This window comes from Eubalaena glacialis, chromosome 12 (genome assembly GCF_028564815.1).
Source record: "Eubalaena glacialis isolate mEubGla1 chromosome 12, mEubGla1.1.hap2.+ XY, whole genome shotgun sequence".
NCBI lineage: Eukaryota > Metazoa > Chordata > Mammalia > Artiodactyla > Balaenidae > Eubalaena > Eubalaena glacialis.
In genome coordinates, this window is record NC_083727.1 from 16,502,413 (window position 1) to 16,646,591 (window position 144,179).

At 37.5% G+C, this 144,179-nt stretch overlaps 1 protein-coding gene and 1 pseudogene across 5 annotated transcripts; one reads left to right on the top strand and one right to left on the bottom strand.

The window, feature by feature from the left end:
* Positions 1–13,774: 13,774 nt before the first annotated feature.
* Positions 13,775–98,871, bottom strand: TAB2 (TGF-beta activated kinase 1 (MAP3K7) binding protein 2). Of its 5 annotated transcripts, XR_009702951.1 has the most exons (9): positions 97,414–97,981; positions 73,791–73,939; positions 50,609–50,799; positions 42,020–43,520; positions 25,831–25,991; positions 25,522–25,615; positions 24,179–24,259; positions 14,975–15,783; positions 13,775–14,884 (listed from the first exon to the last, which is right to left on the bottom strand). XR_009702951.1 is itself a non-coding variant. In XM_061207435.1 (8 exons), exons 3-8 carry the CDS (start codon positions 50,708–50,710, stop codon positions 15,641–15,643), a joined length of 2,082 nt encoding a protein of 693 aa, XP_061063418.1. In that variant the 5' UTR covers positions 50,711–50,799; positions 73,791–73,939; positions 98,497–98,871; the 3' UTR covers positions 13,775–15,640. The 5 variants fall into 5 exon arrangements, 4 of the variants coding, with proteins under 4 accessions (XP_061063418.1, XP_061063417.1, XP_061063419.1 ...); XM_061207435.1 differs by lacking the exon at positions 97,414–97,981 and adding an exon at positions 98,497–98,871 and having other exon boundaries at positions 13,775–15,783; XM_061207434.1 differs by having other exon boundaries at positions 13,775–15,783.
* Positions 54,378–55,673, top strand: LOC133102186 (large ribosomal subunit protein eL30-like; annotated as a pseudogene).
* Positions 98,872–144,179: the final 45,308 nt, after the last annotated feature.

Sequence of the window (144,179 nt, forward strand, 5' to 3'; positions counted from 1 at the left end):
TAGAGCTTATGGAGACCCCTCGAGTGGGAGAATCACAGCACAGACCCTTGAAATTTGGAACAAGGCCATGCTATGCAGTTGTTTTGGGAAGCAGTTCCTGGTATGTTACTGGGCCTTGATCATGGGGTGCCAAGTGACCATGCAGGACTGTCCATTACGGGTCCTATCATATGACTCATCAAGTCATAAAGTTGAATGGACCCACCATCAGTCCATTGTAAGATGGAAATGGTCCATCCAGAATCAAGCCTAAGCAGGGCCAGATGGCACAGGTGGGCTACATGAGCAGGTAGCCGGAACCCATATCACCACCAGTGTCATTACCCCAGCTCACACTTATGGCCTTAAGGGGTGGGTCCTATATGACCAGGAGGAAAAAAACCCAACCTTGGTTAATGGATGGGTTCATCGGTATGTGGGTACAAGCTGCAAATGTATGGTGGCTTCATTACAGCTACACTCAGGGGTGCCTTGAAAGACAGTGGAGAGGGAAAATCTTCCCAAGGTGTGGAACTGTGAGCAGTGGCCACCCACTTTAAGTGGAAGGAGAAACGGCCTAAGGTGAGACTATACATCACCCTGAGCAGTGGCCAATGCCTGGATGTCTGATCAGGGGCTTGAAATAAAAAGGATTGGAAGATGGGAGACAAGGAGGTCGGGGTTAGACCATGTGATGGACATATTGGGGGGGGCATGAAATGAGAAGTTATCATACATTATGTCCATCAGAAAGCATCACTAGGGAAAAGGCACTGAACAACCAAGTAGACAAAATGACTTAGCCAGTTGACATCGGTCAAACTTTGTTATTGACCCCCTGGAACTGGCATGATGGGGGCACAAATGGAGCGGCCATGCTGACAATGAGGGAGGCTACGTATTAATACATACCTAATATGGACTCTAAGTCCACTCTCTCTACTTCAGGCCCCTGGACGCCAATGCTGAGCCCCTGATATGGTAGTCTTCCTCAAAGGACAACCGCCAACCTCTTGGGAGCACGTCAACTACACTTGGCCCCTTCTGTTCTGGAAGGGCCATCAGTTCTTCCTCATCAGAGTAGATACCTATTCTTGGTGTGGGTTTGCCTTTCCTGCCCACAGAGCTTCAGCCAGCACCACTATCTGGGGGTCTCCTGAATGCCTTTTCCATGGGCACAGAATCCCACACAGCACGCTGTAAGGCCAGGGGATGCTCTTCACAGTGAACGAGGTGCAGGAGCGTGTCCTCGATCATGAGATGTTGGTCATATCGCATACTGCAGCAGCCAGGAACGCTGGCCTCGTGGAGCACCGAAGTGGCTACCAGTACAGCTGCAGCCCCAGCTTAGCAGTAACATTCGGAAAAGGAGAGGTGCCACCCTTCAGAGAGCAGTTCGGGCATGAAGTCAGAAATCTCTATTGTGGGACTGTGTCCCCAGTAAGAGTCCTTGGGGCTAGGAAACAAGTGGTGGAACAGAAGTGCACAAATGACCATGACCACCGATGACCCACTGGGGGACTGTGTGCTTCTCGTTCCCCAACTCTGGGCCCTGCAGGGCTGCAGGTCCTAGCCCAGAAAGGGGGTGCATTCTTGCTAGAGTGCACAGCAAGTCCCACTGAACTGCAAGGACTGTTGTGGCACTTTCGCCCTCGTGTCCAGTGCCCAGCACGTGAGGGGTCACGATCACGATCGTGGGGACCGGGAGGAACGTGTGTGGACCCCGGGTGACCGGTGTGGTCACCTCCTGCTCCCCGCCTCAGCGTGGCTCTTCGTAGACGCTGGCAGCCCCTGGGCTGTGCAGGCTGTGCTTGCCGGGAGTCAGCGCCCTCAGGCCAGGAGGTCTGGGTTACACCAGGGACACCCTAAGACCTGCTGAGGGGAAGGCTGAGGGTGAGGGGAACTGGGAACTGGTAGTGGAAGAGGGAGGGGGTGAGCCCCCGCCGTGGCCCCCAGATCAAGTGCAGTGACAGGAGCAGGAGAGTGACCACCAGCCTCCCTCCCTAGCAAGAGGCCCACGGAAACTGTGGAGGCGCTGCTGCCCAGACCCACGTGAAGAGGTAAAGTCGGTCCGTGAGGCGCGGGGCTGAACTGTGACAGCCGTGAACGTGAGTTGCCCAGACGCCCCGCTGCGACCGAGGCCCCAGCCGCTGTCCCGGCGGATCCGTCGCCGCATCTGCGCTGAGGCTGTTTCCAGCCACTGACGGAGCCCAGGGGGTACCAGGACATGAAGACATGGGCTCTTCTGACAGGCCGCCACTGCTCAGGGCTCCCCACCGCCCCGGCTGGAACTTCCTTAGATCTGTGCTGCGGCCCGAGTCTGTCGGCCCAGTCCTTCCTCCCCGCTTCCCAGGGCTCAGGCCACGCCGTGCTCTGCCGCCCTCCCCTCCCCCATCTCTTGCATCTCTAATCTCGCCTCCCCTCGGGTCGGCTTCTTGGAGGGTGTGAACTCACAGAGAGGCTCTTTAAAAAAACTTTTTAAAAAAATTAATTAATTCATTTATTTTTGGCTGCGTTGGGTCTTCGTTGCTGCACGCGGGCTTTCTCTAGTTGCGGCGAGCAGGGGCTTCTCTTGTTGTGGAGCACGGGCTCTAGGCGCGCAGGCTCAGTAGCTGTGGCTCATGGGCTCAGTAGTTGCGGCTCGTGGGCTCTAGAGCGCAGGCTCAGTAGTTGTGGCGCACGGGCTTAGTTGCTCCGCGGCATGTGGGATCTTCCCGGACCAGGGCCCGAACCCGTGTCCCCTGCACTGGCAGGCGGATTCTTAACCACTGTGCCACCAGGGAAGTCCCTAGAGAGGCTTTTTGGATTTAAAAGCTCTACTGCTGGGACGTTTCTCAAGGGGTTAAGGGTCTACAAAGAAGTTTAAAAATGTTTAGAACAAAAGGTAGCCTTTAAAACAAAATCAGCTATGAAAATGCAGCATATTGTTCTCATTTTTTTAATTTGCTCCAGATCGCTGAAGGAATCAGCGTGGATTGGGAATAGCGTGAAGCCTGGCGTTGAGGAGCCACCGGAGTAAAAGCCCCTCTTGGGGGCTCTCCTGTTTCCCCTGGCTCTGTTGCTGTTTCTCTTGATGAGCCGTGAACTAAATTTGTGCTCACGTTGTGCAGCTCCTGTGTTTTTCCCGTGAATGATTTGTGAAGAGGGGTAGGGATGGGACTTACTCAAGGATAAATGCCCTAACCCAGCCAACACAGGTGGTGGGTGAAGGCTCACTGTGGGAAGGACTTTGTTCTCAGGCAGTAGAGGTGATGGCTTCACGTGGATTTTCAAACAGCCCCTTCTGAGATGGAGCTGGAGGTGACAGCATCGAGGTCCTGGATGCTGGCTGCTCTGCTCGCGTCCAGACCCCCTCCGTGGAGTCTTTGCTTCCTCTGCTTGATATCCGTTTCCTATGATCAGCATCATAGGTGCTTTTGAAGGCTGCTACCACGTTTGTGCTGTCTTTTGGAATTAATCAAAACTTTAATCCTCTGCTCAAAAAGTTTCTTTTGAACTATGGAAATATCAACCCTGTCAGAAAATATTTCTGAAGGGAAAACTGAAAACAGCTTAAACTCCTCTCTCTAAAGTTTTTTCCGAGTGAGCAATGTTTTAAACTTAAAAACATTCCCGTGTAATTATGCCTCTGTGTGTATTCGTGCTTTTCTTCTGCTTGACTTCTATTCTGTTTATTCAGCAGTTAGGAGCCGTGCCATACAGGGCTCAGCTGATGGAAGACGTCCTCATGATGTGCTTAGAAAGCGAGAAAGGGGAGCCCAAGGGGAGAAGCCACGCGTGTGCTGTGTCCTCCCCAGCATGGCGCTTAAGGGGGAAGGGCATCATCTTTCTGAGAGACCCTCCACTCTCCCTTCCTTATTAAAGAAAACATTTAAAGACAGTGAGAAACGAACAAAAAACGATGTGAGATTTAGGAATCCATCCAACTTAAAATCAGCTGCTGCTGAGCAGACCGCACATGAAGAGACAAACGAGTGTAGGGTCAGAGAGACACTTTCCAGCCTTTTGGGAGCAGTGACCCCAGAGCTGTTCACTTGCCCGTTTTCCTCTCCACCCGCCTCAACAATATGACAACCAAGACCCGCTCTGAAGAGACTAACAGCTAATTTTTGGAGCATTTTGCAACACGTCTTGACAAGTGAGGTTCTCCACTATATCACAGAAGCAGAAGCCAGGAAAGTATCACAGTTTATCGTTCTTCAGTAAAAGAAATGGTTGCTCACATTTATTTTTTATTTTTTTTTTAACATCTTTATTGGAGTATAATTGCTTTACAATGGTGTGTTAGTTTCTGCTTTATAACAAAGTGAATCAGTTATACATATAAATATGTTCCCATATCTCTTCCCTCTTGCATCTCCCTCCCTCCCACCCTCCCTATCCCACCCCTCTAGGTGGTCACAAAGCACCGAGCTGATCTCCCTGTGCTATGCGGCTGCTTCCCACTAGCTATCTATTTTACGTTTGGTAGTGTATATATGTCTATGCCACTCTCTCACCCTGTCACATCTTACCCTTCCCCCTCCCCATATCCCCAAGTCCATTCTCTAGTAGGTCTGTGTCTTTATTCCCGTCTTGCCACTAAGTTCTTCATGACCTTTTTTCTTTTTTCCTTAGATTCCATATATATGTGTTAGCATACTGTATTTGTTTTTCTCTTTCTGACTTACTTCACTCTGTATGACAGACTCTAACTCCATCCACTTCACCACAAATACCTCCATTTCGTTTCTTTTTATGGCTGAGTAATATTCCATTGTATATGTGCCACACATTTAGAAATGTATTCTCGGGACTTCCCTGGTGTCGCTTCCACTGCAGGGGGCGTGGGTTTGATCCCTCCTTGGGGAACTAAGATCCCGCATGCCCTGAGGCTCAGCCAGAACAAAACAAAACAGAAAAACCCAAAAAACCCCCAAAACTACTAGAAATGTATTCTCTTGAATTTGAGCACATGCTACTAATGGGAGAACCTGAAACCAAAATATGACAAGACCACTCTCAAAGCAACTGGGCAACATACAGAGAAGGCACGTGACAGGCAGTCCCGGGCTGTGAGAGGTCCCGGGGGACAGGCGGGCACCGTGGTAACTGTAACGCCGAGTCTGTGTCCCCAGAACCAGAAGAGTGCTTGGCACATAGGACTGCATTTTTTGAATGAATAAAAAAGAAATGAAATTTCTAAATCAAGGTTTAACTCTGGAAAGCAGAAGCATCTGATAGTTGTTCGGGATTTGTCAGCATAAAATGTTACATAGTGAGTGTAACCAGAGATGTTAATTTTATATACAAGAGAATTACTAGAATTAAACAAATAGTTTAAGAAAAAGGCAGTCAAAACTGGGAAAGCTAAACATGGGTCGCTCCCTGAAGAACATCTGTTTGTACTGCAGAATTCAAGCTGCCAGAAGGCCGGAGGCTGTGTCCTTGGGATGCTGATGCTGTGTCCCATTATGGAACATGCAGTGGTGGCTGCACGGGAGTGAGCACCGCCAGGACAAGGCAGCTCTTCCCTCCCTCACAAAGAATGATCCTTTGGAAGGACCTGAGGACTCAAAGTCCTAGGACAGCACTGATCTTGGTGTACATGTGGCAGAGTTCACCTGGCCACTTTCACAGCGTCCTCATGGTCACTGATCTCACGCTGAGCTCCCTAGAACAGATGACAACACGATGCTCCTCAGCACAGGTTGACCTCATCTCGCTTAGCATTAATTCAGTCAATGGTTTGAGAAGAAAACTGACCAGGTATATTGGTTATCTGATAGACAGTGGTGATAGCTTTCACAGGAATTCATATATACACTACTACTATGTACTTGTAAGTAAGATACAAGTTAGTGACAGTATAGATAATTGAAATTCTCACATAGGATGATGTCTGTGAGTCTTTAACTTCAGATGTGACAAGGTTCCACCTTATAGCTGATAATTACTAAGAGGGCACCTAGCTGGCAACTTGTTTTGTGTTTCTGCTTTTCCCCTTATTTGTCTTTCTCATGGGTGTTTGTTCATCAGCTTTCCCCCCAAGGTATTAAAACAGATGTTTCCTCCCCTAAAGTTTCTTTTAAGATAAATTTATTAATTTATTTTAATATGTACTGTTTTAATACAATAAAGTACACTCACATAAATTGTGTAATTTTTATACAAAAATTCCCATTTTTAAATGAGTTTTGACAAACGGATACACCCATGTAACTTTGCCACAATCAAGATGTAAACACATCCATCACCCCAAAGGTTCCCTTGTGCCCTTTTCAGTGAATTCTATCCCATTGCTCTGTTTTCTGTCACTATAGATTAGCTTTGCTGTTTCTGTAATTTCACAATAATGAAATCATACAGAATGTACTCCTCTGTCTGGCTTCTTTCACTCAGCATAATGCATGTGAGATTCGTCTATGTTGTTGTATCAGTATTTGTTCCTTTTTAATCCTGAGTAGTGCTCCAATGTATATATAGACCACATCTGTTTATCCCTTCACCTACTGATGGGCATGTGGGTTGTCTGCAGTTTTGGGCTATAATGAGTAAACTTGCTATGTGGACTTCTGTTTTCATTTCTGTGGGCAAGTTACCCCAAAACCTTCCATGGCTCATTATTGCCTATTAAATTAAGCACACTCTCAATCATCCTCCACAGAATGGTCCAAATTAGCTTTCCTGTCTTTTCTTCCCAACCTGTACTCACCTTTCAGCCAAGCGAGGTTCCCTGCAGATCTCTGCACAGCCCCTGTAGCTTCTAGACTCCACTGGGGCTCACACTGTTTCCCGCACCTGGAATGTCTTCCCACCTCTGTCAGATTCCCGCTTACCATGAGTCCCATTTCAAATGCCTCCCTTTCATAAGTTGTCTCTGACTGAACCATTAGAAGTCATCTCTCCCATCACTGAACTTTGTACCCCTCTGTACAGCACTTGCCTTATAATTATAGTCGATTCTTGTTATTTATGGTAGTTGTGTTCTATAAAGTCTCCACAAACACTGTATTAGTGAATACTAAACTCCTACTCCTAGGGAAATACAGGGTTATGTTCCCATGAGCCTCTGGTCACAACGTTTTCATCAACCAAGTAATACATGACCTTGTTTCTATGTGTGTTTCATAGGTACTCTTGACTCATTGACTTTGACCTCCCCGGCAGCACCATGACTCACGCCTGAACGAGGCTTAACCTGACACACCGTCTCTTCTCCTTAGGCACATCCTGGGCTTCCTGAACTCAGGAACACTAGACAGCACTTCAGCACTATGCTTGGGGGTCATCGTAAACAGCAAAATCACCAATAAAAAGCACAAAAATGCAAAAACTATGGCACTAAATAGACCATAAAAAAGGACAGGTGTTTATAGTAGGACAGCTGAAACAAAAAGGCAGGGTCCTCACCTTGTCTGTCTGACCTGAGCCTGAGTGTCAGGAAACTCAAAATTTTCATCGGTCTGTGCATGTCCATGAATGACTATAGTGAGTAGACAAATTCACAAATTTTATGGAATTCCAAGAATAACAAGGACTGACTGTACTGATTTCCCTTTTGTAAGCTCTAAGGCGGTGACTGTATCTGCCATGTCATCTAACACAACGCTTGGCCTATGGGAGGAATGTGATATTGAGAAGCATATGGGGGAAAATGATAGAAAAATAAAGTTATACTAGGTCACCAAATTTATCGGGTAACAAAATTTGTTATGCACCTCAATGTGCCAGGCCCACATGGGGAGCAGGTATATAGTGGTGAACAGAACAAGAGACCCTGTCCTCACTCGCAGGAGTAAGACTAGGAAGGCTAGCGGAAGGAGGAGTAGCAAAAATTGAAATGGAAAATTTCTCCTCAGATGGAAAGAAGATTCCAGAGACTGAGAGCTGATCACTTACTATAGCTACCTTGGAATAAATAGCAATAAAAATCCATCTGCAAGCCCCTCAGGAGAGCCTGAAGGTAGCTCACTGTAGTGGTTAAAAGCATGACTGGAGTCAGACTGCTCGGTTTTTAATTTTGGTCCTATTAGCTGTGTGACCTTGGGAGAGTTACTTAACCTCTCTGCTTCACTTCTTCTTTTGTAAATGGGAATATCATATCCTCTACCTCTTTGGGTTGTTATGAGGATCGCATGAGTTAATATTTGTAAAGCATTTGGAACAGTGCGTAACGTAGTAAAAAGCAGGTGTTAATCATGTTTTGAAAATTACACAGTGCCCAATTCATCTGCCGAAGAAGCAAACCTTGTCAGATCAACGTGATTACCTTTTAAAGAGAAACAGGGAAGTGGAATATGAGGTAGATAATCTCCTGGGCATCTCATTATCAAGCCAGGAAAGGTGGTCTTGGGCTCTCAGGTGAACTGTGTAGTCTGAGGACGTGCCGAGTAGAGATGTTCCAAGATGTTATCAAGGACTGAGTCACGGTTGGTCCTGAGGCTAAGAATCCCCACCCCATTCTGCTCGTCTCCTGGTGAGTCACATACAAACCTACCGAGAAAATGCTCAGTACGTAGAAAAGGATTAATTTTGGATGGATGGTTAACACTGAAAGAGAAATTAAAGTTTAAATACTTTAAAACATTAGAAAAAAAAAGCTTCTATAAAAACAGCATAGGGAATTCCCTGGCAGTCAAGTGGTTAGGACTTTGTGCTTTCACTGCAGTGGCCTGGGTTCAATCCTTGGTTGGGGCACGTGGCACAGCCAAAAAAAACCCCAAAAAACAAAACAAAAAAACCACAACAGCATAAAGTCAGTAGCCGTGAAGTAAAAGCACTGATGGATTAAGAAAACAAAACGTAACAAAAGCAAAAACCGGAGTGAGTAACTGGGTAGCACAATCCTAAGGTCAACTGAGTCCATGAAATCACCCTGAAGAACATAGGCGGAGAGCTGTGTGACAAACGCCACAGGAGGAAACCTCCCACATGCCCCAAACGTGTAGCCAAAAGCACAGGACATACAAGTGCCAGAAAACAAGCATTAAGCCCATTTTCTTTCTTATTTTAATCAATCAATTAATTATTAATTAATTAAGTTTTGGCTGCATTGGGTCTTCGTTGCTGTACGCGGGCTTTCTCTAGTTGCGGCAAGCAGGGGTTGCTCTTCGTTGTGGTGCACGGGCTTCTCATTGCAGTGGCTTCTTGTCGCGGAGCACGGGCTCTAGGAGCGTGGGCTTCAGTAGTTGTGGCACGTGGGCTTCAGTAGTTGTGGCACACGGGCTGTAGGGCGCAGGCAAGCCACGCAAACATCTTTAGAAAAAGGCAAAATTAAAGCTCTAAAGTGAAATCAGATGTAACAGAATCAGGAGACTCAATTTCAAATGCCAAATTTCTGAATCTTCCAGAATATCCACAAAGGTCTCTAATTCTCCACCCTCTTCCAGAAATGCACGTAAGAGATTTGAAACATTTTCACTTAATTTCATTGTTAATTTACTTACCCCAATAGTACTGCACCTTATTTCAGTATTTCAAATGCAAAGCATTCCAGTTAATTCGTGATCTGGCCTGGGAACCTATCACTTATGATATTGGTCCTATGAGAAAATACATATCAAGTTCAAAATGGCTGTACCCACTGATTAACTTGGAATTAAATGTTAGAAATTAACTTGGTCCTCAAGAATCATTACCACCATCAACAATTATTGACTTCTTGCACATAAGTACATAAGGGTATTTACTGTGAGGACACAAAGGGGGTGTGTAACAATACCTGCCCTGTCAGGATGTAAATGGAGAGGTCAAAGTAGCAGTGAATGCCAAATGGGCAGAAAATATAGCAAGTGCCATGAGAAGGTGCAGTTTGGAAAGTTCTCACAACCTTGACCCTTGACCTGATGCTTGAAAGGTTAAACTTAAGTAGAGACAGGGGCAATGGGATGGACAAAAGTACATTGGGGTGATGTGGGGTGGTGCAAGATCTCTTCAGGGAAGTGATGAGGCCAATTTAGCTGGAAGAGTATTCTGTTGGAAAGTAACAAACCATCCTGAAAAGACGACAGAATTGTACAAGTTAAGCCCAGTCAGCAATGGGGAAACAGTAGAGGTTTCTGAAGAGAGCATGGAGATGATGTTCTCTCTTTAATCTAGCTGCAGGTGCAAGGTGAGAGGAAGAAGCCAGAGGCAGAACCAATTAGATCACAGTGCAAAAGGCACTGAGCCTACTAGGAACTAATGGGTGGTTTCATAGGTGGGAGGGAGCTTTTTTCTTTTTCCTTTTTAAAAAAATTTTATTTATTTATTTATTTTTGGCTGCTTTTGGGTCTTCGTTGCTGCACGTGGGCTTTTCTCTGGTTGCGACGAGCAGGGGCTACTCTTCGTTGTAGTGTGCAGGCTTCTCATTGCAGTGGCTTCTCTTGTGGAGCACGGGCTCTAGGCGCGCAGGCTTCAGTAGTTGTGGCACACGGGCTTCAGTAGTTGTGGCTCGCGGGCTCTAGAGCCCAGGCTCAGTAGTTGTGGCACATGGGCTTAGTTGTTCCGCGGCATGTGGGATCTTCCCGGACCAGGGCTCGAACCCGTGTCCCCTGCATTGGCAGGCGGATTCTTAACCACTGCACCACCACGGAAGCCCAGCTTTCTTCTTTTTAAACTCTCTGGAAAGCATTGCCACGTTGAAGATACCACAGTATTTATTCACTATGCTATGAGGATCAATAAGCATTTTTGGAATGTAGATTGGTAAGTTGTAGTGGTTTTACTATGTAAGTCGTCCCTTGGTATTCACGGGGGATTGGTTCCAGGACCACCCCCAAGATATTCAAAATCCAAGGATGTTCAAGTACCTTATATAAAAAGGTGTAGTATTTTTTATGCTTTAAATGATCTCTAGACTACTTATAATACCTAATACAATGTAAATAGCTGCTGGTGCACAGCAAATTCAAGTTTTGCTTTTTGGAGGTTTTTGGAATTTTTTTCCCGAGTATTTTTTTCCCAACATTTATTTATTTATTTGGCTGCGTTGGGTCTTAGTTGTGGCACACAGGATCTTCCTTGTGGCATGCGGGATCTTTCGTTGCAGTGCGTGGGCTCATTGCGGTGCGTGGGTTTCTCTCTAGTTGTGGCACATGGGCTCCAGAGTGCGTGGGCTCAGTAGTTGCAGCGTGTGAGCTTAGTTGCCCTGCGGCATGTGGGATCTTAGTTCCCTGATCAGGGATCGAACCGTGGCTTTGGAAGGAGGATTCTCAACCACTGGACCACCAGGGAAGTCCCTTCCTGAGTATTTTTTATCTGTGGTTGCTTAAATCCAAAGATGTAGAACCTGCAGATATGGAGGGCCGAATGCAGTTGGGATCAGAGGAAAGATGTACTTCTGCCCTCAGAAGAGGGGAAAAAAAAAAAAAAAAGAGGTAAAAGAAGGGGATCTGTAAACAGAGGCTAGAACGAAGTGGACCTTGGGTCAATTTTAGGCTTAAAACAAATATGCAGATGTGCAAACACTGGACTAAGTCCTTTGAAGAAAGTGTTTATTTTCCTAGAGAAATAATTTGCTATTCTGCATCATAAAACGTACATTCTTTAGAGAGCTGGACATGCAAGAGAAATATAAACACACTTGATCTTCAGGTCAGCTTTGTAACCTTTGCAAAGCAATCAACCTTTTGACTTTAAAAGAGGGTAAGAATTACAGTGACTGAAATACCAAATTCTGATGGACTGAGATGTCCCTAGACCAATTCAGAGAAATAAATAGTAAACTTACCATTCTGTTCATTAATACTGTTGAGAAAAATGCCTCAAAACCCATTCATACAGAAACATAACCCACTGTTTTAGGATAATCCGGTTCCTAGAGAGAAAAGAGGTTAGCTCAGATAGTTTCACATTAAGCCCCTCAACACCTCTGTGAGGAGGGTTTAACATTAATATAATTATCTTCCTTTAACAAGGCAAGGAAAGAAAAACAAGGGACTATCCCAGGGTTACAGAGTAAATCTAGGGAGATGCCCGAATTGGATCCCAACTGTCCTGACTCTTAAGATTTGAGGGGTCTATCTGGGGAATAAGGTGGCACAGTATTAAAAATGCAACTGCTTTCATAACCTTCTTAAATAACTAGGTAAATTAATGAACTATTGTACTGTAACATGGCAATTCTATTTTTGAACTTGTAATACAGGAAAAAATTTATAGTTGCAAAGACAATGCATTACCAAGCATTTTTAATGACTAACTACACTCCCTTAAAAAAACAACAAGAACAACAACAAAAAACACCAAACAGCCTACTACATATTGAGGGGGGCGGAAATCCAATTTAACAAATATAAAGCTACAAAATTGTACTTTCTTTAGAGGAAGTCGTTTCTCTCAGTTGCCTAATTGTATTTTCAGATGGAAACAATAAAAATTAAAATGCAGCCCTGAGTCATTTCATCTTCAAGTAAAATGGATACAATTATAGTTTCTAAAAACTAGAACCAAAAAAAAAAAATATGTTCACTTGTCACGGAGAAATATAAGTATTTTGTAATATTATATAGGAAACTATGCTAGTACCTGGCACGCAGATATCAAATCTGGAATGGCCTTTGGTGCCATTTAATATTATTTTCTAAGGCAACACAGTCAACTTCAATTACTCACAGACTGACGATTATATCTCATACCATTTACTTAAACTTATCATTGTTCACTATAATTTCCCATCAACATTAAACCGGGATAGAGGAAACTGATGAAATGTCAGTTAACCTTGCTATTTATACATGCTTTGATTAAAATATAAGTTAAAAGTTAATAGCTAATATAGTTTTGAGCTATCATAGATATGAGTTTATGTACAATTTCATTCTCCAATATAAAGTCAATTAATATTACACTGTAGTTTGGCCCTGCTTGTCATTTAAAAAAATGGAAGTTGTAAAAGAAAAATAAATTTTTATATTTTTTCCACAAAAATTCTCAATACAACGTGCATCTTTGTATAACATACTAGTTATATAGTAGATACTGGCCAACATTTTGTTAAAAATAAAAGTTTTCCTGAGAAGTCCAGTTTACATGAACCGCTAACTGCCCACCTCCCCTTTCAATATAAAGAATGTCAGCACCCAAGGATGATCAGCAATGAGAAACGAAGTCCATCTTTCCATCTGAGGCTCTTAGTACCTGTAATTCTATTTTAGCGCAATATTTCCTGAAGGTAGTCTCCAGACCACCAACATATCCAGACCTCATATTCCCTGGCAAAGAATATTTATGTCCTACTAGGTTTCAAAGACCAGTCAAGGCAAGGCAGAGCCTTCTGTAAGTTATGTCACAACAAGATCAGCAAGGGCTACTCTGCTCTTTTCAAGCTCAGAAAAACTGAGTCATAATTTTTTGAAAACTCAATGTAAAGGTTCTCTTCAAGAGAAGCACCACCATCCTCAGCACTTCCACATAATACGAGAGAGCAAATATTAACTAAACGGCTACTCAGGCTAAATGGCCCAAGAAATCACACTTTCAACAACGGGGTAAAGTTTAAAAACCCCAAAAGAAATAAAAGAAAAAGCTATAATAAACTCTGAAAAAAGCAATATTCATTTTTCTGCCTTAGCTTAAACATGATTGCTTTCATTCATTAGTTAAAAAGAAGCCTGGGGAAATTGATACAAATAATCCAAGAAATGCAGTGGAATGCCATGATGTCATGAGAAGACTCTAGAGAATGAGTTTTCTCTGGTTTATATTAACTATCAAATGTTCTGCTAGGGCATAAATCATCTCCTGTCCCACAAACTTTAAAAACAAGTCACAAAATCCACATTAGAATATAAGTTTTTTAATTTTTATAAATAACTTATCCGTTACAAAGATAGTTTTTACCCAGCTAAATCACAAAACCATCAACTCAAGATATCCAAATTACGTTTTATTAATAAAACAAGTAAAAACTGATTTATCAATCTTCACATAGAACTGCAGATGAAGCTGAAAAACAAGGCCTATTTTTAAAACAAAATGCATCAAAGGTAAGGGCTTTGAGTTTATTGTCTAATTAACTAGGATTGTCATAGTTCTTCCCATATACAAGATGCAAAGCCTGGAAGTTAAGGCTTTGACATTCATATAGAATCACCTGTAATAATCCCGTTTATTTAAAAATATTCATTTGCAAACATTTACAGTGGGTGACAGTCTACATTACCTCCTATCTTTTGCTACATTTCAGCACTTCCCTTAGCCCCATTCTAAGCACTGATATATAATTCCATAATTGTTTTTTAAAATGCATACTGTTATTTCTTTTTCTTGATTTCATTTAGTTATATACATTCCTGATCATCTGAATATTTATTTTCCTTATAAAAATATATCATCAAAATAAAGAGATGCTTGAGGTTGCTTCAGTGTTCAAGTTTGCTTGTTTTTCTTTTTTCCAGCTCTTCTTCAGTTGTCCTAAATATGACTAGCCTTGTTTTATAAATATACATGATACTGCCACCAAGTCAGGTTTAGAAACGGACTGCCCCAACAGTAAAGCATTTAAACTTCTCTCCGAAAAAAGGGCTGTAGGTACTGCTGCTGTTGCTGGTTTTGAAACTGTACTTTCCCAATAGTAATCTCTTGTGAGAGTTCTGTGGGACACGAGGCAGATAAAGCAAGCTTAACCTTGTTGCTGTCAGTGGGTTAAAAATATCTTTTGTTTTAAGCTTCCCTGTGGAAGATAAAACACTGTGTTGTGTTACCCACTGCTAAAGTCAGTATATAGTGTGACCTATAGACGTTAAGTCTTGTAATATTTTCTGCAATTCACTGTGCAGCATCTGTATGTCTTCACAGAACATCGGCACTCACGAGGGCAAAGTACAGAATAAGTAGAGGAAAGTTATTTTGTGCATAGTTTCATTTCATTAATGCTTTTTTTATTTTAAGGCATTGCTTCTCTCAGGTAAGGCTTAAAAAGGGACATGATCGTGCTTAATCACTAAAAGGAAAAAAGAAAATTAGTTAACAAAAGACTATTACACTATACATATAGAAATACAAGAAAATAATAAGGAAGAAAAGAAATCACTTAAAGCAGACTTGAGAGATCTGTACAGTAGGAAAAGCTTTGGGATATTTCACTCCATGTTTGTACAGACAATGCGTGCTGCTTTTCTTTTCATCTTTAGACCTTAGATGCTGGCTTCACAGAGTGGAGACGTTTTCAGGGAAGACAAAGACAAGGCCAAGAGTACCACAGATTTGTGAAGTTCTTCCCCTATCCATTGGCACTATATGGCAGCAAACAGTTTTTAAATAGTTAAACCTTGTTCCTTTTCTTCATGTTTGTAGTGTTTCACCGAAAGCTTTAAAAAAAAAAAAAAAAAGCCATTGTTCTATTCCTTCCTCCTGTCAAAATTCAGTAGTGACATGAGGGGAAAAGGTACTGGGAACACCTAGGTATTAATATATTGAGAATTATCCTTAATGGGCTACTGGTAACACTGTACATGGTTAGGCAGTGGGCAACCAAGTCTTTCAGCAGATTACCTTCATGTGATGAATTTCAACTGCCCATGATATTAGACTGAGGTATTATTAGCTCTGTGGGTTGACATTTAACATTAGCACAACACCATCTTGTCACACCTTCAATTTGACAAAATCCTATGTAGCAGTGAAACTTTTCCCCTGATGACAGACTAGTTTCTTGAACTTCAGATGTGGTTTTAGGGAAGATATAGGGCCTCTTGGCTCAGAAATGCCTTGGCATCTCACACTGTTCACAACGGATTAAGGCTGGATGGTTCAAAAAAGTACAGGCAGTACAATTCCACTGAGCCCCCTCATCATCTTCTGTGTCTTGAGTCTTTGGTGTTTTGATGGTGGACCTTTGATCTGTAAGGAAGCAAAAATCACAAAGTCATAAATTACTGGCAACTTTAAACAGTATTTGTACTGCACAGCATGAAACAGCTTGTTAAACAAGTGAAGCATCTAGCTGAAACTGACACACATGCTTGATCCTCACAACCTGTCTCTATCAGGCTGGCACTTCTCTGCTGGGGAAGAGCAACATGTAAATGACATAACCACCTCAATATCTCCTCAAAGGGGAAAAGAGCATCATTTCCCCCAATTTATAGCAGGAGAAAAGGGAAATCAATTCATATGGTAACTAATAGCCAAGATTACCATAATGTCACCTAAGAAGGTGAAAAGGTGTCCAACTACAATGCAATACTGCTAGTGCATTTATGTCTGATTAAAGTTTGAGTTTCATTTCTCACTGAAGTAGTATTTATATTTTTGTTTTCTACCAGGAATGGAAGTTTTTGTTAAATGTTCTCTATCTGAACAACACAAATAAAATATAAAGATGAACTAATTTCTAAAATCTTATTTAACTAAATATCGACAATAGACCTCGGAGGAGTAAATCAGTAGAAAATTTTACCAGACTTTATTTCTCACTTTATTTTAAAATCATATTTATTATGGAACACCAGAAAGACTATTAGATTAAGAGTTGTGAGAATGGAGTTCTACTCCTGGCTCTGCTACTAACTCCTAATTTCTTTGCTCTGTGATCTTAGATAATAAATCATGTATCCTCTACATCTAATCTTTCTTACTTATAAAATAAAGTCACTGCAGCTTTATGAGACCAATGTTCTAGAATGTTTGAATGTACAGAGGTATCTTAAATATAAGGAATAATTATATTCCTTCATGGTTGTGTCTAAGATGAAATTACGTTTATGAAACTACTTTTTTGGGGGAGGGAGGTACTATTATAATTTTAGAATAGTATCCCTACAAATTATTGTGGGGACGTTTCAAGTAAAAGGAGCATGCATTGTTGGATCTCTCCAGTCAAGGTTTATAATTTGTAGTTTCCAAACTATGTTAAAACAATGTATATTAACTTGAAAATTCTACCTGCTCCACGGAGTTGGTAACTAAATGATACCTTTTCTGCTATTTTAAAAGACAAACTATTGTATATAGTAGATGAAAATATCAAGTTTCTATAACAAATTTAAAATAATTAAGTAATGTTTGGTACTTTGTACCCCTTTAGCAGCACTTTACTGTCTGGCGTTAAACATTTTATTGCAAAATTCCCACTTTAAGCATTGGTCAGAAGTTTTTAGGCATCACCACAATTTCTGGCACATGCATGAGCAGCATGGAAGTACTATTTATACAGTAATTTTCTTTAAATTGAATAACTTTAAAACAAATATCTATTTAAGGTTTACCTAAGTAAAAATATTTGAAAAATCAAGGGTCTGACAGTACTAATTAGTACCCCCTAAAACACATTAAAATAAATACAGTTAAAAAAAGTTTGACTTTTTACCATCTACAATTATTTCACACTCCATACTTAGGAACCATTTTATAGCATAATTGTTTTAATCTGGGGATAATCCAGTCTACTTACTAGAATTTTGGTCTCACCGAGGTTAGAAAACATTCCTACCTGGCACATTTTCAGTAAAACCTTGTCTTTCCTTTTTGTTTAACTACAAAGGTTTTTTAGGAAGGCTATTCAATCTATATTAACACTTCAATCTATTATTAAGTGCCAGAATCTTCTTCATTATTTAAGTAATATCTAAGGTATCAATAGAGGACTTAAATTTTTTTAAAATGGAAAAATCTCCAATGGTTTTCTTACATCTGCACAATCTCTTTTGGTACTTAGAATTATGACTCTTATTTATGAGTGTTATTTGGAAACTAAGTAACCACCAGAATTGAAAAAAGAGGAAGTTAGGTTGCACAGGATGACTTGTGATTGCCACACTTCATTTTAGCTGTTAAAAAACCGTGCATTGTCTGTTGGTGGGAATGTAAATTGATACAGCCACTATGGAGAACAGTATGGAGGTTCCTTAAAAAACTAAAAATAGAACTACCATACGACCCAGCAATCCCACTACTGCACATATACCCTGAGAAAACCATAATTCAAAAAGAGTCATGGGATGGGGCTCTTTGGTGGGGCTAATGGCAGACTCTGGGAGGGCTCACGTCAAGGAGTACTTCCCAGAACTTCTGCTGCCAGTGTCCTTGTCCCAGTGGTGAGCCACAGCCACCCCCGACTCTGCAGGAGACCCTCCAACACTAGCAGATAAAGAAACAGAGGCTAAAGACCCGTTAGCAGGAAAGTCAGCACTGGAACTCAGGACTTTTGACTGCAGAGACCACCCACACACTTCCACGTCTTCTGTCTCTCTCAAGGCCCAGCCCTGTCTTCCGAAGAGAGACCGGGTGCTGATAGGGTCTTGGTGCTCTGGCCGGGTGTCAGGCCTGAGCCTCTGAGGTGGGAGAGCCGAGTTCAGGACACTGGACCACCAGAGGCCTCCCAGCCCCATGTAATATCAAACGGCAAAAGCAAGGAAAAACACGCCAAGACACATATTAATCAAACTGTCAAAAATTAAAAACAAAGAAAAAATATTAAAAGCAGCAGGGAAAAGTAACAATTAACATACAAGGGAATCCCCATAAGGTTAGCAGCTGATCTTTCAGCAGAAACTCTGCAAGCCAGAAGGGAGTGGCAGGACATACTTAAACTGATGAAAGGGGAAAACCTACAACCAAGATTACTCTACCCAGCAAGGATCTCATCCAGATTCGACGGAGAAATTAAAACCTTTACAGACAAGCAAAAGCTAAGAGAATTCAGCACCACCAAGCCAGCTCTACAACAAATGCTAAAGGAACTTCTCTAGGCAGGAAACACCAGAGAAGGAAAAGACTTAAAATAACAAACCAAGAAGAATTAAGAAAATGGTAATAGGAACATACATATTGATAACTACCTTAAATGTAAATGGATTAAATGCTCCAACCAAAAGACACAGACTGGCTGAATGCATACAAAAACAAGACCGGTATATATGCTGTCTACAAGAGCCCCACTTCAGACCTAAGGACACATACAGACTGAAAGTGAGGGGATGGAAAAAGATATTCCATGCAAATGGAAATCAAAAGAAAGCTGGAGTAGCAATTCTTATAGCAGACAAAATAGACTTTAAAATAAAGACTATTACAAAAGACAAAGAAGGACACTACATAAGGATCAAGGGATCAATCCAAGAAGAAGATATAACAATTGTAAATATTCATGCACCCAACATAGGAGCACCTTAACATAAGGCAAATGTTAACAGCCACAAAAGGGGAAATCGACAGTAACACAGTCATAGTCGGGGACTTTAACACCTCACTTTCACCAATGGACAGATCATCCAAAATGAAAATAAATAAGGAAACACAAGCTTTAAATGATACATCAAACAAGATGGACTTAATTGATATTTATAGGACATTCCATCCAAAAACAGCAGATTACACTTTCTTCTCAAGTGCTCATGGAACATTCTCCAGGATAGATCATATCTTGGGTCACAAATCAAGCCTTGGTGAATTTAAGAAAATTGAAATCGTATCAAGTATCTTTTCTGACCACAACACTATGAGACTAGATATCAATTACAGGAAAAAATCTGTAAAAAATACAAACACATGGAGGCTAAACAATACACTACTAAATAACCAAGAGATCACTGAAGAAATCAAAGAAGAAATCAAAAAATACCTAGGAACAAATGACAATGAAAACATGACGACCCAAAACCTATGGGATGCAGCAAAAGCAGTTCTAAGAGGGAAGTTTATCGAAATACAATGCTACCTCAAGAAACAAGAAATATCTCAAATAAACAACCTAACCTTACACCTAAAGCAATTAGAGAAAGAACAAAAAACCCCCAAAGTTAGCAGAAGGAAAGAAATCATAAAGATCAGAGCAGAAATAAATGAGAAAGATATGCAGGAAACGATAGCAAAGATCAATAAAACTAAAAGCTGGTTCTTTGAGAAGATAAACAAAATTGATAAACCATTAGCCAGACTCATCAAGAAAAAAAGGGAGAAGACTCAAATCAATAGAATTAGAAATGAAAAAGGAGAAGTAACAACTGACACTGCAGAAACACAAAGGATCATGAGAGATTACTACAAGCAACGCTATGCCAATAAAATGGACAACCTGGAAGAAATGGACAAATTCTTAGAAAAGCACAACCTTCCAAGACTGAACCAGGAAGAAACAGAAAATATAAACAGACCAATCACAGGCACTGAAATTGAAACTGTGATTAAAAATCTTCCAACAAAAGCCCAGGACCAGATGGCTTCACAGGCGAATTCAAATCAAACATTTAGAGAAGAGCTAACACCTATCCTGCTCAAACTCTTCCAAAATATAGCAGAGGGAGGAACACTCCCAAACTCATTCCACGAGGCCACCACCACCCTGCTACTAAAACCAGACAAAGATGCCACAAAAAAAAAAGAAAACTACAGGCCAATATAACTGATGAACATAGATGCAAAAATCCTCAGCAAAATACTGGCAAACAGAATCCAAGAGCACATTAAAAGGATCATACACCACGATCAAGCGGGGTTTACCCCAGGAATGCAAGGATTCTTCAATATACACAAATCAATCAATGTGATAAACCATATTAACAAATTAAAGGAGAAAAACCATATGATCATCTCAATAGATGCAGAAAAAGCTTTTGACAAAATTCAACACCCATTTATGACAAAAACCCTCCAGAAAGTAGGCAGAGAGGGAACTTACCTCAACATAATAAAGGCCATATATGACAAACCCACAGCCAACATCATTCTCAATGGTGAAAAACTGAAACCATTTCCACAAAGATCAGGAACAAGACAAGGTTGCCCACTCTCACCACTATTATTCAACATAGTTTTGGAAGTTTTAGCCATAGCAATCAGAGAAGAAAAAGAAATAAAAGGAATCCAAATCGGAAAAGAAGAAGTAAAATTGTCATTGTTTGAAGATGACATGATACTATACATAGAGAATCCTAAAGATGCTACCAGAAAAATACTAGAGCTAATCAATGAATTTGGTAAAGTAGCAGGATACAAAATTAATGCACAGAAATCTCTTGCATTTCTGTATACTAATGATGAAAAATCTGAAAGAGAAATTAAGGAAACACCCCCATTTAGCATTGCAACAAAAAGAATAAAATACCTAGGAATAAACCTACCTAAGGAGACAAAAGACCTGAATGCAGAAATCTAAGACACTGAAGAAAGAAACTAAAGATGATACAAACAGATGGAGAGATATACCATGTTCTTGGACTGGAAGAATCAACATTGTGAAAATGACTATACTACCCAAAGCAATCTACAGATTCAATGCAATCCCTATCAAACTACATATGGCATTTTTCACAGAACTAGAACAAAAAATTTCACAATTTGTATGGAAACACAAAAGACCCCGAATAGCCAAAGCAATCTTGAGAAAGAAAAACGGAGCTGGAGGAATCAGGCTCCCTGACTTCAGACTATACTACAAAGTGACAGTAAACAAGAGAGTACGGTACTGGCACAAAAGCAGAAATATAGATCAATGGAACAGGAAAGAAAGCCCAGAGATAAACCCGCGCACCTATGGTCACCTTATCTTTGATAAAGGAGGCAAGGATATACAATGGAGAAAAGACAGCCTCTTCAATAAGTGGTGCTGGGAAAACTGGACAGCTACACGTAAAAGAATGAAATTAGAACACTCCCTAACACCATACACAAAAATAAACTCAAAATGAATTAAAGACCTAAATATAAGGTCAGACACTATAAAACCCTTAGAGGGAAATACAGGCAGAACGCTCCATGACATAAATCACAGCAAGATCCGTTTTGACCCACCTCCTAGAGAAACGGAAATAAAAACAAAAATAAACAAATGGGACCTATTGAAACTTAAAAGCTTTTGCACAGCAAAGGAAAACATAAACAAGACAAAAATGGGCAGAAGACCTAAATAGACATTTCTCCAAAGAAGATATACAGATTGCCAACAAACACATGAAAGGATGCTCAACATCACTAATCATTAGAGAAAGGCAAATCAAAACTACAAAGAGGTATCCCCTCACACCGGTCAGAATGGCCATCATCAAAAAATCTACAAAAAATAAATGCTGGAGAGGGTGTGGAGAAAGGGAAACCCTCTTGCACTGTTGGTGGGAATGTAAATTGATACAGCCAGTATGGAGAACAGTATGGAGGTTCCTCAAAAAACTAAAAATAGAACTACCATACAACCCAACCCAGCAATCCCACTACTGGGCATATACCCTGAGAAAACCGTAATTCAAAAAGAGTCATGTACCACAATGTTCACTGCAGCTCTATTTACAATAGCCAGGACATGGAAGCAACCTAAGTGTTCATCGACAGATGAATGGATAAAGAAGATGTGGCACATATATACAATGGAATATTACTCAGCCCTAAAAAGAAACGAAATTGAGTTATTTATAGTGAGGTGGATGGACCTAGAGACTGTCATACAGAATGAAGTTAAGTCAGAAAGAGAAAAACAAATACCGTACGCTAACACATATATATGGGATCTAAAAAAAAAGGAAAAATGGTTATGAAGAACCTAGGGGCAGGACAGGAATAAAGACGCGCAGACGTAGAGAATGGACTTGAGGACACGGGGAGGGGGAAGGGTAAGCTGGGGCAAAGTGAGAGAGTGGCATGGACATATATACACTACCAAATGTAAAATAGATAGCTAGTGGGAAGCAGCTGCATAGCACAGGGAGATCAGCTCGGTGCTTTGTGACCACCTAGAGGGGTGGGATAGGGAGGGTGAAAGGGAGACGCAAGAGGGAGGAGATATGGGGATGTATGTATATGTATAGTTGATTCACTTTGTTATACAGCAGAAACTAACACACCATTGTAAAGCAATTATACTCCAATAAAGCTGTTAAAAAAACAAACAAAAAAACCCCCTGCATTGCGAAGCAGAACTGATTTCAAGAACTAAGTAAACCTCTATAAGTGAAACTAGTACCCCCTATTTTAGCTTTAAGGCAAAAATGACTGATTCTTTATTTCTCCAAAAGTAGCCAGTACACAAGCTTCTATCTTTTGTGCAAAGGTTTTTTTTTGTTTGTTTGTTTTTTAATTAATTAACTTATTTATTTATTTTTGGCTGTGTTGGGTCTTCGTTTCTGTGCAAGGGCTTTCTCTAGTTGCGGCAAGCGGGGGCCACCGTGCAAAGGTTTTAAGTACTGGAGTTTTTCTTTTTCTTTTCTTACTTTTTATCACGGGAGAACAGTGAAATAAACCCTCATGCACTTATCCTGCTTCTACAACTCTCAAGACGAATCTTATTTCATCTATATTCCACCTCCCTCCTAACCTCAACATATAAATACTGGATTATGTCGAAACAAAACAGGATCTTTTTATATGAAAATTTTAGTTTTTGAAAGAGAGTAAAAAGATTGTATTAAGGCAACTCATTTAGAGTCTAAAATACCCACTTTGCTTATTTTAAGAAGCTAGGCTATACCACTGTTTTCTTTATTCCTTTATTCAATTAACATCCAAATAGCATCCAATGTCTGAACACTGGCTTCCCCATGTACTATGCCAAATACTCTAATCTCACTTTTGCTCCTTTGTAGTAAGAGTTCATTACGTTCCAGCTAACGATATTTAAAAACATTTAAATTAAAAAATATGAAGATAAAGCTAGGCCTAATTAAATTATACTTGAACAAAAACGAATGGACAGCACAGGATACTGAATGAGACTACAAAAATTCTTGTAACAAACTAAAAAACTAGTAACATACTTGGTTCTTTCTTATTCCCATTTCTATATGTTTTTTAATGCCTGGAGTAAAAAAACCCACACAAATGTTCCGACATTTCTTAGTTTGGTGTCTATATAGTCTGTGAATATCAGTGATGTAAAAATGATAGTAGGTAATTATTTTAAAAAACCATTCGTCTGAAATTCAGAGTATTTTGATTACAGAGAACTATGCGTAAACTAAATAGGACAGAATACTCATGAAAAATAAACTTTCCTAAGGTGTCTTCCTTAATGTTTGTCTAAAATTTCAAAGAATGCAAGTTTCTGCACCTGGTGATTTTTTTTTTTTGGCCAAGATTTGCTATTTTGGGAGTATATAATGAATCATAAGGACATGCATATTACTTTTCAAGAGCTAAGTACATTACATTTTTGCACCCTCCCCAATTCCCAGCATATAAGTGAAAATAAATATTTTCCGAATGAATCCATCCAAGAATGCCAAAGTTTGAAGCACTTCTAGAGTGGAAGGTTTTCCAAAACCTTGCTTTTCAAAATGCAACAGTTCTCACACTTACTGGACACACTAACCTTTGGGTTTTGGTGGCACAGGACCTACAAATCCAATATTGTCATAAAAGTTATGAATAGCGCTGGGATTAAAATGTGGTCCTGAAATACATAAAAAGTAAGTATATCAATGCTTATAGCTCAAAAATATTAAAAAAATTGTTTAAAAAACCAAATATTTTCTTTCTAAAAAATATCACAGTATAAATAGAAGAAATACTTTTTGCACCTCTAATGTCAAATTACATGTCAGGATTTCAAAAACAGCTGAGATAGGTATAATATAGTACCCATAACAGAGGTCTAAGTGGTAAATTGGGGAAGAAGGCAAAATAATGCCAGTAAGACAGACAGTAACAGAATTAGAACTAGACCCCTGTTCTATGTGACAAGATAACTTAAAATTTAACAATTTAAAATACAATTTTAACATGGTCTTAAGCAACTACATAGCTTGGCTTCAAGTAAGTATAAAAACCTTGTACTAATGTAATACAATGCTTCAGATTTTAAACAAAAGGAACAAGTTCAAGAATTATAGTTTCTAGACTGGCACTAACTTCCTTTTTCTCTCCAAAGTTAAATTATGGCATTTTCAATGAATGTTTCAAGATAAACAGCTTACTTACTAAAATAAAACAAATCATCTTTCAATTTAATGGATTTTGGCACATACTAAGAAGTATGATTAAGGGCTTATTTTTTGGCTTCTTCCCTTTCCTGTCTTTTCCGTTTTATACATTTCTATTATTTCTAAACTTTAGAATTAGGTTTAAGTTATAAATATTCCTTTTAGTTGTCTATGGAACTGAATTGTAAACATTCTTTTGTTCTACAATAAGCAGTTATTGCTCGTCAATAATAGCTCAAGTATAATAAACTATCATTGTCCTAAAAATATATAAACCGTATTTTTATTTTCTTCTGTATTTTAGCAATTAAGAAAGTACCATTAGGGTGGCGGTGCCTTTTAAATTATGTTCTTAAAAGCATAATTCTTGAAAGGGAAAAAGAAAAAAGGTATATGAGGTTCGTACATTTTAATCTCAATAAATATTGTAACAGATTATACTAATACATAACAGCAATACTTTTGACAATACAGCCAGACACACTAATCACTGTCTTCCCTTAACACATGACTAAAGGGGATTTGAAGGCTATACAATGTATCAAATTACTCCTCAACCAAATACATAACTTTGGGGGGGAGTGGAGAGTGAGCAAAAACAAAAATCCAAGTAGCACTATATGGCTCCAAAGTCAAATCGGAAACAGTAAGATTACAATTGATAAGTCTGTTTTTAGCCGTGGGAAAAGAGTTGGTAAAAATGAATTTCAGCTGAGTATGCATTGAACTTTACCTCGGGCTTGAAAAAGATCAATTTCTTTGGTTAAGCAGTCAATGTCAATCTGGAGTTGTCTATTACAACTTCTCAACTGCTGCATTTCTTCGAGCTGAAAAATAATTCCAAGTGAGAAGGATCTACATTGAACTCTTGTGTTATTAGCTAAGAAAGAGTGAAGTTTTGCAGGGGGAGGTAAGGACAGAGAAAGAAGTATGAATTAAGAGCATTTCTAGAAAACAAGATCAAGCTTTTATACTTAGGACAGATTGCCTATTCTCATGCTCAAGCATAGCACTCACAACAGTTAGAGAAAGAAAGACTTACTGAAGGTATTTGGGATATGGAATTTGATCTTTTCAGACGCCTTCGAGTTAGATTATTTTCCATTTCATTGACCTCAGATTTTAGTTTATCCAGCTTTTTCTTTTGAATCTCAAGTTCTCTTTGAAGTCGTTCCATTCTGGCCTTCTGATGTACCAAAAGAGCTGCAATACATATTAGTAAATATGAGGACCCACCCAGTTTAGTCAATTAACCTTTAAACAGCCTTGGGAAAAAAAACCAAATGACTACTTCTGTGACAAACAAGAGGCTGCCAAGAATCCCAAAGATAACAATAACACAAAATATTGTGAGTTAAACGTTTAAAATTTCAAAATTTTTTACTTGAAAATTATTTTAATTATTTAAGCATACAAATGTCACTCATTTTTTTGGGGGGGGAGGTTTTAATAAGGCCAATGACAGCATTTTTGCCTATAACCACTCAAAAGGTCTAGCAGAGTCAATTAACCTACTTACTATTTAGTTCAAATTTGACCCCTTGAAAGGATAAGCCCCTCTACTCCAAAAAGTCTGACATGTTTGGACTATACATAAGGTATCCTAATATAGACATGTTATAGATATTTTAGAAGGGAACATGAGTTAGGTTAAATCCATTTTGATGTATACAACAAATAAAACTGATTTCAATTCGCATGAATGTTAACATTAAATTCCTCAAACTGCAAATTAAAAACAATACCATTCAGATAAATCAAACACATTTTCTTATACTGCAATTACATTTTGTGAAAATATTTTCCTAAGATTTCCTAAGGAAAGAAAATAAGCAATCAATCTTGTCGCATGAATGATGAATTGCTTGGGAAACCTTATTAAACCATAAAAATTGGTGTATGTTCTTGCCATCTCTGGACAATGTGAGCTTCACTTCTTAGGACACTGGACTGGTAGTGAAGATACCTGAATAGACTTCTATTAAAAGGCAGCTTGGGATGATTCTACCATGAGAAAACAGGCAGATTTGGGAAAATACAATAAATAACCTCTAAAAATGAAAAACAGTAATAAAATGAAAAAGTCAAGTTGATTAAACAGATTAGATTAATGCTAAACAGTCATCATCAATCAAACTCAAATTTCCATGAATCTAAAAAATAAGGAAAAGGCTATATACATTCAGGCCGTTCAATCCGGTAGTGTATTCTAGAATCAGAATTAGGGTGTGAGGTGCGGGAGGCTAGTTAGGCTCAAGTACTTAAAAATTACCTTTAAACAATAGATAATTTTTCCCAACAAAAATTTGACACTAATATAATCCACAGGTATTTCCTCTGTAATTCTCCTTTCTTACTTATTGGAAGAAAAGAATATTAGGGCATTATGTTTCAAGTTTTAAAAACCATTACTGATTCTTGGTACCCTCTCTCCCATTTTAATACATATTCTAAGAACACAGGGCAGTGTTTTTGGAGGTACACATGTTCCTGGTAGAAAACTCACTGTGTCTTTGTACATCCATACTTACCCCAAGCTTGTTTTGTCAGGCTTTTATTAATTTGGTTTATTTTATTTGAATTGCAGACTTTTATCCCTCTATTTCCAAAATATAAGAATTCTGCATTAGGGTTTATTTTATTCTCTTAAAAGAAGATGAGGAGTGGGCTGTTAATTTTTGAGTGGGATAATAAGAGGAGAAAGATGGAGGCATGAAGTGGGAATGAAGGGCAAGGCAAAGGAGAACTAGGAGTACATAATACACTTTTCTTTATTTCTAAACCCTGACCACCTACCAACATGTCTCAAGTGGCATTAGACATTTATTCAAATTAATGATTACTTAAAAGCAGTATTTCTTAAAATTAATGGAGATTTTCTCCCTAAAAGTTTTTTCCTAAATATGTAAAAAAAAAAAAAAAAAAACCACATTTATTTATTTATTTATTTAATTTTTGGCTGCACTGGGTCTTCGTTGCTGCGCACAGGCTTTCTCTAGTTGCGGTGAGCGGGGGCTACTCTTCTAAAACTCATTTACTTAGTAGTTCTAATGATATGTGAAAATTTATATTTGTGCTGAATTAGAAAATAAGATATACATTTGTTATACTATTTAATATTATATATGGAGAGGGGATAAGAACAGATTTTCTAAGAAATTGAAACCCAACCTATATCACACTCTGAGTGGTCAAAATTCATACCACGAGGGCAGGGAGAGAACCTCAAAGTAAGGAGTTACAACAATTAAATACAAAGAATCAATCATATTAGAGAGGACTTCCATTTAAAGATGATTGAGCATTGTATTTACATAATCTTCTGCCTCCTGAAACCCCATGAAAATGACAGAGGAATAAAACTGATAGAATCCAACAATGATAAAAAATAGGAAGAAGGCAAGAAATGGACGAGAGATTTCAACAAGTTTCTGGAGAATGAAAGTAGATGAAGTGGCATAGATTTATGAAGGAGAAAGCTACAGTCTCATACACAAGTACTGTACTGCAAAGAGGCAGCTAACCTGCCTGCAGAAACCTAAAGAGGCTCCAGACTTTGGAGAATGAAGGTTAACAACAGAAGGCAGAAGTGAGGAGTGGGCCAGAAAAGGGGGTTAATTGGATGTCTCTTTATGGAACAGCTGATCTCTCCCCATCCTGTGGAATGGCAGGTAGCTGTATGCTTATTCTTAAGGCTCCTTCAAACACACATTTCTCAAGCTGGTTCCCATACACAAAGAATGCTAGGTGGTGATAGTGGAGTGTTCTCTTGCAGCAGAAGGCTCTTCACTTATTCCTCACAAAGCAAAGTCTGCCAAGTGACAAGTCTCACTTTCTTACACAGGGCTTTTAGCCCTCATAGTCCTTCATTCTTAAATATGAAGCAACAGCCAAGGATCACCACACATTTGAGGAACATCTGACATGTGAAAGACCTAGATAAACAAAGAGAAAGACTAAACCCAGACTAAGTGAATATAATTGAGTAGGGAGATGAGAGAACTCAACTTCTAATGAACATCATTAAGAGAGTTCAGACAAGAGCATCCATAAAACAGCAATCTGCTATGAAAAAGGAATTGGAGAACTAGCTCTTAGAAGTTAAAAACATTACTGCTGAAATGAACATTTCATACATGGACTGAAAGAAAATTTAAGGAAATCTCAACTACAAAACAGAAGGACAAGGAGGTGGGATATACTGAAAATATGACAATGAGAAATAAATAGAAAATTGGTCCAGGACGTTAAATAGCTGATTAAAATAAGTTCTGGAAAGAGGCAATAAGAAACTGGAAATCAGGAGACTTCCTGGTCTGAAGGGAGATGCTAGCCTTCAAACTGAAGGGGTCCAATGAATGTAGAAAAATGGACGATTAAAAAAAAAAAAAGACCTATACCTAGGTACATTACTGTAGTCTATACAGAGTAGTTATACATAGAATATATGTGTGTGTGTATATATATATATACACACACAAGTATGTATACCTTGATAAAATTAAAATAATATCCAATTATATACAAGTAGTTAAACCATAATAAGGCACAGGTAAAGACTATGCTGCAGCTTCATTTGTAATATTTGCATTGTAATAATATTTTAATTATTCAGCCAAACCACATTAATTTTCCCTATTCTGGAATCCTAAATTATTTAAATAGTAATGGAGCTGAAACTACTTTTTGTACTAGTTCAAAGGGCATTAAGTAAATTACTACCATGAGTGAAGTGTGAAGGAAGGAAACAAAGGGAATAAACTACGTCAAGAGCTTACATATTATTACTTTGTATTTATAAATCATTTCACACTAAAGGGGAATCTTTTTTTGTTAGATGAGTTCATTTCATTTTTCACTTGGAAAAATTCAGCATTTTAGATTTTTCATGATAAAGTACATTTCTCAATTAAACTGCAATCTCCTTGAGGGTAAACATTTTTGTATCATCTTGTATCTACTTTTAACCGTGAAAATTGTAGGTACTTGATAAATACCTATTAAATGTAAAATAACAACAATAATTTGACTTTTAATGGATAGTAAAATGAAATAGAAATGTCCAGGAAATACTGATAAAACAAAAATTGGACATTTATTTTAAAGTCTCCTTGAATGTGTACTTCTAATATTTTTTACTTAGCAAAATTTTAATAATTTTAAAATATGGCAAGACTTTTTTAGGTTGCTGGCACTGCAGAAAGATGGCTCTTTTATATGCTAGTTCTACTAAAGAAATAAGGGTTATATTTAACTTTTCAATCATACAACGATTTCTTTAGTTTTCCAAACTTAACTATCTACCTTGTCCTTTTAAATAGATAAAAAGGGCTTCCCTGGTGGCGCAGTGGTTGAGAATCTGCCTGCTAATGCAGGGGACACGGGTTCGAGCTCTGGTCTGGGAAGATCCCACATGCCACGGAGCAACTGGGCCCGTGAGCCACAATTACTGAGCCTGCGTGTCTGGAGCCTGTGCTCTGCAACAAGAGAGGCTGCGATACTGAGAGGCCCGTGCACCGCGATGAAGAATGGCCCCTGCTTGCCACAACTAGAGAAAGCCCTCGCACTGAAACGAAGACCCAACACAGCCATAAATAAATAAAAATAAATTAATTAAATAGACAAAAAAGGAGGAGGAATAACAGGTAGAGAAAAAATACTCCGTACGTTTTAAATCTTCTTTCAGTCAAAATTAAATTTTAGGGGCTTCCCTGGTGGCGCAGTGGTTGGGAGTCTGCCTGTCGGTGCGCGGGACGCAGGTTCGAGCCCTGCGCTGGGAGGATCCCACATGCCGCGGAGCGACTGGGCCCGTGAGCCACAACTGCTGGGCCTGTGCGTCTGGAGCCTGTGCTCCGCAATGGGAGAGGCCGCGACGGTGAGAGGCCCGTGCACCGCGATGAGGAGTGGCCCCCGCTCGCCGCAGCTGGAGGGGGCCCCCACACAGAAGCGAGGACCCAACACAGCCAAAAATAAATAAATAAATTTATTAAAAAAAAATTAAATTTTAATGGATAAAGGTAATTTAGGCATGCAACGCCCCCTGGTGGTTGTTAAAACAACTGACAATTAGTTACTTAAAATACATACTAAGGCTCTTAAAACCGCTTCTATAGGCATACTAGATATTTCACACAGCAATCTCCGAAAACTTAGTCTTTACCGAACTTTCGTCAGCTTCCAATAAACAATGGAGACAATTAGTTACTCAACTTTATTTGTAAATAGAAAAACTCACCTGAAGTTTCAGACAGTGTTAGCTTTACTAATTTTAGGCATTCTATAAGTGTAAATGACATCTAATTTCTCCAGAAGTTAAAAAAAAATAAGAGAATTGAATGGGCATATTAAAAAAAAGATGACTTTGCCATTGGAAAACGTACCAGGCATTTATGGATACAAAGATTTTAGGCTTATTTAAAAAAAAAAGGGATAGAGTGAAGGGGATAAACTTTATCACTGGAAACATAAGACACTTATTTCTAGTGTCTTTAAAATTTTTGTCTGTCAGGGCAATTTTAAATGCCTAAGTGTGGTACCATGTGGCCTAAGTCATTGTACCTAAAAAGGCACAATGTCACCTTCTAAAATAAATCAAGATTTTTCTGGACTGTAAGTGCTGACAGCAGGGATATTTAGATGTTTTATATTCCACCGTATAATTACAATCACTTATTTGGTGACTCAGTCACAAGATTCAGAGATAGCAATTACTCTTTAAAATAAAGCATGCTGATGTTTTCATCTATTTTGCCACTTTTAAGGACAGCTTGAAATCAGATCTTGCAACAGTGTTGCAACTGGGCGTGTAATCTGGGCAACACATTTTACAACAAAACCATGAAAATAATGCTTAACCTCTGTAATTATTTTTAAGAAATTTAAATTATTTATATATTAGTATTAATAATAGATGAGTATGGGACCCCTGCTAGACAACTTTGTTGTCATTTATTTGCATATAATTAAGATGCCGCATGTACTCTTACAGCATTATGATACAGATACTGTCTAAAAGCTTTGTTTTAGAGAAAAAGAAAACTGGGGCCTACAGACACCTAAAGAGCCTCAAAGAAATACAACTGGATGAACCATAATAGGAACTGGGAATGTTTATAGCTAAGAAAGGTTTACACTTTAAAAGGGGATATGGTAGTTATTTTCAAGTTTTTGAAGGGATGCCATATGAAAGAGAAATAAGGCCAGTTCAATATGATTTCAAGGAGTATCACTGTAACTAAGGAGAAGATACACACAAGATTTCTGTTCTTTTCTCAAAATCTTGGAATGGAGAAGGGCTTTCTAAACATAAACAGAAGCCAGAGGAAAAAAAGATTAAAAAGTTTGAATGTATAAAAATAAAAAAATTTATAAAACAACAAAAAAATTTATTGACCAAGTTAAAAGTAACAACATATTAGAAAAAACAGACTAGGCACAAAACTAGCAAGTTCACAAAATAAGAAATAAAAATGGTTTAAAAATTGATACATGAAAAGATGCTCAACCTCACTCATATTCGAAGATGCAAATTTAAAAACACCAAAACAATATATTTTTACCTATCAGACAAAGATGTATTTTTTTCAATCACCTACATAGTGATGGGTGGGAGAAAGAAAGAGGAAAAGGACATTCTTATAAATATTACTAAAAATGTTCCCCATTTATAAATATGGGAGTATAAACTGGTAGGATCTCTTTAGAGAGAGTCTCAAAATTAAAATTGGCAACATGTACTAAGGCAGTCATCAGTCCTTCACCAAATATTTCTGCCTCTCTGCTTTCCAGGTATGTGGTAGAACTGCGCGTCTCCATTCTCTCTGAATTAGGGGTGGCTATGTGGACTTGTTTTTTCTAAAGAGTAACAGGTGTCGGAGCAGAAGCCTAAGGAGTCAGAGCTGATTTGCTGTATGTCCTTTGCCCTGCCTCAACAATCACGGAAGCACGGAGATGGAGCTTCTCTTAACCTGGGTACCTAAGTGAGGATGATGTAGAAGAGCCCACCAGCTAATCTATTTGGCAAGTGAACTAGAAATAAACCTTTGTTGTTTAAAGACACAGTTTCTTACAGCAGCATAACCAAGCCTAAATGATACATCTATCAAGATTAAAAATACACATATCCTTTGACACAGCAGTTTTCCACTCCTGGGAATCTCTTCTGCCAACATACTTGGGTGTGGGCAAAATTTGTATGCACAAAATTTTTACTGCAGCAGTTTGTAAAAATAAGACCCTAAGATCTGTCAAAAAAAGGACTGATTAGAGATTATGGTACAAAATACTATGCAGTCATTTTTAAAAGAAGCAGATCTGCAATGCCTGACATGGAATACTCTCAAAGAGATAAAAACAAAAACACTGATAAAGACAGAGAGTAAAATACTATGTTTCATTTGTATAAAAAAAGGTATAAATATATATATGCTTCATATACAATTTCAATTTCTAGAAGAACACAAAATGAACTGTTTGTGACCAGCTACTGGTTGTCTCCGGGGAGGGGAACTTTCCATCATAAACCCTTTTTGGTCTGTTTGCATTTTTTAAAAAAATCAAGTATATTTAGAAAAATATTTTGGTGTAATCCCTATAGAATCCTAGCTGACTTCTTTGTAGAAGGTGACAAGCTGATTCTAAATTATATATGGAATAGCAGGAGACCTCAAAGAGCCAATCTAAAAAAAGAACAAAGTAGAACTTACCTGCCCCAATTTCAAAACTTACTACAAAGTAACAATAATCAGTGTAGTAATGGCATAAGGATAGCCGTACAGATAATAAAAAAAAAAACTGAAAGTCCAGAAATAAACCCATGTGTTTACAGTCAACTCATTTTCTACAAAGGTCCCAAGACCATTCAATGAGAAAAGAAGAGTCTTTTCAACAAATGGTGCTGGACTGCTATATTTAAAATAGAGAACCAACAAGGACCTACTGTATAGCACAGGGAACTCTGTTCAGTATTCTGTAACAACCTAAACAGGAAAAGAATTTGAAAAAGAGTAGATACAAGTATACGTATAGCTGAGTCACTTTGCCGTGCACCTGAAACTAACACAACATGGTTAATCAACTCTACTCCAGTATAAAAAAGAAAAAAAAAAAAAGGCCACCTATGGTACAGAAGAGAACTTTGCAGCAACAACACAACAACAGCCCAAATGGTGATGGGACATCTGGACTGCCACATGCACAAGAATGAAACTGGACCCTTATCTCATACCATTACACAGAAATTAACTCAAAATAGATGAAAGACCAAAATTTAAGCTCTAAAACAATAAAATTCTCAGGAGAAAACACAGGGGTAAATCCTGATGACCCTGTATTTGGCAAATGATTCTTAGATATGACAGCAAAAATATAAATAATGAAAGGAAAAACATAACTTGGACTTCAGCAAAATTAAAAACTTGTGCTTCAAGGACACTATCAAAGTGACAGGATAACTTACAGAATGGGAGAAAATAGCTGCAAATCACATAAGGGACTTATATCTAGAATATACAGAGAACCCATACAACTCAGTAATAAAAACAAATAACCCAATTAAAGAATAGGCAAAGGAAATAAACAGGCATTTCTCCAAAGAAAATATACAAATGGCCAGTAAGTACATGAAATGATCCTCGACATCAGCCATCAGAGAAATGTAAATCAAAACCACAATGAGATACCACTTTACAGCCACTAGGATGGCAAGAATCAAAGAAAAAAGCAACTGTGGTGAAGGATGTGGAGAAATCAAAACCCTCGCACATTGTTGGTGGGAATGCAAAATGGTGCAGCCACTGTGGAAAACAGTTCATTCCTCAAATGGCTAAACACAGAGCTACCACAGGACCCAACAATTCTACTCTTACGTGTATACCTACACATATGTATATACATATGTCCACACAAAAACTTGTACACAGATGTTCACAGCAGCATTATTTACAATAGGCAAAAGCTGGAAACAACCTAAATGTCCATTAACTGATGAATGAATAAACAAAATGTAGTATATCTATACAATGGCATAATGGGCCATAAAGAGGAATGAAGTCCTAACACATGTTACAAGGTGGATGAGCTTTTAAAACATTATGCTAAGTGAAAAAAGCTAGTCACAAAAGACTGCATATTATGTAGTTCCTCTTATATGAAGTGTCCAGAATATGTAAGTCTACAGCGACAGAAGGTAGATTAGTGACTACTTAGGGCTGAGGGTGGAGGTGATGGGATAGGAGGTGACAGATGAAGGGTATGGAGCTTCTTTTTGAAGTGATGAAAATGTTCTAATATTGGTTGTGGTGTTGGTTACACACATGTGACTATACTAAAAATCACTGACTTGTACACTGTAAATGACTGATGAACTTTATCTCAGTAAATGTTAAAATAATGACTAAGACTTTTTTAAAGTAAATTAAAAGAATGAAATATTCATACATGCTAAAATAAAATGATCTTAAGAGATGTTAAGCAAAAAATGTATATAATATATCCCTAAAGAGTATGTTTATGTTATACATACTGTAGAGTATGTATATATTCTATAATGCCACATATATGTATGTATACCCATATACATATATTGCATTCCCATTAAAAAAAAGTGTGAGTGTGAGACACAGAGAGAGAGAGAGAGAGAGTAATTACAAAGGGAAGGAGGATCAAGAACTGCTAATGGAGATTACCTCTGATAATTAAACGGTGGGATGGCTGGGGGAAGGGACAGGTCAGGGGTCAAAAGGAGACATTTTTATTGTATCTTCCCTTTTTCGGGTTAAATTTCTTTTACCATATGGATATGTTATTTTCATTAATACTTGTAAAAAATTCAGTTTAACATAGGAAATAACTTGCTAGTAGGCAGAACTCTTCAGAAATGGAACGTGCTGCCTTAGGAGGCAATTTGTCCCTCAGAAAGCACGCAGTACACAATGGGTTTACGCTTGACAGGGGTCCTGCAGGACCAACTGCTGGATGGGTAAGTGGGCTGGATAACGTTTGTTGCAGAGTTCTAGATGAAACAAGTCTCTTCCAGCCTTGAGATTTATTCCAAATTAAAAAGGTAGGTAGTCTTAAGACCGGGAAGAACCTACGAGAAGTAGGCCAGATTCGAAAGGAAAAAAATTCTTTAAGTGATTTGAAGTCAAGCTTAATTACTGAGTTAATTTAATGTGACCTCAATGTCAACATAGTGAGTCAACGTTCGAAAAGAGGCATTTCCAATCAGCAGGTGAATAAAAGTCAAAGTGCAAATTTTAAAATTTAATTTCTAGTTCTTTTTGAAAAGAATATCTAGCCCCCTCAATTTTTGTCATGATTAGCATTTTTATTAAATCTCATTAAATAGAAAGGTGTTGTGATTTGGAGGGAAGTACTGCTGAAAAAAATGACAAGGAATGAGAAAGTCCAAGAAGCTAATTTCGTCTCATACATTTTCTTATTTGTATTTCTATTTTAGGTTTAAAGTCATAGCTGCTGTTTGACAATGTAATGGGACCATAAATGTAACTGGAAAAAAAAGTATTAAAGTATCATTAAAAATGCTTATTACTTTAGCTAGATCAATGCCATAGACGCTTTCTGTAGCGATAACGGAGAAGAAGAAATCATTTTTGGCAGCAATGTTAGTTTGGTAAGAGCCTCTGGCAACTGTAACAAAACACAGACCACAGGCCACTGCCCCCAACCCCCCACCATGAAAACTGGTTTGAATGAGTGGAGCATTTGTTCTCCACACCTACAGAAGTTTCCAGTGTTACAAAAAGCATACTTTTATGAACAGGGGGAGGACACCAGAAAGTCTCAGAAGACAGTGAATGATTAAGGACTCAAGTATAATTTACTTCCTTTACAGGGGGTGATGGTGATAGACTTGGTGCTGAGATGAGCAGGGTCGCGAAAGAATTCTCATTAACTGTCCTCTTTTTTCATTCTATAGCAGAGGGCGTATGAAACAATAGATCTTTAAAAAACAAATTCTCATTTTTGAAATTTTTATTGTAGTATATTTATATTTCAAATGTTAAATGATAAATAAATGAAAAATAATGCGTTTTGTTTACCACATTTATTTAGGCATGTTCTCGCCTCAATTTGAGAAAAATATTTTCCAATGATTCTAGTACCTGGCTTAACTTGCTTTTCTACTCTGAAACAGTATGATTCAGGAGCTTTAGAAAGACCAATTTCACTGCAGGAGGCAGGGATATTTCTTTTCTCTTTATTACCCATACCACACAAATTAGAGTTCAGAAAAGATCCTTACTTAAAGATCAGTATTATTCGGGTCACCTCATTTAGTGCTGTGTAAACTGTAAAGCACTACACATGTATAAGTTAACATCGCAAGAGATGCATTTTGCTGGAAAGAACAGTCCTTTGATTTGACTGGAACCAAGTCAATGAAACACTAGATCAAGATTTTGACACTGGATGATACATAAATCTTGGTCAACACCAGTTCCACACTAAACAGAAGGAAATGAGATAAGAGGCTGCAGAACATCACCCATCCCAATACAGTGTGCACATGCAGATAACACAAGGGTACACAGCCATACGAATGTTAGGAAATTCCTTACATGTGTAGGTATGCTTAAAGAAAGTGATCACGGTTGTTACAGCTGTCTGGAGGTTGTTCAGTAAAGACAAATAATTTGAGTGGCCCATTCTGGGGAAACCTGTGTTTTTTTGGTAGGCTTTGAGCTCTCAAAACAGAGCCCTTATTCATTAGCAAAGTTTTTTTTTACCTTCAGGTGTCTTTATAAGGTCTTCCGGGACTTCCCTGGTGGTCCAGTGGTTAAGACCCCGCGCTTCCACGGCAGGGGGTGCAGGTTCGATCCCTGGTCGGGAAACTAAGATCCCGCATGCCACGCAGCGTGGCCAAAAATAAAAGAAAAAAATAAAAAGGTGCTTCCTACATCTACCAAGGGTATTACTTTATTGTTTCAAGTTATTTCAAATTATATCTATATATTATCTATATTGTGATTTCTTTTGTGATAGCTGCCTGTTTTTATTTATTTTTATTGAGTGACCTTCTAGCTCCATGCTTCTCAAACTGAGGCATACACAGCCCCTACAGTGGTGCACCAGGGGTTATATGAAGGTACAAGATAAACCTGAAGCATCTTTCCAGAGGGTTTATTTTGAAAATCTGGAAAGACAGTGCCGTGGGCCCTGTGAACTGCCTACGTGAGAACCCTGACCCTGCTTCTTGTCCTGTGGCTAGGTATTTAACCTATGTGTTCCTAAGCATTTTAAGCTGAAAACAGGAATACTACTAGTGCCTATTTTATAGTTGGTTGTGAGAAATAAATGGGCTTTCAGAACAATGCCTAGCACATTATAAGCTTTCAACAGGTACTAGCTGTTATATATCTTAATATTAGATTATTCATTTCCCTGTTGAGCAAATACAAGCAATGATGGAGAGACAGGAAATGCTGGGGAGGGGGGGTGGATTCAGATAGGGAGATCAGGGATCGTCTCACTGAAAAGGTAGACTTCTGAGTAAAGACTTGAAGGGAGTGAGGGAGTTAACTGTGGAGTCAGGGAGAAGAGAATTTCAGACAGAGGGAATAGCAAGTACAAAGGCCCTAAGGTATGCCTTCTACGTTTAAAGAATAGTAGCATGAAGGCCAGCAGGGCTGGAACAGAGTGAGTGAGGTGGTAAGTAAAAGGAAAAGAGATGGGGGAGAGGCAGTGGATCGCTGAATGAAATAGGTAGTGATCATGTGCAGAGGAGTCATATGATCTGACTTATGTTTTTAAAACTGTATCCCAGTGGATGCTGAGTTAAAACAAGACCATAAGTAGGCAAGGGTGAAAGCAGGTAGGCTACTGCAATAATTCATCTAAGAGATGACAGTAGCTCAGGCCAGAGTGGTGACAATGAACGGGGGTGGTAAGAAAAAAGAATTCTTGATATACTTTGAAGGTTAGAGTTGACAGGATTTATCGTCAAATTAGATGTGAAACGTGAAAGAAGGAAGGAGTCAGTGGTATTTCTGAAGTTTCTGGCCTGATTAAGCTGCCATTAATGGAGATAGGAAGAGTAAGTTGGGGGCAATGTCAGAAGTTGTTTCAGACATAGTAAACTTGGGATGCCTAGTAAACATTCAAATGGAGATGTTAAGTAGGCAGTTAATTAAACTGCTTGAAATTCAGGAAATCAGTCCAGGTTAGAGTTACAAATTTGGGAGCTATTAGCATAGAATAATATTTAAAGTTATGAGGCTGATTGAGATCATCTAGGGAATGGTAAAGACAGAAAAGAGAGAAGGCCCAAGGATTGAACTTTGAGGCTTTGATCTCACTTCTTTGAACAAAGAAGTGGGAGAACAAAGAGGTGAAAGGTCAGAGAGATGAGGGAGAACCACCAAAGAATAAAAGGAGAGGTGGAATCCTAGTGTATTATCATATAGTAAGTCAAATGAACAAAATGTTTCACAGAGAAGAAGGTGCTTGACTGTGGCAAACGCTACTGATACAGATCAAGGAAGACAAGGGCTGAAAGACTACTGGGTTTAGTAATGATGCTGTCACTGATGACCTTGACAGGAGCAGTTGTGGCTGACTGCAGTGGGAAAAACCCTGACTAGAGAAGACTCAAGAGAGAATGGGAGAGAAGTTGGAGTTAGCACATTTAAGCAACACTTTATTTTCACACTCCAGTTAGTATACGAGTATCTCACATCTACTTTAAGCAAAAATTCCCCTTATCAAGTTATCTTCATAAAAAAAATTACTCTCGGGGGGGGGGTTGGTAGGAGGAGGAGAGACACAGGTGAGGGAGATTAAGAGGTATAAACTTTCAGTTATGAAATTTTGAGTCACAAGCATAAAATGTACAGCATGGGGAATATACTCAATAATTATGTAATATTTTTGTATGGTGGCAGATGACAACTAATCATCGTGATCACTTTGAAATATACAGAAATATTGAGTCACTATGATGTGTACCAGGAACTAATACAGTGTTGTAGGTCAATTATACTTCAAAAACAAACAAAGAGACATCAGATTTGTGGCTATCAGAGGTGGGGGGGGCGGAATTAGATGAAAGCCGTCAAAGGTACAAACTTCTAGTTATAAGACAAATAAATACTAGGGATGTAATACACAACACAGTAAAGATAATTAACACTGTTGTACGTTGTAAATGAAAGCTGTTAGGCATAAATCCTAAGAGGGACTTCCCTGGTGTTCCAGTGGTTAAGAATCTGCCTTACAATGCAGGGGATGCGGGTTCGATCCCTGGTCGGGGAACCAGGATCCCACATGCCGCAGGGCCACTAAGCCCACGTGCCGCAACTACGGAGCCCACCCGCTCTGGAGCCCGCACACCACAACTACTGAGCCCACCCGCTACAACTACTGAGCCTGTGCGGTCTGGAGCCCGCCCGCCAAAACTAGAGAGAAGCCTGCACGTCGCAACAAAGAGCCCATGCACCACAAAGAAAGATCTCGCGTGCCGCAACTAAGACACGATGCAGCCAAAAAAAAAAAATATTAAAAAAAAATTTAAAAAAAAGAATAAATCCTAAGAGTTCTCAATCAGAAGGAAAAAATATTTTTAAAATCTATTTCTTTAATATTGTATCTATATGAGATGATGGATGCTCAGTAAACCTACTGTGGTCATCATTTCATGATGTACATATGCAAATCAAATCATTATGTTGTACACCTTAAGCTTATACAATGCTATATGTCAATTGTATAGCAATAAAACTGGAAGAAAAAAATTACTCTCCATTTAAGAATCAGTAACTATCCAAACATAGGAAATCTACTATTTTGATGGAAGGAGAGTAGAAGAAAGGACTTTGGGGGAAGAACAGGAATTAAGTATCAGTGGAAAAAAATACTGTTATATTAAAAATAATTTACTGCCGAAACTAAACAAAAATGGTTCCAGTTTAGTCACAGATATATGGAAAATAAAGTCTCAGCGCAGTTTCTAGTGAAATCAGAATCACCCATGGAGCTTTAAAACACACACGAGCACCCATGCCCACGAGCACCCATGCCCACGTGCACCCAGGCTTCACCATTAAGAAGCTCTAATTGAGCAAGTGTGGACTGAGTCTGGGCATTTTTATGTTTTGAAAGCTTCGTAGGTGATTACAGAATTTGAAAGCACCACAGCCTAGCTTGGGCTGTGAATCACTAGAATATAATTGTTTAAAACGTAAAATAAACCAAAACAATCAGGCTCCTCTAAGAAACTCAGCAGTAAAATCACTACTTTTAGAAATTCTAAAAAGGACAAGTGGTACTAGTAGTAGTAGGAGGCTACATGCTGCATGGGGGTGATGATGTAGTATTTTCCAATCTATAATACTTGGAACAATTCACTGGCGATATAAAGATGATTGAGATACATCCTTACTCTAAAGGACTCCAGCTAATTTACAAAACCTGCGTCAATATTCAAGACAAACATCCTCTCCTTTTTTATCTGAATGAATTTAACAGTTTCCTAAGGAAGATTAAATAACTTAAGGGGTCAGATAAAATGTGATATGATAGAAATTATCTCTAATTGAATTAATATAGATATAATTTAGCATTACGCCAATATTAACTAGTCTATTCCAGAAAAGGACAATCAAGTGAGATAGATTTAAAACTAATGTTCTCATTCACAATTCCAAACAAAAAGAAAGGTTGCACAAACTGATGTTTAAGGGAGACTGAAAGAAACAAGTATCAGGAATAGGATTCAAATTTCTCTTTGAGATATTCAAGAATTCACAGCAATTTAGACTTTGTTGTAAAATAAGACAAATAATGTTGCATTAGAAAAATGAAGAACAGAGAATTCTTCTGGTCAAAGAAGGCAGATTTACTATATAAGTTCACTAATCTCTTATTAAAATGTGTTTTTATGAATTTTTATTTGAAGAAAATTTAAAGGGAAAATCTGCATCACTGCAGGTGACAGAGTTACTGAAAAGAAAGTTTTATAAACGTTAAGAAAACAAACAAATCAAGAGTTGATTATTCTGAAGATCTGATAAGGCTATCATTCAGGCTTCAAGTTATAGATAAAACTGACATTCAAAATTTATATGAATACTCTCAAAGGTTCTTAAGATAGTATTATTTCAGGCAACATTTAAAAGATAAAATGATAGTGATATCCACTTCTGCAGTGAAATCAAATGTACACCACTTAAGCCCAGAATGGAAAATGATCCCATTGCCAATATTATTATTACCTTGTGTGTAGGCAGCATCATCAGATCCCATACTCAACTTCCGTGCTTCACTTATTCTATCCACATGTGCTAAAGCAGGGTCCGTGAGGTGCTGAATATTCTCTGTTTCTACATAATGATCAGGATGGTTCAGAAGATTTGTAAGTTCAAAGGTAGGGGACACCACCCCTGGTGAAACTGCAGGGGGTTTATTGGGAGAAACTGTAATTTTGAAAGTATATTTTGTATTCGGTTGAGTGACCACCACTCGAGGAGAAGTTGCAGAGTTATTGCCTATTGCTCGACTTTTGGGAGGGTGGTGATGAATAAAGGCAGGCCCCATGCTCACTTGCCCGGACATATTCCTGGAGGCAGCAGATGCTCCAGAGTTTGTGGATATGAAGAGAGTGGGCTGATTCCGCATGACCTGCTCATCTCCTGTGGTGGCATTAGCTGAAATATAGACCTTAGGTTGACTACGGGACATCACCTCATCGGTATTTGGGGGACTGGCAGCTATGTAAACAGTGGGCTGATTTCTGTTTAAGGTCTGGCTGTTGACCGAAGAGGAACTGCTGGAGGTTCGAGGTCCAGAAGAACGCAGTTTTGAAGAACTGCTTCTTTGCGGGGGTTCAAGTTTGATTTCAATCTGGTTTTTCCGAGGTCCTGTTGAAATATTCTGAATGTTATATTGGCTATGGGTAGAAGACTGTGAGCTACCAGACGAATGAATTGTTGGTGGTTGTGGAGTAGTAGGTGAACTGATGGGCATGTAGACATGAGAGGTCTGGTGGCCTTGCTGATTTGGCTGCTGGGCTGAGGTATGTGGCAGAGGATTAGATGCAGGATATGTAGTCCAGGGACCAGCTTGTGAAGGTTGATAAACTTGTTGAGGGTTCATGGGATTAAACTGAGATACCCAGCCAGAATGCTGTTGTGTCTGTCGAGTTGTACCACTAGGAGTTGTAATGTAGGGCCTAATATAGATAGAATTTCCCTGTGGACTGTTAAGTACAGGTGGAGGTACACCATGTATGTGCAAAGATGTAGGAGTATTACGACCAGTCTGGATATTTGGGGCTAAAGTTACCATAATGGGATTAAATCTTGGAGTTTGTTGAGAAAGGTTAGATGTTCCTTTGCTGCCTAAGTGAAATCCAAGATGTGGTGCTGAATTTGAAGCACCAGATGTACTGGACATTCCAAAAACATTAAAGCCTTGAGGAACTTGAGCTGGTGCTGTCTGTGGCTCCTGCTGAAATAGTTCATTATTGGACTGACCACCTTGAAGTTGTCCATCACTAATGCTGTGCGTTAGAGTCCTACTTCCATTCATTCTATTTCCTTCTCTTCCATGGTGGTAAACATTCTGTGACTGCAAGTCCAAGTTGAGAGAAGTCATGTGATTGCGTAGACCAGAAATTCCAGAATCATCCGAAAAATTCAAGTCTCCTTCACCGTAAAGATACCTTGTACTCTCCTGAGAGAGAACTGCACAGCAGGCATCCAGGTTATTATTATTCTATAAAACAAAATAAAAACAGCTTGTGTTAACAACCAGAAGCCAACGCATATACTCTCATCACTACTAAAATATTACATGATTAACAAGAGATTAGTTAATACAATTATAACAGATACACTTGAGCTCTTTTACTTGAGAAGAAATAATATTTATGCAAATAGTTGAATTAAAAATCCTCACTACTAATGTAATGGAAAAGTTCTCTAACTAGCAATAGCTAAAAGTGAACCAAGTCATTATTCTGTTTTAGGAGTTATTTTATAGTAAAATGGATTCATGCAAATATAGTAAAATTACAACTTAATTAAAAATGCAGTTTGAATTCTAAACAAAATATAAGCATTTAACTTAAGCATGTAATACTGTATAATTAATATTTTGCATATTCATGTGCTATGTAATTCTTTTAAACCAATGACCTTTTAAAAACTATTATTTGTGGTATTTAAATTAAAAAGTTCTAAAATTCATAACAAAGGCATTACAATTCCTTATGTGCTTCCTCTTGTGTTAAAAACAAACAAACCACATACATATACATATGTAATGTAAGGTCAAGGTAGCCTCCAGAGTAACTGAGTTCACATCTTTGCCTTTAGACAGCATCATATAATTCTACTCCAGAGAAATGAAAAACAAAACAAAACAAAAAAACAATTAGACTGTTTCTAAAGAATTCTCAAAAGAAACTAACCACTACTTGTAAATTATCCATAAAAATATTTACTGAACACCTACGATATGTACATCATTCTGTTTGAGACTGTGGAAGACTTAAATGATGTATAAAACCAGACTTTTCCCTAGAAGAGCCTGCAACTCAATTAGGGAGACAAACCATGGATTTATGAAAAGGTAACATTATTAAAACATGAATATATGTCAAACAATAAGTGGTACTGAAGTTCAACAGAGAGTTAATACCATAGGCTACTGTAGAAAGGACTGTGTTAATGAGGGAGGTATAATCTCATGGGTTTCACAGTATAGGTAGGACTTGGATAGGAAAAAAGGCATTCCTGGTGAAGGGAATGGCATGACTAAAGACAGACATAAATGTGATAGTAAGGAAAAGTATGTTCTAAACAAGGTGACTGGAGCAGATCTGGCTGGAGTTAAAGGTTTGTATTGGAAATTTTGTGGAACAAATTGTTAGAAAAGCAGATTGGGATTAAATAATTGGGGCTTGTTAAAAATGAGTTATACTAGAGTTTGGGCTTTAATACAGGCAATGGGGAGAGCCACTGAACATTCATTAACAGAGAAGTGAAGACACAAACGGTTTTTGGGGAAGATAAAGAACTCCACTGATACTTAAGATGAAGAGGAAAGGGAAAACTTTTTGACAAGAAGATCGGTTAGAAGATATGAAATAATGACTGATGGTGGAAACAAATTATGAAAGACTACAAATAAAGTCAACACAATTTGGCTATAAGGGAGAACGAGAATTCAAAGAGAACTGGAAGACAAAGAGCCTGACAGAAAGGGGACAGTTTTAGACATAAAGAGGATGAATATAGCCAAGTTAAAATGTCTACAGGTGGTTTGACATGAGATAAAATCTTATTAGAGAAAATGGAACTAAAAGGCATCTCAAAGTCTTGTTAAGAAATGGTAGTCCACAGTTTGACCAGATAATACGAAAGAAAAGATTAGTGAGCAACGTTTGACTTTTTTTCTTCCCCAGACCAACGCTTCAAATCTCTCATGCTATAAAAATCCTTTTATCCTACACATAACTCTGAATTGATATATACTAGTTTTTCAAAGAAAATTTAAAAATTCATCACAATCTTTATCAATTGATTACTCCTTATCTTTTGCCAAACCTAATTGGTGCTTTTTGCTTCAAGCTAAGTTTATTGCTATTCTTAGTAAATTCTTCTCCCTCCTAAGCCAAAGCTCACAAAGACCTCTTCTTCTCATCTCCTTTGCCGACATTCCCAAATTAAAATGTGTATTCCCTACTAAATCCAATCCCACACTTCCTTTTTAAAAGCTGATACTGCTATTTAAAAAGTCTTCTTCTCTAATTCTCTTGAGCTCTCAAAAATCCTTTCAATTCTTTATAATCTCTCATTATTTAATATGTCCTAGTCCCAGCTATGCCATAACTCATGTGCCCTTAGGTTTTTTACTCTCTACAGACATTAGTTTATCAGCAAAACATAAAAGAACTTACAGGGATTTTACAAGGCTACAATAGGATAAAAGGAAACGTACTTTTTATTAAACATTTTATTTTAGAAAATTTTAAACATGTATGAAAATAGAGAGTAAATATGACAAACTCTCCTATATTCATCATCCATCTTTAAAAATATCAATATATGGCAAATCTTTCTTCATCCAATGTGTACGCCCCAGCTGCTCCCTTCATCAAGCTAGATCAAGCCTGACATTATTTCATTTCCATCTGTAAATACTTCAATATGTATCTTAAAACATAACCACAATGCCATTATCATACCCTAAAATAATCAACACTTAAGATTGCATAATATCCAAATAGTGTTAAAGTCCCTTGATTGTCTCATAAGTATCTTTTTAGTTAGTTTAAATCAGGATCTAAGCAAGGTCCACATATTTCATTTGGTTGATATGCCTCTTAGATTCCTTATAATAATAATTAATCCTCCCCTCTTTCTCAAATTTTCTAAGTCATTTATTTTTTGAAAAATGATCATTTGTCCAGCAGATTTCCCATCTGGATTAGCTGATTGCACCCTGTGGTATCAATATTTTCTGTATTTCACTGTGAACTAGAAGGTACAACTAGAGGTGTGCGCAGGTTCATGTACAAATTGTTAGCAAGTCCCTGAATGGGCTTTATTTCATAGTGTATCACACAGGAGGCACAATAATATATCTGCCTGTCTTTTTGTGATCTTAAGGCTGATTGGTAGGTTCTGATGTTGTCACGGCTTGATCCAGCTAATGATTTTTATCAGCCAATGATAATCACCGTTTAGAAACTTTATCTCATTAGGGGTTGCAAAATGGTGCTGTTGGTGATATTCCAAATGTTTTAGCTACAATTCTTCCTCATAGAACTTGATTTCTTTAACTATTTACTTACTCTTTGCGCAGAAGAGGCAGGATAAATAAGTTCTCTTTACTGGTTTTTAGAATAATGAATTGGTGCCCTAGCAACTTCCAAAGGTGACACTTATTTTCAGTATCATTATAAACTCCTGTATCTTTAACATTTTGATATGTGTCAACTGATTGTGGTCATTATATCCTATCTTCAGCCTAGCGGGAATGACTCCAAGTTGGCTCCTGTGTACAAATGACATGAGCCCATTAGTCTTTCATAGCTTCCTTGCTTTCTAATATGACAAGATGTCTAAGATCATCTTGTATACTTCTTATCCCAGACCTGGGACCAGCTGTTTCTCAAAGAAGCCCTGGCTACTTTTAGTGGGAAACTGTATAGGACTCCCTTTAAGTGTATCAAAAGAGATGGGATGAGTTTTTAAAAGGTTGAAAAATCACTGCTTTTTTGTATAATACAAATCTGCATTCTTTTCAAAACCACAAAAGAGTCTGAATCATTATTTTCAGTTCATCTTTCATTTCCCCCCAAGCTTCTTGCACAGAGACATTACAGACAATATCAAAGTATACACTATAATCATCCTTCTCAAACTCTGATTCATTCACTCTTTCAACCGATATTTACTGAGCATCCCATTAGGATGTAGAAAGGAATATAATCGCTGCTCTTAAGGATCTCACAGTCCAGTGGAGGAGATTAATGTGTATGCAAATAAATATAATGTACAATGGTAGGTGTTTTAATAGAAATATGAACAAGGATTATGGGTGGAGGGCACCTGAGAAGGTTTCAATTAAGGATATGGTAAGTAACACAACACATTACTTTGAAAAGAAATAGCAATTTTAAACTTACAGATTTAATCATCATATTAAAAGAATTAAAAACTAGTGAAAATTTCAGTTAAAAAAATTAAAGTGTCAACTATGCAATATTTTTACACTATTCTAAGTTATGATTTAATTACCAAATTTTAAAGATATGAATTACATCCACTGATAACATAGCTATCTTAGAGAATTCCATAGCACAAGGAAATGATGTGAGTAGTTCCAAAAAGAGGGGGCTGAACAGTAAACAAAGTCAGGAAGAGAACAGAGGATAGATATTTCTGTTCTCCTCCTAAGAACATGTATACAAAGTGGTAGTGTGACATGATCCTTTAGCTACTAATTTTCAATATTCTATATACTTTTTTTTTCATCTAGAAAAGTTCTGAACCAGTATATTATAGGGAGGATCTCTCCAGAGAAAAGACAGCCTACCCAACTGAGAAAGGGAGAGCGGCTCCCAAAAGAAAGGCTGTCACCAAATAAGAGGTGTTTATACTACATTTAGAGGTAGCTTATTTGCTGTTACAGTTTAAAAGTAACTCTAAATTTGGGAAAACTTACACCTCAGTTGTATCCCCAGAGGAGCCCTCCCCATTCCTTGCTTGTCACATTTTTGTTATCAGCTAAAAGGGACATTATTCGAATGATTAGCAACTCAATTTAAAAAGAGTTGGGCGTTGGGAAGCATGTCATACGAGGCTTGTTTTTGTAAAACCAGATTAACACAGTGAAGGTTGATACTACTGGGTGCCCAAAAGAAATTCTAAATCATCTATTTTCTATTTTTTGGTAAAGTTGAAAACATGTTTACTTATTTTATTTTTTTAAAAACTAGGTAATTCATTTACAAAGATCAAAACAATATTAAAAGATACACGCTGAGAAGTCTCACTCCCATCTGGCCTATTCCTCCTTGCCCACCATGGGTAACCATCTTTTATTAACTTTGTTTTTAATCCTTCCAGTATTTCCTTATGCAAACAGGGGCAAACATACATACATGTGAATATTTATTTATAGATGTATTTACATACATCTATATATACTGCTCTACATTTTTTTTTAACTTAATATATCCTGAAGATCATACTGTAAGAGTTTCTCTCTCCTCCCTCCCTCCCCTCCCCCTCCATGTTCTGGACAGTTCTTTCAGTAGCAAATCTTACACAATCTTATTGAAGAACCTATAGTATTTTTGAATTTTTCAATGACTCACTGAACATTCTCAGTATAGTCTTATCAGAAAATGCTATTTGAAAAATTAGGAAGAGGTACCTGAGTTCTAGGGAAAGATACCTTCCCCTCACTATCTCTGCTCCTTCCCATACTTTCTTGAGCTTCTGACTCCATTTTTATTACCCTTTTTTCCTCTTTCATTTCACTGCACATCTGATATCAACAAATATGGGCTATTGATTCATTCACCAAATATTCATTATGGGCCTTCCACTATTATTACTGTTATTCGTATTGGTTGCTAACATTTATTGAGCACTCATTATGAATCAGGTATCCTACTAGTTGTTTTCCTGCATTATCACATTTAACTCTCTGTGAACTTTCTTTATTCCCATTGTACCCCTGAGGAAAATGAGGGTCAGAAAGGTTAATTCAATTGCTGCTAATAACTGTCAAATCTTGAACTCAAGTCTCTTTATCAGCAAAATATATGCTATTTGTTATTATTTAAATTTTTAAATTTATTTCCCCCTAGCTTTAACTGAGGTATGATTGATAAATAAAAATTGTATATATTTGGGTTGTACATGATTTTTTTTAAAGGTATACAATGTGATGATTTAATATACATATACATTGTGCAATGGTTACTACAATTAACACATCCACCACTTCACATAGTCAACTCTTCTTTCCTTCCTTCCTCCATCCCTCCCCCCACCCCCCCACCCTGGCTTCTTTCTTTCTTTTTTGGTGGTAAGCATACTTAAGATCTGTTCTTTTAGCACATTTCAAATATACAATACAGTATTATTAACTCAAAACATATGCTCTTAAACAATATACCACAGAAAGAGCCAGACATGTTTGGAGAATTCCAATCAGTTGAGGATGATTATAGCATAGGGTGTGAGGGAGGGAGGACTGGGTAAGAGATCATGCCGCAGAAGAAGGCAGGATTTTAGATCACAGACCTAGTATGTCCTAGTCAAGATATATAAACTTTACTCTGAAGGGTATGGGGAACAACCATGAGGTTTTTAAACAGGTAAATATATAATAAAATCTGCATTTAAAAAGACATTTTTAGCAGAGGTGAGGAGGATAGATAGGAGAAACCAAAGCTGGGTTAGACTAAAGGTGGGTAGACCAATTAAATGTACAGATAAAAGATGATAGGGTGTGAACAAAATGTAGTCACTTGATATCAAGTACAGATATTGAGCCTTTAAAGTTTCATATAATTTCAAACTTTAAAAATCATTCATCAAGAATAAGTATGTCTGAAACCAAATCACTTTTTTATATCTCCATTTTAACAAGCTGAAAAATAGTTCTTGATAGAAAGATTTCCAGTTTAATCAAATGAGAAGGTACACTATCACTAAATATTTAGAATTACGGATTTCTAAAATTGTACATACTAAGAAAAATGTAAAAATTTATTAGATAGTGGTATTAATTGGAAAACTTACAGATTAAATTAAAAGATATAAAAAGAAACTTTTTTTTTCTTTATAATTGGGACTTCAGGCATTGTCTAGTCAAATTTCCTCATTTTACAGATAAGAAAACTAAAGTACAAAAGAAGGCACATTACTTGTCAAATATGTTTAGGTTGCCCATTTAGGATTAGATCCCAAGTTTCCTGATTCCTTATTTAATGATTTTCTCACTTTCATATGAAGACCTGGAATTTTTAAAAGTTCTGGCAAAATGGGGAAAGGGGGGAGTGAAGCAAGCTCATAGTAAGTGTGGACCATGTATCAATGCTTTATATTGAGATCTCATTTAATCCTCATATCTACTTTACAAGGTAGGTATTATCCATATGACAGATGGGGTACAGAGAGCCTAATAACTTGCTAAAGGCCACATGACTATCAGACACCAAAGCTCATCTCTCCAGCATAGTACACTAATGCCAAAGAAGATAAAAGAGTTTTCTTTCAGTGTTTAAAAAAATACCAAGTTTGTATTAATAAATTCAGAAATCATTGAACACTGACCTGTAACATGCACCTGGATACAACAACTTCAGGTACTTCAGGGAATTTTTGTCGCAGGTCATGTAAAACCTGAAAATCAATTTGGTGGCTTCCTTGGGCCATTCGTATATTGCCTGATCAGGACTATTTGTACAGTAGGCAATTCTAGGCCTTAGTGGAAACAGTACTCATCTCTTCTGTCCAAGCATTTTCTGTGAAAGAAAGAAAAAAAACTTTAATGAGAACTGTTATAGAATGAATATTGTTGTGGATTTAAAATTTCAATACAAAAGGGTATGTGCTTTAGTACCTAACATTTAATATAAACTATAAAAATATTATTTAGTCCTACGATGCTTCCCATATAGTTATACTGCCTTTTCAGTTTATAACTACTGATGGCAAACTTTAAAATGTTCTAATTCCTATGTATTTGTATGCTTTATAATGGCTGTGCCAAAAGGCATTCAAATGAAACTGTCAAGGTGGTTTTAAAAGGGAAAACTGAAAAATGCGTTATAATGGCTGTGCCAAAAGGCATTCAAATAAGAAACTGTCAAGGTTGTTTTAAAAGGGAAAACTGAGTAACTTTACTGATTTTCTTCTTAATGATCAGAGGACAGCCTAAAGTAAGTAATCTTGTTTATTCTACTTAAAATTTTTAAAGTTTGGATCCTGAAAAAGTTTGGTCCTACAAATAGCTTTGCCTGCTTTGTCTAAAACTGATCTGTAAATCAAAACATTTGATATTTTGCCTTAATTTTCAGATATACTTAATCTTTAAATGTGTAATCAATTCATTCTCAGGGGCTTAGCAGCATTTTATTCCCTCTGTTTCTATAAAATCAGTATTTTAAAAATACTAACGCTTGGGCCCCAACCCCAGAGGTTCTGATTTAATTGGTTGGGAGCAGCATGAGTGTATGGATATTTAAAAGCTCCCCAAGTGATTCTGACGTACGGCCCAAGTTGAGAATCACCTAACTTATTTATATTCCTAATATTCCTAATGTAAACCGTGTTTAATCTTGAAAGCCTCTTTGGGATATAAATAGTATAAAGTATATTAAACCTAAATAACATATTAAAATATTTAAAATCATTCCATTTGCATAATAATTAAAATACATTTCATTTTAGTATAAATTTGACAATAAGACAATCTCTTTAAAACAAATTTCTTATCTGTAGTATTTCTCTTTTCCATAAGCTTAAATACAAGTCTGTAAACTCTATGAATATAGTAATTAGGTCTCTTTTGTCCATTATTACACACCTAGCGCTTTGTAGACAGTTTTCAGCATAACAGGAGATATTAAAACACTTTTGAGTAAATTTAGTTATGATAGGACTCCCGAATCCTCAACACAATAAAAGCTCATTGAGATATCATGTTTGGTAAAGACTCTCAAGCTTTTTATTATCATTTGGTTAATTTTTCCTTAATTCTTTTGTCTGTGTGACTTCAGCTTAGTTACATCTCATAGGTAAAAGCACTGCCAAACCAAGTTATTTGCATTACACATTTCTCAAATCTATTTCTAAAACACACACACACACACAAACACACACAATTTTTAGCACTCAATGTAGTGTTTCTAGAAATGGGTTGCAGGAGAAAAGGAAAGTACTGGAAATTAGTAAAGATATTTAAACACAACAATAAGGGGTAATAAACAGGCTACAGTACTGCTCATCTTGAGAAAGCCTCCTTGACTTCACTCCAGCTATCAGCTCATTTATCTGCCCATTCCCTCTTTTGGGCTAAACTCCTTGAAAGGGTGGTTTATACTTTGTCTTCATTTCCTTCCTCTTATCACTTTTAAATCTACCCCAGTCAGGTTTTCATAGTTTTTCTCCACTGAAACTTCACTTATCAAAGCTGTCCTGGATCTTCAGGTTGTCAAACTTAACAGTCACTCCTCAGGCCTCATCTCACCAGACCTCTCTGTAGCTTATGAACTAGTCAACCACTCCCTCATTCTTTAAACAATTTCTTCACTTGGCTTCTGAGATTTATACTCTTCTGGATTTCCTCCTACCCACTAGCAGCTCCTTCTCAGTTTTCTTTGTCAGATCCTCTTCCCTTTCGGAACATCTAAATGTTGGTGAGTTATGGAGTTCAGATCTAGGGTTTCTTTTCAATTACACCTACATTCCTCTTCAAGGTAATCTCATCCAAACACACTACTTTAAAGAGAGGCTTTGCAAATCTGTATGTCCAACTCCAAGGGAGCTCTCTCTCCCTTGAGTTCCAGACTAATATAACCAGCTGCCTGCCTCACATATCCTTTTGGATATCTAAAATTCACTTCAAACTTACTATGTCCAAAATTGAACTCTCAATTTTCCCCCATCCAAACCAAATCTTTCCCAGTCTCTTTCATCTCCGTGAAAGAGAGATGGTACCACCAGTCATTCAGTTGGTCCTTCTCACATGCCATATCTAATCCATTATAAAGTTTTGTTGGCTGTTATCTGCAAAAGAATATTCTGAATCTGACCACTTCTCCCCACCTCTATTACTGCTCTTGTCCAAGCCACCATCATAGTTCACCTAGACTACTACTGCGAAGGTCTCCTAACTGGTCTCCTCCCTGCCTTAACTCTTTGCTCTACCCCCACCTCCCACTCTTTTGAACAGAGTGATCTTTGTGAAAAGTAAATCAGAACAATCATTTCCCTGGCGCAAAATCCTACACAAGGCCCCTGGCTAACTACCACCCGTGGGACTTTGTCTCCTACCACCATCTTTATTCCCTCAGTTCCAAACTAAGTTCCCTCACACTGGTTACTTTCCAAAGAGAAGCCAATCTCATTCCTCCCTTAGGGCTTTTAGACTCCTTGCTCCTTCTGCCTGGAACACTTTTCACTCAGATACTTGCATGGCTCTCTCTCTTACTTCATTAACACCTCTGATCAAATGTCACTTCCTCAGAGACTGCTTCCTTGACCAATCTCTCTATCTAAGATAATGCCACACTTGTTTCCCTTCCCTCCCTATCACATCCTCATACCTTGCTTTTACTTCATAGCATTTATCAATATCTGACATACCTACCTACCCACCTGCCTATCCCTAAAGCGTTAGCTCCATAGGATTAAGAACTTTGAAGTTCACTGCTGTATCCCCAGGATCTCAGTCAAAGATGTAACATTTGTTGGATGAAATAAAGGTTTTACTGTATGGTTTCTTCATATTTTTTGCTTCTAAAATGCATTTCAAATAATCTAGATTGGAAATTTATATACATAATTTGAGGGAGAGGCAAATAAATAAATTCTCAGTCTAATTCAGGACAACCTTTCTTATTTAAAAGTGGATGAATCATGAAAATAAATTTCAACTTATTCTATTGTTAAAACATATACAGAAATTTCTAAAGTTCTTTGAAAAACTCTTATCACACTTGCTTGCTTTTCTAATAAAGACTATCAAGTACACTAACAAGAAAATTGTTCAAATGTACAACTGTATTTTAGGGATTCCACTTCCTGTAATGCCTAAGTAGCTCCTACTGGACGAATTCTCTCATGAGCAACTTCTATAACTAGACAACATATAAAGAGATTGAAGGCAGAAATAGCAAAGGGGGAGTGGTGGTGCTGGGGGTGGGGAGGTGAAGGAAGTCAGTACGTAGAAGAAGTGGACAGCACAGGGTGATTTTCCATTTTTTAAATGGCTTTTAGCCAGAGAGCAGGCCTCAGTTGGTTTGCTCAGCTAAAACCCAAACAAGTAAATCTGTAGTCTCACTCACTTAATGAACCAAAGGATAGGTCATGTTGTGGCATGACCACAACAGCTGAAAATCTAGCCAGTAAATCATAGAAAGGAGAGAAGCACCAAATTCTGTGTATAAATTCTGCACGTATCTCTGATCCCCAAACTACACATATGCGAGAGATTCCAAATAGCCAGGCTAAGGCTAAAATAACAGAACTGACATTTCAGTTTGAAGTTTGAGTTCAGCCAAGTTAACTGCCTACTGAAACAAACAAGTAAGGAAGCAAACCACCAACCAAACATCAATACCCACTAGAGGAACACAATAGACTCCAGAGTCTCTACAATGTGTCATTCACAATGTCCAAGTTATAAACTAAAATTATTACACATAAGAAAGAGGAAAAACTGACCCATTCTCAAGAGAAAGGCAACTAAGGGAGACCAAGCCCAAGATGACCCAGATGCTAGAATTAGCACATAAGGATTTTAAAGCAGCTATTTTAACTATGTTCAAGAATGTAAAGGCAAATATACTTGGATTTCTCAGCCAAAAAAAAAAAAAGAAAAAAGAAACTATTAAAAAAATGCAAATTCAAGAAGTGAAAAATTTCTGAAATAAAAAAATTCACTGGCTAGATTTAACCACAGATCAGAAATGACAGAAGAAAGAGTCAGTGAACTTGAAGACAAAGCAATAGAAATCATTCTAACCTGAAGAGTGGAGGAAAAAAAAAATGGTTGAGGTAGGGAGATGAACAGACCCTCAGGGACCTGTGAGAAAGAATCAATAACTCTAATATAATATACCTGTAAGTGGAAACCCAGAAGAAAAGGGGAGAGAGAATGGGGTAGAAAAAAGTATTTAATGAAACAGTGGCTAAAAATTTCCCCAAGTTAGTAAATGATATAAATTTACACATCAAGAAGATCTTGACTGGCTCCCCGGCCATCTTGGAGGTTGCTCTTGGTTGGGCGCCATCCTGCACCTAAGGCAGGAAGGTGGTGGTCATAAAGAAGACAAAAAAGTTGCCTAAGTCAATCAACTCTAGACTCCAGATCAACTCAAGATTCCAACTCCTTATGAAAAGTGGAAAGTACATGCTGGGGTACATGCAGGCTCTGAAAATAAGACAAGGCAAAGTGAAACCTGTCATCCTCACCAACAACTGCTCAGGTTGAGGAAATCTGAAACAGAGTATTATGCCATGTTGGCCAAAACTGGTATCCATATACAGTGGCAATAATGTTGAATTGGGCACAGCATGTGGGAAATACCAAAGAATATGCACAATGGCTATCAATGATCCAGGTGATTCTGATATCATTAGAAGCATGCCAAAACAGATTGGTGAAAAGTAAATCATGCAAAATTCTTCTATAATAAAACTGGCCAGAGCCTGTTTTAAAAACAACAAACAAACAAAAAGATCTTGATCAAGAAGATCAGCAAACCCTCAACAGGAAAAGCCAAAGAAAACCACACAGCAGCCTAACAGTAGAAGTGCTGAAAACCAAAGAAAAAGAAAATCTTGAAAGGAGCCAAAGAAATGAAATATAGGGAAACAACAATTCAAATGAATGCCGACTTCTCATAAAAAACAGTGGAGTCCAGAAGATACTGAAATGACAAAATTTAAGTGCTGAAAGGGAAAATAAACAATCAACCCACATTCTGCAACCAGCAAAAGTAAACTTTAAGGACAAGGCAAGATAACTATTTTTAAATGTAGCCTTTGTGGGTGAGTGAATAAGTTTTACAACTAAACACATTACTGAAACAAACAGGTATTTATTTAATTATGAAAGGAAAACCAAGAAATACTTTACAACTTAATCTGGAAAATTATTTCTAATAATAAATAGAAATATATTTTCTATGGTTAAGATGCAAAATGACTGCTCTTCTGAGAAAATAAAGAAATCATACTTTATAGGTATGCTTCTAACAGTAGGTGCAAAATTTTGGCACCTAACCTGCCACCAGCTCAAATGATCTAGGAGGAATAATTTCTTAAGGATTCTAAATAGTAGCAGAGTATACACAGTACTACAAAACTCAACCGTAAATATATTGGCAAGATTTACAAAATGTGCCATGTTCTTTCCTTTCTTAGAGTATGTAAGCAATTTATTTCTGACCTCTCAATATTATGACAGTGCAGAGTACTAAGTATCGGTTAATGGCTCACTCAGACTTCATGTTATGATAATTATCAAGTCTTCATTTTCACTATTGTTTACCATGGTAAATTCTTCCAGGACTGTAAGAGTATAACACAAATAACAGTTTAACTGTACTCACAAGAAGAGACCACAGTCTTCAGATTAAAAAACAACGATAAAGCAAAGCAACAGGACTTATAGGTCTGATCAAAATTTGAGCATTTATGAGGTAACTGGATATTTAAAATTGGCCTATCATCATCATCCACAACCCACGAATTTAAGGAGTGCCTAGTATGTAGCAGATACCATGTTGGAGATACAAGTATTAGAGTCTATACCCTTGCTCTCCAGGTCACAGACATTCCTGGATTAAAGGCACATCAAAACAAGCTCATAATTTAGGTAACTATTTTAACTTGCCCACTATTTTATCTTCTGTCTGCCTCCTGCTACCAGATCTGCTGCCTGCTATCTCAGTCTACCTTGTTGCTGACACAGTAATCTTTTTCATCCCTTTCACATCATTCAAAAACAGACTGGAAGGGAGTACATGAGGAAAAACTATAGAGAGCAGCAGCAAGAAAAAGGTAGAGGCCACATCGTGAAGTGCCTTTTGGGCCATTAAAATTTGGAGGTTTTAGCTTCAGGGTAATGGGAAGCCACTGAAAGATTTAAACTCAGAGGCAGGAAAGGTGACATGATCAAGAAATCCTGCATGTATGAAGAATGGCTATAGTACAGAGAAAAGGGGCAAAAGAATATATGAGAAGACCAGTTAGAAAAATGCTGTAGTCTAGCCATGAAATAGTTAATAGCTTGTAACTGCAGAGATAGCAATGGACAGTGAGTAGAAGGAAAATCTTCAGGGATATTTAGGAAGTAAAATTTAATAGAACTTTGAGATGGATTAGATATTGGGGTAAAGAAGGAGGTATAAAGGTTGCTTTCTTATTTGCTCAGATGGTGGTCCCATCTATAAACTGGGGAACAACAGAAAAGGTCCAAGAAAACAAAGGGGTAGATTCTAAGTTTAGTTTTGAACATACTGAGTCTAGGGTACCTTTAAAACCTCAAAACAGTGATATCACAGAGGGAGTTGGGATATATGGACCTGGAGCTCAGAGGAGAGGTCTAGGCTGCAGATGAACTTTTGAGAGGCATCTATGGTGCTGGCATTAACTAAAATCTGAGCATAGATGAGACAATCCTACCATATAATTTAAGAACACTCAAAGAAAAATATTCTTGGTTATATTATGTATAAAACATTATACAGTCATTATTAATTTTTTCCCTAAAGGCCAACATTCCTTCCAGCCCAAACACTAAACATTATATACAAAAATTGATTTTAAAATATCTTAACTTTTTGTTCTGGGACTATTTTAAGGACATACCCTATAATGAAAAATTAAATAAAAATTTAAAGAAGAAAACACGTACATAGTTTTTTAAAAGCCAAATAGTACTACAAAGTTTATCGAGAAACCAGCAATTTCCCTGTCTCATGCCTCTCCACTTTTATCCTATTCCATATTCCACTGTCAACACTGAGCTGTTTCTCCACATTCCTACAAAGATGATTATAGGGTTATTTCTTGATTTTTCAATTTTATACATTTTCTATGGATTTCCTACTGTGGAAAATGAAGAGTTAGCTTTATAACTTAGTTCCCATCCCATAATATAACCATGCTTCTTCACTCCTATGTCCATCTGCCCAATACTTATTTCACAATTTTTTGCTTCAATCCATATTCAGTATTTATATTACTTTTTCCTGTAAATACTGTTAGCCTAGCCACTTAATCTATTATGAGGGGTGGATTATATCGCCAAGGTCCCTCCCCTACTAGCATTTTGGTAAGAAAAGTGTGTGTGTTGTTAATGAAAAAACTGTAGAATATTAACCATATGTGACCAAAAGCTGGCTTTCCATCAAGTCCAAGAAAACAGCAAAGGTCTCGCAATTCTAACCCCAGGAGAAATGGGGAGAAATGAGAGGGGAGGGGATAGGGGTAAACACTACTATCCTACTATTGAAATTATAGATTTAGATGAGATGTATTACTTTTAAACAAACCTTGATAAGAGATTAAAAAACAAACAAAACCCCCAAACTATGACTATACAGATATGTAAAAGATTAAAGTTGACTGCTCCTGTCCAGGAGGTACCATACAAAATAAATGATGGAGCAAAGCAAAATTCCCAGAGATCCAACTTTTAAAAAGAAAGGAGTGGACTTCCCTGGTGGTGCAGTGGTTAAGAATCCATCTGCCAATGCAGGGGATATGGGTTCGATCCCTGGTCCAGGAAGATCCCACATGCCACAGAGCAACTAAGCCTGTGCGCCACAACTACTGAACCTGTGCTCTAGAGCCTGCAAGCCACAACTACTGAGCCCTCATGCCACAACTACTGAAACACGCGTGCCTAGAGCCTGTGCTCTGCAACAAGAGAAGCCGCCGCAGTGAGAAGCCTGTGCACCACAACAAAGAGTAGCCCCTGCTCACCACAACTAGAGAAAGCCCACGCACAGCAACGAAGACCCAATGCAGCCATAAATAAATAAGTAAATAAATAAATAAATTTTTATAACTTTTTTTTTTTAATTTATTTATTTATGGCTGTGTTGGGTCTTCGTTTCTGTGCGAGGGCTTTCTCTAGTTGCGGCAAGTGGGGCCACTCTTCATCGCGGTGCGCGGGCCTCTCATTATCGCGGCCTCTCTTGTTGCGGAGCACAGGCTCCAGACGCGCAGGCTCAGTAGTTGTGGCTCACGGGCCTAGTTGCTCCATGGCATGTGGGATCTTCCCAGACCAAGGCTTGAACCCGTGTCCCCTGCATTGGCAGGCAGATTCTCAACCACTGCGCCACCAGGGAAGCCCCAAAATTTATAAAAAAATAAATAAAAAAGAAAGAGTAACTGGTAATGTATTTTATATAAACTACTTAGATTTACGTAATTTAAACTTGACAAAGTGTTGGCCTTTATTATTAAAGTCTTATTAAAAAAAGAAATCAATGAATAAATTAAATGTAACTCTCAGATAAGCTTAAAACTTTCCTAAGCAGTAGAATTTCAAGAAACAAACTCTACTTTAACCATCTGTTTCTAAAATTTTCTGGCGAAAGAACATATTAATAATTAAAAACAGAAATAACACTGCTAAATATTTCACCCTCAATTTCTACATTAGTGGGCATTGTTTCATTTAATAAGATGAGACAATTAAACGGCTGGTTAAGTATAAATTCTAGGATTCTATAATTTGTGCTCATTTATTTATGAAATTTAATCTGTCACTTACTTGCAGTGTCTTCTTGGGCAAATCATTAAACTCCTCTGTGTCTCAGTTTCTTCACCTACAAAATGGTGATGACAGAGTAGCTACCTCACATGATTTTGAGAATTAAATGAGTAATACACATAAGATAATAAAAAGGAACACAGAGCAAGCAAACAAGTAAATAAAATAGCTTATGTAAATGGTAGCCATTAACACTATCATTTCTTCCTTGTAAAATGAAGGAAACTCCAAGAATTTACAGGGTTAGTGATAACACAGTGAAAATTAATGGTATTACACTTGCCTGGCCTGTAGCAGAAACTACAAACACTAGTAGTAATAATTATTTATTCTAAATATCATGAATTTCCACAAAGTACAAAGGAACAAAACCTTAGCAAACACAGCTGCAGGCCACTCTGGCTGCAGAATATTGAAGGAGTTGACTGAGCCTTTGAGGCCTTCCTTTCCCATGTATATGGGACAAATAATTTGTTTTAATTGGGTAACTCAGATAAAGCTACCTGAAAACCAAATATTAGGTTGCATATAAGTGCCAGATAAGTGATATAAACTGTGCTATAGGTGTTTAAAGGGTTCTCTGGGCTGAGGGAGGGTGTGGGAGGGTCTTGAATCATGGGTACTTAAATAAGAAGGTTAAAGTATGAAGCAAGGCAACCAAATACTGGGCAGGTTCTGGAGACAATGAGTCAGTCACCTGTCTGGCTAAACAAAGGAGGGACAGGAGGAAAGGGAATTATGAAGAAGGAGTTTGGGGTCGTGAGTATCTACAAGAGAAGATGAGAAAGGCCAATGAAGGCTGCAAGTGTACAGTGGCCTTTATTATAGAAGATCTTGAGTTAACACTAACGGTTTAGTATTATTATGTAAACTGGTATACATATTTTATCTTTGCCCAGTTTGTACATGGTTGAGTTTTGCTGGAACAAATTTAATTATTATAACAAAAAATATATAGTTCATGTTGAAATATCACAGAGAAACAGGATGAAATATATAAAACTAAAATTCACTTCTCAACTGCACTGGGATTCTCCTTTAGCTTATGGACAAGAAGGAGGTCTTTCCACTTTAACCATATATACCATCCTAAAATTTAACTCTGATTTCCATAGTGACTTCCAGAGATGATAATTTTTTCTATAAACAATGGAATCTTGAGTTGGATAGAACCCTAGGAAATTGTCTTGTAAAAGTATATATATTTAAGAGGTTAGAGAAAAGCCTTGCTGCCCAGTAGACTCTTTTTACCAGACTTCCTCTTCCATTCATCTATCCAATTTTACCTCTTAAAACTAACCCTTGACAACAAACAGAAATTTTTACACAAGTAATGTTAGTTTCAAAGTGGAGAGACTACCTTGTTCACTGCTGCTGTACCCTAAATACTTAGAAAGTGTAAGGCAAGTAGTAGATGTTCAAAAAATATTGTTGCAATAAATCTCTAAATACAGATCAGAATACATCTAGATTAAAGACTACTATAAAAAATGGTAGCTATCCCTCCAAACTAAAGTGTTTGCCTTACCCTAGGCTATGTCAGTGCTGCTGTAATACTTGTTTTGAAACTGTAAATTTGTTTCAATGCAATTGATATGTTAGGGAACAATTTGAACACTAAATGAATTTTGCTGTGATTTCATCTGCCAGAAACACTAGGTGAATGCAGAAAACCATACTCAGCTGAAACAAGCTGCATGTGAATACACTAAATGTGAATGTGAACACACCTCAAACATCTGCCAGCTACCTCAGCTCACTGCATCTTCGTGGAATCAGCCACACCCATCCACAACTTGTGTTCAACTTCCCTTGTGATTTCAGAAAACCCTTCTTCAACCACTTCACAATAACAAGCTTCCACAACTATGTGGAAACTTCTTTTACAAGGCAAACTTCAGGAGGGTTTAAAAGCAAAGTACAATATTTATTTGTATAAATATTGTACAAGTATTTACATATTACATATTTCTTAGCCATTTAACATGTGTAAAACTATACTACCATGTTTTTTAAGGTTCCTGTCTTTCTAAATGTTCACTGATGACATTTTGAGTGTTGTACCCCAATTCCATGTTTCCCGTAAGTCTTGTAGGGTTTTGTTTTTTTATTTTTTGACTGTATTATTTTCCATAGTATGGTGTTTTTTAGGAACACATATGTCAAATTGCAACAGAACTGTTTGTACTGCAAAGCCCCTGACCTCAACAACGGTTACTCAATTCCCAGGATGTCTAATTGGAAGGTAGAATGTTTCAACTTAACATATTTGGTTGTCAATACGATGTTAACAGTTTCTTAATACTAACTTTAACTTGTGTCTCTCTGTGGACTGGCTGACAGGATCAGACTGTGCAGTGAGTTAGCTATAACTTCTTTAAAGTTAAAGCAAGTTTTGAAACTTTTTGGCCTCAATGAAGATTTCAGAATTCAACTTAAAAAAAAAAAAGTATTACCTTCCTAATTATATACACTATTTTAAATACCTTTTTCATTATTGGTGTAGTATGTAAGTATCTCATCAAATGCCAAGTAGGTAATAGTTGATGCACTTCACATCTGATTAACTTTAAAAGAATTTACAAATGTCATTAATTGAATATGAAAAATCTCAAAATTAATTTAAACAGCAAATTTTTAGAACTGTATTTCTTGGAGCATGATATTACATCTTTATTAAGGCAAAGCAAACTCGCTGCCCCCCAAATTCTATAATGTCAAATTATTTTCCTAAGATTTAAAATGTAAGAATTATAGCTATGGCAATTAAAAATCTAAAATTCAAATACTACCATCATTTACAATTAAAAACAGGATAAGTATAATTCACCTGTAGCATAAACTGTAGCATAAAACAGCTGTAATACTGAATCATTTTACATAGATATTTGCAAAAATAAAATAACAGAAACACACCAAGTTAGTCACCTAAATGCTACTTACTTTAAGTTACTTATCATGTTGAGATTTAGTGTTAGTTAAAAGCTTAAAGGGAACAAAGGATTATGTTACCAGAAAATGTATTTCTCAATTTTATAAGCCTACAGTAATTTATTTTCTAAAGAAAAACAGTAAATATTAATAACTGAAGTAACATAATGATCCACATTACCTCCTCTTAAAAAACACTTCCCAATTTTCTCATTTAATACACTGCCTCAAGTTCATTGAATGTTGACCATTTCTTATGGTTAAAAGGCTTACCAGTTATAAGTTCCTCTAAAAGGAATGTGCAAGTCAGCCACACTTGGCAATTTATGTATTGTGGTTTTGTGGTGAGTGCTACCATTTTCTAAGGATCAAGAAAAGTGCAATAAATCTAAGGCAGAATGGTTATAATCCATCAAAACATATTATATAACTAACTACCTTGTGTGTATTTTCCAATTCATACCCCATTATTATCTTTCAATACATTAGGGCTTTAAGATGGAAACAAAGTTACCTCTGAGTGTGCCCCTTTTAATGTAATTTTTGGCTAATGCATCCTGTATGCAAATATCTTTAAAAGAAAACATGATATAAATATGTGATATGATAATAAGCTCCTATTTATGGGTAAAAGGGAAAAAAAGAGGAGAAGAGGAAATGAAAGCACTTGAAAGAACCAGTTTACATCTTACATCAACCATAAACATTTGGAATGAACTAACAGTCTCAGTGATATGTGAAAATTATAATAATTTGGTTAAAATATTAATCTAGAATGGCATTTTAAGATGAAGATTCAGAGAAAGTTCTAAGAAGTTTCACCAACTGATCTCCATGCAGTTTCAACCCCTTCCTTGACCCCTGTTTTTTCTGTTCATCTCATCTAACTTTGCCCATCTTCTTTCTACTGTCATGGCCCTTAGCTGACTTCTCCCCAGCATAGACTGCTGGCCAGATGCTAGGTATGTGTGTGTGTTACGGCACTGAGAGTGTGATGATTAACTTCATGAGTTAGACACAGTATAAATGCACAGTTATTCTCGATCTCCAAAACCTTTAATAACTAACAAATAGTTAAATCAGTAATTTTAAAATCATATACATACACTTGATTGGTAATTGACAACTGTGGTGAATCATGAGACTGCTAAGCCTGCTAATGGAGAAAGTACATAAAGATCTATGTGCAAAGGAAAACATTTAAAAGAAAGATTTCATTACTATAACAGTATTCAGAATCTTCAAAAGAAATTATAGTGTATTTAAAATGAGTGGTTAAAACAGTGAAACAATATTAAATTGAATCAACTCTCTAAAATAAAATAATTTTGTTTTTTGTTAAGTTATGTGCCAGTCTTTCAAATCTAACACTACAAAACTGTTGAAAAGTTGGCTATTAATCTTGTTATAGTTATGGGGAATAAATTTTATATTAGATGGTCAAGAATAATCTCAAAACTGTACAGAAACTTCTATCTCAGCAGATTTATTACATATAAATCTATTTCACAATTCTCCAATTATAGATACCCTTAGAGAATACTCAATATTTTTAATTGTATAATATAGTTGAATAAAGAACCAGAAATCTCATTATACAATACTTATCCATAAATCTAGAGACTTCCATAATAAGAAATATGAACTGCAAAAATATATGAAAGTGATCATCTACTTAACATTTTGATTTATGAAATGACACGTTTTCTAATGTATTATTGTTATATATTATACTTGCATATGTACTATATAGTATACGTATTTTGCTTACTCAATAAACATTTGTTGAGTGTCTACTACTCACTCTATATGATAATGGGTGCTGAAAATATTAAAATTAATAAAAGCACAGTTGCCTCCACTCAAGAAATTTACATTTTAGTAGGGGAAGACAATACATCAACAAGTAAATATAATAACTGAATTGTAACTGAGTTGTGCTGCAGTATACATGGGAAACAAAGAAGGGACCCATCAAGTCTGAGGGAAGTGGAGGATTTAAGGAAACGATTAATTAAAGAAGGCAACACCGAGACAGTGGAAGCAAGAAGAACTACAATCCTGCAGCCTGTGGAACAAAAACCACATTCACAGAAAGATGGACAAGATGAAAAGGCAGAGGGCTATGTAACAGATGAAGGAACAAGATAAAACCCCATAAAAACAACTAAATGAAGGGGAGATAGGCAACTTTTCAGAAAAAGAATTCAGAATAATGATAGTGAAGATGATCCAGGACCTCGGAAAAAGAATGGAGGCAAAGATTGAGAAGATGCAAGAAATGTTTAACAAAGACCTAGAAGAATTAAAGAACAAACACCTAGAAGAATTAAAGAACAAACAAACAGAGATAAACAATACAATAACTGAAATGAAAAATACACTAGAAGGAATCAAGATCAGAATAACTGAGGCAGAAGAACGGATAAGTGACCTGGAAGACAGAATGGTGGAATTCGCTGCCGTGGAACAGAATAAAGAAAAAAGAATGAAAAGAAATGAAGACAGCCTAAGAGACCTCTGGGACAACATTAAACGCAACAACATTCACATTATAGGGGTCCCAGAAGGAGAAGAGAGAGAGAAAGGACCTGAGAAAATATTTGAAGAGATTACAGTCAAAAAATTCCCTAACATGGGAAAGGAAATAGCCACCCAAGTCCAGGAAGCGCAGAGAGTCCCAGGCAGGATAAACCCACGGAGAAACACGCCGAGACACAGAGCAATCAAATTGACAAAAATTAAAGACAAAGAAAAATTATTGAAAGCAACAAGGGAAAAATGACAAATAACATACAAGGGAACTCCCATAAGGTTAATAGCTGATTCCTCAGCAGAAACTCCACAAGCCAGAAGGGAGTGGCATGATATATTTAAAGTGATGAAAGGGAAGAACCTACAACCAAGATTACTCTACCCCGCAAGGATCTCATTCAGATTCGATGGAGAAATCAAAAGCTTTACAGACAAGCAAAAGCTAAGAGAATTCAGCACCACCAAACCAGCTCTACAACAAATGCGAAAGGAACTTCTCTAAGTGGGAAACACAAGAGAAGTAAAGGACCTACAAAAACAAACCCATAACAATTAAGAAAATGGTAATAGGAACATACATATCAATAATTACCTTAAACGTGAATGGATTAAATGCTCCAACCAAAAGACACAGGCTTGCTGAATGGATACAAAAACAAGACCCATATATATGCCGTCTACAAGAGAACCACTTCAGACCTAGGGACATATACAGACTGAAAGTGAGGGGATGGAAAAAGCTATTCCATGCAAATGGAAATCAAAAGAAAGCTGGAGTAGCAATACTCGTATCAGATAAAATAGACTTTAAAATAAAGAATGTTACAAGAGACAAGGAAGGACACTACATAATGACCAAGGGATCAATCCAAAAAGAAGATATAACAATTGTAAATATATAAGCACCCAACATAGGAGCACCTCAATACATAAGGCAACTGCTAAGAGCTATGAAAGAGGAAACCGAGAGTAACACAAAAATAGTGGGGGACTTTAACACCTCACTTACACCAATGGACAGATCATGCAGACAGAAAATTAATAAGGAAACAGAAGCTTTAAATGACACAATAGATCAGATAGATTTAATTGACATTTATAGGACATTCCATCCAAAAACAGCAGATTACACTTCCTTCTCAAGTGCACAAGGAACATTCTCCAGGATAGATCACGTCTTGGGTCACAGATCAAACCTCAGTAAATTTAAGAAAGTTGAAATCATATCAAGCATCTTTTCTGACCACAACGCTATGAGATTAGAAATCAATCACAGGGAAAAAAAAATGTAAAAAACATAAACACATGAAGGCTAAACAGTATGTTATTAAATAACTAAGAAATCACTGAAGAAATCAAAGAGGAAATCAAAAAATACCTAGAGACAAATGACAACAAAAACACGATGATCCAAAAACCTATGGGATGCAGCAAAAGCAGTTCTAAGAGGGAAGTTTATAGCTATACAAGCCTACCTCAAGAAACAAGAAAAATCTCAAATAAACAACCTAACCTTACACCTAAAGGAACTAGAGAAAGAAGAACAAACAAAACCCAAAGTTAGCAGAAGGAAAGAAATCATAAAGATCAGAGCAGAAATAAATGAAATAGAAACAAAGAAAATAATAGCAAAGATCAATAAAACTAAAAGCTGGTTCTTTGAGAAGATAAACAAAATTGATAAACCATTAGCCAGACTCATCAAGAAAAAGAGGGAGAGGACTCAAATCAATAGAATTAGAAATGAAACAGGACAAGTAACAACTGACACTGCAGAAACACAAAAGGATCATGAGAGATTACTACAAGCAACTCTATGCCAATAAAATGGACAACCTGGAAGAAATGGACAAATTCTTAGAAAAGCACAACCTTCCAAGACTGAATCAGGAAGAAACAGAAAATATAAACAGACCAATCACAGGCACTGAAATTGAGACTGTGATTAAAAATCTTCCAACAAACAAACGTCCAGGACCAGATGGCTTCACAGGCGAATTCAAATCAAACATTTAGAGAAGAGCTAACACCTATCCTGCTCAAACTCTTCCAAAATAGAGCAGAGGGAGGAACACTCCCAAACTCATTCTATGAGGCCACCATCACCCTGATACCAAAACCAGACAAAGATACTACAAAAAAGGAAAATTACAGACCAGTATCACTGATGAATATAGATGCAAAATTCCTCAACAAAATACTAGCAAACAGAATCCAACAACACATTAAAAGGATCATACACCATGATCAAGTGGGATTTATCCTAGGGATGCAAGGATTCTTCAATATACACAAATCAATCAATGTGATACACCATATTAACAAATTGAAGAATAAAAACCATATGATCATCTCAATAGATGCAGAAAAAGCTTTTGACAAAATTCAACACCCACTTATGACAAAAACTCTCCAGAAAGTGGGCACAGAGGGAACCTACCTCAACATAATAAAGGCCATATATAACAAACCCACCACAAACATCATTCTCAATGGTGAAAAACTGAAAGCATTTCCTCTAAGATCAGGAACAAGACAAGGATGTCCACTCTTGCCACTATTATTCAACATGGTTTTGGAAGTCCTAGCCACGGCAATCAGAGGAGGAAAAGAAAAAAAAGGAATACAAATTGGAAAAGAAGAAGTAAAACTGTCACTGTTTGCAGATGACATGACACTATACACAGAGAATCCTAAATATGCCACCAGAAAACTACTAGAGCTAAACAATGAATTTGGTAAAGTTGCAGGATACAAAATTAATGCACAGAAATCTCTTGCATTCCTATACACAAATGATGAAAAATCTGAAAGAGAAATTAAGGAAACACTCCCATTTACCATTGCAACAAAAAGAATAAAATAACTAGGAATAAACCTACCTAAGGAGACAGAAAACCTGTATGCAGAAAACTATAAGACACTGCTGAAAGAAATTAAAGATGATACAAACAGATGGAGAGATATACCATGTTCATGCACTGGAAGAATCAACATTGTGAAAATGACTATACTACCCAAAGCAATCTACAGATTCAATGCAATCCCTATCAAATTACCAATGGCATTTTTTACGGAACTAGAACAAAAAATCTTAAAATTTGTATGGAGACACAAAAGACACTGAATAGCCAAAGCAGTCTTGAGGGAAAAATATGGAGCTGGAGGAATCTGACTCCCTGACTTCAGACTATACTATAAAGCTACAGTAATCAAGACAATATGGTAGTGGCACAAAAACAGAAATACAGATCAATGGAACAGGATAGAAAGCCCAGAGATAAACCCACACACCTATGGTCAATTAATCTATGACAAAGGAGGCAAGGATATACAATGGAGAAAAGACAGTCTCTTCAATAAGTGGTGCTGGGAAAACTGGACAGCTACATGTAAAAGAACAAAATTAGAACACTCCCTAACACCATACACAAAAATAAACTCAAAATGGATTAGAGACCTAAATGTAAGACTGGACACTATAAAACTCTTAGAGGAAAACATAGGAAGAACACTCTTTGACACAAATCACAGCAAGATCTTTTTTGATCCACCTCATAGAGTAATGGAAATAAAAACAAAAATAAACAAATGGGACCTATTGATACTTAAAAGCTTTTGCACAGCCAAGGAAACCATAAACAAGACGAAAAGACAACCCTCAGAATGCGAGAAAATATTTGCAAATGAATCAACGGACAAAGGATTAATCTCCAAAATATATAAACAGCTCATGCAGCTCAACATTAAAAAAACAAACAACCCAATCAAAAAATGGGCAGAAGACCTAAATAGACATTTCTCCAAAGAAGACATACAGATGGCCAAGAAGCACATGAAAAGGTGCTCAACATCACTAATTATCAGAGAAATGCAAATCAAAACTACAATGAGGTATCACCTCATACCAGTTAGAATGGTCATCATCAGAAAATCTAGAAACAACAAATGCTGGAGAGGGTGTGGAGAAAAAGGAACCCTCTTGCACTGTTGGTGGGAATGTAAATTGATACAGCCACTATGGAGAACAGTATGGAGGTTCCTTAAAAAACTAAAAATAGAACTACCATATGACCCAGCAATCCCACTACTGGGCATATACCCAGAGAAAACCATAATTCAGAAAGACACATGCACCCCAATGTTCACTGCAGTACTATTTACAATAGTCAGGACATGGAAGCAACCTAAATGCCCATCGACAGATGACTGGATAAAGAAGATGTAGTACGTATATACAATGGAGTATTACTCAGCCATAAAAAGGAACAAAATTGTGTCATTTGTAGAGACATGGATGGACCCAGAGACTGTCACACAGAGTGAAGTAAGTCAGAAAGAGAAAAACAAATATCGTATACTAATGCATATATGTGGAACCTAGAAATATGGTACAGATGAACTGGTTTGCAGGGCAGAAATAGAGACACAGATGTAGAGAACAAACTTATGGACACCAAGGGGGGAAAGTGGCAGGGAGGGGGGTGGTGGTGGGATGAATTGGGAGATTGGGATTGACATATATACACTTATATGTATAAAATGGATAACTAATAAGAACCTGCTGTATAAAAAAATAAATAAAATTCAAAAAAAAAAAGAATGATGACATGAAAAACAAAATGATCACAAGATTATAATTTAAAAAAAAATAAAATAAAGAAGGCAACACCTAAGCTGGCTTTTGGAAGATAAAAATGTGTTCGCTAGATGGTCAGGCAAGAGGGAAAGAATATTTCAAACATAAGTAGTTGTCTGGGAAAAGAGTTTAAATGTATGGCAAGTTTGGGAAACCACAAGTAGCTGGTTAATGTTAAAGTGCAGGGAGTGAGACTAACAGGGAGAAAGTGTGATAAAGGATGAGGCTGAAGAAGTAGGGTAGGCACGGGCATATCATGGATGATCTTAATTGCTTTCCTCTGCACCATATGTGCTGAATCCCACAAGTCAGCAAGAACAACATGCCTCTCACTTTCCAGATTCAGATAATTTATCTCTGAAGTTCCAAGCCCTGCCTGGTTCTGTGACATTCCACCAAGTCCCAGAGGTGGGCATGCATTCATTCAGCAACATTCACTCTGTGCCATTTAGCGGTGTATAAGCTGCAGTACAGATCAGGAGGAAGTGCCTAAAACTTAGGAATTAAGGAGAGGCAGGAGAAACTTCACAAAGAATGTAGTGCTTGAACTTAGCCATTACGGATGAATCATAAAAGTCTTGCAGGATATCACTGACTACTGTTTGTGTTTCAGGAAAGACCATGAAAGAATAAATTTGAAGAATTATAGCTGTAGTGTAGAAGGGAAGTGAGATAAGGCTAAAAAGGTGGAAAGTTTTCAGGGAAAAATGTACAGATTCTAGATAATGTAAAAGATCTAAGAAAATTCTACTGGCCTGGAACTTTCTCATAAATATGATCTACTTCTTGGTTCACCTTGATATCTGGGATCCATTCCACAAACACTGCCCACTATAAGCCTGGTCATGTGCTCTAAACATGCAAAGATGAATAAAATATAGTCCCTGCTTCTGAGATTATAAATTAGTAGAATTCAGATTTATATTGGACTTCTTATAGCATATATTTGTTATCTAACTTCATCCTCCCCACATGTGAAGCAGAGAAGACAACTGGTAAACCATTTTTTTTTTTCTTTTTAACTGAAGAGAATCATGGAAAGACGTATTAAGAGATGTATCTACAGTTCCAACTAAGTCAGTAGCAGAGCAGTATTCTAGGCCAGCAGTTCTCAACTGTGGTGTCACTACCCAGTGCTAGCGCAATCAGTTGTAAATGAAATTTGTTGCTGATCATTAAGTACCAGAGCTCTATAACAATATAAAGTATCTAACCTATGGACAAACACATGTGTTTAAAGAGGAGCATATAAGGATGTCACTTCAGTGTATATTACTAAAAGAACAACCTGAATGACCATTGAGGAATGAATAAATAAATTACTGCATAGCAATACTAAAGAACATCATACAACTTTTTTTTTAAGTGGAGTAAGATATCCAAGTAATTATATGCAAAGACCTATAAGACATTACTGAATGAAAAAAGATGCAAAACCCATGTATAATGATACCCTTTGTGTTAAAAAAAAAAAAGGATACAAAAAAATTTTTAAACAGATTATTTTTATATGAACGCACAGGAAATGCTCTGAAAGGATACACACTAATGAGAGTCGGCTGGGTAAAAGGACACATGGATGGAAGATGGACCAAGGAGATTTAGTCATCTCTGTTATGTTTTAATTTTTTATAAGAATATATATTCATGTATTACTTGTATAATTAAGCATAAACAATTGAGCTTAAAACAGAATATTTTCCCTATTAAGTTATTTCCTACATATTTCCCCATAACACTACTTGTATTCTGATATGTGGGTAGGAGAGTAAGAGCAGAATAGAAAGAATTATTTGAAAGCACCTGAACTGAGCCAACTCAATGTACTTTCAAATAACTCAAAGCCTATGTTATCAATGCTGAAACTGTTACCGATACAGTTAGCAACTGCAACAACGCTCTATCATCAGGAGTCCTGACAGACGAGATTTAAACGTCCATACATAAAGGTGGACAAGAGCACTCTCCTCTGAACTTATAGCATAATCACTCTGGTTTAGCACTCACTACAGGCTGGGCTCTGTGCTGAACGCTGTTAACCTGTATTATTTCAATTACTTCTTACAACATTCCTGTAAGGATTAAATGAGAAACTGCAGGTAAAACTCTTCACACATAATGCCCAATCACATAACAATAAGTGTTGTCCTTTATAGGTGTTACTACTGCCTAATCTCTAACCTTATCAAGTTTCAGCCCTCACTGTACAGCAGTCAGCTTTTCAAAAGCCTCACTGACTTAAGTGTGCCAATGCTAAGAAATCTGCAATGGATTCTCATTACCTACTGAACTAAAGCCAAACTCCTTCATCAGACATTTGAAAGCATGTGTGACACAGCTCCATCACCCATCATATTCTTCTGTACCCTACTATTCTGTAGGCACATTGGAGTGCTCACAATTTTTAGAATATATTATATACTTTGACTTCCATAACTTAGGAATACTCTCGTCACTCTCGCTAAAGAGTTCTATCTACTCTTCAAGGTTCTGTAGAAATATTACCTTCTCTACAAAGTTGATTCTCTCTGGCACTCTCAAGTACATTGTTTGCACCTCTATTATGATACTTTTTTTGTATTACTTGTTTGTAAGCTGACTGAAAGCAAGTTTTGTTTATTTTTACATCCCTACTGTGCCTAGCACAGTGTTTTATACACAATTTGCATTTAATAATGGAGAAAACTTTCACCATTACTCTTAGCCCCAGTGATAACCAGTACAACTTGAAATTCAGAAGCAATTCTAATTTCCCCTTCAATTCACCTACCAGTGGTAATGACCCTATAGTAACTCTGGTAGTAACTCTTTCCAGTCCTAATTCAACACTCAGTGAGATATAATTATTTCCATACCAAACAAATGAAGTGGCACATAATCAGTGACCTAATGCTGACAAGATTGGCTGACATTAAATTCATTATGCATTAACACTGGAGGAAGGAATACAAAGCATAAGCTAGAATATTAGAATCATCTTTTAAAATCACAATTGGGATATAAAATTCCTCTGTTCAATTTTGGGTAATCTCTAACCTAACTGAATTGAACTTTAAAATCAAAGGATGTGTAAGGTCATCTACCCATTTAGTAAATAAAGTCACCTTTTATGGATTAATTATTTCTACATCTATACAACTTGGTAAAAGCAGTAAATGTCCTTAAAAGCTAACTGACCTCAGCCCTCTGACCATTCGTAAGTGGTTTTTTCTCGGTTAAAGTCTAAGGTAGCAAGAAACCTTAGTTTTTAGTTTTGTTGTTAAATTTCACGACATTCCAACTACTAATGACTTTGGTTTCTTTTGAGCAATCAAGTAAAAACATAGCAAATACTAGTTACATACTTACATTTAAAATATAATTAAATTCTTCAGGCGAAAGTATTACATAATATATTACTTGATTCTATCCAGGAATCTTACTTCTTCCAATTTTTGAAAACCATTTTAACTCTTTATGTGAAGGCATTCGTAGTATAGAATAGTTGAGGATCTCAGGACAGAGAACTGGTTTCATTTAATTCTCTAAACTACTTGTACCATATGTGAACTTCTTAAAGGAAGACAGTTTTGTTGTTACTGTTTACTTTTCAATGAAGACGAGAGTACTTTTTGGAGATTTACAGGGCTTAACTCAATAGCATGTCAAATTTATTTTTCTTAAATTGTTTTTGCATTAGTTTGCTACTACTAGCAAACAAGTTAAATTAGAAATATTCAGGCAAAGGTACATTAAAGTCAATACTAGCTGCATGTTATCTAGGTGTTAGGGATGTTACCAAACTTTAAAGCAAGATGACCACAAGTTTTGAAAGTAAAGTTTTGGTTATTATAGATTTCATAGTAAGGCAGTTACATGGCTAAGCTTGGCTGGTACCATGGACTTTAGCATACCTGGAAATAGAAAAATTCAAATGGTAGCTGTTCTTGATTGGCCCATTGCCATTTTTGCAGCTTACAAATTTTTAATTAAGTAACTGCAGTGAGCTCATCTCTACTGGATACTTCTTTTCCAGGGCAGGTCCAGGAACTGGGTCTGGAGCCTTGAAAGCAGAAGAGAAACTTGAGTAAACTAGAGGTAGGCAGAACAAGAAACGTGACCAGATAACATTGAGATCTAATAGCAGTGAGGTAGTCCCCAATGTCTCTCACATGAAATATTTTTAAGTGGAAAAGAATCTCTTATTAAATTACAAGTTACCAGAAGATGCTATCTGCATTAGTTCAGTCATTGTCTTAATCTACACAACTCCACTCTGAACTCCCAATTCTAGAAACTAAAACAGTAGCCTTTATGAAATCTCTATTGGCTTTTAGCAATAGACTGTCCAATATGGGACCACAGAGTATAAAAGAACGAGAAAAACAACAATAAATTCATTTTCATTGGTAAAATTGGAATTGTAAAGTCCTCATTTTCAGGTCACTTTTCTCTTTTGCTATCTTATTTCCAGTCATCTTCTAATTGTTCCCCTAAATTCCTACAATCAATTCTCAGAGGTTTCTTAAGAAATGCTTTAGATATATCCAAGCAATGAACTGAATTTCAAGTTCCAATTTTTAAAAATACTTCGTAATTCTTAAAGAGGGAGGCAAAGAACAGCTCATAAGATGTGGTTTTTAACCACACTGGAAATTCTTTTTTCCATTACCAAAACAGATTCAATGATTTTTTTTTTTTTTTTTTTTGGTTAGGTCCACATTATTTAAAAAAACACACACACGCAAAACTTGCAACTACAAAGGTTACAGAAATGGTAGGCTATTAAAAATGTTAGACTGTTGTACTAATTAGATTACTAGGGCCTGGAAATGATGTCCTTATGTTTGGTGAGCTGATACCCTTAGAAGTCTCTCTCTAAGAAACGAATCAATCCCACAGCAGTCAAAATAAACTGAACTCTCTGCTGCTGTCAAATGATGGCAGATTGTGAGAATTGTAACAGGACAAAAAAGTAGTGAAGACAAGGATTCAAAGAACTTAACTCCCTGCATTTCTAGTAACTAGAAACACAACAAAGCAAAATAAAATGAAAGTAGTTTTTAAGAAAAATGTCAATTTTCCACCTTTTGTGATGGCATGTTGCAGGTGAAAATATTCAGGTAGAGAAAGATCTAGGTTCAAATCTGGTTCCAGTATAAACTAAAACTTTGCAGAAGTTTCCGGTCTATTAAATGGGATGCCATCCCCCACCTCACTGGATTGTCATGAGGATTAGCACCTAACGACCTGGCACACAGTAGGTATTCAATACATTTTTCTGCATAATGGAACACTATTTTTTGGTTCTAAACATATGAGTATACTTAAGCTTTCATTTTCATAAATGCTAAAGCAACAGCTGTGTAACAAGCTTTAGGTTTAAATAACTCAACTGTGTCACATCCTAAGAGATATAACTGATTTATCAACACTGATTTCAGAACAAAGCAAATGTAAGAACGCTCAGTTCTGAGAATTGATGATAAATAAAAATATAACAATTTACATTTAGGATATAAAGAGAATTAGTGGTAAACAAGTAAGTAGACATGTAATTCTTCCTCCTCCAAGTAAAGGAGAAAATACTTTTGTCAACAGGTTAAAAGGTTATAGATCTGGGATACAGTGCCTTTTAAAAAACAAAAGGAATCAATATATGATCTAACTAGGTCTTTAAGTCAGGAAATGCTTTAAGGGCAAAGAAAAACCTTACATTTGAGCAATAATTTTCCTCTTACTGATAGAACAGTGGGTTCCACACAAAATTATTATTTACCAAATATGGTTCAAAGATCAGATTACACCTTCCCTGGCATTACCAAGTAATAGAACATATCGCAGGCCACAAGGAATTTTAAAAAGAAAAAGAAAAAAAAAATTTCCTTAAAGTTACTCGAAATGTATTCACTGCTACAACTTTATTTCAAATAGTTTTTAAAAGTTAACATGGAAAGAGTCTTACTCAAAAGAGATTGCAATTTACTTAGAGATGATAAGATTAAACTAAATTTTGCCAGAAGGCAAAAAAAAAAAAAAAGTATTTAAAAATGAGGATTCCTATTCATTAACCCATATGGATAGACTTTCAGTTTAAAGACATCAAGAAAAACACTTTTATAGACAAACCATTAATTTTTGTTTTTATTTTATAACTACTATCATATTGAAATCTCATTACTCAAATAATGTTTCAGTTGATTCTTTTGGATTTTCCAGATATAAAATGTCATCTACAAATAAACGTGCCTCCTCCCTTTCAATAATTGCACCTCCTATTTTGTTTTTTGGTCTAATTATATTGGTCAGCATTCCCAAGACAATGTTATGTAACAGTAATGCTGGCCAGACCTTTTTTGATTCATGACTTTTAAAAAGGAATTTAGTATTTCACTAAATACTAAAATAGGAATTCTAGTATTTTACCATTTCTAGTAACAAAATGCTGGCTTCCGGTCTGAGATATATAAAATCTTGGCTATGTTCATTCGTTCTTGTTTCACTAAGCATTCTTATTAGAAATAAATGTTGATTTCCCTTTTTTTTGATATCCCTCAAGATATTCATACCCCCCGTGACCTACTAATAAGACTTAATTTGATTTATCATTATATTCCTAGAGTGAATATTACTCAGTTATAGTATTATTCTGTTAATGTAATGCTAGATTCCATTTGAGTTTTATTAAGCATTTTTTGCACCAACTTTTGTGAGACTGATGTGCAATCTTTTATGTTCATATTTTATGTTACGTGGCTTTGTAAAAAGAACCAGGAAGCTTACCTTTTCTTCTCTGTGTTCTGAAATACACAGCTAATTATCTGGTGCTTTTTGCAGGAAAGAGTCTCATATCAGTTAAGACCAGCATTTTCATTTGTGGCTCCAGATCCTATCCCTTTCTTTCACATTTCCACAACACCCTTTCTTTTCAATCTCTCACTTCAACCTATGAACCTGTTTAAGTCTTCACCATCTTAAACACATCCATGAACACATTTGTACCACAAAAACTTTCCTTCCCAGTTAAGTCTTGTTCAGCAAGTATTTATTCACAAAGCTATTTATTAAAACTGCTACTCTATTCAAGGCACTGCGAAGGAACAGCAATTCCTGCCCTCTATTCCTAATCTAGTAAGGAACACAACCATGCATACAAAAAACTGCAATAGCAATGCAAAGAATAAACAAGCTATGCTAGGCCATCGCTCTCTTACCATCTGCGCCTTGCCAAACTTCTCTACTGAGTAGTTATGCTATGGTCTCAAATTTGTTTTAATCTGCCTTCAAGTTTCGTCCCTTGGTAAGTTTTATTCAAATCACCAAATCCAATAACCTCTTCGGGAGTCTTACCCACCATTTTGCAAAAACTTTGCGGCTTGTTTCATATTTTTTTAATAAATCCAATTAGATCTTCAAATGTATTGTTAAATTTTGTTTTTTAAAAGGAAGTTCATAGTATATTTTATTCTTTAAAAATTTATTTATTTATGGCTGCGTTGGGTCTTCATTTCTGCACGCCGCCTTTCTCTAGCTGCGGTGAGCTGGGGCTACTCTTCGTTGCGGTGCGTGGGCTTCCCATTGCGGTGGTTTCTCTTGTTGTGGAGCATGGGCTCTAGGCGCACGGGCTTCAGTACCTGTGGCATACGGGCTCAGTAGTTGTGGCTTGCGGGCTCTAGAGCGCAGGCTCAGCAATTGTGGCGCACGGGCTTAGCTGCTCTGTGGCATGTGGGATCTTCCCGGACCAGGGTTCGAACCCGTGTCCTGTGCACTGGCAGGTGGAGTCTTAACCACTGCACCACCAGGGAAGTTCCCATAGAATATTTTAAGTTTTACTAGGCACTTTTAATTCACCATATCATTTGATGCTCATGAAAAACCACCCAGTAAGGCTAGGTAATTATTACTCTCATTTGCAAGGTTCAGAAAAATACACCAATTTACTGATTATCAAAACTCCAATAAGCAGCAGAGTTAGGGCCAGAGATGTATTTGTGGCTTTCTAACTCCAGGTCCAGGGTTCCCGCCTCTATATTTTATTAATTTGATTGATTAATTACTAACTTGAATACTTACTGATCATTCTCTTCTTTAAAACTTTTCTGGTCAACACTGCATATTCTTCTAGCGACCTAGGTTCCTTATTTTGGTACTTCTTAATGTTTGTCAAAAGGATGTATAAGTAAAAACTATGACATTTATTCTCTCACTTCTTGCTCTGGCATCTCATCTACAGTTACAGCATCATCTAGGGAGAAGCTCCTTTAAATTGTAGTTTAAGCTTTCTGTTCTACTTGATGAAACGTAAGCATTCAGAATCATAGAATTTGATGTTGAAAGGATCTTAGAGATTATTTAGTCCAACATCTTTATTTAACAGAAGAAAAATACAAAATTCAACTCACACAAGTCAGTAGCAGAATTTGAATAAAAGTAGCAGAATTTGAACAAAAGTTTAAGACAAAATTTGCCTTTTTAAACTTATGAATCATAAAACAAATATATACATATACAGTAAACAGAAACTAAAATTTCAAGAGTAATTACTGGCCCCTGTTTCATTTTTGTTAAAGATACTTATCCATATTTCTAATATGACAATATTAATGTATAAGTCCATTTATCAAAGTAATTTTTTAAAAAAAATCATGGAATGGCAATAAAGTTAAAACCTACTCAATTCTATATATTCATGCATTAATTATCTATCGTCCAGATTTTTAGAGTGAACTGGGAATCAAAATCACACCACTACCTAGCCTAATGCTTCCCACCTAGGATGATAATCATGACCTAGTCTACAAGGCAGGAACAGTTACCACTAGACTGTTTGCTGAACACCACTTAGAACAGTGCCTAGTACATGTGTTAAGCACTGAAAACGTGTCAGCTACCACTGCTTCTCCACCAATTACTACTTCTGAATATATTCATATGATTATAAATATGGTCAGATTAATGATTCAGCCATACAGACAAGCATCCTGTTAGAGGACCAGTACCTCACTCTTCTCCTTTGGTCTATTGTCCAAGTTTTGTTCTAGTGAGCAGGGCCACAACCCTTAGTTATCTAGGAATACCTTTCCAACAACTCCCAAGCTAGAAGTACTTTAATATTTCAACATCAGAGTCTATAGGCTCTGAAAATTAACAGCTCATTTTAAAAGGAAATTTTCTACTCCAACACTTCTAAACTTTTAAGCTCATTTACCCATGATACAGAATGCATGAGAAATAAAAGGGAATCTCATGTGAAGCAGGAAGATTTTTTTTCCTCTTAATTGTGCTTAAGTTTAAACTTAAACTCTTCCCCAAACTAGCTTCCCCTCTTCAACTTCCCATTTTTATCAGAAATAGCAATTTTCTTGTTAGCCTGAAAACTGAAATTACCTTAACTTTTCTCTTGCCTTCCTTTACCTTTCTCAACTGCTTCAAATTTCATCCATTTAATAACTAACATTCCTCAAAACACAACTCCTGAGACTCTCCTCACTGGATGTTACAGTCAGTACAGTTCACAATCACTTCCACAGTTCTGAAATCTAAAAAGTTCTGAAAAGATTTTTTATGAAGCTTCATGTCAAAACTCATCTGGTAGTAGCAAAAATCTGCTTTGAACTGACGTGAAGCTACTTATAGGCTTTATTTAGCCACTTACTGTAAACATTTCCATTTTTCACTGCAGAGATACTAGTGTTTAACTACTGGGTGATGCCTCAAACCTTGCTGGGCATGTTACATAGTATACAATATATACACGTTACCTTTCTAAAATTCAAAAAATTATGAATTCCAAAACATAGCTGGCCCCAGGGTTTCAGAAAAGGTATCATGGACCTATACAATATTGTTCCAAGAATCCTAATTTAGGCACCCTATTCTTAACTTTCTTTTTGATACTTTCCCTTACACCACTCCATGCATTTCAGCCTCCGTATTTACCACCAAGTCCTATAGGTTCTTCTTTCCAAATACCACAATTGCCAATTCTACTCCACTCCTACTGCTACCACACTATCCCAATCATCCAACTTCTAAATGACCAGACCCATAGTTTACCTCCCGGCCATTAAGTTCTTCCCATCTGACCCATCAAGCAGATTAAGAAAGGCTCCTATATAACCACTTAAAATATTTCACTTCTTTGCACAAGAACTTAATAAACTGGAACAGATACATAATAAGAGGGTAAAGATGGTGATTGTGGGGTTATAGATGAATTTTTGTTACCTTTTAAACCTTATCTATAACTGTAAGTTAAGAAGAGGTTCTTTTTTTTCAAACTTAATGAAGTTTTAAAAATTTCTAAATTGACATATTTATTCTGTAATTAAACCAACACAAACAAATGAAAAATATACTAGGCCGCTCCCCTATTTATCACTTCAACTAAAATTCCTCAGTGTGGTTTTCAAGGCCTTCTCCAGTTTGGTTCCACTAGGACTGGTATCATGGACACCCCCCGGCCAACCCCAGCTTTTCAGTAAAAGCCAATTTTACCGAAATATAGCTAATTATTTTTTAAAAAGAATGATTTTTAATGAGTAAAATAAATGATCACAAAGAAAATCAATTATACTGAAAAGCACAGTAATCAAGTGTTCTTTAGAACCCATATTTATGATATATTTATATATTTGCTTCTTTATTAACACTCAACACAATAAAATCCAGCAGGGGCCTAATAACAACTATAATTTTGAAGTAGTAATCTACTTCTACTAACTATACTCAGAGACAGCCACAACAGTAAAGTAATATGAAAATATCTGTGCTTTTTTCTATTAGTAATAAAGTCACAGGTACTGCTAATACTACTGTGCTTTACTGTTTAAAATCATAATGGAAGGAAATATTAAATTTCAGTTACAGGTTATTTGTTAGTAAAAATATACAGATTTTTTTTTTCAGGGACTCTTTTAAATTCTCTTCTCAGACCCTCTTCAGGGTTATGAAGTCTAGAGTTAAACTCTATTAAATTCACCTACTTTTATTTCCCACTAGTCCCCACAGTCAGAGAACTTCAGTCAGGCTTTGTCTGAACATGTTCAACCCTGCTTTCATTCCTGACTATGTTACTGCTCTAGCTTAGGATATCATTTCTCCACCTGGATGCTTATCAAAATCTTAACTATCTCTTCAAAAGCAATTCATGTTCCATCTCCTTTTTGAATTCTTTTTCTACTGCTTCAGCCCACATGGATCTCTCTATTCCTAGAACTCCTAATGTACCTGTGGGTCAATGCTTCATGACCCAACATGTAATTATTTTCTTATAGTTCTACTTCCTTGTCTCTTCATCCAAGGTGTAAGATCCCTGGGGACAGGGGTGACATGCTTGTATACAGGACACTGCCCACATATAATATAGGCACATAGAATGTATTCAATAAAGAAACTATTCTCAATAAACCAAGTATCAGAAGACAATTTCTTTGGGAAGTTTAAGTACCAGAAAATACATCAAGAGGACTGAAAATTCCACTAAGCAGCAAAAACAGACTCATAAATTAAGCTTAATATTAATAATTCACCTCAATCAGAACCTAGATAGTCATATTATATTAAAAACTCAGAAACTTATTTACTAGGCAGTAATGAATTCCAAGTAATAAATCAGGAACGGAGTGCTAAAGTAGGCATAAAACAATGATTCATTCAAAAAATATTTGCTAAGCATCTACTACATGCCAGGCACAATTCCAGATTCCACTGATTCAATGGTAAAAAAACAAAAAACAAAAAACCCAAAAACCCCCCAAAAACAATGAAAAACAAAACCAAAAACAACTCACACAAGAATTTACTGTTAGGCCTTGGACTAGAACCTGGGGCTCCTGATTCTCATTATGAAGCTCTGGAACAAAAAGCTGTTTCTGTCCTTCAGAATAGGTAAAGTTGGGGTGGGGAAATGTTCTCAGAAGGCAGTAAATCATATAAAACATTATAAAGAAAAAGATTTGGAGCTATTAAAAAATATATATAATCTACATAGTATATAAATATAACATTAAAATCTCTATACATAAAATCTATAAAGAAATAGATTTGGGGATAAGTTTCAATTGTCTATGTAGAATATTTATTGCCTAATGATACTAGATGAATGAGGTATTACTCTACTCATTGATTAATATTTTAATCACAAACACTTCATGAAGTTTTATTCTTCTTCAAAGAGCTCTGCCAAGTTGCCTCATTTACTTTATATAAAAATATAAAAACTTAAATACCAATATCACAGAAGTGGGGTGGGTGATAGAAGTCATGGTGGTAAATATTATTCTAAGCAATCTTTTTCATCGGAGGGAAGAGCCCAAAAGAGGAGGATAATGCGAATGTGGGTAGGAAACCAGGAACTGCTCTCCACACATTTCAATCTCTAGTGCTGTTTATGACCAAATAGAAATTACTTTTCTTAAAGGGAAGTTCTTAGACTAATAGCAATGGAATTCAGAGACTGAGTGAGTGAGTGAGGGGGAAGGATAAGTGGGTGGGACTGGAACAAATAAACTAGTAGTCTGACAGTGCCATGCTAGTAACCTTAAGTCATCTTGTCCAAAACTCAACCCACTGCCTCCCACACAATAATATAGCTATATGTTAATTACTAATAATAGAGCACTGATTCTGAAGTTAGAAATCTCAGGGTCTTCAATTCTTTTCCTCACCATATACAATCACTGGCAAAGTTCTACTGATTACTCCCACAAATGTTTCTTGCATTAATCCCCTTTTCTAGTCCCACAACCTCCTTGTTCAGGTATCTTTTACCTGGATAATCGAAGTAACACAATAATCTCTTATCTGATGGCTTATTCCACTCTTAAGCCTTTCTAAGCTATATTTCACAGTGGTAACAAGCTTTCTAGCTCCTAAACATAGCTGGATCATGTCACTTTCCTCCCCAAGAGAGGTAAAAGATTTTGTAGAATTAGACTGTACTGAGTTTTGGTAGAAGGTGATGACATTGACCTAGGGAATAATGGAAAAGAGGTTGGGCAGGAAGAGAGGAGACTTAAAGACCAAGAACTTACAACAAAGGAGTCAGAAAAGTTAGATAAAATGCAGGAAAGAATGGGATCAAGAAAGCCAAATGAAAAGAGGAATAACAATAAAGTTTTAAGTTTATTATTTTTATAATAATTTTGTAACAATGAATAGCTAACATTTATTAAGCATTTATGTATGTGCTAAGCACTGGGCCAAATGATTTATAATGCATTCACTCATTTAATGCTCTCAATAATCATGAGAGGTAGGTACCTCTGTATCAGACTCAGCTGACTACACATTGTTCTCTCCCAGAGAAAATAAGGATTATTTTATATAGCGCACCCCCCCCACCCCCCCGCCCTGGCCTTATTCCCCACAATGCCTAAAACAGAGCACCAAACAATTTACGTTCTTACTATGTTGGTGTCAACAATACCAGAGGAAAGCCATTTTTCCTACGAATTTCATTAACATGTCATTGACTAGCACAATATATACATGTATATACAGCTATATACATACATACACGTACATAAACATACACATACAAACACACTAGGGATCTGGAAATAAAATACTATGGCTTTCAAAAATAACTCTTCTCTTGGGGCTTAAATCTGAATTGGAACAGTAAAGGCTCAGGGTATTTTTGTCTTGTAAAGCTCAAAGGAGGAAAGGTAAATGAAAATCTTTTTAACTGAAGAGAAAAGAGGCTTATACCCCTACCATCTACCTGGAAATAGGGAGGACCTAGACCTCCTAAAGGCAGATGAAAGTTACTTTCTTTTAAAATGTGTATGGGAAATTTCCTATGAGATACTACTATGGACTAAACTCTAAGCCCAGCCTACTATTTGCCATGTGTGCTCCATTCCGTACAAGAAGTCTGGGCCAACTTTAGATGATTTTGCATAAATCCACTACCACTAGGAAAAAAGAACAAATAACAAATGGCAAAATGCGTGCTTCACTGACCTTGGGTTAGTAATGTTGCTATGTTTGGGTGCATTCTTCAGGAGTGTAATATTTGTTTGAAAGCATCAGGGTACTACTCAGAAAAGACATTTGACCATAACCTATACTCTGGAATCTCAAAAACTCACTTACTTTTAAAAGCAAGCAAATCTTCTAGCTTTAAACTTTAGTAGTATGTGTGTTCACTCATTCATTCACAAATATTTACATAGAGCTTAAATGTCAAGGCATTGTACTAATACTGTAAAAACTTATTTAGTGGGAGAAACTGAAAAATAAACAGAATATTATAATAAAATATGGTAAATCCTGTGATAGGGGAAAAAAAGTGCTGAGATATTTAAATTATAAATAAGAAAAAGCATTAATCAGTTACAACAGGAAATATCATGCCACTTAAAAAAGTATTTTCCAGAATACCTTAATATGAAGAAAACATACCTGAATGGAACTCAGAAGATCTTTTTACCAAGTCTGTAAACTGAGGCTTACCCTTTCCCTTTACCAATTTAATTCTGGCTCTAAGTCAGAAATCTAAGTCCCTCCTTGCTAGCTATTTTGCATTCCTGTTTTAAATTTTTGTTTTTGACCTGTCTCTTTGGCTATCTGTTTTATCTACAAAAGAAATGTTGCCACAGAAAGCCTTTCAGTCACTTAATAATAGTGTCAAACCCTTTTCACAATATGCATAAAGCTACTTCGTTTACAAAGATTTAGGACAAAGCTCTGAAAATTAGTAAAGCACATGTGTCTATACTACTATTATAGCCATCTACTTATCAAATAAGCATGATTAAATACACATTACAATAAATATATATCCCCCAAATTTGTCTCCCAACCACATAATTTCCGGTGCACTCAATGTGAGATAAACAACAGTGTTGATAAACAGAACCAATCAAAATTTTCACAAAGTTCTTCACATGCTAGGAGAATCTTGCTTTTTGCTAATAAGCCTTAAACAATGGTACAGTAAAAAGAAAAAGGTTACAGGTATAATTTTTAATAACTATCACTATAATTTCTCACATATCAACTCAACTGATGCCTCTCTAATTTCTATTTCTAGCCTGAATTTCTTGCTTGAATTCCATTTGCATATCAAATTACCTACTTGATAGGTCCAGTTAAGTGTCTAGTAGGCCTTTCAAAGTTAACACATCCAAAAAAAAAAAAAAAAAACCTCTTGATTGCCCAGCCCAAACTTGTTACTTCACTGTCTTCTCCAACTCAGCCAACAACGACTCCATACTTCCAACTGCTTGGGCCAAAAATCTTGGAGTCATCCTTGACTTCTCTTTTATGCCTCAGATCCAATTCATCAACAATTCCTGCCCACCCAGGGTTTGTGATATATCCAAAATCTGACCTCTTCACACTCTTTCCTGTTGTTACTCTGGTCTAAGCCACCATCAGCTCTCATTTGGATAACTGCAATAATTTCCAATATGGCTTCCCTGTTGACATCTTTGCCCTGCTCTTATAGTTTATTCCACAAAGAGCTGCCAGAGTGAATCTTTAACAAGGAAAGTTACCTTCAGTTAACAGTTTAAAGAAGAAAAATCATATGGTCATATCAAGTGATTCTTAAACTAGGAAGAGACAGGCACCTACAAAAAACCTACAGCTAACATGTACTTAATGGTGACAGACTTCATGCTTTCCCTTAAGATCAGGAATAAGACTAGCTTGTCTGATATCACCACGCCTACTAAACACAGTATTGGAAGTACTAACCAGAGCAGTAAGGCAAGAAGAGGAAATAAAAGGCATCCAGATTGGAAAGGAAGAAATAAAAATGTCTCTATTCATAGACACATTAGAAAACCCAGTCTCCACAAAAAAACTACTAGAATTTATTAGTTTAGCAAGGTCTCAGGACAAAGGGTGAACTCATAGAAATCAACCATATTGCTATAAACTAGCAATAAACAACTGGAAACCAAAATTTAAAACACAGTATCATTTACAACTGCTCCAAAAAAAAAAAAAAATGTATCTAGTTATAAATCTAGCAAAACATGTATAGAATTTGTGTGTTGGAAGCTACAAAATGCAGATGAAAGAAATCGGGCCAACCTAACTATAAGGAGAGATAAACTGTGTTTATAGCTTGAAAGACTTAACAAAATAAAAATGTCAAATTTCCCCAAATTGATCTAAGGGTTTAATGCAATTCCTACCAAAATCCCAGCATGATTTTTTTACAGATTCTAAATTTTCCATGGAAAGGAAATGCAATAGTTAAAACAATTCTGAAAAAGAAGAATTAAGTTACGGAAATTTTACTACCTGGTTTTAAGACTTACCATACAGCTACAGTTATCAAGACAGTGTGGTAGTAGTACAGAGATAACCACAAAGATCAGTGGATCAGAATAGAGAATCTAGAAATAGACGCTCACAAGCACAGCCATCTGACTTTTGACAAAGGTGCAAAAGCAATTCAATGGAGGAAGGATAATTTTTTTTAACAAGTGGTGTTGGAACAGCCGAACAATCCACAGACAAAAAGTGAAATTCAATCTAAACTTCACACCTTTATGTGAAGATTACGTAAAAATGGATCATAGATCTACATATGCAAAATGTAAAGCTTTTTAGAAAACTTTTAGAAGAAAACAGGAGAAAATCTTTGGAACCTAAGGTTAAGCAAAGACCTCTTATTAGACTTGACAACAAAAGGCACAATTCATAAAAGAAAAAAGATAAATTAGACTTCATAAAATTTTTTTTTTCTCCACAAAAGCCCCCATTAAGAGGATGAAAAGATAAGCCACAGATCAGGAGAAGATATTTGCAAATCACATGCTTGACAAAGGGCTTGTGTCCAGAATATATAAAGAACTCACTAAACTCAACAACAAGAAAATGAACAATCCCATCAGAACATAAGCAAAAGACTTGAACAGACACTTCACCACAGAGGATATACAGACAGCAAACAAGCACATGAAAATACATTCAACATCATTAGCCATTAGGGAAATGCAAACTAAAGCTACAAAGAGATGTCACTACATATCTATTAGAATGGCTGAAATAAAAAATATACTGACAATACCAAATGCTGACAAGGATGCAGAGAAATTAGATCTCTCATATACTGCTGATGGGAATGTAAAATGGTTCAGCCACTCTGGAAAAGTGGCAGTTTCTTATAGAGTTAAACATACATTTATCATACAACCCAGCCACTGTATTTCTGGGGATTTATCCTAGAGAGATGAAAAAGTATTTTCACATAAAAACCTGTGGAAAACTGTTCACAGCAGCTTTAGTTTTAGAGCCCCAAACTGGAAACACAAAAGTCCTTCAATCAATGGCTGAACAAATTGTGGTACATCCATACAATGGTATACTTCTTAGCATTAAAATGCAATGAACTACTGATACACGAAACAACTTGGATGGATCTCAAGGGCATAACGCTGAGTGAAAAAAAGCCAATCTCAAAATATATAACACAACGCATGATTCCATTTTTATAACAATTCTCGAAGTGACAAAATTATAGTGATGGAGAACAGATGAGTGGTTGCCAAAAGGGTTAAGGCTGGGTAGCACAAAGGAGTTTCTTCGTGTGATGGAACAGATCTAGTTCTATATCCTAATTGTGATGGCTACACGAATCTACATACATGAAAATAGTATAAAATTATACACACGCAACCACTAACAATTAAATCATATTCTAAGAAGTGAGAGGGGAAAAAAAGGCAAATAGCTCACGTCCTAAAATCCTTCAGTGGCTTCTAATCTCATCCTGAATACTAAAATCCTTTCTACAATCTAAAGAGCTACAAGGAAAGCACATCAGTAGATGAGAGGATCTCATCTACTCTTCTCCCGCTCTCTTAACTCCAACTACACTGGTCTTCTTGCTGTTGGAACACGGCAAGCATGCTCCTGCCTCTCTATTTAGAAAGCTCTTTCCCTTTATTACTTCACTCAGGCACCTGCTCAAATGTCATCTAATCAGAGAAGACTTCCGTGTTGCCTCCCAAATAAAATGATGTCTTCTTCCTCTTTCTCTCTCTATAGGAAGCTTAAAACCAACAAACAGAACTCAAATATCTTCCTCACCTGTTACTGCCCCTGGTATGCTCTTGTATTGATGAATGGCAGGCATTATACTGTGCACTCAGGTACTCAAGCCAGGGCGTGTGTGATTACTTACTTCCTTCACACTCAGTATTCCCTTCTCAAATTCATCACCTACTCTTCTCCTTAATTACAGCCTTAACTCACGTCTTTATCAATTCTCAAATATCAATTCTCAAATAAATGGTTATAAGGCTACCTCCCAGCCCCGACCCCCCCGCTCTTTTCTTTTTTTTTTTTTAAACCCCTAGAACTTTAATTAATTAATTTATTTTTTATTTTTGGCTGTGTTGGATCTTCGTTTCTGTGTGAGGGCTTTCTCTAGTTGCGGCAAGCGGGGGCCACTCTTCATCGCGGTGCGCGGGCCTCTCACTGTCGCGGCCTCTCTTGTTGCGGAGCACAGGCTCCAGACGCGCAGGCTCAGTAGTTGCGGCTCACGGACTTAGTTGCTCCGCGGCATGTGGGATCTTCCCAGACCAGGGCTCGAACCCGTGTCCCCTGCATTGGCAGGCAGATTCTCAACCACTGCGCCACCAGGGAAGCCCACCCCCGCTCTTTTCTAAATATTCTCTACAGCCATCAGAAACTACACTGCAGCCAGACAAATCTTTCTAGAATGTTAATTTAAACATTCCATCATTTATGGGATGAAGTCAAATCTACTTTACAGAGCATACAAGTATTTTCATGCTCTTTCTTCTCATTTTCCACCTCACTTCCAATTAACCCACCACTGGTACCTAATGCACTGTGAAACAATTCACAGTACTGAATAGGTGTGGACTTTCCTACCTCCATCCTTTATGCATGTTGTTCTCTCTGACTGCAATGGCCTCTCTTCTCCCAACTTGTCCTCTTCCTTGCCTATCTGACACAGATTGTGTCACCCTTCTTATGAAGAATTCCCTCTTATATCCCTCCTTTCCTCACTGAGTCAGCCACTCCTTCCTGTAGATTCCTAAAGTGTTTTATGTCTAACGTTGTCACTGCATTTGCTAGTGTTAGTATACTATTGATAGCTTGTATACCTGTCCCTTGAGGGCAAGAACAATATGTTAGTCATCTTTCCAATCCCATCACCTAGCAAAATACCTGGCACACAGCAGGACTCAAAACTAATTCAAAACTACTGGATAGGTGAATTAGGTTGACCAATAAAGAAGGCAGAGATGAGGCATGGTGAAAGAATGAGTCAGGCAAGATTTTTTGGGTTAGCTATTTTGCACAGGTATATCATAGAAGCCATATGAAACAAACTCTATGGAGTTTCTTTCTATTCTTTTGGTCGTGTGATACCCTATAGAAATTGAAGTACTGATTCCGTAGCTTGGTTTGGCTAAGATCACCAGTTCACTTTTCCCATGAACCAGTTACCTTCCTCAAAAGAGTACTTGTTCCATTCACAGAGCTACAGCAACGGCTCTAAACAGTCATCCTGTAAATTCATGCCATTGTTCATGAGGGGAAAATCTCATGAAGAGAATGAGGATGTCTCACTCAGGCCAAGCACCACCTCAGCTAGAAAAATCTCAAAAAAGAAAAAGAAAAATCAAGCCCAACCAATACATGTCAATACATTTTCATATGTAAAAAAGCAGAATTGGCTTTGTGGAAATGGAAATTTTTTTTTTTTGAAACCCCACTTCCACATGTTTATTTTTCCATTTCCTTAGAAAATCATCATAAAGTAGCAAACAGTACTTAGTCAAGTACAGTTCAGGTATATGCTAGTCACAAGGTAAACAGCAAGTTACTCTCAATGCAAACACACAGTACCTGTATTTTCACCAACTTTTGTTTGTCAATGATCCCTTAGATATCTTGAGTACTTTTTCTCTTCAATTCTAGTAACTACTTAACTGTGATGCCTACATGCATCTGCTTGAGTTCCAAAGAGTAGATGCCCATGTTTGTCAGGTCACTAACAGTCTTTTAAAAATTAACCAAGCAATTATACCACAATATGTGCTCAATGAATTAAAATGGAACACACACTCTGTTCTGAAGCCTTTTTAAAAAGCAAATTTTCTTGCCTATATTGCTATCTTCTCTGTTACTATTTTCTAGTGATAACTTAGCACCAATAAAAGCTGATGAACAGAAAATGTTTGTGTAAGCATCAATGTATAATACAAACTGTATTATTAGGTTAAAATATTACTTATACAAATAGCAATTAATACTAATTAGTACAGCAAAATATTCTACAACAATCACCAGTTCACTCAATGAATTAAGATAAAAAAACTTTTAGGAAAACTCAAAGCAAAAAATCACAGTTAACCCAGTAATGAACATCAGGAAATTTAGCACTGTATCTTTTTTGAATGTGAAATACGGACACAGAAAAGAATACTATTAAAATAATTGAAAAAATATTAACTAGCAATTTAAAACAAAAAAATTACAAAGGTCACCTTATACAGATAAAGTGGTATATGTTTTATAGTATTATATTTAAGCTCATATATTTTCAGTGTTTTCAAAATCTGATCCATGCCAATTTTCTAATGCTTTTCATAAAAAAACCTAAATTATGGGTTGTGAACTAATTTCAAATTAAAAATGTGGGCTTTTTCACAGGAACAGATAAGAAAAATACAAAGAATTAATAATTTGCATGTTTATTTTGTAATTAAAAAAATAATGGTGATGTTTTATTTCACCCTTGGTCTGAAGAGGTACAGTAAATTAAACAATACAGAAGTTATCTCCCTTTTATTCTACTTTTTGGGGAAAATGAATTGAACAGGTATTCTGAACAAAAAACCTAACAAAGCTAAATTCCAAATGTAAGATTACCTCCCATTATTTGAGCTACATGTCTACTAGAAAAAATAATTCACCTTGTTCTGTTTGAAAGATTAATACTTTTTGAAACTGAGCTTCGCTAAATAGAAGCTAATATTGATATAAGAAAGTTACAGGGAAGAAAATCTGCCTCAAAAAGCATAGGATATATCAGACATTTTGACTACTACTTACTGATGTCTACTAAGTTCAGGTAAGTACTGTGCTAGGTAACATAAATACAGAGCTAGCTAACATAAGAAACGCAGATAATGTAGTTAAAACTACCATGCCAGGTAGGTATTATTATACCTATGTATTTTTCTAAAGAAAAGTCCTAGACTCAAAGAGTTTGAGTGATTAGCCTAAGACCACAAAGCTATAGTTAGTAATAGAACTCACATTTGAACTTGGGCTCATCTGACTTTAAAGACCAGGTCTTTTCTTATCATACGTCACAGATTCCCAACACGATAAAATTAAGATGTTTAGTTAAAAGGGTGGAGGTTGACAAGTTGACAAGTTAACAGAGACCAACTCAAACTCAAAAGTAGTATTTTCTTCAGCAGCTGAGAGAATTAAAACTAGGTAAACTCCCTTCTACTCCTATTTTCTCAGTTCATATCAGAATGATTGTTTTTGTTGATTTCTCTGACTAAACAAAACTTGCCTGGTGTGAGAACTGTGTTCAGCAAGGTCAAATTGCAGATTTCAAGTTTTCATTTGTATTGGCAAGTATTTCCTCCCATTGATAGGGAATGGAAAATCATTCCGCTGAACTGCCATTGGCTCTACACTAATGAAACAAGCAGTATCTGGCCTGCCTGACTGGCAAACCGACAGGAAGCAAACTTGTGATGTGCTCCATTTTGCTAACACTAAAAATGTTAACATTAAGATATTATGGGTCAAAATAAGTTTTCCTTAATATAAATGTTAGAGTAAAACTTTAAACATTAAAACTCAAAAGAAGAGTATTATTTAATAATTCAGATGAAAGTATAGTTAATAAACCAAAGAATAAAAAGAATTTACTAACTGAAAATCTACTTTTTGTGCACTTTTTTTCCCTCAATAACTCACTGTCATCTGTTATTCTCCCAGAACCTGTCTTCTGCACTAGCCAAACAGACAAGTTAAATGGTCAGAATCAACCCCCAGAAACTCTGAAGTTTTTGATGGTAGCACTAATCTCTATAATATACCTCGGAATGTGGCATTGCTTTTGACTTACTATTTTGGCAAGCTTGGGCAGGGGCTGGTTGCAGAGACCACGAATTTTCTTTAACAGAGTAATTCTTTTGAATCATTTTATTAAAAACAATCAGCATTCATATATTTCCACCAAAATCTTTTAAATTCTACACTTCTTTACTCTTGCTTCTCTTCTCTGTCTCTCTCTGCAGGACCATTCCAACCTCTACTTTATTATTTGGCTTCTGAGGCTTGTACCAGGACTGTTTTTTGTTTTTCTTCTTAGGTGAAACAAGAATGCCATTTTCTTTAACGAGGTAATTAAAATACTACAAATTCTTAAAATGCCCTGGTCTATGTTGTACCTATTTGTGGATAAATCAGACTGACTTTCTTTCTGAAGCCACTCAAACTGACACCCTGTAGTAGTATCCCTTTCCAGTGGTAGGTTGTTACAGTTCAAAACAAACAAACAAACAAACAAACAAAAACCCCCAAGAGTATAAAAATATCCAATTGTAGATATTTCTATCTCATTTCTAAAACAGTATTGTGTCATACCAAGTTTAAAAATTAAGCAATTTGTTTCTATGCATCTTCAAGGGGAATTTTTTTAAAAGCCAAGAAATATTTTGCATAAATGACTAAATATCTTAGAACTTAAGGGAAGCCTTCAGTTTTAGGAAAGCTAAAATTATTATTCATTAGGCAGAGAATAACTTGCTACAGAACAGGAAAAAGCTTACTGGTGCTAAGATTCAAACATCTGAAAAATGGTTACTGTTAAAGTAGGGTAGGGTGGGGTGGGATGTTTTCCCTTTTCCGTGAAAACACCAATATTCCCCACATCACAGGAATGTAAGAAAGTGACTAAGCCATTTAATCCATAATGTCAGTATAAATGTACAGTTGCACTGAAATTGCCTTAAAGAGGTAAGACAAACTTGTCTTTTAAAGGCTGGTTAAGAGCACATAATTATATATGAATTATTTTTTCTACTCTGCTTTTAAAAATTTCTATTCACTTTTTCACTTTAATGTCAACAACTTCATAGGAATAGGTTAATGAATACTAATTTAGCTGCAAATAATTTCTTTCTTTTCTTCCTTTTAAGTTCTAGGATGTTTTTTCAAACTTTTGGCTAGATTCAAAAAAATAGCATTCAGAAGACTTTGTGTGATATCTGAGTCTGTGCTTAAAACTAGAGATTCAAAGACTTAAGTGCAGTGCAAACACTTTTCAAAATCAGAAGGTGCTTACTACCAAAAAGAGTTGTGATACACAGGAAAACTACCACTAAGAGCCATTCAGCACTGAACACACAGTATTTCTTGAGCTCCTTAAGTACAGGCCAGGCACTGAAGATATGGTGAAGTCAAGACTGAAAGGAAAATAAGACACGGTCTGTCCTTGAGACAGTTTAGTGATTTCCCAGGCTAAAAATGAAAAACAAATATTGCAATTTGATTGACTATTCCACTCTTTCTTCAAAAAACTTATCCACAATTTGCATTACTTTCTCTTCATAAAAGTTTTCCTTAATACTTTGTGAATTCTCTGAATTACCCCTTTTCACACAATAAAGGTATAATAACTAATGACAAAGCGAACATTTATTGAATACGTAAACTGCACTAAATGTTTCACAAGTACTTCCATGAACTGGGATCTTATACGATATTTTTATCTACTTGTCAAAATGCTGAAATCCAGATCATCAAGATATGTCACAACGTTTCCTCATCATAAAGACTAGGTTTACTCCTGACAGCATATTGACTAGATAATATGTGCAAACGCTCCAGAAAGTATTAATGACCATAAATTACAGTTGAGTTTTAATTAACCTTATTCTATCAGAGAAGAGTGCTTTAGCTGTTCAAATAAACTGTGTATTAAACAATGTCCCCCACAGTGCTATGAAAGCTTCTTGGAAGGGTTACCAACATCAACTATTTTGTTTTACAACAGAACTCCAGATAAGCAAGAGACAAAAAAGTTGCAGTTTACTGAGCCCCTTCTATATATCAGATAATTTACATAAAATGTATAATTTGTCATCACAACAACCCTATAGGTATTCTACTCCTTTTACAGAGAAGAAAACAAGCTCAGAGAGGCTGAGAAATTGTAGTTGGCCCCAAATCACAAAGCTAGTAAGTGGCAAACCAGGATTCAAACCAGGATAGCAGACTCCAAATTTTCTATTGAGCCACAAAGCAGCTTTCTGAAGCACTAACAATAGGAAATCGCTATTAACTAAAACTCTGAAGTACAAACATAATGTTGTTCCCAAGTTATGAAGTATATTTCTAAAAAAAGTTTCTTATTGGAGTATAGTTGATTTACAATGTTGTGTTAGCTTTGAAGTATATTCTTAAAGAAAAAAATTTATGTATGGAAGTTTTTGTTTTTGAAATCAAAGATAATATCCACTATGCAGTTTTTAAAAGAGCAAATATGCAATGTCTGTTCCCCAACCTCCTGTTCTGTTTTACTTTTCTCCACAGTACTTTTTCTTCCCAGACACGCTTGATTTTACTCATTTATTATATCTTCCACTACTAAAATGTAAACTATATGAGGACAGAAATTTTGTCTATGTTATCCACTGCTGCCATCTCCAATATCTCAAAGAACCCTGTGCTCAATAAATATTTGTGAAACGACAGAAACCTTGGCACTTAGTAGGTATTCAACAAATATTAGTTTCTCTTTCTTTTACTATGCAGGAAACACTAAAAAGGTTAATGTTAAGATATTAAAGGTCTAAAGAAATTTACCACTCCCTTGATACCAAATTTTGAACTGAAACAGATTATCAGAAATCCAATAGAATTTCTTGTTCAAGTTTTACATTAAAAACGTTGAGGCAAATCAAAAAGATACATTCGGCAAAGCCTCATTTATAAAGCACTGTCAGGAGATACCGGGGTCTACATGAATTATATTTTGAACAAAGCACTTTTAAGTGGCAAAACTTTAATCAATTTTCACAGAGATCTTTTACTGATATTAATATTCGCCATTTTGCTTTGTGGCAATTCTGACTTGGATCTCCTTCTAAAACGTCAACTTCTCAGCTGACGCATCTTACTGTGCTTTTAACAGTAGCCCATTCCTTCTGAGGATTAAGAAATTAGAAACTAAGCATACTTTGTAAAATGAGTCAATAAAAATCAAAGTGAAAAGCCTAAGTGAAATGCATAACTTTAACGCTAGAAGGCTAGTAGTAAGTACTACTTAGTACCAAACATTGTGTTTTGAGGGATGGAATACTTAGAAAATGAAGAAAAAGACAGCCATTCTTGATCTCTGACTCTTATCAAGATCATAGGTGAGTTTAGCAGTTAACTAAAGGGAATGTAAAGAGTACAGTACTGGCCATCCCTGAGTATTTACTCAGGGATTTTAGATTTCTGATTAAGTAAGTGTCCTTGATTTTTAGGGTCGGAATCATAAAAAAATGAAATGTTAAAATATTATAAGTATTTTGGAAATATGAGTCAGAGGCAAATAAATATGAACATGCATACGTTTAGATTTCATACAATTTCAAAGTCTCCAAATCCTTACCATCTTAATACAGAGGACTTAAAATAAAATGACATATAGACTGTGAGAGTCTCCCAAAAGATTCAGCCCAAACCTCCTTAGAATCGTTCAGCATGATCATCTTCCTGTGCTTGGCACCCACCACTACCCACATGTCCATTTTCCTAGTTGCCTAAAACTGTTCATCTAATCCTCTACTAGCATCTTATCCCCTAGCTTCTCCTCCTTATTACTGTTTTGCCCCATTTTCACATCTGCCTCTGTTATTCCCTCATAATCCTTCTATTTTATAGAGTCCCAATCTTAGATGGACCAAATAAAGATGACATAAGTGAAACAACGGAAAAGTGCTACTACTGTTCTCTTCTGGGTCATAGGAGCGTGGCCAGGTAGAGATATAATGAAATTGAAGCTTTTCTGAATTACAGTTTAACTTACAAACTTTGTATGTTGTAAAGATTATCAGGAACTTTTCTTCAAAACATCTATAACAAGGTAAACACTGCCTTTTAAATACGTTGATAACCATTAAAAAATACACTTTTAGTCTTGATGAATTTATACAACTAAAAAAAATGCTGTTTCAGAAAATTCAAACATTCCTCATGGGACTTTTTTGGCACGAAACTCACAAAGTTTCATGTAAGTGGTGCCCATCACACCCATTTTGCAAAATGCCATATGTTCATAGATACATATGTAGATTTCATCCTCAACAGTATTTTGAGAAAAGAATTTTCCCTACAGAGAAAACTACAGAAGTAGAATACATTTTTATTTCTGTCAAGACACAAGACTAATCATGTTAAGACACTTACCCAAGTATAACGTGTTACTAATACTAAAGAAGCAATTCTCAATAATAACGTAACTGGGGATCTGAGTAGTGTGCCCACTTAACTCTGCAGAGTTTAAAAACCTCCTGATTTCATTAGATGCAATAACTGTATGCAAGTTTTAAACAATATCACTAGCTGAAGGCAAGCGCTTCTTTCCAGTAAAAAGAGAACCAAATATAGGTGTTATTTCAATCAAATCAGACTAAGTTAAAACTTATTTTTCAGGAAATTTGTATCAGATGAGACTGGTCATTTACCCACTTCTTAACAAGTTACAAAAAGCACAGGTTCTACTATGCGACAGTTCACTAAAGAGGGCTGAACCGCTTGCAGTTCATCAGTGTCCCCTGAGAATACTTTTGAACTCAAGAAAAGGTATTCCACGTGCCCAAGAGGAAAATGAAATAACGGAGTATATTCAGTGGACGACTTACTCATCTAATTAACGCATTCAACTTTCAGTTGATCCTTTAAAGATTTAAATCTTAAGCACCCTCTATTAGAAACTGATTATATTTAAGGGGAAAAAAAACCCAACAGAAGTTCTGAATCACTGGAATTTTTGTTCTATTTCCTGTTAACACACTGATAGTGCCATCATTCAATATATTCGTTCCAGACACGTTTTTTCAAAGCTATTGAATCCTTTTTAAACTTGGCCCTATTTTAATTTGTAACTCATTTATCTGACAATTCTTCCCATTGTTTCTAATTTAAGTGCTCAGCCAAAGCTTACAGTGAGATGAAGAGCATGTCTGTCTTTATTAGAAAATGCAGTGGCTTCAAAATCTAAAGTTTCAAACTGTCAGGGTTTAAAACCAATCACGACTTCACTGTTCCAAGGAATTCAAAGATATTTTTAAAAAGGTGTCAATACTCTGCTCCTGTACGAAGAGTGTGGTAAGCAGCAGCAGTGTAAAAACTGAAAGCAAAATTGTATTCCATGCCCACCAAAATTCCCGGCCAAATCTGAAATTGCATAATGAGCAACGTACTCTTTAAGAGTGAGCTAAAGCACAAACGAATTCCTCTTATAAAATGCGAATCGACCTGACCCTAAAGTTCGACACTTTACAAACTTACCTAAAACAGACAAAATGGATGCAAAAGTATACTGCTTCACTGTTGCCTCAAATACGACCTTAGTGTTCAAGAACTTTCCAATGAAGACAGGCACTCAAAACAGCCTCGCATTGGGGACCCCGAAACGCATGAACTCCTGAGAAACCCCCGTGAAGCTGCAAATTCCCTCCACTCTCCTGGAAACCCCGCTTATCAGAAACATTTGAAGAATTCCTCCACGACAATTAAGCTGACTTGAAGAATGGAAACCGAACATCGCAAATATACTATATATGGAATGAAACATGGCCAAACGCATAGATACGAAGCCACACGGGCTCCGCCACTCTGCTATACTACCCCGCCCGAGCAGCCGTACAGCATCAGCAACGGGAAGATACACCTGTCACCTGTTCAGCGATACCCAGACCCTTTCAGCCTCCCGGCCCCAACCCCAATCTTAGGGTTTGAGGTTGACGGGACAGAAAGCTAGAACTATCATCTGAAATCTAAGGGCCACACACTCACAGCGGGGCTGGCTCCCCACTTCCAGAAGGCTGCAGAAAACCCACATCGGAAAAGGAACCACGCTCTCCCCTCGACCTCCACGTAACTCCCTCGATCTCTCCCCGCAACACCCTCGCCCCTAAGTCATCCCTCTTCGGGCCACGGCTCCCCCAGAGGAGATCTCCGTCCCCCCCGCCCAGCCCCCCATATCTCACACATGCCAAAGGGGCGGGCCGGGGGCACCCGTGCAGGCAAGGGCCCTCCCCGCCCCCGGCACCCTCCCCCACCCGGGGCTCTCCCCGGCGCCCGACACCAATGAATCTCCCCCTCCCCCTACACACTTCGTCCCGGGAGCCCAGGCCGGGCCCGATGCTCCCCACCCCCGCCCGGTCTGGAGGACTTGGGGGGCCTCCCTCTCTGCCTCGCCACTGGGGAAGGAAGGAGGCGGAGGGAGGAAGAGCGAGAGGAAGAAGCGGACGCCCCGCAAGGGCCTCGCGAGTCGGCAGAGTCCCTTTCAGATGAAGGGAGGGTGCGGGGAGCTGAGGGGAGAGCCGGGATTGGGGATCCCGCCGAGGCCCGGCAGCGCTGTCCGCTTACCCTTCGCCGCCGCCGCTTCCCCCTCCTCCTCCTCGGCCGCCGCCGCCGCCGCCTCTCCCACTACGGCAGCCGTCTCCACCGTCGCCGCCGCCGCCTCCACCACCACAGCCGCCGCCAGCGCCGCCGCCGCCTCCGATTCCACCCGGCAGGGGGGACACCTCAGCCCTCCCTCCCTCCCCGCTCAGCCCCTCCGATCGGCCGCCGCCGCCAACTCCCTCCGGCTGCCGCTGCCGCCGCCGCCGCCGCCGCCGCCGCTCGTGGCTGAGGGGGAGGGGAGGGGGTCGGGCTGGGTCGCCCCGCCGGCGGCTGCTGCAGATCAAAAACGATGGCTGGGTAGTGTCGCCTCTCCCCGCTCCTCGGCTCCAGCTCGCTGGGCCTCCCTCCCTCCTTCGGCCCCCACCCCCCTCGCGCTTGCTTGCCCTCCCCCCACCCCCCCAGCTCTCGCCCGCTCTCGCCGCGGCTCCGCCAGTCCAGTGCAAATCAAAATACTGTCACACAATATGGCGGCGCGGCCGCCGGCAAACACCGCGAGATCTGTGGGCGCTGCTGAGGCGGCGGCTGTGACGAGGCCTCCCCCAGTCGGGCGGCGGGGGAGCGGGCGGCGGCGGTGGCGGCGGCGGCGCGGAGATGCTCTTTCTCCGCCCTGCACCCCTCCCCCGACTCTCGCAGACTCCACACCCGTCTTGCGAAGGCTGAAGGGAGAACGCTGCCCGGCCGCGCGGACTGGCGCGGGCCGCCGCCGGGGCCGTGCTAGAGGGGGCGCCGAGGCAAACGGCCCGAGGAGGGCCCGGGATCCTACTTTTTAAGTTTTATCTCGGCCGCCGTTACTTGGAGGGTGTGTGTGTGTGTGTGTGGAGAGAAAGAGCAGGTTTACCCCTCAACGGGGGCCGATAGCAGTTTGGGTTGAAAGGAGAAAAGAACTCCCCGCGGCTCGGCCCGTCCGGAAGCGGGCGGCGGGACCAGTGGGGCTGCTGGCTTCGCCGCGCGGGGAGGGGGCTTCGAGCTCCGGGCGGGGGGGGCGGACCCGATGCCGCGGCACTGCAGCCGCCCCGCGCCTTCCCCGGGCCCGGGCCGCCGAGGGCGGCAGGTGGGCCTGCGGCGGAGGCGGGTGTGCGGCCGCTGCGGGGCGGGGACACACCCCTTTGGAGGCGGGCGGCGCCGAGAGCCGCTGGCTGACGCGGGTGACCGGAGCGGGAGACCAGAGTCGTCCCGAGAGTGTGCGGGACACGTCCTAGAAGGCTCGGAACTCGCAGCTTCGAGTTTGGAAAAAAATGCTGGGCTCTGAGTCTTCTTGAGCGCTGGAAAGAAAAAACCAGTCTAAATGCTGCAAGGGTTTTGTTGTTTCGATTTTATTTAAATTGCACGTTCCTAGAAGTCCTAGAAGCAGAGCCAAAGACACTTTAACTTGGGGGGGGGAGGCGAAGGAAAGACTTCTGTTTCTATCTTAAAGAAATATTTGTTTAATTTTCCCCTAAAATGAAACGTGTTTAACACTCACACGTTTCTCACAATGTAAGATATTTATTTAAACATTCTAGCGCTTTAATGGTGTCCAAAACACTACAATTTTTTTTTTTTTTTGTCCATTTCTCTGCCAGTTTTTTCCTTGAAACAATTCTTACTCCCCAGAAAAATCCTGAAGGAGCATTTTTATTTTTCCATTTCCAGTATGAGCGCTGTAGTTACAGCGAGAGCCTTTAAACACACACACACACACACCCAAAACAAAACAAAACTCTCTTAAGAAGTACAGGCTTCTCTCCGGTTAAGGTACTTTTGCCAGTTCTTTTCCCCTCACTCATCATTTAAAAATACCTGAAACATTGGGATAGGGCACCAATTCAAAACCCTTACCACGTCAAAAGCCGGAAGTACTTATTATTACTTACTGTATCAGAATTTAAGTATTTTTCTCTCCATTGTCGATATCATTAAGAGGAGTAAATTAGGATTTTAAAAATGGGAAGACTATAGTTTTAATGTATGCAATGCTTGGTAATAAAAAAAATCACTGAACCTTAATACTTCACAGTAGTCCTTTCTGAGGAACTATTTCTGAACTAAATGTTAACGTAATTGATGAAATGAGTTTAGAGAAATTGAATCCATTATTAAGTAAATTTCACTTCTCTTTGAAACCACTATAAAATATAGAGCCAACAATTGCTTTTGAAATGGTAGAATTACATATTTTATACAAAATATTGTTAGAAATTTAATGAAATGTATACGTACGTATTTTAATGGCAATATAATGCTTTGTAAACTTATGAATACGATAGGTGTGAATAGCTCAAGTCTAAGAACCAGTGGGTGGCAGAGAAGGTATGTATAACAATACATCCTTGCACCAACACTGAAGAGCTTTAACCTGGATCTAATCATGAGAAGCATCAAACAAACCCAAATAGAGGAAAATTCTACAAAATAGCTGGCCCGTATTCTTAAAACACGCTCAATGTCATGAAAACAAAACAAAACTGCAGATTAAAGGAAACTAAAGACATAACAACTAAATGCAATAGGTGACCCTGAACTAGATCTTTACTGGAGGAGGAAAATGCTATACTTTAGGATGTTATTGGGATAATCGATGCAGTTGGAATATGAACTGTAGATTAAAGTACGTTATCCATGTTAAATTTCCTGAATATATTATGTATGAGAATATCCTTGTTCATCAGAAAACACACTGAAATATTCCCTGCGGCCACCAGGGAAGTCCCCTTGGTTATTTTTAAATTTTAAAATAGTTTAAATATTTCAAAAAACTTGGTGAATATGGGAATTTCTCTACTATTCTTACAATTTTTCACTGTATGAAATTATTGCAAAATAAAAAGTTTTAAAAAACAAAGAGCTTTAAACTGCAGAGTTCCCTACTTAACCAAGAGAAGGAATGTTGTGAGATGGACAGATAGAGATAGAGAAATAGATATCCTTTCATAATGGAACTAGCCATCTGTTTCTCAGTAACAGATGGGAGTTTTGGTCATTCAACTTTTCCTTCTTCTCGCCTATTTAATCTACTTGAATTTGGAACAGAGATAGTTAGGAACCCTTACTATATATTTGGTAAATGTGATATCCATATTTACTGATCCAATAAATATTCAGTGTCTATTATCCACAAGGCTCTGTGGAGAAAACATGAGGGAACAAAGCAGACTGTGCCTTTCAGATGCTCTCTGTAATGATTAGAGAGATAAAACAAGATATAATCCCTGTACTACATTCAAGAGTCTTTTAGTCTAGTGCTGTGTGGCCACTAGCTACCTGTAGCTATTTACATTTAAATTAATTAAGCAAAGTGAAATGTTCAGGCCCCCAGTTGCATTAGCCACATTTCAAGTGCTCATTAACCGTCTTCACAGACAGTTCTATAATTGAACAGCACTGGTAGTAGAAGAGAATACACTATGTAAATAACACCAATACAAAGTAGATGGTAATAAACACCATAGAAGCTTAGAGGAAGGAGAGTTTACTTTGCAGGGGGTGGCAGTAGAGCAAATGTCAGGGACAGTTTCAAGAAGATTGTGTACAGGCAACTGGAGATGGAGCAAGAGTATTCCAGGCAAAGACAACGTGAACAAAGCGGGAAAGGGAGAGGCATATTCAAGGGATAGCACTTAGTTCTATGTATCCATAGTGCAGGGTATGTAACAGAGTGTAGCGCTGTACAACACCACAAATGCTGAACTGCTGAGCTTGGACTAATTCTCTAAGCAACGGGAAGCTACTAAAGAAGTTGTCTTTTGGACAAGACAAAAAATATGATCAAATAGTTCTTTAGGAAGGATAATCTAGCAGCAGATGTATGAAATGGATTAGAGTTGAGGGCATAAAGACTACATAGCATTGCAATAGCCCAAATGAGACATAATGAATTGATATAAAGCTGTCTATCAGTAAGGATGTAACAAATTCCAATTTAAAATGGCTTAGGCAACAAGGAAATTTATATCTCACAAATTTGGTAATTACAAAGTAAACTTTGGGTTCGAAAGATTCAGAAGCTTGATAATGTTGTCAAAGACCAGGTTCTTGCCATCTCTGCTCTGCTATCTTGGGTGTTGGCATTATTCTCCAGCTAATAACAGCAAGATGGTAATGGCAGCTCCAGGTATCATTTCCTGAGGTCATAATGTCTGGAGGGAGAAAAGAGTTCTTCTTAGGAGAGGGAAAATGTTTCCCAGAACCACTCCCCCATCCCCCCTCTTGACTTCCCTCCCATCTCCTAGGCCATAGTTGAATCACATGCCTGTTCATGAAGCAGTCCTGGGTTTACATGATGGAACAAGTGTGAAGGAGTCAAAGACGGAGAGATGAGAGTCAAAGATGACTCTACAATTTAAGCCTAAATGACTAGGGTCCATAGGAGGAAGAGAAATTATTCAGGGAAAGATGATGATTTTTGTGAGAGTCCTAATTTGAGGTATCTAGGTGGAAATGATCAGCATGTGAAAACATGGGATTGACGTTCAGAATGAAGATCAAAGTTGGGGATATGCATTGGATGTCCTCTGCAGAGAGAAAATCAACAAAGCCATGAGATTGCCAAAGGAAAGGAGGGGTAGAGAGGGTCTACAGCACAGTTTCAGAAAATAAGGTGGATGCAGGGAAAGCATGGTCAGAGAAGTAGGCCGTATATTATACATAAATCAAGGGGAATGGATGGAGTTTCAAAAAAGCCAACAGTGTTAAGTGCTATGGAGAGATTCAGGATGATGCAGATTTAGAAACATTGGGTTGCCAACTAGGTAACTGTGATCTTTAAGAGAGATGTTTCATAGTAAGGTAGAAGCAGATATATTTCAGGAGTTAAGGGATAAGCAGATAGATAGGAAGAAGCATGAAATGTTGACTATTCTTTCAAAAAGTTTAGTAGTCACAAAAGGAAAAGCTATATGAATGAAGGTGTTTATAGCAATATTTATTTATAAGACTAAAATTTGGAAGCAACTGAAATTTATGAACGTATTATTATTTTAAAAGTTAGGATTTGTGTACTCAATTGTATGTGATGCAGTCATTTAAATAATTAAGATTATGGAACAATATGGAAAAATATTTATTAAGCAAAGGAAGAAGACAGAAAACTTAAAAAAAACACCAAAGACATGGATTATAACAGCAAAAAGTATATATACGTGTGCATATGTAAGATACTATAAAATATATAAAATAATTTTAATTGTCTTGGGGTTGTTGAGCAATGGGATATATATTTTCCAAACTTTGTATGTTATAGAAATTTTATAATTAAAACACATATGCATATATTTTAAAATATTAAATGGCAAAGACAGAGAATGGTAACTTGAGGTAACTGTAAGGTTGAAAAACATTTGCTTTTTTTGGTTTGTTTTGCTTTGGCAAGAAATAAAAGACATTTGGCTGTGTTTATAGGCTGGGGGTAAAAATTCAAAGTAGAGGGAAAGACTGAAGGTGCAAGAATGAGGTGATGACTCTTGAGCATCTAAGAGAAACTTATAGGAATAATATTGAAGGCACAAGAAGAGAGTTTAGCTTTTTAGGACAAGGGACATTTTCTGAGACAAAAATAATTAAGAAAGGAAGAATATCTTAAAATATTTGTGTGTGTTTGTGCATGTGTGTGTGCAAATTGAAAGGCAATTCTAAAATTTATGTGGAAATAGAAGGGTCTATAGTAACCAAGACAATTTTGAAGAAGAACACACTTAAGACTTAACACTACCAAGTTTAAAGACTCATTAAAAGGCTCAGTAATTAAGACAGTGTGGTGATGGCACAGAGACAGAAAAATACACAAAAGGAACATAATAGAGAATCCAGAAATAGAACTTGATTTATGACAAAGGCACTGCTGCAATTCAGTGAGAAAAGGATATATTTTCAACAAATGGTGCTGGAACAATTGGCCATTCATATGGAAAAAAAGGATACTTGACTCCTACCTCACACCACATACAAAAATTAATTCAAGATGGATCATAGACCTAAATGTGAAGTTTTAAAAAGCTTCTGTTAATCAAAAGACACTATCAGGAAAGTGAATAAGAAAGAGAGAATATATTTCAATATATATATCTGACCATGGACTCACATTCAAAATATATGAGAAAATTTCCATAAATCAATAAGAAAAACCAAACAACCCAATTTTTAAAATAAGGAAAAACTCTTGAAGAAGTACCCTATAAGATGATTTCCAAATGGCCAATAAGTTCACAGAAAAGTGTTCAACATAATTTCTTATCAGGGAAATGCAAATTACAAACACAATGACATATCAGTACCTACCTAACAGAAGGGCTAACGTTAAAAAGTCTAACAGTGCCAAGTGTTAGCAAAGAAAAGTGTAGAGCAACCTGAACTCTCATATACTGAAGATGGGATTGTAAATTGGTTCAACCACATTGGAAAACTCTTTGACAGTGTTTACTAAAGCTAAACATATGCCTACTTTATGACCTAACCATGTTGTTTTATTTTATGTGTCAACTTGGCTGGGCCATGGTGCCCAAACAGCTGGCTGAACATTATTCTGGATGTTTTTGTGAGGGTGTTTTTGTATGAGATTAACATTTAAATTGGTGGACTTCGAATACAGCAGATTGCCCTCCACAGTGTAGATGGGCTTCATCCAATCATTGAAGGCTTGAATAGAACAAAAGAACAACTTTTCCCCAACTACGAGGAATTCCCCAACTAGGAGGAATTTCCCCAACTAGATGGCTTCCTGACTTGAACTGGAACATAGGCTCTTCCTGGTTCTCCAGCCTGCTGGTTTTTGAACAGAAACTGCAACATTGGCTCCCCCTGGGTATCCAGCCTGCCAACTCATCCTGTAGATTTTGGACTTGCCAGCCTACATAATCATGTGAGCCAATTTCCTATAATCTCTCCCTCATTCTTTCTCTCTGTATCCTATTGGTTCTGTCTCTCTGGCAAATTCTTATACACCAACAATTTCATTCCTGGGTATACACTCAGGAGAAATAAATGCACAGGTCCATCAAAAAACCGATAAATGGACTATTATTCAGCAATAAAAAGCAGTGAAGCACTGATACATGCTACAACAACGATGAACTTTGAACACCTTCTGCTAAATGAAAGAAGCTAGTCACAAAGGACCACATATTGTATGTTTCCATTTATATGAACTGTCCAGAATAGGTGAATTCATAGAGATAGAAAGTATATTAGTGGTTGCCAGAGGCTGGAGGAAAGGGTAGAATATGGAGTGACTTTTAATTGGTACACAGTTTCCTTTGGGGATGATGAAAATGAAAATGTTCTACAGTTATATATTGGTGATGGTTTCATAACTCTGAGTATTCTAAAACTCACTGAATTTTGCACTTTGCAAGGGTAATTTTATGGTATGTGAATTATATCTTAATAAAACAGTTACATGTTTAAAAAAGAATTAATTACTGATACACTTAACAAAATCAGTGAATCTCATGCACATTCTGAGAGGAGAAAAAAAAAGACAGAAAAGAATACACATTGTATAATTCTGTATATGTGAAGTTCAAGAACAGGCAAAAGTAACTGATGGTAATACAATTCAGAATAGTGGTTACCTCTGGGGGGCACAGGATGAGGAGTTTTGATTAGGAGGAGTCATGCGGGAGCCTACTGGGGCACTAAAATATTCTTCCTCTTGATCTGGGTGGTGACTGTTTGGATTTAAACACATGCAAAAATCCATCGAGTAATATATACACTAAAGTTAAGCGTGACTTAGGCACTTTACTGAAAATATTTTGTACTTCAATAAAAACATTTTCTAAAAGGAGAACAATGGGTGACAATGTAGAGAAATTTAATCTTAGAAAGAGGGACAGTAGAGAGGTTGTGGTGGCTTCCAAGCTTTTGAATATGCAGAAAGCAAGTTCCTTTGCTCAGAGTAAGAGTGTTGGGAAGGGGATTAAAAACTTATGGAAAGGAGATAGTGATATGAAGGAAGAGGATCACTCATTAATTGTTGTCTTATTTCTCTCTAGGATAAACAATGCGATTTATGTCACATGCTCTCATGTGTACAAAATATGGTATGTGTGTGTTGTGTGATGCCACTGTGGGTAGAAGCACCAGAAGTTTTTATGAATAATTTAAAAACTTATTCCAGGAGAATAATAATAACAGACAGATCCATGAGAAATCAACAGTCTTTTTCATGGACTCAGCTACCCTTTGCCTCAGGACTAGACTTGAAAACAGGGGGAATTAGAATGGCTAATATTCTCATCTTTGTCTCTCCCTTTCACCCTAGATCATAAACTCTTGAATAAAAATCTGTTTCACTCAGAATAGTTTATGTCAGCATAATTAGCTAGTGTTTAAATTCCATAATCTAGCTTTAGGCTGGACTTGGGTGCTGAGTACTTTTAAGGCTCTTTTTCACCTTTGGATAACCATTAGTTAAAAAGTCTGTTATCTTCCCAACTAACCAGTCATGCTGATTTCCATTTTTGAGACTAGATCATGATGCAAGACCTTATCAGAAAATGTTGCGACTGTCTGATGTAGAATATGGCACGTTGATACACTGGCGTGATGCACAAATGTGATAGGAACCCAAGGCATATAAAATTTACCAGTTATAAACCACTATTTATTATACAGTGCTTTACAATTTACAAGGTTTTCTCACATATATTATCTTCTCTGTTTGTCACAGTTTCTTTTGTTTTATACATTATTACTACCACCACCAATTCACAACTAAAGATTTTAAGGTTCAACAGGTTAAATGACTTACTTTAGATTGGGTAATCTAAAACAATTATTAAGTGAACAGTGGGACTTTGAACAGATCCTCTGACCACATAGCCCAGGTTCTTTTCACCATACCATCCTGCAAGACATCTTCTCTTTGCTTAAAAAATTTACAGTGATGATAATAATAGGGTGGGCAGTTTAAGAGAAACAAAGTTACTCTGGAAATTCAGAAGAGGAGGGGATCACAGGAAAGGTTTCTTGGGGATTATATTCCAGATGGGCCTTGAAGAGGTGACGGGATTGTAAAAGACCAAAAAACCCCCAAAACCAAACCAAACAAACAAAAAACAAGGGAAGGCATTCCAGGTGCATGTAATAGTAGGTGCAAAGCCATAGAGTCAGAAAAGCATAGACCATATTTTGGGAATATTCAGTAGTTTGCTTTTGTTGAACTGTAGGAAAAATGTAGCATAGTGGTAGGAGAGAAGACAGAAAAAGGTAGCACTACGAACTAAGTTTGGTGGGCAGTAGTGTACCATTGAAGTCTTATGATCAACGGAATATACTTAAATCTGTACTTCATCTGTCCTCTATTCAGGTGGAGAAAGAAGAGGCTGGAGGTGGGAAGACCACAAAGCCAACCATTTCTAGGCAAAGGTATGGACAACCTGAACAAACTTGTGGCAATAATAAAAAAAAAAAGTCAGGAGCAAGAGAAATTTCGATGGTAGATTTTTTTTTTAACATCATTATTGGAGTATAATTGCTTTACAATGGTGTGTTAGTTTCTGCTTTATAACAAAGTGAATCAGCTATACGTATACATATATCCTCATATCTCCTCCCTCTTGCGTCTCTCTCCAACCCTCCCTATCCCACCCCTCTAGAGGCACACAAAGCACGAACTGATCTCCCTGTGCTATGCGGCTGCTTCCCACTAGCTATCTATTTTACATTTGGTAGTGTATATATGTCCATGCCACTCCCTCACTTCATCCCAGCTTACCCTTCACCCTCCCCGTGTCCTCAAGTCCATTCTCTACGTCTGTGTCTTTATTCCTGTCTTGTCCCTAGGTTCTTCAGAACCATTTTTTTTTTTTTTTAGATTCCACATATACGTATTAGCATACAGTATTTGTTTTTCTCTTTCTGACTTACTTCACTCTGTATGACAGACTCTAGGTCCATCCACCTCACTACAAATAACTCAATTTCATTTCTTTTTATGGCTGAGTAATATTCCATTGTATATATGTGCCACATCTTTATCCATTCATCTGTTGATGGACACTTAGGTTGCTTCCATGTCCTGGCTATTGTAAATAGACCTGCGATGAACATTGTGGTACATGACTCTTTTTGCATTATGGTTTTCTCAGGGTATATGTGCAGTAGTGGGATTGCTGGGTCGTATGGTAGTCCTATTTTTAGTTTTTTAAGGAGCCTCCATACTGTTCTCCATAGTGGCTTATCAATTTGCATTCCCACCAACAGTTCAAGAGGGTTCCCTTTTCTCCACACCCTCTCCAGCATTTATTGTTTGTAGATTTTTTGATGATGCACATTCTGACTGGTGTGAGGTGATACCTCACTGTCATTTTTTTCTCTAATGAGTGAGGTTTGTATCGTCTTTAATTTCTCAGTGAGGTTTGTATCGTCTTTAATTTCTAATGATTAGTGATGTTGAGCATCCTTTCATGTGTTTCTTGGGCATCTGTATATCTTCTTTGGACAAATGTCTATTTAGGTCTTCTGCCCATTTTTGGATTGGGTTGTTTGTTTTTTGATATTGAGCTGCTTGTAAATTTTGGAGATTAATCCTTTGTCAGTTGCTTCATTTGCAAATATTTTCTCCCATTCTGAGGGTTGTCTTTTCGCCTTGTTTATGTTTTCCTTTGCTGTGCAAAAGCTTTTAAGTTTCATTAGGTCCCATTTGTTTATTTTTGTTTTTATTTCCATTTCTCTAGGAGGTGGGTCAAAAAGGATCTTGCTGTGATTTATGCCATAGAGTGTTCTGTCTATGTTTTCCTCTAAGAGTTTTATAGTGTCTGGCCTTACATTTAGGTCTTTAATCCATTTTGAGTTTATTTTTGTGTGTGGTGTTAGGGAGTGTTCTAATTTCATTCTTTTACATGTAGCTGTCCAGTTTTCCCGGCACCACTTATTGAAGAGGCTCTCTTTTCTCCATTGTATATTCTTGCCTCCTTTATCAAAAATAAGGTGACCATATGTGCGTGGGTTTATCTCTGGGCTTTCTTTCCTGTTCCATTGATCTATATTTCTGTTTTTGTGCCAGTACCATACTGTCTTGATTACTGTGGCTTTGTAGTATAGTCTGAAGTCCGGGAGCCTGATTCCTCCAGCTCCGTTTTTCTTTCTCAAGCTTGCTTTGGCTATTCAAAGTCTTTTGTGTTTCCATACAAATTGTGAAATTTTTTGTTCTAGTTCTGTGAAAAATGCCATTGAGAGGTTGAAAGGGATTGCACTGAATCTGTAGATTGCTTTGGGTAGTATAGTCACTTTCACAATGTTGATTCTTCCAATGCATGAACATAGTATATCTCTCCATCTGTTTGTATTGTCTTTAATTTCTTTCATCAGTGTCTTATAGTTTTCTGCATACAGGTCTTTTGTCTCCTTAGGTAGGTTTATTCCTAGATATTTTATCTTTTTGTTGCAGTGGTACATGGGAGTGTTTCCTTAATTTCTCTTTCCGATTTTTCATCATTAGTGTATAGGAATGCAAGAGATTTCTGTGCATTAATTTTATATCCTGCTACTTTACCAGATTCATTGATTAGCTCTAGTAGTTTTCTGGTAGCATCTTTAGGATTCTCTATGTATAGTATCATGTCATCTGCAAACAGTGACAGCTTTACTTCTTCTTTTCCGATTTGGATTCTTTTTATTTCTTTTTCTTCTCTGATTGCTGTGGCTAAAACTTCCAAAACTATGTTGAATAATAGTGGTGAGAGTGGACAACCTTGTCTTTTTCCTGATCTTAGAGGAAATGGTTTCAATTTTTCACCATTGAGAACGATGTTAGCTGTGGGTTTGTCATATATGGCCTTTATTATGTTGAGGTAAGTTCCCTCTCTGCCTACTTTCTAGAGGGTTTTTGTCATAAATCGATGTTGAATTTTGTCGAAAGCTTTTTCTGCATCTACTGAGATGATCATATGGTTTTTCTCCTTCAATTTGTTAATATGGTTTACCACATTGATTGATTTGCGTATATTGAAGATTCCTTGCATTCCTGGGATGAACCTCACTTGATCATGGTGTATGATCCTTTTAATGTGCTGTTGGATTCTGTTTGCTAGTATTTTATTGGGGATTTTTGCATCTATGTTCATCAGTCATATTGGCCTGTAGTTTTCTTTTCTTGTGACATCTTTGTCTGGTTTTGGTATCAGGGTGATGGTGGCCTTGTAGAATGAGTTGGGGAGTGTTCCTCCCTCTGCCATATTTTGGAAGAGTTTGAGAATGATAGGTGTTAGCTCTTCTCTAGATGTTTGGTAGAATTCGCCTGTGAAGCCATCTGGTCCTGGGCTTTTGTTTGTTGGAAGATTTTTAATCACAGTCTCAATTTCAGTGCTTGTGATTGGTCTGTTTATATTTTCTATTTCTTCCTGGTTCAATCTCAGAAGGTTGTGCTTTTCTAAGAATTTGTCCATTTCTTCCAGGTTGTCCATTTTATTGGCATAGAGTTGCTTGTAGTAATCTCTCATGATCCTTTGTATTCCTGCAGTGTCAGTTGTTACTTATCCTTTTTCATTTCTAATTCTATTGATTTGAGTCTTCTCCCTTCTTTTCTTGATGAGTCTGGCTAATGGTTTATCAATTTTGTTTATCTTCTCAAAGAACCAGCTTTTAGTTTTACTGATCTTTGCTATTGTTTCCTTCGTTTCTTTTTCATTTATTTCTGATCTGATCTTTATGATTTCTTTCCTTCTGTTAACTTTGGGGTGTTTTTGTTCTTCTTTCTCTAATTGCTTTAGGTGTAAGGTTAGGTTGTTTATTTGAGATGTTTCTTGTTTCTTGAGGCAGGATTGTATTGCTATAAACTTCCCTCTTAGAACTGCTTTTGTTGCATCCCATAGGTTTTGTGTTGTCGTGTTTTCATTGTCATTTGTTTCTGGTATTTTTTGATTTCCTGTTTCATTTCTTCAGTGATCTCTTGGTTATTTAGTAGTGTATTGTTTAGCCTCCATGTGTTTGTATTTTTTACAGATTTTTTCCTGTAATTGATATCTAGTCTCATAGCGTTGTGGTCAGAAAAGATCCTTGATATGATTTCAATTTTCTTAAATTTACCAAGGCTTGATTTGTGACCCAAGATATGATCTATCCTGGAGAATATTCCATGAGTGCTTGAGAAGAAAGTGTATTCTGTTGTTTTGGGATGGAATGTCCTATAAATATCAATTAAGGCCATCTTGCTTAAAGTGTAATTTAAAGCTTGTGCTTCCTTATTTATTTTCATTTTGGAGGATCTGTCCATTGGTGAAAGTGGGGTGTTAAAGTCCCCACCTATGACTGTGTTACTGTTGATTTCCCCTTTTATGGCTGTTAGCATTTGCCTTATGTATTGAGGTGCTACTATGTTGGGTGCATAAATATTTACAATTGTTATATCTTTTTCTTGGATCGATCCCTTGATGATTATGTAGTGTCCTTCTTTGTCTCTTGTAATAGTCTTTATTTTAAAGTCTATTTTGTCTGATATGAGAATTGCTACTCCAGCTTTCTTTTGATATCCATTTGCATGGAATAACTTTTTCCATCCCCTCACTTTCAGTCTGTATGTGTCCCTAGGTCTGAAGTGGGTCTCTTGTAGACAGCACGTATATGGGTCTTGTTTTTGTATCCATTCAGCCAGTCTATGTCTTTTGGTTGGAGCATTTAATCCATTTACATTTAAGGTAGTTATCGATATGTATGTTCCTATTACCATTTTCTTAATTGATTTGGGTTTGTTATTGTTGGTCTTTTCCTTCTCTTGTGTTTCCTGCCTAGAGAAGTTCCTTTAGCATTTGTTGTAAAGCTGGTTTGGTGGTGCTGAATTCTCTTAGCTTTTGCTTGTCTGTAAAGGTTTTAATTTCTCCCTCGAATCTGAATGAGGTCCTTGCTGGGTAGAGTAATCTTGGTTGTAGGTTTTTCCCTTTCATCAGTTTAAATATGTCCTGCCACTCCCTTCTGGCTTGCAGAGTTTCTGCTGAAAGATCAGCTGTTAACCTTATGGGGATTCCCTTGTGTGTTATTTGTTGTTTTTCCCTTGCTGCTTTTAATATGTTTTCTTTGTTTTTAATTTTGACAGTTTGATTAATATGTGTCTTGGTGTGTTTCTCCTTGGATTTATCCTGTTTGGGACTCTCGGTGGTTCCTGGACTTGATTGACTGTTTCCTTTCCCTTAGTAGGGAAGTTTTCAAGTATTATCTCTTCAAATATTTTCTCAGTCCCTTTCTTTTTCTCTTCTTCTTCTGGGACCCCTATAATTCGAATGTTGGTGTGTTTAATGTTGTCTCAGAGGTCTCTAAGACTGTCCTCAATTCTTTTCATTCTTTTTTCTTTATTCTGCTCTACGGTAGTTATTTCCACTATTTTATTTTCCAGGTCACTTATCCTTTCTTCTGCCTCAGTTATTCTGCTATTGATTCCTTCTAGAGAATTTTAAATTTCATTTATTGTGTTGTTCATCATTGTTCGTTTGCTCTTTAGTTCTTCTAGGTCCTTGTTAAACGTTTCTTGTATTTTCTCCATTCTATTTCCAAGATTTTGGATCATCTTTACTGTCACTATTGTGAATTCTTTTTCAGGTAAACTGCCTATTTCCTCCTCATTTGTTTGGTCTGGTGTGTTTTTACCTTGCTCCTTCATCTGCTGTGTGTTTCTCTGTCTTATCTTGCTTAATTTACTGTGTTTGGAGTCTCCTTTTCACAGGCTGCAGGTTTGTAGTTCCCATGTTTTTGGTGTCTGACCACAGTGGCTAAGGTTGGTTCAGTGGGTTGTGTAGGCTTCCTGGTGGAGCGGACTGGTGCCTGTGTTCTGGTGGATGAGGCTGGATCTTGCCTTTCTGGTGGGCAGGACCACGTCCAGTGGTGTGTTTTGGGGTGTCTGTGACCTTATTATGATTTTAGGCAGCCTCTCTGCTAATGGGTGGGGTTGTGTTCCTGTCTTGCTAGTTTTTTGGCATAGAGTGTCCAGCACTGTAGCTTTCTGGTCGTTGATTGGAGCTGGTCTTAGCGTTGAGATGGAGATCTCTGGGAGAGCTTCCGCCATTTGATGTTGCATGGAGCCGGGTGGTCTCTGGTGGACCAATGTCCTGAACTCAGCTCTCCTACCTCAGAGGCACAGGCCTGACACCCGGCCAGAGCACCAAGACCCTGTCAACCACATGGCCAGGTACGTGGGGAGTTTCTTGCCTCTTGGGAAGTCTGAGGTCTTCTACCAGCGTTCAGTAGGTATTCTGTAGGAGTTGTTCCACGTATAGATGTATTTCTGATGTATTTATGGGAGGAAGGTGATCTCCACGTCTTACTCCTCCACCATCTTGAAGGTCTCCCAGATGGTAGATTTTTTATAAAATCGTTTTAGGCAAATGAAAGGGGTGAGGAAGAAAAAACTTATCAAAGAAAGACTGATTTTGAGCCTAAAAAATGGTGAATTGTTATCACATTAACAGAAACGAAGAAGTGCTTTTGGTGGAAATAATGAATTAGATTTTCAATGTGTTGAACAATGGTTTTAGTTGCCCTCTGCAGCTTTCCAAGCCTCTGTCATTCAGATGTTTAAAGATGAGAGGATGAATTGACAAAGAATACGAATGGCCAATAAATGTATGAAAATGTGTTACCTCATTGGTAATAAAGTAAATGACATTAAAAAAACAAAGGAGGTATTTTTTTCTTCCAGTGTACCAGATGGAGAAAGATTGAAAAGACCAACTGTTCAGAAACAAACTTAAGAAATATTTAGGATTTATAAGAAAATGAAAAGCTCTGCTGAAGAAAACAAAAAAAAAACTAGAAGAAAAATAGAAATAATATACCTTGAGTTGGAAGATAATATTTTAAGGACAAAATTGTCCCCAAGGTTATAAATTTAACTCAAGCACAATCAAAGGTTGACAAAGTAATTTTAAAGAGCATCTGGATATTTTATTAAATAAAAGTTGCAGAACAGTGTGTATAGCATGCTACAGTTTTTGTAAAGAAAAGGGGAAATACACACACACACACACACACACACACACACACATACACACACTGGGGAGGAAAACGGGGGCAGCTGAGATGAGGGGGAGAGAGTGAGACATCTCATTTTTTTAAAATTAATTTTTATTGGAGTATAGTTGATTTACAACTTTGTGTTAGTTTCTGCTGTACAGCAAAGTGAATCAGTTACACATATACATATATCCACTCTTTTTTAGATTCTTCTCCCATATAGGTCATTACAGAGTATTGAGTAGAGTTCCCTGTGCTATACAGTAGGTCCTTATTAGTTGTCTATTTTATATATAGTAGTGTGTACATGTCAGTCCCAATCTCCCAATTTATCCCTCCCCCCACCTTCCCCCTTGGTAACCATAAGTTTGTTTTCTACATCTCTGACTCTATTTCTGTTTTGTAAATAAGTTCATTTGTACCCTTTTTTTAGATTCCACATATAAGCGATATCATATGATATTTGTGAGACATCTAATTTTATTCCTTTCCTCCTGATTTAGAAAATGTGAAAGCGTTACACATCAAAATTAATGAAATCAATTGAGAGGAAGAACTAGAATGGTTTTTTTAAGGAGAAATAATTCGGGTGGGGGTAGGGTGGGATTCAATGACTAGACAAAAGGCTTGTTACAAGGATTAAATGAAGGAACATAGGTAAAGTTGTTACAACAGTTCTTGGTACATGTGGTGTACACACAAATGCTTGTTCATATTATTTTTTTATAATCTTTAGATGGGAACTACATGACTCAAATATGTAAAGAAATATATTGATAGATTTTTTACGACATGAAGTTTAAAAACTTGTGGATGGGGAAAAAAGATTGAGAAAAACATAAACTGGAAAAATATACTTACAACATATATGAGGGAAAGGTCAGTCATTCCGCAGATATTTTTTGAGTGTCTGCCTTGGGTGAGGCATTACACTAGAGGCTGGCTACGCGGTGATGAAGAAGATGGTCTTGGCCCTCATGGAGTTTATAGTCTATATAGAATAGTATTACTATCCCTAATATATAAAAGCTTATTAAAAGTCATAAGGTTGGAAACTTACAGGCCAACAGGAGATGGACAAAGGACATAAAGGGGTTGTTTTTAAAAGTATTGCTGATGGTCAATAAACATAGAGAAATAAATTCATTCTCACTAGTCAATTTCACTCATAAACAATGAAATTTAATTTTTTGTTTATTAATGGTGAAAATTTTAAAAATGTGGAACCCCAATGTTGGCACGGTGGAGACAGAGGCATTCTTATATCCTGGGATTGGGAGTAGAATAGTATAAGCTTCCCACAAAGCTGTTTAATAACATGTATTGGAATTTTAAATATGCAAACTGTTTGACCTAACAATTCCACTCCTAGGAAGAAAAAATCGTACATATATTTGAAGGTATATGTTCAAGGATGTTTACTTCAACCTTCCTTATGATAGCAAAAAAATAGAAAACAACCAGAATATATCTTAATGAGTAACGAGGTAAATTCTGGTGCATTGATAAAGAATATGATGCAAAGATTAAAAAGGGTGATGTACTATACACATTGACATGACAAGATGCCACAATGTTATATTAAGTGAGGAAGACAGATTGCATGACAGATTAAAAAAACTCTGATCACATTGAAAACAGTGGATGTATATGTATAGAAAAAATTCTTGCAAGATAGGCTCCAAAACATAACACTGGGTGACGATAAGAGGGGCCACCTTTATTTTATGTTTTATACTTTTCTGGGGGTGGTATTTTCTGAATTTTTAGCAATGAATATGTTACTTATACATCCACACACAAAATGAAACTCCAATAAAAATAAACAAAATAAAGCTATATTTCTTAAATATTTTCCTTCAAGAGTTCTTTAGGAATAATCTTTGTTTAACTAAAGCCACGACGATTGAAATTTTTATGATTAGGACTCTCAGGTTTTGCACATTCATAATTTTTCCTGTCCTAAGTCAGTAGGGAAATCTTTTGTAAATAATAAAATATTTCAAGAATTTGGAATGAAATGACAATCACAGAGTACTGACCTCATTTCCACGATGGTTAAAAGAATCGAAGGAAAAGAAACCTTGACAGGGCAGCAGACAAGAAGTCTGAGAAGCACCGGCTGCCTGAGGTTTGCAGCAGGTTCTGTGGCAGGGGTGGGGGGTGGTGGAATGGAGGAGAGACGGGCAGTTTGCCTCTTCTTTGGTTTGCCATCCATACTTACTCTTCCCCAAACTGTGTAAATTTCCACATATGTAAGTCTTTAGGATACAAGAGAACTCCTCTCCTTGTCCCTGTCACTCTTCTCCTATCCTTGTCGAACCAGACAAGGATCGTGATAATGTCAGGATCTTCCGTTTCTAACTGCCCTTATGCACACTGTTATCTGGACATTAAGTCCTCTTGGCTCTGCAGACATTATTACGCACCAATGACTGAAAATCCTTAATTCAACCCACTTTGCTATGGGATTCAGAGGCCTAATGCTTATCATGTTTGCAACAGAATCGCTCCATGACTCACAACGCTACCCATCTATGGACAGAGAAGAACTGTGTCTCAGCCTCAGGTCTTGGAGTCGGAGAAAGGGGCCCAACTCCGCAGACCATGGGGTTATTGTAAGGAGCCAGTGATTTCGTATAGGTCCCAAGCCTAGTCTGAAAACTAAATTGACCAAAGTACAACTGCTGCTGTATGGAGAGGGCCACATTATTAAGATACTTAGATTAAAAAGGAGTTCTTAGTGTCAAAAAATTTACCAACTACAAACTTAAGACAATAAACTTTGTATGGTCTTTCATGCCTTCATATCTCTCTGTATATGAAGGGTCTCTCCCACCCCACCCTACCTTCCTGCCCTGGTGAATCCAGCAGGAGCATGATGCCAAGCACACAGTAAATTTTCAGTAAGACTGTTTAGTCCAAATTCTATAGATCTGTAGAACAGAACCCCCTCTTCTTACTCTTCCTCTTATTGCTCTTAGAGCAAAATTCCTATATAAATACAAGAACAAAAAATAAAAAATGAAAACCAAGTTTGATTGTTCAGAGGCGGGGTGAGGAGAGGCACTGAAGAATTGTCATGTTCCTAGACCTAGTTATTGGTTTACTTACTAGAAAAAGTCACAAATTTTTCTAAACAATTTTTTCCAAAATAAATGCTGAAATGCTCACTATTATAAAATGGAAACCTTATGAATTCTGAAGAATTTTAAAATAATGAGTCTATGTATCTGAACTGGAGGAAAAAATGACATGTGAAGGAAACACTTTAGACTCTAGTTTCAGCTACTATAGCGTTTCTTTAAAAAAAATTCAAAAGAATGTTACCTCAGATTTATGAATAACTGCTTTGTCTGTGTTACACTCAAAGTCAGCATTTCACTGCAGAATTTTGTGTTCTATTGTTTTTTTCTTTGAACTGCTTTTCTTTCCACATGATAATGTCAGGATCTTCCGTTTCTAACTGCTCATCTATTAACAGCAGAGAACCGGCAGGACATTTGAGATAAGAAAATGACTTGGAGGTGCTTTTATACGTTTAATGGTTCCTGAGTCTGAACAGTCTTGTGAACTTTGGATAGTGCCCTTAGAAAAAGGAAATGAGTTCAAAGAGACAAGCTATTGCAGTATTTGAATTTCAAGCTTGTGGTGAGCCAAGTAACATGATGGGCTCATGTAGAAGAAGTTAATAATAGATTATCTTAATGATGCACACTCCCACCCCAATTCTACCTTACTTATAGTAATACTCGACATTTCAATAAGATATTTGAACAGGAAGAAAGATGTGCCAATCATGACAAAATAACTTTCAACAGTTTTCAAGTGATACTCCCAAATTTGGAAAGACTGCAGTACTGAGTCACTTTTAAACAAATGAGTCTAGTCCTTTAGGTGAAATGATGGGAGATCCTGTGAGATCCTAGTTGTGGTTCACCTGTGCCATTTTCCACAGACAAACCAGGGAACATGTTATTAATTTGTAAAATCAACTACTTTGTGAACATTGGTAGAGCATTGGGACCTAACCTTTTGCTGTTGCACCTGTCATTTTCTCCACCTTTACCCATCAAAGTGTGACCTGTTCTAGAACGTGTCTGTCTTTGGTGAGGGACACGCCCAACTTCTGAAGCTCCAAAAAGAGAGTTTATCTGACTAAAACAGACACTTGAAGACTGAATTCCCAGACTCCTGTTACTGAAAGAATAGGAGGAGCCAGCAGGAATCTGAGCTGTCTGGCAAAACCCACTGTGCCCATCAGTACAAATGAAGATGAGATCACTGTAAAAACCAAGAGCATCTTTCAAATTAATGAGAACTCCTTTAAGATGAGAGAAGAATTTGAGGAAACCATACTAGGTGGCCAGAAAACCAAGAATACAGTGACCTTAGATAATGACTCCTTGATTCAGGTTCAGGACTGGGCTGGCAGGGAGACCCCCAGAAGGAGAAAGTTGGTGGATGGGAAAATGGCGATGGAAAGTGCAAAGTGCCATGAACAATGTTACCTGCACTGGGACACATGAGAGAGTATAAACAAGCTGTCTCAAACTCTGAGGCACTCCCAAACTGTGATCCAAACTCCTGAGGTGGTTTCAATAAAATTCCAAAATTTAAAAAAATTACCTGTTCCTTCAGGGTCTAGCTGAAAACGCGAGACCCTGGTCTTCCTAAAAGGGGTCCTCTTTCCATCTTTTGTATCTTCACAGCACTTGCTTTGTGCCTCTCTCAGGGCACTTCCCACAGTCCACTCATCTCCATTCAGATTCCTCCTTCCTTGACTTCACTGATTCACCTTTACCTTTGCATCTGCCATGGTTCCTAGTACAGGGCTTGCACATAACAGGAGTAACAGATGTTTCTGTGAAGAAATGAATGAATGGATGTATCTTTAACCAATCTGGTAAAACGTAAAATTAGGCATAAATGTATCTGTCACAGATCGAACTAAATAGTAACATGCAAAAGTTTACTTTTCATTTATTACACAGTAACACATACTTAACTCAGAAATTTAAGAAAATACAGATAAGCCCCAAATTACCTATACTCTTTCTATCCAGAGAGAGAAACTCTTCCATGCTTTTTTCTATTTGTAAACATATATGTGTATATACATAATGGAAATATACATACGTACACACACATACACACCCACAGGTATATTTTGCTCCTTAACCAAAGTATAATAATATGCTATATTGCTTTGTAGCCTGTGTTATTTCAGGTTCTCTGAAAAGCAGACACCAAGATAAGACTAAAGGTACCTGAATTTCATTAGGAAAACACCTGTGAGAGAAAATGGGGAGGGAGCTGGGAGAGGCTGGAGAGGCATCAGACTGTGATCTAGGTCTGATCCCAAGTGAAGGAGAGAGAGACAGGAGGTTGAGTGGTGTCATCTAGGGAAAGTTCAGCAAGTCTCTGGGGGGAGTCCTGGACTAAGAATCAGCCATCAGAGGAGTCCCAGGTCCCCGAGGAAGAGGCCCGCCTTACTAACCCTGTCCGGCTGTCATTGGTTGCGAGCAGACGGTAGGGGTGTGGCCTTGGCGCAAACGCTGTGGACAGATTTTCCAGCGCAGCCGCCTGAGGCCCTTGGTCAGTTATACTCTCTGAAGTTGGAAGTCTGATGCCAAATACCCACTTTTTATTATGAACATCTTTCCAAACCATAAACTATTCATCTATAGTGTTCTAATAAATATTTCTATTTCACAAGTAATACATGGCTGTTTTAGAAAAACTGGACAACTGAAAGAACATAAAACTTACTAATAATTCTAAGCCTAGAATTACCTACTGTTAACATTTTGATATATGACTTTTCTGATAAAAGAGTGCAAATATGCATATATAAATAAAACACAGGCTTATATATTTGTGTGTATAATGTATACATATACACACACAAAATATGCATACACATATATGATCATAATTTTCTAGCATTTGTGAGAATGATGGGATCTGCTCCTGAGCCTTTCTTGGGCATATTTTTGAATGACTATGTGAAACAGAACAGGCTGTAAGTTCACAGAAGCTGATTGAGAGGTTTCAATAGGCAGAACTTTAAGACTTTGTATATGTCAATGATTTCCTTCTTGGATATGAAAATAGATTTAATTTTATACGTCTTTGTCAAAACTGTTTTTCAAATGGCATATATAGTTTTGTATTAAATAATATAAGAATGTAATGAGTAGATATGTCTTAATCCTTCAAAGTTTCCTTCTGTTCTTCAAAATGGTGGCTCAGGGACTACTGAGTCGATGGTTTTACAAAGTGATTTATTTTGCAATCACAAAAATAAGATTTGAAAGGATGTTGACCTGTTCAGTATAGTGTTTTCTGACAAGTATTCTTTGAATACATAGCCCTCTTCTTAGTGAAGACAAAATATTATATGGAGACAATAGATGAACACTCTACAGCTTTTTGACACAAAATAACTTTCACATGGATGAAACAAATAAATAAAAAGAGATTTTAAAATGTGGACTGGCATTCATAGAGTTAGGGTTTATAAACATGGGTTCTTATTACTCCTAACCATATTTTTTTTGATGAATGTTTGAGTGTAATATGCAGAAATGACCATTTCATCCCCTTATTAGCTCCCTGCTGGACTTCATTTTAAGAAATTTTAATAGTTGAAAACATAATCTTTATACTGCAAGCTTCAACAACCTCAGTGTATAATTAAGATTACAATTACCTTAATACTCTACATTATAATGTCCCCAAGAATCTATGACTTGATTAGCAGGCTTTCCAGTTTTTTCCCAGGGTTATTGTAATTCCCCTGTTAATATCCATTAGAGGAGAGAGAACTCAAATGTTCCTTGGGGCTAAACTCTGTAGCTGTTGGCTCCTTGCCATGCCTTCTGGTTTTGGCTGCCTCAAGTGCTAGAGATTTGCCCTTGGTGTCACTGGTAATGTTATATGGTTGCTGACCACCATGTCAAGAGACCCCACTCTCCCACAGAGATGTGTCTCTGGCCAACCGCACTGTAGACCTCTGCCAGTTATCCCAGTTCACGATGATTCCAAGGATGAGAGGGAAGGCAGTCTCTTGTCATCACTCAATCTCTATCCCGGTTATCTCATAGCAAAACTCCCCAAGCCCTGAATGGTGCAGCATTCAATTTACACATGGGTTCATTTTTGCCAAGGTGCATCCAATGCACTTGGGTAACTGAGTCAGGATCCTCCCTTTCCATGCAGCAAAAGATGCAGAGTCCAGAATATTCCATGCCAGTGACTTAGGCCTTGAAGCTAAGGATCATTGGTATTGACAACCCCTCTCTCAGCTTTCAGCCTACCTCTCCCTGTCTTTGCCTCCTTAATTTCCTGCTGGAACCCCTGGTCCTTGCCTCAGTCTGACATTGGGCCTGTCTTTTAACCGCAGTGGAGTGTGTGTGTGTGGGATGGGGTGAGGTGGGGGGGACATGGTAATGGGGGGAGAGATGATTTTAGACACATGACTGACAAAAAGTTCTGTTGCATAACACTAAACTGTTCTCTAAGAATAACATTCAATCCGGAAAAGGTTGAAGGAAAGAGAATGATCCTAAAGCATGATTTTCAGTCCTAAATTGAATTTTAAAATAACCCACAGAACGACAGAATTTTACAGCTGGAAGTGATTTTAAAGACCATTTCATGCACTTCACTTGACCTGTGCAGAAACTAAACGATTTGCTCAAAATCAGAGTTATTGGCAGAATCAGTTCTAGAATCAAGATTATCTGACTCCAGTCAATCTTATACCTATGATTCAGCAAACATGTCTTACTGATCAAAACCATTCTGTATGATTTTTCCTTTTATATGAGAGAAATAGGACATTTGAGGTCTCTTGAGCCAAACATACAAATAAGGGCTTAAATTTAATCAGAGTAACTATTAACAATATATAGACTTCTTAGGATGAATCCCTTTACCTGGATTCACTCACAAATGATCAAGATCACAGGGTCTATCCTCAGTTTACCATCTTTCTAGTCCTATATAAGTTATTGTTCCTATATTGTTAATACTTCGAGACCAACATTCTTCAATAACAATAAAAAGAAAAAAATTATTCTGTCTTCATCCAGAAGACATTTATCTAGCAAAAGTGCTATCTAGTTTATCTAGCTTCATTTTTATCTAGCAGAAACCTGGGTATAGGAAAAATAGAGTTCCCCTAATTTGCACTGCACTATTAACTTTCTTCCTGTTGCAACTTACAATGGCAGCTGACGTTAGATACACTAACGTAATTACTATAGTCTCTTGACCAGAATTAAATATTTCGAACCAATGCTGTATTCACAGATGAACATTTCCACTAAAATTAGACAGATTCTTAACGTAGTTTTTCTATTCCACTGTAACACTTTTCATTTTCTGTTGTATTTGAAATATGTAAAAGCATTCAGAGTTAGCTGTCCAGTCAAGGAAAAAAATTAAATCTCTGTATTTATTTAGCATGAAAAAGATTCTTTAAATAAATCCCCAATGAAAAGTTATGATTGATAGTAACAATGGAGCTAGGCATATATTTTTAATTCAAAAACAACATTAAGGGGAAGGAATGTACTTAGCCAGTTACAGAGTTAATCCTTTTAGCTGAGATTATCTTCAAAATTCTCAAACAGGTTCTGTCAAGTGGGAGAATATAATATCATTTTATGGGATTTGCCCCTGAAATAAGGAAAAATAATGTTTCTCTCTGTGTCTGTGTGTGTACTAGACTTTCTAAAATGTCCTCCATATTTTAATTCTCCCTTAGAATACCTTGAAGAGTAAATACTATAATCTCCAATTTATAAATGACAAAACTGAAGTTCAAAGAGCTTAAATGACTGGTTCAGGGTTACACATGTAGTAAGTAGTACAGTCTTGATTTAAAATGATGTCTTCGGACTTTAAAACTACATATCTTTCTCCAACAAAAATGCATTTCCTAGGAATATCATGTGTATTTTCAGAGATATTGAGCTCTACTCAAATCCCCTAATCAGCTTGACCTCCTTCAGATCTTTGGGAATGTCAAACCTTGAATTTGGTGTAAGGTGGTCTTGGGTTGGTAGCATGCCAGTCTTTGCAGAAGTAAGCACAAATCCTCTTTGGAGGAAAGTGCCTTCACTGTAAGCCTCAAATTATTCCTATAAATTATTCCTTTTACAAATGCAATATGTAGTGCATGGTTAAAGATAACCAGGCACAAAGATAACTGAGAAGAGCAATCGTGGTGGATTTGAAGCTGTCAGCTATAAAAACCAGAAGTAGATGAACACATATGTGAAAAAATTTAGTTTAATTTTTTAAACTAAAAAATTAGTTTAAATTGTTTTAGTTAAAAAAAATTTAAACTAAATTTAAGTTTAGTTTGAATGGTTTTAACCATTTAAATGGATGGCTTTTTTTTTTTAATGTTTGCTCATTGGTTTTTAATTAATTAATTAATTTATTCATTTTTGGCTGTGTTGGGTCTTCGTTTCTGTGCGAGGGCTTTCTCTAGTTGCGGCAGGCAGGGGCCACTCTTCTTCTCGGTGCGCGGGCCTCTCACCATCGTGGCCTCTCTTGTTGTGGAGCACAGGCTCCAGATGCGCAGGCTCAGTAGTTGTGGCTCATGGGCCTAGTTGCTCCGCGGCATGTGGGATCTTCCCAGACCAGGGCGCAAACCCGCGTCCCCTGCATTAGCAGGCAGATTCTCAACCACTGCGCCACCAGGGAAGCCCTAAATGGATGGTTTTAACCATAGGTCAGAGGCAGCTAAAAATAGAATTGGTGAACTATATAATAGGTCAGAAGAAATTATCCTGAGAAGAGAGAAACAAGAAGAGGGTTCGAAACAACAGAGATACTGAGAGAAGATCTAACATGTTTAATTGGAGTTCCAGAAGGAGAGGAGAGAGACAATAGGAAAGGGTAATGTTTGAAGACATAATGCTTCAGAATTTTCCAGAACTGATGAAAGATAGCCACACATTATAAATTCTCAAGCCAGATAAGTTAAAAAAACAAAACAAAACACCTCACTTAAACTCATTGTAGCGAGACAGCAGAAAACCAGAGACAAAAACAAAGTCTTTAAAGCAAGCAGAGAAAAAAAAAGATAGATTATCTTCAAAGGAGAGACAGTTGGGCTAAGTAAAGGCTTGGATGGCTTCACTGGCAGCTCTACTAAACATTTATGAAAGAAATAAATCAGATCTTCCACAAATTCTTCCAGAGAATTTTGAGAGTCCACTATCTTAAGAGTCCACTATAACATCCACTCATGATGAAAACTATTCAACATTGTACTGGAGGTTTTGACGGTACAGTAAGGTGAGAAGGAAAAATAAAAGTGTAATGGCTGGAAAGGAAGAAACAAAACTGTAATTTAGAGGGCATGATTATGTACTTTTCTATATCTGCGTTATATTTCACTCTAAAAAAGTTTTTTAAATGCCTTATAATTGCATAGCACTGTGTGGTTTTCAGTGCTCTCTTATATTAATGGTTGTATTTGATCATCACAAGTCTGTGAGAAAACTCATGTTCAGAGAGGTTGGGTCACAAAGCTGGTCTATGGTAGAAGCTGCACTAGAACCCAGGTTCACTCTCTACTGACTCTTCAAGAGCCTTTCCGGTTCATAGGTATTTTTACTATGGCATCCATTTTAATAACAATTGTCCATAAAGCAATCTATTTATTTGGGAACATAATTTATATTATGTGCAATGCTGTTTGTTATAGAGTAATACCAAACGACACATGACCTTGCAATCAGATAAGAGAAAGAAACTATAACCTAACCAATGCAGCTGCTTTACCTGAGTGTCTTGGCTTATCAAAACAGCAGGTGGTAAAATTATGTTAGAAACCATTGATAAAGCTAATGTTATAATTTGAATTGTGCCCCCTAGCCCCCCCGCCCGCCAATTTATATGTTGAAGTCTTAACACTTACTACTCTAGAACGTGACTGTATTTGGAGATAGGATCTTTAAAGAGGTAAAGTTAAAATGAGGTCATTAGGGTGGGCCCTAATCCAATATGACTGATAAGAAGAGGAAATTTGGGCACATATGGGTACAGAGGGAGGACTATGTGAAGACATAAGGAGAAGATGGCCATCTATAAGCCAAGGAGAGAGATGTGGAATACATCCTTCTTTTATGGCCCTTAGAAAGAATCAATCTTACAGACAGCCTCCAGAATTGTGTGAAAATAAATTTCTGTTGTTTAAGCTACCCCAGTCTGTTGTACTCTGTTACAGCAGCCCTAACAAACTAATACAGCTAGTGACATACATACATACATAAATGCCATTACTCTTGAGCTAAACAGATGCTGGATTTGTACAATGACACTTAGGATTTATAGCTATGCACTTATATATAGCTTTAAAAGCTTTCTGTTTGTTAAGATTTTTTTCAGGGAAAATAACTTTGTTATTGAGTGTTTAACATCTCTAGATCTCTGCCTTTTTACCATTGAAACAATTGCTTTTATAACACTGTATTGAATTATTGACGTTTTTCAGTAATTAAATTATCACAGCAGAATAAACATTTTTATGATGATTCGTCTAATATTATCAGATGATGTAAATGAAGTCATATTGTCTGTAAAGTGATCTTACAGCATTTTGAAAGATATCGTAAATTTCTCCTTAACGGATCATGTTAAGCTTATATTTAGAGGATGGTAATTTTGAAGAGTTGAAGTGAATTGTAATTTATTAATGCTTTTAAAAGGCACGGGGGTACTGTCACATATGCCCTTCTCAACCCAGGCTGATGTACCTGGAACATTTGGTCTTTCATTCATTAAATTCAACATTCCAATGGAAAATGCTATTGGAATGTGCAAAGATTCAAACAACAAGCCAGGACACCTGCATCTGAGACCAGTTTTGTTTTGAAACCAGAAAACCCATGCAAATAAACAAACAACAGCAACACACATAAGGAGTGAATTAATGACAGCTTACTGGAGATAACTCAAAAAGAAAAAAATTTCAATAGTAGTTTCCAGACTTCTCTCTAGAATCAAAAGAGTTGGGTTAATAATTATCCCGAATGAGATGGTTGATTTATATAAAATGAATTTATTCTACATTAAATATAAGAAAATATTTCAGAACATTTTATACTCAATGATCTTTCAAAATAAAATAATTCCATTTACACTTCACTACAAATTTCTCCTCTCTCCATCCCCCCATCCTCTGTCCCCAATTCTAAATGAAGAAGAAGAGAGACAATTCAAAAGTTTTCTAATGTCCTATTGTAATTAGTAAGCCCCATAACCAGAGGCCTGTGGTCATGAAGCCTGGCCCGAGAAAGCAATTTCTGGAGTTCACAGGGTTGTTTTCATTGGGAAGCAAAACTCAGTTGGAAACTCCCAACTTGTCAGCTTTTCAATCAGGGGAACTAATAAAGATATGTGCCTGGAAAAATTAATTTATTCATCTAGTCAAAAAATTTTAATTCAATCCTCATATATTGAGTAACAATGAAAACTTTCATAATTAGCTTGAGTTATATGATATTTTTATTAAAGAAAAACAAAGGAATTTAATTAAGATTAAGAATGTCAAGGAAATAGGTCATATGATTAGCTATGGAATAACTTTAACTTTTGAATAAGCTCATTGTTGCTTAATTAAGGTATATTGATTTGTAGAAACTTCAGGGGTGCTTTTGTTACAAGTTGGAAATACGCTGGATTTCTTAATACCGATATGTAAATTTTAAGCTTCTTATTTTACCTATTGGAACACTGTCAATAACACAGTTCAGTTCTTTCAAAAATAAATTTAATGATTAGCTCTTCCTCTGTTTAAACAAATCTATTTAGTTAATTTTATGCTCTTTCTTAAAATAAACAAAAATTCTAGACGTGCTACCGGGCATAGTCTCATTGTTTGAACTTGCAGCTCTATATTTATAGCTAGGCCCTTACTTACTAATAACTTTAATTGCATCAATCATTCAGTCTAAAATTGTGCTTTTTATTTTGACTTGTTCAGTGCTCATGGACTCCTGATTAAGAAACAGTTTTCTGATGCCAGCACGGATGGAATTCAATCTGTGGTCCAAAGCACTGGGAAATGAGATTAATCAGTCTGTGTTGTCAAAAATTTACCGAAACACTTACTCTTTCCAGAGTGTTGTGCTAATCAAAGCACCATAACTTCTGTCTAGTGACTCAATCTGCTTGCCATTCCTACTCTTAAATTCTGCAAAATCCAGTTGCCAGTCACTTCCTTCTAGAAGGCTGCTAAGATTACCCATTTATGTTCCTCATTTATATTCTTAATTTGTGTCATTTTAATGAACATTCATTGGTATGTTGCCTTATACCTTGTTTTCTAATGATTTAGTTCCTATGATGTGTCTTCATAGTTAGACTGTAAACCCTTGAGGACAGGCACTGTCTTTTATTGCTCATATGATCCGCAACATCCCCGAGATTAGCACGTATTCACCTAGAAAGCTCAAATAATACTCCTAATGATGACATCTAGTCACAGTAAAATTCTGAAGTGGTTTCTGAATAATCAAAGGAAGTTTAAACTGAGTTTCATGATGGACTCTCATTTTTTGAAATGCGACAATCCCTGGATGGTCAATGTATGCGGTCACTTTTGGTTCACAAAGTATGCCTTCCCCAATCATTCTGAAGAAACAGGAGCTTACTGTGTGGTGGTCTGCACGCAGCAGGAGTTCAGGGATTGTGTTTGATTTTAACAAAATGGCACAACCCCCCTCCACCCCCCCTACCCAGGAAGAAACTGTCTTTAATCTGGATCCTGTTATTTTAGATTTTGTGATAAATTGTCAAACAAGGTTCAGGCTGAAGCATGTCTTTGTTTTTGCTGTGAAAGTGGGGTTTATCTAGTAAATTATGAAGAAGGTGAGGAAATTTTAAATCATTCCCTCATTCAACAGCTATTTATTTAACACCTACTAAGTATCATATACTCTTCTAGGCTCCTGGGATGTATAAGAAAGCAAAACAGACAAGTATTCCTGCCCTGATGGAGTTTACATTCTAGTGGAGAGGAGTAGGGCAGGAAATACAGTTAAAAATTAGTAAATATATGGGGTAGTGACAATTGCTATAGAGGCAAATAAAGCAAGGAGGGAGGATAGAGATGAAGAGAAGAGGGGAGAGGACACAGAGGTTGGTTAGGTAAGTACCCTTTGTTTGAACAAAGACGTGCTGAGGTGATAGCTGAGCCAGGGGTAAACCTGCAAATGCAAAAGCAGTGAAGTGTGTACCTGCCAGGCACAGGCACCAGCAAGCAGCCCAGTGGCCTGGAGTGGGAGAGTGGTGGAAAATGAGGTCAGATCCTGAAGAACTGGTTCTCCACACTGCCTGCACATACAAATCACCTGTGGAGCTGGAAGGACTCAGGCTCAGGCCCCAAACCAGAGACTATGGATTTCAAAGGCTCCTCAGTTGATCCACTGAAGGCCATGATGAGAACTTGGGCTTGTGTTTCTATTTAAAAATTTTTTCCCCAGTTTTATTGAGGTATAATTCACAGATAGCACTGTATTAGTTTAAGGTGAACAGCATAATGATTCAATATAAGTATATAACGTGAAATGATCACCATGGTAAGTCTAGTTAACAGCCATCACCTTACACAGTTACGAATTTGTTTTTCTTATGATGAGAATTTTTAAGATCTACTCTCTTAGCAACTTTCAAATAGACAATACAGTATTGTAAACTATAGTCACCGTTACATCCCCAGGACTTATTTATCTTGTAACTGGAAGTTTCTACTTTTTGACCACCTTCACCCATTCCCCTTCAACCTCTGCCTCTGGTAACCACCAGTCTGTTCTGTTTCTATGAGTTCAGTTTTTTTCAGATCCTATGAGTGAGATCATACAGTATTTGTCTTTCTCTGTCTGACTTATTTTACTTAACATAATGGTCTCAAAGTCCATCCATGTTGTTGTAAATGGCAAGATTTCCTTTTTTATGGTTGAATTATGTGTGAATTATGTTTTATGGTTGAATTATGGTTGAATTATGTGTGTGTGTGTGTATATATATATACATATATATATATATATATATATATACACATTTTCTTTACCCATTCATCCATCGATGGAGACTTAAGTTTCCCTCTCTGGCTTTTATTTTGAGTGAGGTGAGGGTCATTGGATGGTTTTGAGCAGAGGAGAGACATGATCTATCTTTTAAAAAGCATTCCCTTGATTCCTGTGTCGGGGTGCAAGTGCAGAAGTAGGGAAACCATTGACTTAAGAAAAGCTGCTTGTGTGCAGTTTTACAAAGAACTGCCGTGAGTTCAAGACACTCTTATTAGGACATCATCAGATATCGTCTAAGTTCCACTATCGAGTATTGCTTGGTCCTAATAAACCAAGTATATTACAAGTTCCTTTGTGCATAGTACAATTGCATCATTCGAAAAGTATGCTGGAAATCAAGGTTTTCACTAATTTGATTAGCTTTTTCTGCAATGGTGTGGGTTGGAGACGTTTTGCTGGACAAAGAGAAGGCCCTTTTCTTTCTCTACCGGCAGTGGCATATCCCTCTCCCTCATCACTCATGTCTCAGGGACCCCAGAGATGAGCAGGAACAGAGGAAAAGGAGCTGGTAGGGTGGTGATGTGGCCACGGGGGCGGCTTGCATTTGCTTGAGGCTTTCTTTGCCTTGAGGTGCACAGAGCCCAGACGGGGCAGAGGAGCCTTGGTTGTCTCTGTGAGTTTGTAACTGTCTACCCTCTGCTGGTCCGCAGAGACGTGAGAGTAAAAGAAGAGGGAGCCAGAAACACATCCACTCTGCTGAGCAGACCATGGTGTGAGATGGAAACGATGCAGGGACCACTGTGTTCGGATCTTTGCCCCTCGGGTTCCTCATTCAGAGATAACAGTGCCCACCTTATAAAGTGATTTTGGGCTGGGTGAGGTAATCCGCATAAAGTGCTTTGCACAGTAGCAGGAGCAGAGTAAGGACTTAAAACTATTTACTGTCATCGTGCTATTTGTTTGTTGCTGATATTTTTAAACAATTAACTAATTCATCATAACCATAATTTTATTCTTTGGCACGACAAAGAATTAATTTGATGATTGAATTTAAACATGCTACACATTTTTATTAGAGCATCAAAACTCCAGATATTATTTAGTGGGAAACTAAATTTTGTGGAGCAATTGAAATTAATGCTTAAGACCTTCTTGTAAAGATTACGCCCAGTGCCTAAGTTCTGGGGACTTTTATTTACTAGTCCGCTTTAGAGAGTGTTCAGAACTAACCTGCTTTTTCCTGAATTTCTCTTTACAGGGAATAGTGTTACCTGGCAGTTTAAGTGAGCACAGTGTCTTTATTTATTAATTTATTTTTCTAACATCTTTATTGGCATATAATTGCTTTACAATGGTGTGTTAGTTTCTGCTGCATAACAAAGTGAATCAGCTATACGTATACATATATCCCCATATCTCCTCCCTCTTGCGTCTCCCTCTCACCCTCCCTATCCCACCCTTCTAGGTGGTCACAGAGCACTGAGCTGATCTCCCTGTGCTATGCGGCTGCTTCCCACTAGCTATCTATTTTACATTTGGTAGTGTATATATGTCCATGCCACTCTCTCACTTCGTTCCAGATCACCCTTCCCCCTCCCCGTGTCCTCAAGTCCATTCTCCACGTCTGTGTCTTTATTCCTGTCCTGCCCCTATGTTCTTCAGAACCATTTTTTTTTCTTACACAATGTCTTTATTTTAACACATATGAAAAATAAAACCAGGCACAGTACCACATTGAAAACAAATTCTGTAACAGGCTGATGGAGTGGCCTTGTGCTTGGTGGGCTGGATAGGAAGTTGGTATACACATGAGTAGTTTGTATCAAAAGAAATACCTTTACAACAACTTTTAATAAGCAGATTTCATTTTCCTTCGGAAAAAGTCACAACTTCCTACTACTCTTAAAAAAAAAGACACCCAGAAAACAAAGTTTGCTTGTTAATAGTCCCTCCAATATGTAGGGGAAGCTTATTTTTTCTATCCATTTAATATTTCTGGGAACATTTGCAGTTTGGGCATAAATTTATACATTTCAGGGGCTTCTACCATTTTTATACTTGTTTCTAAAACAATGTTTATTGTTTTCTATTTATAAATTAATACATGTGTAATGTAGGAAAATATAAAGAAAAGAAAATCACCTATAATCCTTTCATCTGAAGAAATGAAAGAAATGTTCATCTGTCAACATTTCGTGTTTTGCTTTCAGTCTTTTAAAAAATACATTCTTTTATGGTTACAAAGGCAAAGTTAAATGATATATACAATTGTTAGCCTGCTTTGTTCCCTTAGCATTATATCATAAATATTGTCCTATGCTACTAAAAATCCTTCATTTTAAGGGCTGTCAAATATACCAATGTACAGATGTATCATAGTCTACTGAATTAGTCCCCTATTGCAATAGTTGGGTCTCAAATTTTTGCTATAATAAATAATGCAGTGGTGAACATTTTTGTATATAAACCTTTTGTCAGGTTATTTCCTCAAGATTGGTTTCTGAAAGAGGAATGAATGGGTCAAGACATGTGAAAACTTCTAAGGGTTCTGATATGTACTGGGAAAGTCCTTTCCAGAAAGATTGAACCAGTTTGCCCTCCACGGGACTTCAAAGTACCATGTACTTTCAAACATATATTTTTTTAGAAACATTTTTTCCTTTTTAGAGGGTTTTAAAAAATGCTGTTTATATCCTGTTTGAAAAAACAAAGTAGAGTAACATGAAGTATTGGTAATAACTTAGAAAACTGAAAACAGCCATAAAAGCAAATTATTATCTTAGATATACAGAAGTAATTTGTAAGAAATGTACACTGTATAATAATATTTGAAAATTGTTTTTTCTTCATGTTCTGTGCATATGTCAGATATGAAAGTCCATTGATAGCAGCTGGGATTTTTCTAAACTCTAAGATTTAAGACCAGGGCATTGGAAAAAATTAAATAGTAGTGTGTAACTAAGTTTGAGAAACTGGATTGGAACTACTAGATTATTAAAAAGAGATTTTTTTGAGTAATATATACCTCATTTTTTAAAATGAGCAAATTATCTTAGAAGAATATTAGAAGAATTTGTGAAATATATTTTCAGTGCCTTTCTTTCCCTGAAAGGAAAACTAGGACTTTAGTTGTTTTAAGCCGTACACAGTATTATTTAGAGCACTGGTTCTCAAAGTGGAGTCCCCAGGCCAGCGGCAGGAGCATCACCTGGGAACTTGCTAGAAATTCAAATTCTCAGACTCTAAGGCCTAATAATTGGACCCTCTGAGCATAGTTTCCAGCCATGTGTTTTAACAAGGTGTCCAGATGATTCTGATGCATCCCCAAGATTGAGAACCACTGATTTAGGGTTTAAAAGCAAATCAGTTTGTCCATCTCCCCAACCACCACGACCTGAGGCGAGATAGCAACCGGTTAGACACAGAGAAGGACATTTCTGCCTTCCAGGTTTTGTTTATCTACAAGTGTTTGGGAAGCCACTCAGTGTGCTTAATTAGTACATGTCTGTATGTGATGAAGCGGGTATATAAGTATATTAAAATACACATCTTAGAACTTTCCCCCTATTTCTTACTTCATAAGAAGGAAGGATTCTTTGTTGCTCCCAGAGTTTATAGGGATAATAGGTGGAAATGGAGAGAAAGTTAAGAGAAGGAAGTAGCTCACTGTTTTAAGATAGGCCTAGTACTACCCCTGGGAGATGTGGGAAGCTGTTCCCCTGTAAAGAGATTCTAGGAAATGTACAAGACTCTAGGCTCCAGGCACAATTGTAAAATATTTGAGAGTTGTCTTCAGTGCCCTCTGGCTTTCTCTCCCCAGGTCTGTGCTTTCCGTCTACCCACTTACAAGAGTGTGAGTGGTGACTAACTTATTACTGAGTGCCTGTCCTGTGCCCTCTTGAAGAGCTCAGTAGGCATTGCATCATTAAATCCTACAACTACACCAGGAGAATGTGGCCTCTTAAAAGCAACTAATACTCAGAGAGGTAAAATAACCTGCCCGACATCACAGAGGTATAAGAGTTGGAGGCAAGTCAAACCAGACTTTCCTGATTCCAACAGCTGTGCTCTTCATCTCTGAGCAGTGGCCCAGATGGGATGTCTTTAGGCAGCGCCCCAGGCTGCAGAACTGCCTTCCTCCTGCCTTTAGCCAGCTCCACTCTCTCACTTGTGATCTTAGATGCTCCTGGCTCTGTGCGGGCAGTGGGCATGGGGAAATAGCTCCAAGGGGATAGGGAGCATAATTCAGGGTAACCTCTTTCAAGATTGTTTGTGCTTAAAGGAAGAGGCAGTTTTTTAGATGTTAACAATTTGCGGGTGGCCTCTCTGGCAGTATAGCAGCTAATGGAGAAGGTATTTTGGAGTGGATTCAGGGGAACTTTCTAGTAACTTTTCAAATCATGCCCTTAAGGCAACTGCCTACCCTGCCCATGAGTAAGGACAGATTGCTCATGTGCTTTGGGAATGTGTGTGTGTGTGTCTGTGTAAAGGGATCATTGAGTGGCAGACACAGATTAACCCAGAGTGAAAATTAGCTCTAATTTTTGTTAGATGCTTCCTCCTCTTAGTCCTTGTGAGAGTTGCATTCTCAGAACTAACTAAAAAAAACACTTATTGAGCATTTACTGAAACTCAGCAATAGGCACTGGGATACAAAGACGGACTTCAAGAAAGGATCTAGTAGGGAAACTAAAGATACAGCACTATATAACTTTGTTGAAACAGTGATGGAGATGTTCACAAAGAATTATGGGAAAGAGAAGAGGCACCCAACTCAGCTTGGGGGCAATCAGAGGAGGGTTGCCTGTGGTGCAAGTAAGGTGTTGCTTATTCTTGGAGAAAGGATACAAGTCAGGGTGGAGAGCATGGCTAGAGGCACTTGGGTTGGGTATGTGGGGAGAGGAAGCATTTTGGTGTTGTGAACTAGTGGGGATGTAGCAAGTGGGAGGCTGTTAAATGCGCTAAGAAGAGAAATTGACAAAGGTCAACTTGCATTTTAAGTGTATAAGCTGACAAATGAGTGTTAAGTTTGGAGAAACCAAATGAGAAAGAGACATTGCAATTAAGCATTGGTGGTCAGATCCTAGTGATAACACACCTACAAGATTGTTGTTATTTGTATTCTGAAACCTTGAACTATTCGCCCTACTAATTTTAATGATTTTTATTATATTTCAAAAATGTTTTTAAAAATCAAAGTTATACATGCCCAGTTATAAGCCATAGTGCCCTGCCCTCCTTTATTCAACTCTAGTCCTGTTGGACAAAAGCCACCACTTCTCTTTGAGTTGTTTCTTCTTGCAGTTATTTCTACACCTCCAAATGAGACTCTTCTGCCCCTAATTTGTGATTTATTAATTCTAGGTATAATCAATGAACTTCCTGTTACATTATACGAAGATATAACATACCCTCTCCCCTTCTTCCATATTTCCGTTATACTTTTATTACTTTTAAAATTTCCTCTGTTGGTTACTGATCTATTTACATAGGTCATGACCTGAAGTCCTTGGCTTCTACTTATCTACACCCACTTAGCATCAACCGAGTGGTGCAAACAGAGTGGGATAGGAGAGAGTTGCTCCTGAGAGGTTCCAGCCAAGGGAGCCTGCCACAATAGAACTACTCAAGTCTACTAACTGGAGAGATGTTTAATTTATTAGATAACTATGAGATTATTCCTTCTAGAGTGATAAAACAGTGACAAAAGTCAACCTTTTGTTTATTAGGGTAGGAAACAAAGTCTTTGCTAAAAGTTTTTTTTTAAGTCCACCCTTCCCAACAAATCCCCTAAGCTGTCCCAGTCAGTTGCAATTTATTATGAACCAGCAGCCAAGAATGCTTTTCTGTGATGTATTATCACCTGAGGTGGGTGGGAAGAGATTTTTTTTTTTAATGCAGGCAATATTTTCTTTTGCCTGTACATAGCAAGAGCTGCTTCTCTGAAGAGTGGTGGCAACCAGAGCTCCTTCAGTGTGTGACTAATTCATGTGACCCAGTCACACTCTTGGTTTTTGTTGTGGAGAGAGAATCAATTCCTGCTGAATTCTCACATTTGCTCTGATATTTGTCCTAAACTATGATCTGAAAATGCAGTGAGTAACGTTTTTAATCACACGTTTAATAATCTCAATGGTTTCTCATTCCATTCGCTTAATTTCTAATTTAATTCCATTGTAGTCAGAGAATATGTTTTGTATGACTTGAACCCTTTAACATTATTTGAATTTGTTTTGTGACTGAGATTATAATCTAATTTGGTAAATGTTCCATATGCACTTCAAAAGAATGTCTATTTTGTTGTTGGCAGAGGGGAGAGGAGACGTTCTACAATGAGGTATCACCTCACACCAGTCAGAATGGCCATCATCAAAAAATCTACAAACAATAAATGCTGGAGAGGGTGTGGAGAAAAGGGAACCCTCTTGCACTGTTGGTGGGAAAGTAAACTGATACAGCCACTATGGAGAACAGTATGGAGGTTCCTTAAAAAACTAAAAATAGAACTACCATACGACCCAGCAATCCCACTACTGCACATATACCCTGAGAAAACCATAATTCAAAAAGAGTTATGTACCACAATCTTCATTGCAGGTCTATTTACAATAGCCAGGACATGGAACCAACCTAAGTGTCCATCGACAGATGAATGGATAAAGAAGATGTGGCACATACATACAATGGAATATTACTCCGCCATAAAAAGAAACGAAATTGTGTTATTTGTAGTGAGGTAGATGGACCTAGAGTCTGTCATACAGAGTGAAGTAAGTCAGAAAGAGAAAAACAAATGCTGTATGCTAACACATATACATGGAATCTATAAAAAAAAAAAAGTTTCTGAAGAACCTAGGGGCAGGACAGGTATAAAGACGCAGACGTAGAGAATGGACTTGAGGATGCAGGGAGGGGGAAGGGTAAGCTGGGACGAAGTGAGAGAGTGGCATTGACATATATACACTACCAAATGTAAAATAGATAGCTAGTGGGAAGCAGCCACATAGCACAGGGAGATCAGCTCGGTGCTTTGTGACCACCTAGAGGGGTGGGATAGGGAGGGTGGGAGGGAGACGCAAGATGGAGGAGATATGGGGATATATGTATATGTATAGCTGATTCACTTTGTTATAAAGCAGAAACTAACACACCATTGCAAAGCAATTATACTCCAATAAAGATGTTAAAAATAAATTTAAAAAAATGATTTTTTAAAATTATGAAAAAAGATGTCCGTCAGGTCCAGTTGGTGGATAATTCCTTTTGACTCTTATATTCTTACTGGTTTTCTATTTGTTCTGTCGATTATTGAGAGGGGTTATCAAATTCTTCCACTATAATTATGGATTTGTCTATTTCTCCTTGCAGTTCTATCAGTTTTTGGCTTCATGTGTTTTGAAGCTTTGTTGTAAGGTGCATAAACATTTAGGATTATTCTGTTCTCCTGATGAATTGACACCTTTATCATTAAGAAATGACTTAAAAAAATCTCTGGTAAAATTCTTTGTTCTGCGATAGATTTTGCCAGATATTAATATAGCCACTCTTGCCTTCTTTTGGTTAGTGTTGGCATGGTATATAATTTCCATCCTTTTACTTTTAATCTTTTTATGTCTTTATATATAAAGTTTGTTTCTTGTAGGAAATATATAGTTGTCTTGCTTTTTAATCCATTCTGAACAATCTTTGACTTTTAATTGCGGTGTTTAGACCCCACTTGCATTAATATGATTACTTATAAGGTTAGGTTTAAATTGGTAATCTTGCTATTTGTTGTCAGTTTATCCCATCTGTTCTTTATTCCCTGCATTTTTTTTTCTCTTTTCTGCCTTCTTTGTTTTTTTTAAAAATTATTTATTTATTTAGTTATTTATTTATTTATGGCTGTGTTGGGTCCTCGTTTCTGTGCGAGGGCTTTCTCCAGTTGCGGCAAGTGGGGGCCACTCTTCATCGCGGTGCGCGGGCCTCTCGCTATCGCGGCCTCTCTTGTTGCGGAGCACAGGCTCCAGACGCGCAGGCTCAGTAGTTGTGGCTCACGGGCCTAGTTGCTCCGCGGCATGTGGGATCCTCCCAGACCAGGGCTCGAACCCGTGTCCCCTGCATTAGCAGGCAGATTCTCAACCACTGCGCCACCAGGGAAGCCCTCTGCCTTCTTTTGAATTAATCAAGTATTTTTATGGTTCCATTTTATCTTTGTTGACTTACTAGTTATAACGCTTTGCTTTGTTATTTTGGTGGTGGCTTTAGGGTTTATGGTATACATCTTTGACTTATCACAGTCTACCTATCACTTCAAATTAGTATAAGAACCTTACAAGAGTATACTTTCATTTCCATTCCTCCCACTTTTTGTGCTATTATTGTTATATATCTTTATACAACTTTTAAGCTACATTGTTATTATTTTCATTTAAACAGTAAATTAATTTTCTTTTAAGGAGATTTAAATAATTATAAAAAAAAATCTTATATATTTACCTAAGCAGTTATCATTTTTAATGCTCTTCATTCCTCTGTGTAGATCTATATTTCCATTTGGTATCATTTAACTTTATATTATTAAGATGTTTTCAAAGAGTGCTGTAATTAGGACTAAATGTATCATAAATCATGTTTCTAAAACTACCTTTAGGCTGTTTTCAAGTAAAAATGATAACAAATACTAAAATCGTGAATATCATGCATTAATTCTGATGTTTCTGTTATGAATCATTTAAAGGAAATAGAAAATGTAATAACTAACTTGAATTCTAAGTAAGTGCATTTAGACTCTCTATTATGTGAGTAAGAATTCTGAATCATAAACAGCAGCCTCTTATTTCTCATAAGGTAGAGTTTTAAAACGTTTCCTTTTTTTGTATAGGTATTGTGTTTATGTAGTTCTAACATCAAAAGGTATTAAAAGGTATTCCGTGAAAATCTCCTGAACCTCTGTCTCCCATTTGCCCAGTTCCTACACCCACCCCCATTCTTTATGCCCAACTAGATAATCACTGTTACTAATATTTGGTTTATCTCTCCAAGGACTTAAAAAGTACATTTACAAGCCAATTCCTATCTCCTTATATATGTTAATGATATATCCACTGCTCTGCATCTTATTTTTTTAACTTAACAATATATTTTGAAGATTTTCTATATCAATATATAAAGAACTTGCTTATTCTTGAAAAAAAATTATGTAGCATTCCATTGTAGGGATGCATCTTCCTTTATTTAACCAGACCTTTAATTCATAGACCTTTCAATTTTTTTGCTATTACGTACAATGCTGCAATGAATCCACTTGTACTAATGTTATCTGCGTGTGTGAGTATCTCTGTAGGGTAAATTCCTAGAAATGAAATTGTTGGATCAAAGATATAATCTTTGTAATTTTGATATTGCCCAATTCTTTTCCATTGGGATTTTACCAATTTACATTCCCATTAGCATTGTGGGAAGGTGACTGTTTCCCCACAGCTTTGCCAACATAGTGTACTTCTAGATTTTTGTACCCACTATGTGATAAAAAATGCTATCTCGGTTTTAATTTATATATCTCTTATGATAAGTGAGGTTGAATAGCTTTTCAAATGTTTAAAAGCTGAGGGTAGAATTTTAAAAAGCGTATGATTGATTTACTAAATCTCAAGAAAACACTTTGGTGAAAGTAGGGAAATCAAAGAAGGAAAAATTCAAATAATTTAAACATTTTTAACCATAAAATTCCTATTAAAGACAATAAATGTTTCTCAGAATCACTGAGTACCACCTCAAACATCTGCCACTGTTAATATCTCATGTTATGTAATATTTTCTTTGGCTCCCAATAGAATACAAACCAATGCACAAATGTATAAGCCAATTAACAATCATACTGACGTCTCTAACTCTAATCCACTATCACATGGATCATTTTAACCTCTTCAAGAGTAGGATTTTTAAAATAGAAAATGATCATTTTAATTATGTAACTTCAGAGTATAGGCTTCCATTGAAAGCTGGGGAGATGTATGGGGTATGAATATCAGTCCACAACTCAAGTTCTTTTTTTTCCTTTAAATCAACTTATATCTAGCTCTGAGTCTTATCCTGTGGAGAGAGGAGGAAATTCCATTTCAAACATGCTTGGGGCCCCATGCCTCAGGGCTATCAAAGGTCCAGGGGTCTTGTGCAGCCCCTTGGCACTGGGGCGGGTTGCCTTTCCTCCCTGGTTGGTGCTGAGATGCCTGTGGTGGGAGCCACAGGGGTCCTAAGGCTCCACGACTTGTGCCACACATGAGGTGGGGTACTCATCAGTAAGAAGAGGGTCCTGCTCTGGTACGTGTGTGGCCACCAAGGTCTGGCACCTCCTGGGGCCCTCCATAAGCATTGCCCTGGTCCTCACTTTCTCTGGAACCCCGACTTCCTTCCCTCTTCCAATCCAGGCCCAAAGCTCCACTCTTTTTTTACACTTTTCAAAGGCCCATTCCCTCCAGGACAATAAGTGCAGCTTCTTTAAAGGACTAAAGCTTTTTCAAAAGCAAGAATGGGAATTATCTTTTCAGGCAACCTTCTTAGACATCCCGTTATTATAGGGTGCAAAAAATGTCTGGCTATCTGCTTGAAATGGTGGTAGGGGAAAAACACGGGGAGAACAAAGATAAGGTAATATTTCAATACATTTCTCCTATAAGTGAGTAATGGTGGGTTTGAAAAGCCAAGGTAATAAAACGCTTTCAATTAGAGTTATGAGACAAAAGAAACACTTTCTACTTTGAGGTTGTACAGTCTACAATTCCACTCTTAAGAGCAAAATGCTCAGGTCACATCCATACACGTTAGCAATGTGATCCCATAACTGAGTCCCTAGTCCCATGAGACTTTTGGATGACTGAAGGCAGGATCACCCAGCCACAGCAATTCTAATGCACTGCTATTTGTGTCACATAGAAAACTGTTAGTTCTGGGCCCTGGATGCAAGATTCCATCATGCTTTTGAGTTTTGAACTGAGGTCCTATCATGTTTCCAACAATGATACTGGTCAATGGAAATATTATACTTTTAAGACATAAAACTAGATTATTAACAGAGATTTAACTTCGTGAGGTGCAAGCAGAAACTTTTATTTTCTCCAATCACTGCTTCTAATTGCTGTCTGCCCACTCTTTTTGTTCTATTAAGTAGCAGATTTTTAAGACACCTGGGATTGATCCTTTTACTTTCTAGTCACTTCCGATTTATTGAAATTAGTCCAGTTTCAACTCTAATCACATATCACATTCAAAAGCTTCCGTCTCCCCATCACAGGTCAGACTTTTAAAGGACTTTGAACAAGGAAGCTGTGTGGTCTGCCTTTCTGTTCCCTTTCCCGGTTTCTTTCTGAGGGATCAGAGACAAAGGGAGGCTCAAGGACCACCTCCTCGTGTTGACTGTTGCTGGTTCTTTTGCTAAACTGATGGGCCATGGATACTGTCTTGGTGCCAGATGAACAAAGGCTGATTCTCTCATGGAACGTATAAATCAGCACACGAAGCATCCTCCTTGCACAAGTCCCTTTCTGGAAGGTCTGGCCCTGGCCCAACCTCTGCCAGCCTCCTTTAACACTGCCCTGGCAGTCTGCCCTTGCTGGTAGAGTTCACTCACTTGGTAGACAGATCTTCAGAGTGCAGCACTCAGAGAAGATTCCTCTCAGCACCCGTCCACGAGAGCCACTCAAGTATCTGTTGCACAGGATCTAAGCCACAGGAGCCTCAGGTATCTCTTCTAGGCCAAGAGTAGAAACTCATGCTGCTCCCTGCCACCTCTTCTCTAAGACCTCTATCTGCTAGGTGAGAGTTGTGACCATCACAAACGTCCCCAAATATTGCCAAATGTCTCCTGGTGATAGGGTGACCAACTTTCCTGGCAGTAGGCCTGAAAGTCCCATGTCCTGATGTGGTACACAGAGTACTGTCCCCCCCAAAACTGTCCACATGCAAATCCCCCAAACCTGTGAATCTATTACCTTCCATGGCAAAGGGACTTTGCAGAGGTGATTAGTTCAGCATCTTGAGATGGGATGATTATCCTGGGTGATTTGGGTGGGCCCATTGCAATCACGAGGGTCCTTAGAAGAGGGAGGCAGGAATGCTAAAGTCAGAGAAGGAGCCGTGAGGATAAGAGCTGAGATCAGAGTGATAGAATTGCTGACCTTGAAGATGGAAGGGGGCCATGAGTCGAGGAATGCAGTCAGCCTCTAGAAGTTGAACAAGGCAAGAAATAGATTCTCCCCGAGAACCTCTAGAAGGAACACGACCCTGTCAACACCTTGATTTTAATCTAAGGAGACTTCTGACCTCCAGAACTGTAAGATAATAAGTTTACATCATTGAAACCACTAAATTTATGCTTATTTGTTATAGCAGCAATAGGAAACAAACACACCCACAAACTCCTTGGTCCCAACCCAAACCAGGATTGTGGGTCATCCTACCTGGGGGGCAAAATTGCCCCTGGTTGAGAAACACTGCTCTGTTTTTTAGGAGTAGTTTTCTTGAACTTTGCTCACTTAGCTTCAAGAAGGGGCACATGCTTTTCCCTTCTCCCAGGATGAGGAAGGAATTATCTCTTACCACAGAAAATTACATTCCCCACAAGGAAATTACTCAACAACTTCCTCTTACCTCTCAACCAACTCAGACTTCGGGAGGTTGAGGGTGGGGCTGGAGGTGTGTGGTACTGGTTTTGTGTCAGCCAATACTGACACAGCTGGTCTTGGCTCCCTTTTTTACTCAGCTTTTTCCAACTCTTTGCTAATTCCAAAGCAAAAGGAAAAAATCACATTCAACTTTCTATTAACCTCAGAAGTGGCTTTAAGCAAAGCCTTTTGCAACTTCTGCTTTCTGGTTGTCCATAAGTGTGAGGAAGAAGATCTGATTGTAGGTATGACAGCTTCATTTCCTATCTCTGGTGGACTCTACTGTCCCCCAATGTATCCTTTTCCATAGTAATAGTGTTTTAAGGAAACCACTTGGCTGCCCAGCTAATGAGTACACTTTCAAGCCTTCCTAGCAGCTAGCTGTAGGTCAGTGACTAAGATCTGGCCAAGAGGATGTTAGTAACTTCTGGCTCATTTCCTAAAAAGGAAGCGGCTTGCCCTCTACTTCCTCTTTTCCTTAGGGTAGGAATGCAGGTAAAATGATGGTGAATTAACTTCAACCAAGCAGATGAAGACAATATGTCAGAGGATGATGGAGCCACAAGATAGAAAGAACCTGGGTTCCGGGATGACCCCCATGGAGCAGAGCTGCCTACCCATCCTTAAATAAGCTTAAGCTGTGTACAGTATATACTAACTCACTAACAAAATTATTTGCATCCCTGTCCATTTTCTGTGTTCCATATAGTAGGAATTCCCAAACACTGTCATGCCAATGACATTCTCGGCAATATTTTCAACTGTCCAAGTCAAAATGAAAAAATAAGAATAATGCAGTAGCTAAGAGATGGAAAAGAAAAGCCACAGGCAAAGGAATTGTTTCCAGAATATAAAAAGAACTCTCAAAGGTCAATAATAAGAAAACCAAACAAGCCAATTAAAAATGGGCAAAAGAATTAAACTGACATTTCCTTAAAGAAGATATATAGATGGCAAATAAGCACATTAAAAAGGTGTTTAACATCACTAATCATTAAGGAGATGCACATGGAAACCACGAATACCATCAAACACCTATTAGAATAGCTAAAGGAAACAAAAATTGATGTTATCAAGCACTGTCTAGGATAGTAGCCACTGGCACCCCATCTATTGCTGGTGTGATGCAAAATGGCAGAGCTATTTTGGAAAACAGTTTGGCAGTTTCTTGTAAAGTTAAAGGTACACATTGTATGACCCAGCAATTCCTCTCCTAGGTATTTACCCAAGTGAAATGAATACCTATGTTCAAACAAAAACCTGTATGTGCATGTTTCCAGTGGCTTTATTCATAATCACCAAAAACTGGAAACAAACCAAATGTCTCTCAATGGGGTAATAGATAAACATAATGTGATACATTCATGTAATGGAATACTACTCAGTGATAAAAGGAATGAATTACTGATACATGTAACAACATGGCTAAATCTCAAATACATTATACTAAGTGAAAGAAGTCAGACTCAAAAGTCTACCTATTATATGATTTCCTTCTATGATAGTCTTGCAAAGACAAAATTACAGATCAGACGACAGAAAAAGATCAGTGGTTGCCAGGGGCTGGAGGAGGTGATAGGACTGGATTGCAAAGGGGCACAGAGGAATTTTTTAGGGTAAAGGAACTGTTTTATTTGACTGTTCCATTGTGGTGGGGTCATACAACTCCATACATTTGTCAAAATTTGAACTGTGCACTAAAAATGGTGAACTTTATTGTATGTAAACTGTAATAAAAAATGGAAAAGAAGAATAATTTGTGGTAAGTTTTAAATTTTTTATTTCTTTAAAAATTTATTTATTTTATTTATTTATTTTTGGCTGCTTTGGTTCTTTGTTGCTGTGCACGGCTTTCTCTAGTTGCAGCGAGCAGGGGCTACTCTTCGTTGCGGTGCACGGCCTTCTCACTGCGGTGGCTTCTTTTGTTGCAGAGCACACGCTCTAGGCGCGTGGGCTATAGTAGTTGTGGCACGTGGGCTCTAGAGCGCAGGCTCAGTAGTTGTGGCGCACGGGCTTAGTTGCTCCGCGGCAT

Bases quoted from the DNA above. Each gene is read 5' to 3' on its own strand.
- TAB2 (XM_061207436.1), bottom strand. From the start codon at position 50,710: ATGGCCCAAGGAAGCCACCAAATTGATTTTCAGGTTTTACATGACCTG. The intron at 25,992-42,019 runs GTAATAATAATA...TATGTATTGCAG, and splicing joins TGATGCTGCCTACACACAAG to CTCTTTTGGTACATCAGAAG. The intron at 24,260-25,521 runs GTAAAGTTCAAT...TATGTATTTCAG, and splicing joins TGATCTTTTTCAAGCCCGAG to GACCACATTTTAATCCCAGC.